Source organism: Callorhinchus milii, unplaced genomic scaffold (assembly GCF_018977255.1).
Source record: "Callorhinchus milii isolate IMCB2004 unplaced genomic scaffold, IMCB_Cmil_1.0 Scaffold1, whole genome shotgun sequence".
NCBI classification, from domain to species: Eukaryota; Metazoa; Chordata; class Chondrichthyes; order Chimaeriformes; family Callorhinchidae; genus Callorhinchus; species Callorhinchus milii.
The window spans coordinates 47,951,966-48,095,500 of NW_024704742.1; the positions used below are offsets into that span (position 1 = coordinate 47,951,966).

The 143,535-nt window shown below is 42.1% G+C and overlaps 2 protein-coding genes across 2 annotated transcripts; one reads left to right on the plus strand and one right to left on the minus strand.

Moving 5' to 3' along the window:
* Positions 1-12,097: 12,097 nt before the first annotated feature.
* On the minus strand, positions 12,098-93,704 carry pds5a (PDS5 cohesin associated factor A). Its single transcript, XM_042340190.1, has 29 exons — positions 93,479-93,704; positions 68,173-68,376; positions 64,791-64,877; positions 61,841-61,938; positions 58,373-58,499; positions 57,421-57,501; positions 56,282-56,422; positions 54,119-54,234; positions 51,168-51,262; positions 49,400-49,545; positions 47,088-47,239; positions 44,351-44,464; positions 42,585-42,666; positions 39,125-39,173; positions 36,468-36,607; positions 35,918-36,033; positions 31,609-31,714; positions 31,080-31,240; positions 29,787-29,910; positions 28,080-28,242; positions 26,586-26,653; positions 25,227-25,363; positions 22,683-22,806; positions 19,312-19,516; positions 18,547-18,661; positions 18,254-18,386; positions 15,869-15,988; positions 14,577-14,639; positions 12,098-12,247 (listed from the first exon to the last, which is right to left on the minus strand). The coding sequence occupies exons 1-29, from the start codon at positions 93,587-93,589 to the stop codon at positions 12,098-12,100; spliced, it is 3,528 nt and encodes a 1,175-aa protein (XP_042196124.1). The 5' UTR covers positions 93,590-93,704.
* Positions 93,705-102,385: 8,681 nt separating this feature from the next.
* Positions 102,386-129,589, plus strand: n4bp2 (NEDD4 binding protein 2). The gene is made up of 16 exons (XM_042340259.1): positions 102,386-102,659; positions 106,341-107,892; positions 108,893-109,017; positions 111,111-111,199; positions 111,663-111,739; positions 113,123-113,272; positions 116,567-118,866; positions 119,209-119,294; positions 121,226-121,271; positions 123,948-124,198; positions 124,915-125,036; positions 126,513-126,642; positions 127,295-127,483; positions 127,890-128,058; positions 128,793-128,916; positions 129,318-129,589. The coding sequence occupies exons 1-16, from the start codon at positions 102,386-102,388 to the stop codon at positions 129,361-129,363; spliced, it is 5,730 nt and encodes a 1,909-aa protein (XP_042196193.1). The 3' UTR covers positions 129,364-129,589.
* Positions 129,590-143,535: the final 13,946 nt, after the last annotated feature.

The following is a 143,535-nucleotide window of genomic DNA, read 5'->3' on the forward strand; positions in this document are numbered from 1 at the left end:
TTTTGAACCCACACTCTCAATATACTTTGTGCACATTTGTATCAATACAAGCCACATTTTTGTCAAGATTATTGCAAATAAGTGATCATCTACGTATCTTTACCCACTTTATCTAAATGTGCAATATGCGTAGGTTACAATGTGTAAACTTGAACACTGCAGATATTGTGCATGTCTAAAAATTACCCCTTTATTAAAACAATCAGTTCCCAATACTTTTCCATTTAAACCTTTTATTTAGGTAGAACTTTACTCTGGTAACTGTATATAAGGAGAAAACAAAACAAATGCTTTACTGGAGTATTACAGTATAAATCTTTACCTGCACTTTCTTTTGGAAATTTGTGTATCTGTTTGACACCTCTGTAGTGCCTGGTACCACAGTTAATCCTGGTGTATTAAAAGACAATGATGTACATCTTTGAGTCCATTTTCTCTTCCTTGATTGTCTTTTTCAAACGCGTACAATGTAGAAAGCATCTCATACACCAGCAATGAGTTTTGTATTTATATCTTCCATAAAGTTGGTAATGGAATGTCAGATAAATTGCAAGATATTTAGGATGAGAATTTCAAGATGCTCTAATATCCGAAGTGTCTTTCAACACTCTGTGTGCTCCTGTAGAAACTTCATCAAATTGTTTCTGATGACCCTTCCCTCACTTTTTGCCTTCATTCTTGCAAATTTGCCTCTCTTGATACTTCTTTGGTAATCACACTTCCCAATTTACCTCTTGTCCTCACGTAAGTAGCTTTATGTTCTTTCCCCCTCTCTGATAAAATTAAAATGTATTACATGCCATGTTGGAGTCCTGTAGCTCAGTGGTTAGAGCACTCACTTTGCAAGTGAGAGACTTGGGTTTGATTCCCGGCAGGGTGAAACCTTGGGCAAGTTTCCTTACTCCACACTCCCGATAATAATCCCTCAAAAAATAAATAATAAATTAGTCATTACAATCCACGACTGTTGTGGGACACTGCTGTGCGCAGTTTGCTGCCGCATTTCGCCCACAAACACGCAGTCAATTCACTTTACAGTCTATTCTGTGAGACGTCTAGAAGACGTGAAAAGTGCTATATCAAATGCAAGGATTATTATGACACGAACACCATCTGACTTTAAGCTCGATTTTATCTACCCATATCTTGAAAAACATCTCATTTCCCTGTTACTCTTCAGCCTAAATCTTAGAGATACACATCTTCAAGGGGACCTTATAACGATGTACAATATATAAATACAATGTGTATATACATATTGTACATATACAGCCTTTAATGAGCTATTAGTGAAGACAGTTAATAGTTTGATCCTGTAATGGGAAGATGAGGGTGAGTGATCTTGCAATAGTCCATCCACTTCCCAGTTGTTGAATCAGTGGTATTAAACGTATTAAACATACTATTATACAGTCCCAGGTACCAGCTTAGTCAAAGACAGTTTTGACTTGATCTGACTTTGGGTCAGCTCAGCATGATTTGACCCACACTTTTTCTATGTAGCATAACAAAGCGCAGACAAAAGGCCACAGAATTGAAAGAATGGACAAAAGAGTGCACCGATAAAAGGGCAAACGTATTGTTAGGTATACTATTGTAGTGAAACTATGCTGATCGTGAATTCAATTGATAACAGGCTCATGTTCTCAAATGGCACCTACAGGACTCAGAGCAATACGTTCACTTGCAAAATGTGTTTTCTTACGATTTCTGCAATAATATCACAAATTGAATTCCAATACAGCAGCAATTCATTATTGAGGGCAATTGACTTTTTTTATGTGAAGTGGCTTGAGATAGGAGTTTGGCCACCATCAGTTTCAAATGCAAAAATTGTGGAAAGTAGCCTAATAAAGGGTTGCTTTGGTTACTGCCCACATGTTCTACATTTTGCAGCATCTCATTGCTCCATGTCTATTAAACTGATTTTGTTTTTCATTTGCAACAAAAAAAATGCAACATTTGCAACCTCTCCTTTTTTCAGGTCCCCAATTGTTACCCAGAATTGTTCAACAGTAAGCATCTGTTTACAGACTTCTTACAAGTGTCAGTGTCATAACCATAAAAACAACAAAATTGCATTTGTAAAGCGCCTTTCATGTCGGGAGGACATTCCAAGGCGCTGGACAGACAGAATTACGGACCTGAGCTAAAGGTCGGGGTGGGGGAGGGCAGGGAGATCGAAAGCAAGGTCGAAGAGGAGGGTCTTGAAGGTGGCGAGGGAGGAGATGAGACGGAGGGACTGCGGGATGGAGTTTCAGAGGGTGGGGATCGAGTGGCGGAAGGCCCGCCCTCCGATAGTGGGGTGAGCAAGGCAGGGGATGTGAAGCGGGCCGGAGCCCGCTGAGCGGACATAACCATAACACTAACTATATAACCATAATACTAGTTGGGAGTTCAATCATTCTGTGGGAAATATTTATAACTAAAAATGTCTTTTATCCAATCCCCAGCTCAGGTGCAAACCCTTGACTGTCCAGTGCCGTGGGACATCCTCCCAGGAAAGGCGCTATTCTAAATACAATTTATTGTTGTACATTAACAAAAGGAAAATAAGCACAACTTGGTACATGATTCATATTTTAATGGAATTATTGGTTTGTCCCAGAACTGGTCCCAATAAGCTAAATCCGTCTCTCCTACACCATTGTTCTGGAGGACATACATATATACCTGCTTTATCTTTGTTACTATACTGATTGGCACGTGGCACAGGGAGCGATCCTGACATTACAACACTCAAGGTCCTACACCTCAAAGTATCTCTAAAGCCTGAAATTGTCTCTGCAGGAACTGAAACCTAGTTTTATGTGATCGTTTGACAGATGATAAATGCTTACATACAGATGCGGTCTCCACACAAAAATAGCCATTTGTGTCAGCATTTGTCATTTGTTAAACGAGCACATTAAATTTCTATGGTGACTTTCCTTTATTCTGGAAAAGCTGCAGGACTTGATTTAAGTGATTGCATAATCAGAATATTAGATTCAGGTAACCAAAATTGTGAAGTGTTTCTCACACCTCAAGGTTTTATAACTGATTTACTAGGCCAGAGAGTATGCTTTGTAATAGACTTTCTTTTAAGTTCTCACTGAAAGGTTTTTTATTACAGACTTCTCTTTAAGAGTTGCAAAATGCAAGGATTAAAATGTAATATTATTAGTAACTTGCCCTCCAGTCTGCATCCCCCACAAATCACTTCATTTTGGCAGTCAGGTATGTTACTGGGAAAATAAGCAGAACATGAGATGTGCACAAGGGATTTTTTTTTAAAATTGCACTGGCATTCAGCGCCCACTTGATTCCCTCTCCCTATATGCAAATGAATAATTACCCTTGCATTTGACGTAGTGCCTGATCACGTTGTTGTGACACCACGGAGTGCTTCACAGGATTTACTGTAAAGTGGAGCGACTGTATTTTGTGGGTGAAAAACGGCAGCCAATTGCGCACAGCAATGTCCCCAAAACAACCATGGAGTAAGTGACCAAATTTAAAAAAAGCACAACCTTTAGCTGCTCTCCTGTGCTCTATGTGAATGCAGCCTGCTATTGGTCATATGGAGGGCATCTCCTTTTCCAGCATCATTGCTCCTTTCCCAACTTCCCTTAATTGTTTACTCTTGTATACCTTTTAAATCAGCCCAACTAGCCTGAGCCTGTTTATAGTCCACATGAGATTCACCCACCCTTATCCTCTAATAGATATGCTAATATTGGTTAAGACCAAAGGTACAAATATGGAGGATGATGTTCAAAGATTGAGAAAGGTGCCAAATTAAACTGCTAAATTCTTCTTCAATGCATCTTTTGCATTCACTGTCCTTCCTATATTTGCCTAGCAGTAGCAGTTTTGCATTCTGTAGGTTAGAATACAAAGCACGATTAAACATGCAGCAGGTTAGAAGCTCTAAACAAAAATACCACTTATGGTCAGTGTTAGCTGTGGTCACCTGAACAAAAATATCTCTTTAAGGAATTTTGAACTTTTCATCTGAATTATTTAAAATCTTCAAAAGATCAGAAACGCCTCATTGACAAAAGCAACACAGCAGCTAAAGATTAAGCAGCGTTAACTTTCAAAATATGGTACTGTAGTAGAAGTACAACAAAACCAAAGGTAGAAAAAGATTATGTTGTTCAGCATCCATTGAAGAAAATTGGAACAGACCAAAAGTGCATGGGGGTGTAAGAGAATATGAAAGTGCAGCCTATAGCATTAAGCTTGAAAATTAAGCAACTTTATTATTATCATCTGAGATAATAGATCAGTTAATGAGAATTATTGCCGTAACTTCCAGTGGTTCTTGTCGAGTACCTGGAAGAGGAAATGGTGGGAGAATATTGACAAGACCATTGTGGGCTTTTGCTTATTCCTTATTCTTACATTAGTAGCAACCTTTTAGTTTCAAATGTGGTTAAGAAATATTGTTGGTAATCTTATTTGTTAAAGATTAACAAACTGAAGCTAAGCACTGCAGTGTATATTTGTGGCTCAGGACAGTCTAAGTCAAGTTTCACTGAAAACCTCTTGATGAGGAATTTCATTGCGATTCAGAGGATTATGGTACAAAACCAAATCTACATCAGAAAATAAGATTAGACGTCACTGCAATGGATTCTCTCAACATTCACATCAAAGATGCCGTCAAAATTCTATCCTAAGACAAGCTTGACCCAGGGGACAACATAGCTTAGTGGCCATTTAACATTTCGCACTGAACATTGCAAGTAGCATGAAAGAAATCATTGCTATAAATTAACACTCATGAAACTTACTGAAGGCTGCAAAATGCTGCCCCTTAATTCTTTAGGTTTCTTCACAACAGATGTTTAGGTAAATCACAGAGAAGCATTAAATTGCCAAATCCTGATCATTCTTCTGGGAGGAAGGGAGATCAAGACCCGAAGGTGTAATCTCTATAAGAAATTCACTGCATGGGCATTTGATTTCTTACACTGTATTGTCTAGACCCAAGGAGCAACATATACTGTAGAAGCTTTCTGGACAACATTGCAAATTTCTTTGATTAGAAAAGATAATATCGAGATGGCAAATAAGAGCAAGAACACCAAAAAATAACAGCAAATGGCAGAGTGCCTCTCAAACATAACCTCATGAGACTAAACACCATTCAAACCAATGAGGAAGACTATATCCCATGGTAGGTAAATTCATATTCTTCCTCATTTATTTAACCTCTACATACAAATAAAAGAATATCAAAGTAGATCAAAAATTCTGGAGCAAGTACAGGTTTCAAAATTCATTAAGCTTGAGTAGATCATATACAGTGACTGGCTGAACGCATGAAAATGCCAAAGCTATGGAAGGTTGCAAGTCCTTTCTGGGAGAAGTGATGAGGCAGCATGCACACACTTTTAGTTATTGTAATCAGTGTCAATGGAGCTTGTCTGAATTGGGGCAGATGAAGGACAGATATGTGCCTGTTGGCAAATTGAATGAGCAATGTTTGAGCGAACCAAAGCTTCAATTGTGCCAATCACAGAAAATCTAGGATCAGATACAGGTCTCCTTGAAAAGTTCGTAAATCAACCTTCCCCATAGGTGAAAAAAATTAAACCAGGGTCATAGATCCAGCAGATAATTACATAATCTATTTATTAAAGTTGGCAGGCAGCAGTGGGTGTGTAAGCATTCTGTAAGTGCTTAGCCACATACTGTAAATATGGGGTGGAGAGGGGTGTTCATCAGATACGTCCTTCCTTAGTGGGAGGTAGACATTTGTTCTTTCCATTTCCCAGTCTCTGACTTTCCTGCAATCTAATTGTGCTATTTTTTTGGGGTGGAGGTGGGTCGGGGGAGAGGAAAGAAAGGATAAAGTCATATGTGCATTTATGTGTGAGTGAGGATAGTTGGGGTGGAGAGGAAGAGGAGAAAAATAAGAGGGGAATCCATTTTATGATAAGAGTGGGTGGGATCAGCTTCATTGTGGTATTAAAGGCCATCATCTAAAATTGAGTGATTGATAATGATTTGTAACATTTGCAATTGTTTTTACCCTATAAGATAAACAATCCTCTTTGTTATTCAGTAGTTTTCAAGAGAGGTAAACAGTGAACCATGAGACACCTAGAAGCATTTATTTTTTATGCAACAAAAAATTTAAATATGATCATGTGTACATAAAAATGTACACAATAACTACACTGAACAATGTCTGGAATCAATAACATTGATGCAACAGTAAAGAATTTCTCTAAGATAAACAAACATGGAGATGAGCGTGAACAGGGAGACAAACTGGTGAAAAATAAAGTTTTAAAAAAAAATTCAACATACCAATAAAAACACTCAGTTAAATGCATTAACAATTTGAACTGTTTTAACTGTCTTCATAAGCTGCCAAAATCCAATTTGTTTCTAAAACACTTCATTTTTTACATCATTGGTTACAGAGCCTGGTAACTTGGAAACACCTCACATCATAAAACTGGTCTGTCTCTAAGGTACCTCATTTACTTCAAGATCTGATACAAAAATCTGAAACACAAAATGTTTCCATTTACCTTTCGGAGCAATAGTTTTACAGGAAAGAAGATAAAAGGCCTCTGATAAAATTTCATAAATTAAAAGTACTAAAAGTAAGATTTTTTTTAAAAGTATTGTTAGGTTAGAGAGGAAATGTTGAGGAAAATTCTCTAGTGGAACTGGTTAACACCCCATTTTACATTTGCCCATTTCCAACACTGCTCAATGTTAAAAAATAGAATTTGAGGACTGCCCCAGTGAGCAGAATTCTCACACTCGACACCCTCAGAACGGCAAATTTGAACTCCAGCCTCACTTGCAAAGAGTAAGCTTCGTCAGGTTTCAGCCAGCTTACCAGATGGAAGCATTTTGTAGCAACAGAGCACTCCACTGTGTGTGAGTGAGCGAAAGAAGAGACAGAAAGCATGTGCACGTGCGAGAATAGAAAGAGGGGGCCGAATCCATCCTAATAAGCATATCTCAAAAAAAAAAGCAACATTGCCAGCAACCGAGAAAACAAACCATTCCACTTTCCTGGCTGAAAGAAGACAGCAAGAAATGATACTTGTGTGTAGGTATGTATGTAGGGGGGGAAAAAGAAAAAAAATCGACCAAAAAAGGCAGTAATTCCAATATCACTGCCATCACTGGAGCTCAGTCTGTACTCACTGGTCCTCAGCCTGTATTCACAAAAGACACACATTTCTCTGCAAGTTCCAGTAACTATCAATATAAATTACACAAAAATAGTGTAAGGAAATTGCAAATACAGGCCTGGGCAGTCTACAGTCACACAAACCATGCCCAGACGTTTCTTTGAGGATCAACAACATGGACTCAGTGCAAAACTTTAGAGAACAGTGTGAAAAAAAATCTCCCCACCCCAACATTAAATGGCAGACTTAGTATTACACCTGAAGTCTTCACTACAACATTTATGGCAGTAGCGTCAAATATTATAAGCACATACTCAACTGCTCTTTTAACCACAGCTGTTTTCTTGTATTCTTTCACTCTCACCCAAATCAAGTTCTATTTAAAAAGGGACTATTTTTAAATAACACAAATGCTTCCGCCTGCAAATTTGATAATAGTAACATGAGACTCTATAATGCACCTTTTCCGACTTCACAAGTCAGTGTAATAACTTACTTTGGAAGGTAAAACTGCTGCAGCAAATTACTAATGCATAATTAAACTGGTTACATAAGACATCCTGTAACAAAATCCCAATCTAAGGGATCATTTTTATGAAGTGTACATATATGTTAAACAATCTTAACATAGAATATGCTTCATAAAAACAGCCCCAGGGAATTACTGACTGCTGGAGTAGCATCTGCCCTCCAGCAATGCAGAAGTTAAATTTTAGTTAAAATTTAAATGGAGTTCAATAATATCTTAACCAAAGCTCTGAAGCAGTGTTGTCCTGATGTTTTGAAGGTGAGGAGGTTGCGTATAGTAATTAAGTTTTTGTACAGTATCTCAATCCTTTTATCTGGTACGTTTCCTTCAGTGGCAAGGAACACTTCTTTCTACAGCCTTCGTCTCCTTCCCTTTGGCATGGATTTTCTTTTTACCTACATCCAAAAACAATAGAAAAGGATAAGTGTCAGAAATTAAAGGAAAGAAAAAGATGTCTCACCGAACAGGTCACATGCAAGTTGGTTTGTAATAATATTAATATCCTTATGAGATCAAAGAAACATATAGAAAACCCAAGAATGAAGAATGGTTATAAATATTTCTAGAAATATTGAACTGTGCTCAGCAGAATTTCAACACTTCAATCCTGAAATATACTCCAGTAGGAACCACTTCTACAGCGAGAAGAGGCAAAAATAGACTTGCTTTGTCCTGTCAGGGTTGGTGATCAACCATAAGAATGAGTCTACGATTAAAAAAGCTGAAAGCCTGAGACAGTTTTCAATCCAGAATAATATGAGGCAGATATGATTCACAAATTTAAAATATCATGGCTAAGAATGTCAGTTTTACTTGATTACCTTCTATGGTCAGAGAAAAATTTCACAAGTGCTATCTTTGTGAAGGTTTTATCTGGAGTTATTCATTGCCCACATCAGATTTAAATACGATGTGCACAGTCTGCTGGGAGATCAGGCTCGATAGCTCATGTGGCTATTTGAAACATAAACCTATCTTTCTCTTCCAGATTCTTTTCTATGATATTAGGAATGTTAGAGCTGAAGCAGGTCAACAGGTTCAATGCTGTGATAGAGCCTGGGCACGTTATCTAATCAAGAGACTTTCTGGTCCGAAGGCAAGTTGTGGTGTTGAAGACATCTTAGCTGGTGTCCCAGCTCTTTGAAACTAACTTGAATTCACTGCCCTATTCTAGTAAGATTTCATAATTTGTCACTGATACTACTGCACCTTAAGAAAGCTTCCCTTCGCTAGTTTTGTTTTATCAATCTCATCCTGGCTGCTCTCACAGGACTTAAACAGGTCCAGTTCCTCAGCTGAGCTTTCTGGAGTAGACTCCAGTTCCTTCACTGAATATCCATCACTGTCCAAAACCTGGATTCTGAAAAAATAAAGAGGGCTAGAAATCAGTAGCAGGAAAACTCATTCCACTCCCTTAAGGTACTGCAATTATGTTATATATAAATTACAAAATCTGGACCAGCGACAAAAGGCAAAGACAAGAACAAAATGCACCAACAATGAATATATGAGAACACAACTAAACGCTAACCACGAATTAAAGACAAACCTTTGTAGATCCATTTGTCTCTGTGCTGGTGCTCTCTTGACATTTGTTTCTTGCTGTTTTGGTACTTTTACATTTGTTGCTTCTGGGTCTGCAGGGCTTTCCTGATTAGCTGCAGCTCTTTTTCGGCCTCTTCCTGCCGGTTTATTTGTGTCGGTGTTTTTTCCAACGTTGCTCTCAGACACTGCTTTAGGGGGACGACCTCGTCTGGCCTTGGGTGGAACAGGTCCTGCTGTTTCTTCAGACTTTCGTTCTTCCGGGGTCTGTTGAATGTTCTCTGAGCCAGCAGCAGGTGCCGTCCTTTTCTTTCCACGCTCTGTACTTGTCTGTGGTGGTAAAGACTGTTCAGAGGACATCTCCTGTTATAAATAGGACAGAGCATACACAGACCGATGCATAATACTGCTACAGACTCTGTAATTTAGGATTTTTAATCTTCTAAGAGTGACTTCAAGATACCCCCTGCACTGTATGAGGTAATAAACAACACTTTAAGTAGCCACCTCCCTGAATAACTGTTTAAAATAGAAGATATTCTCAAGTTTGCGTTGGTCCAAAAGCATCCCTGCAGAGTCACATCACACTGGGTTCTCCAATTGAGACACAAAATTCATTCCAATGCCAATCTGATCGGTCAGTCTTCACGTCAGATGTGAGCAAACTGGGCTTACTTATTATCCTGATATCATTCCCTGCTCACTAGCATTTGGATAAACTAAGTTGCCAGTCAGTTTAACTAATTTCCACATGACTGCTTCTGGACTGGCAAAGTTGAGGTCATTTTCTCTTGAGAATTTACTTCATAGTATCTCTTTTTGGGGTGGGTAGGAATAAGAATAGTTATTTATATTATATAAATGAATTCCCATCCACCTCTAAAAGTAATGCTTCATTTTAATATCTAAACAAACTACAATACACCCCATGATATTTGGTATCTATGAACTGTATGTACCATACCTTGTTTCTGACTGGTTCATCTTTTTTTTCTGTTTTAGCTGGCGTGACCGAAATCAGTATTACTGGATTCTCTTCATTCTCACTGACTCCAGTTTCTGAAGTTTCAGAATTCTGTTCCCTGGTACAAAGTAAATCAAAAATAGTTTCCATATAAATTTATTTGCAAGAGCTCAAAGAATTTTCAATTAAGTATTTATACTTAAATTACCGTACTGTAATTAAAGGTTTGTATTTGATATGTCTTTGATAACCACAACTGTAGTTACAGAGGAGCAGTTCTATGCCATACATCAAGCTAGGCTGTAAATATCTGTATTTTTATGAAAAGGTTCACAGTTCATCGGTGGAAAGGAAACAGGACTTTTATACAATAGTTGGCCGCTTGTGTTTGTAGTGGCAGCAGAGCAGTACCTTTGTTGCCGTCTGTCAACTTGTTTAGGACATTGACAGTCCAAATTCCACTGTACGTGGGAACAGGCAATTGAACTGCCTTTGAATAAACCCATTATCATTAATTGGCTGTGCATGTATAGGTTACAGTCTAGATAGATGCAACAACGTTAATTAGCAGCATAGAACATTTCTTTAGTTAAAGAGGTAATCTCTGGTTACCATTATCTTTTGTTTTCCTGGGATAAATAATAATTTTCATTTGGTAAAATGCCTTTCACATCAGGAGGGAGGCTCAACTGCTTCACAGGATGTAAAGTGAAGTGACTATGTTTTGTGGGCAAACAGTTGGAAAACTTTCAATCCAAACTGGATTTAAAAGTCTTGAGCTCTTAATCTGAAGTCTTTTTTAATGCTTTAATTTTGCCACGTACTGTACAGGTACTACGTCAGGGAGACTATCTTGTGGGTGTTGCCTCCAGGATGTAAAAGTTTATACAGTAACAAGAAGGTTCTCCAGGAATTGCATGAGGCTGAATGTTATTATTCCAAGTACACAGTCATTCCCCTATTACACCAACAGAGAATACTGACATGAATAATCAGGGAATACAACCATGAAGACTTACTGCAAGACAACCAAATGTTAATTATTTCTGCTTCAGGAAAATATTTCATTCTGATGTGGATTTCTGCTTCTTTAATATCATAAAAATCCTTGCATTTGATATGGCAACTTATCACATTGTTGAAACATCTCAAAGCATTTCACAGGTTTTACTGGAAAGTGTGCTGACCATTTGCAGGCAATTTGTACTCTGGCCGTGCCATTTGCACATGTACCTCCATTTATCCTCAAACAAGCACGACCACATTTATTAGCCCTATAAAACAATAGTTTCACAATCCCAATAAAAATCATGAAGTGACGCTGGGTAAAACTTTAGAAGCTGTAATTGTAACATAAGATTCTATTGTAGTTTGCAAAGGTTTATAATCACATGTGCAGATTTTTACAATCCTTACATTTGGTTATGTTTTTTTCATGGCAGAGACACATCCCAAAACGCTTCACAGGAAATACTGTACAGTGCAGTGACTGTGTGTTTTGTTGGCGACTGTGTCACCGTTAAAAGCATATGAAGGAATCGGGAGCAAGTCATAATTTCTGCACAAACTGTTTCTATGGCCAAGTCCTAACTATTGCAGGCTGGAATATAAATGTTTTCCTGATTTCACATTCCCTAATCTAACATTACTGATGTGGACATGAAACTGCTTCGAGTAACTATCTAAAGATTTTGAAAGCCTTCAAAGACCATCATGTAAAATTGCTTGTGGGCATTCTTTGCCATCCTTATTAGAATGCAAATTTTAAAGTTTTACATTCAGAATATAATCAGCTACAAATTCAGAATATAATCAGTTAAAAGTTTGTTACATTTTAAAGAAAATAATATTGTTAAAAAAACAAGAAAGAAAAATTCAGGAATTTACCAGCTACTAAGTATGAGAATAACCTTACCTTCCCTTGTTTGCAGCTGGTGAGCTGGGTTCAGAGTTTCCACTTATATTGCTTCCAGTATCTGACACCGGGGTTCTGGTCTGTGGTCTTCTACCAGCTGCTGACAGAGGTTTGTTCACTGCACCCAGTACAGTAGCAGGTTTAGGCTAAAAAACAGATTCATGTACCCATAAATTAAGCATGTTTTATATATTGGACATTCGAATAAATTGGATGAAACCCAGGTGCTGAATTCCTACAGCAGATATATGCTACAAATGCAGAATTTGTTGAAAGTTTCTGTTAATTTTCTGGTGGTAAGACAGGTTTTTCTTCTATTTTTAAATGAAAATTTTAAAATAAACTACAGGATACTCCAGTGCTGCAGTAAAGGCATAGAATAAGGTACCAGGAATCCCAATTCTGAAGAGATCAAGTAATAGAATGAATTAAATTAGTTTCATTTAAAAAAGTTTTAACATTTTTAAGACTGTTCCAAACAAGGTTTGGTCATCAAAATATTGGCTGGTCTCGTTTTCAAAAAATATCCACATTTTTTATATTTATAGACTTATAATCTCAATTTATTTATAATGTGACAAACATATGGTGGCTTCAAATGTGTCAGAATACAAATAATTTTTTAACAAAATATTCCAAATGACAACAGCACAGTGTTACAAAATCCACTGACTGCAAAACAGTCGTGTTAAAATAAGGCCAGTAGATCAGAGGTGCCCAATCCATTTGCCCAGAATGATAAAAGCAGGGTTTGGCAGGTTACAAAAATGATATAACCAAACTCCTGATTGTAATTTGCTGACATGGTTCCACAGCACAACATTGGTACAAAACAGGATTGTTCCAGTCCTAACAGACAAACCTGCAAATATAATTTTGTTTATAAAAAGGTTTGTAAAATTGAGTCCCTTTTGGTTTAGCAATTCTCTATTTGTTGAAGGCGGGCAGGAGAGTTGCCAGTGAGTTACATGTTTTTTCACCATCCTTCTGGCATTAAATAATGTTCCGTTCCTGAAGTTCTTGCTGGTTAGGCAGATGGAAGAGGCTCTCTGTCCAGAACTCACATAGTTCTGGCCTGAACATATTGTTTCAATTGGGAAGAATTGCATTTTTATATGGCGCTTATAAACTGATAAATCTCAAAGCACATTACACTAATTATGCTCAGGTACAGTGACTTTTAAGTGATTAATTCAATCAGACTTTGCAGTTCAACATAAGTCCCAAATCGGAAGATGGAACAGATCCTTGAAGTGCAAAGCATTGTGGACTCTCAAACCAAGGCAAAACTCAAGGGACAAATTATTAAATTGCTTTCTGCTTAATCACTCATTATTTATATTATTTTGATCTCTCCAGAACCCTGGCTAGGAATCACTTCTGGTATACATTATTAAGCACTGCTTGCGTTATCATGTTTTATTTCAGAAGGATGCTGAAAATTTTCAGAGTTGCAGCATTGTTAGGTAGGTGAACAATATAGTGATGATCATAAAAATACACTTGGCCCAACAAACTTCTGATCAAGGGAAATACCCCGAAGCAGTTTTTCTTTCAGATACTGATTGATCAACTGCTCAGTACTGGCATCTTCTGTGCTTTTTTTTAAAAAAAAGCATTGGATTCTAACATTTAGTTCCAGTAAGAAAATCAACTTTCCTTTTTTATTATTTACGATTAGAGTTTCTCTGAATTTAATACTCAAGTTTTGAACATAAAAAAATTACTATGAAAAAGCAAGAGAAGAGTTAAAATAGATGTTGGAAACTTATCAGGGTTCCACTTGGAGAATAACTGCAGGTAAGATTTGTCAGCGCCTTGGGACGTCCACCCGACGTGAAAGGCGCTCTATAAATGCAATCTTGTTGTTGTTCTTGTTGTTATCTTTGCATCCCTTCAGGGTAAAGTGCAGCAACTGATGTACCTACTATACAGTATTATCACAAGAACAGCAAGGGGTAGGAACTACAGCTGTAAGGCTTGGCAAAGGGGAATCCCTATTTATTCCCAGAAAGTTCAAGAGTTACTGGCAGGATGAGATGTTAACAATTCATCCACCTGCCGTGAATTTTGGCTGGTTTGCTCTTTTTACAAATAATACAATTCAAAATGTTCAGTTTTTGTATGACAAAAACTTTGTAGGTGGAGTTATGCCTTAACTCCCCATGCACCCTAACATTGATTTTCATCAAGAGATACTGGAGGTTGTGGATGAGAAAGCGGAAATTGCTCAAGCATTAACTCAAGCACTTTTAATCTATCAGTTACTGATCTGATTTACTGCAATTTTCCCAACTGCTACGTAGTTGCCTCAGTACTGTTTAGAGCTAATAGATTGTTTCATTTAGTGTGGCAAGGGGAAGAGATATATATATTATATATATATTAGGAATTAAAGAGCAAATAAGATTAGCCTGCAAAAAATCCTTATTAGGTTTCTATAATCTTGTATAATAAACCTTTTAAAAATCTTACCTTCCCTGTGAGTAATAATGTCTTTGCTTCATCTGACAAGTAGGACTTGCTATTGCAGGAATCCTAAACAAAGATACAATGATTGAAAGAAATTTACTTTCTCGTGAGGTTAGGAAAAAAACATAGAATAGCAAGAGAAAATTTGCATTCTCCTCATTTCCCTGCTATACGTGTACAAGCAATTTCCCCTAGCTCCTCCTCACTGCAAGTATTATTCCTAGCCTGTGGAAGATAAGCAGGAGACTTGAGTTGGCTGCTAAGTAATGGAAGAGGCAGGTAATTAGCTCTTCATTTCCCACCTCTGTTTATAAGTATCCTAAGGAATTGCTGTGCCTGCATGGTATCACTGTATTTGGCATCACATTAGGCACACAAACACTACCTCACTTATGCACAAATAAAAACGTAATCAGATAAGGAAGGAATAATCGCAGAATTTTTTTTGTCAGCCAGTGTTTATCCGGTATGGAGCGCACATATTCAACCAGGAAGGATGCATACTGTTTATCTAATCTGACTTTAGGTTTAGGTTGGCAAGAGCCATGGCTTGGGGCCACCAGAGGTAGCACTAGGATGCAGTTCTTGTAGTCAATATATTTTGCTTTGATATTTGCCCATATTTTGCTTTGATATTAACTTCACTGGACAGCAAAATAGTTTACAACTGTAGATTTACCTGCACTTGCAGAGAATAGGGCACAGCTGGGGATCGAAAAATCCCTTCATGCCCTGGCACCTCCCTACCTCTCCAACCTGCTTACTCCCCACTCCATTAACTGCTACCTCGACTCACCTGGCTCTGACCTCAAGCTTGTTCTTCATACCTCCGTTCCATCATCAGCGGCAATGCTTACAGCTACTACTCCTGGAAACTTTGGAATTATCTCCCTCAATCCCTCCACCTTGCCCCCTCCTTCCATATTTTCAGATCATGCCTGAAGACCTTCCTCTTCGACTGTGCTTACGGTTACCTCCTCCCTTCCCCCGATTTGGAATCAGGCTCCACCACCGTTAAGAGCCCTGATACGGTACCCCACGTGAAGGGCGCTATATAAATGCAAGTTGTTGTTGGACCTTCCCTAAACAATTGATTTACCAAACACTCATTGTTCAGGTTTTTGCCTGAAGGATGGCCACTTAAGTGGGTGTTCTGGAAGGTTACTAGGTGCTGTAAAGGAAACGGAGGGATAAATCCAAGAGAAAACCTAGGGGAAAAATATATTGAATGTGACCCCTTTCAAAACACCTAGTATCTTGCAAGAATACTTAATAAAGTAGGAAAAACAAATTACTTTATCGGGTGGTGTGAAGAATTTTGTTGGGAGCACTGGGTCCTTTGGAGAGTCCAAGTTATATGTTGTACTTTTGCTGGTAATGACAGTGAGTGCCACGTCACATACTATGTAGAGTTTCTGTGAAACAAACAAGACAAATTTAAGCAAAAAGGATGTCATAAAATGTGTCTGTTATATTGTATAATTGAAACAAAGCATGATTCCATTTTCAACACATTCACATCAGGTAATGGTAAACAGAAAAAAAAACTTGCCTCAGATTTGTCGTATAGATTTAGGCAATGAAATCTTTCCTCCTAATTTGTTCAGCCTTTCCATAGGGACAGGATTATACCAACATACATCGAAAAATGTAATAGCATAGTTTTGTAAGTCTAAAATTGATCACTGTGTTCGTACAATTCACTGAATTTAGTTATTTGCCTGAACTAACATTCATACCTGTGATACAAGACTGATACTGTAAAACTATCCGTGGTTTATAAAGCTGCATATGTGAACTTTAGCCAGAGAAATTAAAACATTTAGAGAAAACAAATTTTACATTTTACTGTATTAACGTTAGCACTCGATTGCTTATAGCTTCAAGCAGCATGGTCCAACAGGCAGCCCGTGGTCTACAACCAGGACGGCGCATGATTTTGTCAGGCCCGCAAACCGTTTTCGACCTTGTTGCTTTACCTCTCTTCTGGTTGGTCCCCAGGAGGCAGTGCGGAGAATGACAGGAAGAGGGGCGAAGTGGGAGGCATCCACCCTCGCCCCTCTCCTCCCCTAACTTTCGCGCTTCTTCAAGCAACTCAGTGAGACACAGCGAGCAGCAGGAGTATTTTGCAATTGTAAATTACAAAACTATGAGTCTCAGTAGAAAACACAAGGGAAATAGAGGATTTCAGTGTAAGTGGGAAGTGGATTATTTGTTTATTGAAAGTAATGGAAAACCTTAGTGCCTTGTTTGCTTGCACGTCATATATGGTTTGAAGGAGCTCAGAGTTAGTTTTGCAATTATGGATTAATTTGTTTTGGTTTTGTTGAGCATTCTCTGTAGGGACCTCCATATGCCAAGTTAATATCTTGCGTTTTGACTTTAATACATTAAAAAAAATTGTTACATATATTTCCTTTGAGGTGATCATTATTAAGTAATTTACACAATTTAAAACGTAGGATTTCTGTTTAATTCTTATACAAGTGCAAAACAATAACCAAAACTAAGGCAAGGAGAGGATGAGAGCAATGGTCAGAATACAAATAGTGATAAAGATAACATAAATACTGCAGAAGAAAAAAGGTAATAGGAAGTTACCACAAAAGGTGTAACAAGTCAAAAAGTGTGAGAAGAACATCGTCAGGGCATACAGGCATGTTGAGGACAGTTACCCAAATGAGAGCATAAGAAATAAAACAAGTGAATTAGAAGCACAAATTCAGCTTAAAGGGTATTATAATAATAATAATCCTTGCATTTGATATAGCGCTTTTCACGCCTTCTAGACGTATGATGTGGTAGCCATTACAGAAACCTGGTTATAAGCTGGGAAGGATTGGGAGCTAAATATTCCAGGCTATAAAATCTTTAGAAAAGACAGGGACATTGGAAAAGGAGAAGGAGCAGCAATATTAATAAAAGACACTATTACAGCAGTGGAAAGGAAAGATTTCAGTAAGGTCGAAAAGGTTGTGGAAACACTGTGGGTAGAATTAAGGAACAGCAAATGAGGTAAGACTCTGTTGGGAGTAGTCTACAACCCTCCAGAGAGTTGTGATGTAGTGGGGAAATGTATAAACACGGAGATCAGGGAAGCACGTAGCAAAAGCAGGAAATTGGAAATGCCAAGATAATATAATCCTTGCATTTGATATAGCGCTTTTCACGTCGGGAGGACGTCCCAAAGCGCTTCACAGAACACACTGTCAGGTGAATTGACTATATTTGTGGGCGAACGCGGCAGCCAATTGCGCACAGCAATGTCCCACAAACAGTCGTAGATTGAAAATGACCAATTTATTATTGGTTTTGGTTTTGGAGGGATTATTATTAGGCGTGTGGAGTAAGGAAACTTGCCCAAGGTTTCGCCCTGACCTGCCTGGAATTGAACTTGCAAAGCAAGTGCTCTAACCACTGAGCTACAGGACTCCACAAAGATAAGTTGAGTTACAGATCAGCCATGATCTAATTGAATGTGGAACGGGCTTGAAGGGCTGATTGGACTATTCCTGTTCCTACTTTCCTATGTCACCCAAAAGTTGGACCACCCTGGGATCAACCCATCAGCACAAGTCATTTCAATCTTGAGTTATTTTCTGAAGATAACACTGTAATATAACAAATGATTCAGTTCTTAGCTATCACAGTATTCCATTTCCAAAATGCATTTCTCTCACCTCATTCATTTTGCAATCATCTGGTGCTTGAGCATCCTTGGTCTGTTTGATGTTCTCCACCATTTTTCTTATAAAAGCATGGCTATTGTTTTCATTTTTTGTCATTAAAACTTCCAACATGAACCACAGGCATCTTATCAGATACAGTAAAAAAAAAAGTTGCATTAAGAAGTGAAAAGGTAAGGCATTAAAAATAAAGGAGGGTTTTACCAATGGCCAACAGGTTTTTGGGGGGATATTGGTTCAAAAGACATGCAAGGACAATTTAAGCAATGCAGAATTACATTACTTACTCTTTGATGTCACGTAGCTGCTCAATATCTTGCGTTTTTGTAAAATCTGGGTCATGGGCAAGTAGATGAACTGTGTATGGGACTACGTATTCAGGCAAGAGAGACAGCAGCTTCTCTAAATAACAGACAAAGCATTGAAAATTAGGACATCAGTGTGTGCAAATTGACTGCCACATTCACCTAGAAATACACAGCCATTACTGTGTTTTTCAAAAGATTAATTAAATTCTGGATATAAATTAACATTAATGGTGCCAGTTACAAAGTAAATACAAACTAAATAAACTAGAATTTCACATTTCTGCAGATCTTTTCGTGTTTGGAAGATAGGTAACAAATAACAGTATGATAAAAAAAATCTTCCAGTCACTGCTTGAAAGTCTATTCAGGAGTGTGGAGACTGTGATTTGTATTTTATTGCTCTGATGTAGCACTTGACAGATTTAGGTTGAATTGTTAGTGCAATTAAAGTGAAAGCCAGTGCTATGACTCATAAACAAGGCTTCTGTTTTTCAGGGTTTAAATTTTTTTTCGGGATTTATTTTTACTTGATTCTAAGCATTTTTGAGTTCTAAATCCAGATGTGTATATTAGCTTGTTAGCAAATTTACTCAAAGACCATAAACTGTACATCAAAGAAGTTTCTTATTTGATATGTGAACATTATGCCACGCCCCTCTTCCCAAATATGACACTGACGCAACAGTATCTTGACAAATCTTCCACAGGAATTTCAAATATTTGGAATAAACAGGTAATACTAACCATGAGCCATTGGGTTTTGCTTGATATACTCCCTCCGTATACTGATATTTTTAAGGAGACACTGTCTGGCATGTGCTCTTCGCTCCTTTACAGGGTCCTTGGCACATAGTGCAAACACTGCCATATACTCCAATGGAAGTAATAATTTCCCCAGGGCCTTGTGTAGTTTCAGAGCAAATATCTGCCTCACCTGGTAACACTCATCCTGCAACAGCAGAAGTACTATATGAACAAAATATCATCATGTTGATATAAACAATTACATTGGTCACAAATGCTCAGTAATCATTTCACAGGCAGATATAATGCAATGGTGATAGTGTAATGATAGTCTCTAACATATAATCTAATTCACCGAATAGTTTAAATTTCACAGTGGGGGAGAGAAGAAACCGGTTAAAAAAATCGAGGAGACAAAACAAAACTGAAAAGGATCATGATAGTAGATGCAAAATAATGCCAAGAAATCTTAAAGGACCTGAAGAGAGTTCAAAATGAAAACAAATGAGTACTTTATGCATGGTTTTTAAATCGGGTGGAAAGGGAATGGAGAAAGGGAAGCAGAAAAAGAGGAAGAACAATAACAATATGCCAGCCAAAACCCGTTGTATGAGCTCCACGAATTTGACATCAGCAAGGCAGAATTTCTGGAGGGGGAACGAAAACCTTTGACGTTGTGCCCCAGAGTACTAAATGAAACAAATGGATGAGATATGTGGAACACTAATAGACATTTTCAGGGAGTTAAACAAATAATGAAGAGGTAATATAGTAACCCTTGGTTTTGGTATAACACCTATAACATCAAAACATCTCAAAGTGATTTACAAAAACTACTGTCATGTGTCATGATTATTAATAGACAAACAATTTGCATACAGCAATGTCCCTAAAACAGCCAGGAGATGAATGACCAGTTTATCTGGAGAATTGCTGGTCAGGACACTGGGCGAAACTCTTCTTCGACAGTACCATGGGATCTTTAATGTATATGAGGACAAAAAAGTGCGATTTAACGTCTCACCTGAAGGGCAGCACCTCCAACCATACAGTGCTCTCCCAAAATTGTAATGGAGTTCAAAATTCCAGGTACTAATAAACTGGAAACAAGAAAATAACTGGAACCTCTTTGGAGCCTGCTGTTCCTAATATATACAAATGATCTGGACTCATACTCAGTGCAAATCAAGTTCAATACAGATAATAAAAGATACAACACATAGGAAGTAAAAATAGGAGGAACTTGTAAGTCCTAAACATGATAGAGACTAATAAGGGGCAGTTGAAAGAGGCTGAAAAGTGTTAGTTGATTGTCACATACTTCACTGTGCTCTTTCTTGGTCAGCTGGGTGTCTGATATATATATGGAACTTGTCACCTTGCTAAGAGTATCCAAATCAGACGGAGTTCCACCTAAACATGGAAATTTCCCTATGCCTGGAATGGAATGTCCACTCTGTCCCACGAGGGTCACATCCCACTTATCTGATTTCACAGAGTATTAGGCGCAGGTTGATAAGAGCCAAGGCTTGGGGACCCCAGAGTGTGCGGTGTGGTGTACTGCTGGTTTAATCAGATGAAACCGCAAAGCTTGCTAACGAGAGTGTTGTTTGGCAGAGCTTTAGATTAAAGTGTTAATAGGAGCTGAGTGAGAAGAATCCCTGACTAGTCTGCCCCTCCAAGTCCTGGCAATGAGCCAGGCTGTCTTCAGCTTGCGGACCCACCTGGCTCAGGAACTAGTCAACCAAGACCGCTACAGAAGACTGACTTGATTCCAATATTCTGTTGCCCAGCACATCATCCAGGAGTGAGCTCAGATTCAAGGAGATCTTGCTTACCACCACCTCCCCTCACCTGGTAATTTAAATCAGGTGAGACAGCATTAAGTAAGGCAAACAGGATGCCAGGCTTCATTAGCAAATTAGTTGTGTACTCAAAAAGTAACATTAAGCCATGCAGGGCTATGGTTAGGCTGTATCTGGAGTACCATGTACAGTTCTGGTTGCAGTGATATGGGGATACAGAATATTGGAATCAATTCAGTACTCCATTGCTGTCTTGTTTGACTAGTTCCTGAGCCAAGTGGGTCCAATGCAGGGAGGTGGAGGTGCTCAGTGCCTCGAGGTAGTGCAGAGGAAGGTAAAGAGGCAAATTTTCAGTGTTAAGAGCTTGGAGGAATGATTGCATCATCATCTTGGGCTCAAGGTTATCTAATCTAAGGTGAAGAGATACATCAGTTGAAGTATACAAGACATTTAATGGGATAGAGAAAGTAAACTTGGAACAATAATTCAGATATAATAAGGTAACAGACAAGTGGGCACAGGTTCTGAAGAGCAAGTTCAGGAGAGACATCTGAAAATATTTTTCTTGTACAAAGAGGCGAAACAACAACAACATTACATTTGTATAGCGCCTTTCACATCGGGAGGATGTCCCAAGGTGCTGGACAGTGTATAGCATTTCAGACCCGAGCTGGGGTCAGGGGGGAGAAGGGAGGGGAAGGGGGGTGACCAATGGTATGGTCGAAGAGGAGGGTTTTGAGGCGGGACTTGAAGGAGGCTAAGGAGGGAGTGAGGCGGAGTGATTGGGATGGAGTTCCAGAGGTTGGGGGCAGAGTGGCTGAAGGCTCTAAAATAGATTAATTAGGAAAGATGACTGAGGAGAGGATACTGGACTAATTTAACAGCTTGTTTGCTCTAATAGAAAGATGGTAGGATGGTTTTGTTAAAGGAAGACATCAAATGTCTTTCTTCATCCGAACCAATCCTGCGATCAATTGATATTATGGTGTTCTATCCACTGACGAAGCCTACCCACAAAAGCTGGATGCAGTAATTCCTCAGATTTTAATGATTCAAATCATTAAATAACTTTCTGCTCAATTTAAGAGACATTCACCTTATAAAAAAAGAATTTTTTGGAGCAGCTGTTATTTAATTCATCCTGTACTACAGATCTGAAAATACAATTACAGAACGTTTAATTATCAATTTATCAATCTGCCAAATGACATAAATCAGTCAATAAGCCACCTGCATGCTGCAGTAAAGGAACTGTATACTGTTAAAAGAAATTGAATTCTATAATGTTTGTTTATCATTACATCTCCCCTTGTCTCGTTATACAGAAATGTTTGTTGTGAACCACAAGGTGCATCAATACATTAGAATTGAATGAGAAACATTGCTGTACACAAATTTGACTAAAAAATACAGTAATTACAATTTAGAATAAATCCTGTGAAGTGTTTTGAGATGTCCTCCCGATGTGAAAGGCGCTATGTCAAAATCAAGGATTAGAATTCTATAAGAATGGAAGAATGAAAAAGAAACATCGAAACTGAGTGGATAAAATTAATATATACGTACATTAATAACAAGTGCACAAAGCTGGAACTGCTCTGGGGTGATAATTTCATGGTAACAAGGTTCTTGTGCAAGTTTAAGTATGGCACATCCTGCAGCCAACCGTAACCGAGACATATCAGATTTACTGGAAAACAGAAAAAAGGGTCAACTTTCAAATCAAAATTACGTAAACATTTCTTAAGTAACATAATATTGCAACCTGTAATAAGCTAATGGAGGATAAGATACACAAAACCAAAAGAAGAGTAAATTACTTACCATGTAATCCTTACTCTTCTAATAAAAGGTCCCCTCCACACACATCGATATTGTCTCACGCAGCATGTCTGAACAGGACAAAGAGAGGAAATCAGGTCTCTCTGTTCCTCTTTATATTCTTCAGATCATGTTCTCATTGAAAATGTGTCCGTCTTTGACGTTACTGGGGGATTTTTTGTTTGATTTTGACTAACTCCAATAAACAAATGCTTTTGTGAGGGGCAAGTACCAATGCGTGTATGTGCAACTGGAGGAGACATTTCATTTGAAGAATGAATACAAGGCAAATAATTTACTTTTCCACCACATTCTCAGGTTTCCTTCGCACATATATGAGCAAACCACAGGGAGTACATCCTCCAAAAAGTGCCAAATTCAAAGCCTAAATTGACAAGTATAAGCAGCCGACAGTACCACTAGAGAAAAAAAATGCAGATGGTACATAAAATAAGTGTTTGAAGTGAACGTGTCATCGAGATATCTCAAAACAAAAACATGTAAAAATCTGCTTAGAAATTCTAGTGGAATAAACATCAAGATTAGCAGAGACAGCTATAATATAGCCAAAGTAACACCACTCCGAAGGCAGATGTTTGATGAGGAAACTCTACGGCTTTGAACAACAGCTACTGGAAGGCATTACCTGGAGTCCGAGTTTGCAAAAACACGACAGTACATCCAGGTCTTGGAATACAACTTGAATGGTTTGCAGAAACGTAAGCAGCTACTGCTCAAGCTCTGCACTTCCAACTGGTGGAACCATCGTTCATTGGGTAGGGATGTGTGTCCGAGCAGTGGACAGGAAAATGGTGGCAATCCTCACGCATTTCACGTCGAGCCGTATTGCCCTTCAAGAAGCTTGCAGGGATTTCCTGATATCTACCATTCTCCTAGTGAGGGCTCAAACCCATGCTCGTCGAATGTCAAACTGGTGACCGTCCTTCGAAAGGGTAAACTGGGTCTCTTTGAAGTTGAATTGGCTCCAAGGTGACATGTTTGGCGACGGAATGTCAGAACCCTCTGCGGCGGTCTAGTTCAGTTCCTGAGCTGGGCAGGTCCACAATACTCCAGGGCACCTCTGGCAGCCCACCAGCCTGGTTCATCGGCAGGACTTGGAAGGGCAGATCAGTCACTGGGCACAAGGATTCTTTGGTTTTAGCTGGTTAGATTCCAGTAGTAAACTAACACTCTGGGGTCCCTGTAGCCAACCTGCAACTTATACTCTCTGGAATTAGGTAAGTATAAGCTTTGTCTCTCCAGGGAGAGAGTGTGTATTCCATTCCAATAAATATCTCAGGAATTTCATCGAATGGGTGCAATGCATGGGTTGTTTTTGGTCTGGATTTTCTTAAGCATTATGATCTGTTTCCAAATATGTCAAACACTGACTGACCAAAACAAAACTATAGCATAGAACAGAATTTGTTATAACCTACCAATGATTTTTATTTAAATATACAAACCATTTTCCATTAGAATGTATTAATAGTTTGCATATCTGACACTTTTGAAGATTTTAATGCTGGATGGATGAATTTTTAGCTGGTTTGTGCTTAGATGTCTGTGCAACATAGGACTCATGGAGTCCTATAGCTCAGTGGTTAGAGCACTCGCTTTGCAAGTGAGAGACCTGAGTTCAATTCCAGGCAGAGGGCGAAACCTTGGGCAAGTTTCCTTACTCCACACGCCTAATAATAATCCCTCCAAAACCAAAAACAATAATAAATTGGTCATTTTCAATCTACGACTGTTTGTGGGACATTGCTGTGCGCAATTGGCTGCCGCTTTCGCCCACAAATATACAGTCAATTCACTTTGCAGTGTGTTCTGTGAAGCGCTTTGGGACGTCCTCCCGACGTGAAAAGCGCTATATCAAATGAAAGGATTAAAACAGGAAATACAGTCTGTGTATGTGAATGTGGAAATAACCTGAGAACGAAGTACAATTTTTAGTTGCACAAAATTTCACAGGTTTCACACCTCACAAATGATTTACAATTGGTGTGGCCTGCTTCAATTCATGAATGCAGCTTAAGTGTTGCATTCCAAGGAACAATCTTCCAAATGAGGGAACAAAGAATGGGGGTAGGGGAAGAAGGATACATTCTGCGCTTACGTGGTGACCTTGAGGCACCAAAAGCATGAAAAGACATTTCTGAGCAGTTCTCTTTATTAAGATGACATCAATTTGTATTTGCAAGTGAACCAGTCTTCTGCTTTTATTTTATCATGTTGACTATTTAATTATTATAATAGATTACAGAGAATAATTCTATGCAAAATTACCTTATCTTTTTCTGTTCAGTTAAATCACCCTCACTAACGAGCATTGCTGATAATAGCCGCAGCGTGGAATTGGCAGATTTAGATTGGTTGTTCTTCATCCCTAACAGCCACCGCACCAACAGCTTAATGGCCTGAACCTACAAAGAAAAGTAGAAATGCACATGCACAGAAAATTTTGAACGTTCATTTTTGCACCAACGGGAATGTAAGCATTAACAAAAACAAAATTACATTTGTAAAGCGCCTTTCACATTGGGAGCACATCCCAAGGCCCTGGATAGTCAGTGTTATGAACCTGAGCTGGGGGTCGGGATGGGGGAGGGCAGGGTGGGAAGCAGGATGATTGAAAGCACAGTTGAAGAGGAGAGTCTTGAGATGGGTCTCAAAGGGAGGGGGCGAGATGGAGGGACTGCAGGATGGAATTCTAGAGGGTGAGAGCAGAAGGCTCGCCTGCCAGTAGAGGGTTGGGCAAGGTGAGGGACGTGAAGCAGGCCGGAGCCCGCTGAGCGGAGGGAGCGGACAGGATGGTAGGGGGTTAAGAAGTCACAGAGGTAGGGGCGAGCAAGGCCATGGAGGGCTTTGAAGGTGAGGACCAGGATCTTGAACTGCATCCTCTGAGTGATGGGAAGCCAGTGGAGTCGGATGAGGATTGGGGTGATAGGGGAGGCCGACAAGCAGGGAGTTTGCATAGTCAAGCCTGGATGTTATGAATGCGTGTATGAGGGTTTCGGAGGCCTGCGGTGTGGGACAGTGGCAGAGCCGGACGATGTTGCAGAGGTGGGGGAAGGCAGAGCGGGTCATGGCACAGACGTGGGGTAGAAAGGATAGTTCAGGGTCAACAAGACATCAAGGTTCTGGACTGGCTCAGTGAGGAATGAACATCCTCGGATGGTGATGCTGTCAGGGCCTGAGGTGTGGAGGCGCTGATGGGAGCCAATCAGGAGAGCCTCGGTCTTGTTGACGTTCAACTGAAGAAAGTTAGCTCTCATCCAAGATTTGATGTCTGACAGACACTCTGTTAGGACAGCAGTGGTCCTGGAGTCAAGCGTGGATGCAGAGAGGTGGAAGTTGACCTCATGTCTGCGGATGATGTCACCAAGAGGAAGCATAGATATTGAAGAGGAGGGGACCAAGGACAGAGCCATTAAGGGACAAGAGTTCATCTTAATTTGGTCAAAACAGATCTGTGCAGAAAAAAATACCAACTTCTGAACAATGTTATTGGTACATATTCTATAGAACAGGGATGGCCAACTTGTGGCTCATGTGACTATTTTACACGTTCGTAATGCAGCTCCCAAATTGGTCGTCCATGCTAGAGAAGATTAATTTTGTTTTACTGTTCCATCTTAAAAGTACCTTAGCCAGCACCTCTGGAGAGACTTCCTCATCTGGGGTCCACAATTTGCCATTTTTCCTCCTGCAAACTAACAAAATTACAGATGTTGAGAATTATTATGATCACCAAAAGTTTGGATAAAGAAGCCCCTTCTGCCCATTTGATCTCGTCTCAACCACTCTTCCTGGCTAATCTGTTAATCCTTGCCCTCTTGGTAAGGAAATACTCTCTGGAGTTTGCCCTGAAATTCTGCTTTGCAAACACCTCACCTGTATGATCTTGTTGAGTTTACTTTCTCGATTCAAAATCTTACATTTTTCTCTGAACATCTCCTCTGAAATATCTCTTTTCATGATTGGAATCATAGCTTGATAATGATTCCTAATTCTAACACTGGGAATCATCTGCACTGGCTCCTGTACCTGGGCAGCTTCTTTACGTTGTGCTGACCAGAACGGCAGCACTCTGTCTGACCACAGCACTAGGAGACTTGGATACAATTGTTGGGAATATGAACTCATGTTATTTGGCAATATAGCTCAGCATCCTGATCACCTCATTTATGTTTGCCTCGCAATGTTCTGACATTGTGAGTGATGAACCAACTAATACCCTTAAGATTACTTCAGCTTCCCCTTGGGCTATTCTGTCCTACATGGAGTACCTTGCATTTGTTTGTCTGATCATCAATTGTCAATCACTGGCCCATGTGCATAGCCTATGAAGCTCTCTTTGTATGACCTTTGCTGCCTTCTCTGATTCCACAGTTGCCCCCAACTTATCTGCAAATATAAGCACTTTATGTTGGGTCTGAGTACCTAGGTCATTAATGTATATAAGGAACAGGAGGGGTCCCTTCCACAGGCTCTAAAGGCACCCCACTTAATTCCTTCCCCTCATTTTGACCCATCTCCCCTCTACTTTCTTCCAGTCAGCTAATTTCAAATTCTTATCAATATCTCGCCTTTGATCCCCAGTGAAATCAGTTTGTGAAAGTTTTTTGCATGATACTTCATCAAACTCCTTTTGGAAGCTTAAGTACATTTATGTCATACACCAGTCACTTTGGTAGTCACTTACGCAAAAAAAGTCTGAGGATGGATAGATAAGATCTACCCATTCTGAATCTGTACTGGCTATCTTATTAATTATTAACTTATTAACTCATTAATTATTAATTCATTAATTATTATTAACTTATTAATTATTTTTATTTATACACAAATAATCTTCCATTTTCTTTCTGATGAAATATTCTTTTTTTTTAACTCCATTTTTTAAAATTATTGAGGTCAGGCTAACAATAGATTACATAGAAAAAATATTTTCTCAGTAAAATACATAATCAGATAATGGTAACAACCTATCCTGATAGATTACTTCATGTACAGTATATGATTGCTCCTTAGTATTATAAACAATATGCCGTTTGCATTACATAGTACACATGATATTTTTAATATTGTTTATTCCTTTTTTTCTTAGAAACCAATTGCTGTGCACAACATCTTAACATACCCGGTCGTTCATAAGCAAATCTTTGACAATAAAGTTTGCAACCACCGACTTCATTGGAGAGGCAAACTGGTCTGGGGCCAACATGGCAATGTGCCCTAAGGAGACGAGCGGTGTTATCAGCTGTTCAGGTGCATCAGCATTCAGATTTTTGCTGAGTGGCTAGAGGAAACAAAGTGATTACAAAGAGAATACATAACTGGCTCAACACAATAGCACAGAACTATAATTTCTTGTTAAAAGTGCTATTCTCAGGTTTGTGGTTTAAAGTGTCCAATAAGTAATACTGTGGATCAATTTTTATAGAAATGAATGCTGTCCTTCAACTAAATGAAAGCAGACACAACCAATTAAATTCAAGTAAGGCCAAATAGATACCACACTGAATGAACAATACACTAGATTTTGTGTTGAATGTACAGAAGCTCTAACTTCAAGCTTGAAGAATTTGTTTTTAATTTGAATTGACATTAGAAATCTAGTTGGCAAAATTTAAATGCGTTCTCCAGTTACCACTATCAGGGATTGGCAATAAATGCCAGCATTGCCCACATTCCTAAATAAGTTTAAAAATCAAGGGTCAACATCACTGAGACAGAAGGGTAAAAAATATCCTGGCTGTTTGCTGACTGCTATATTTTGCTGTCTGGGGCCACCTGGACAAATCTTCCCTGAGGTTAGCCTGAACACATGTTCCGCAGATATCAAGGAAAGTTCTGGCTAAAATATTCATTTTCCATTTTTTTTAAAGAACTGTGCAATTGTTTGTTATCTTGCCATCAGGGCTTTCAAATCCAACTCAGAATTGGCTTTTTGGGGGCAGGTTTTCCCATTTGTAGCATGGCTACTATTTGAAGGAATACATAGCAGTATCTGTACTCTGGGAAGAGCAAAATGGATAGAAACAAAGAAATCTACAGCGCAGAAGGCGACCATTCGGCTTCAATCCCACTGCTCCTCTCTATCCCCAGACCCCTTCAAGCCCCTCTTTCTTATGCCTATTTACTTCTCCCTTGAAAGCTAAAAAATAGAATCACTTTATCTCAAGAACATTATAGCTCATTTAAGTAAGATTATGGAGCAGGAAAAACTGATGTATAAAACTAAATAATAATAATTCTTGCATTTGATATTGCAACTTAATGTGTCATCGAGATATTGCAAAACTAAAGATTTATATTTTGAGATTGCCAATGGACCCCTGTGATTAGAGGTTGCATTCCTCATCTCTTTCGCAATCCTGGGATTTTAATGCCCCAAATTGTACCTTGTGCAGGACGCATGCAGTTGTTCTCTGCGCTAGCGGGGTACCTCAGAGAGTGTCCCTCCTCGGGGAAGGCGCTCACCTGCTCCCGTCGGCTTTCCCTCGTGGAAACGTGCGGCCCACTTCCCGTGGAGTCGGAAGACCCACCCTCCTCTTCTACCTGGGCTCGGCCTTTATACAATCCCGAAACCCCAGGATTCTCTTAAACAAATCCCGGGATTTTGGGAGCAACATTACCACATGAGATCCTAGGATCGGGATTGCAGCCCCTATTCATGACAAATTCTGTTGGTTTGCATGACCTTAGAAGTACATCCTTCCATCAATGAAAAAATTAAAAGTATTAGATTACGAATGCCCCTTCCTTTTGTTTTTATAACTTCACATTAAAGAACAAATCAGTTTCAGCAAACAGAAAACAACTAACAGATAATTCAGATACCTCAAAGATCTGTGCCAGCTGTACTTCTTTATTTGTGAAGATGGCGTGAATGCAGTGAACAGCTTGCTTGGCTTGGCGAGGTGTACCTCTCTTTGCTTTCTGATGCAGGATTGGAATAAGTGAACTGTTTGAAAAACAAAAGATCAATTTTACTGAATCGTTATAGAGATGGTTGTAAATGCCTTGCAAAGTTTTAAGTGCTTTGGGTATGTTAACTTTTCTTGCATTACTGAATTCTCTTCCCTTACAGTCAAGATTACATACATTTTGTACTGGTGGTCTTATTTTTTAAATGTAGTTTTATTCAAATAAATAAGACTCAAGAAAGTTCTTAGATTCAATTGCCAGAGGTAAACACCCAACAAGTGGACTGGATACTCAGGAATAAATGAGTCAGGATTTCTGCTCTTGATAAATATAATTTCTGCTGATGCTGGACAAGGACAGGATTGGGCTCCACTTCAATGCCCCCTTTCCCATCCTCTCCACCTCCCATGGTTGCTAACCTACCAGCACTCACAAGCTAGGTTTGTTAAGAATGAGCCAGATATACCATGCCTGAGAAATTGGGACCCTAGTACTGTTTTCCTCAAGAAAAGATGAAAGGATGTGAAGAAATGGTCTCCACATCTGCACAGAAAGGAAAACATTAGTACAAAGAATTAACTGGATTTTTAAAATCAATTTACTGTGAATTTTGAGGGAATTCTGACAATAATCTTTTCTTGGTGCGAGGGCAGAGAAACTCCCACCATCAATGACATGAAAAAGGTTCCATAACCAAGGCTTAGTTATATATGGAAGTTAATTTCCCTTTCTGTATGAGTTTTATTTACTGATGAATGAGAGATATCTTTAAAATGTTAAAAGGGTTACATTGTTTCAATGTATAATTATATAGAAACTGCTTTAAAAATCTAAAAATGCTATGCAGAAATGCTATGCCAGCATCTTCTTGACAATGGAGAGAGAATGTAAAAATTCTACCAAATCAGCGTATTATTATCTTTAAATACAGGAACTATTGGCTATATTGTTTTGAAATCATAGCCAATAGTTCATGTATCTAAAGATTATAATACACTGATTTGGTAGAACGTTTATATTCTCTCCCCGATGTTTTTAATATAAATTAAATCAGATTTTGTAAATAATGATACTGCCATATAAAAGTTATATTTACAAAATCTTTCAAATCAATTGATATTCCAATGAAGCAGAACAGTGTTCCCTTAGAATTTTTGTACATATGGAATTTGAATGTCCAGAAAATTCTTCCTACTGGGTACTTACGAACGAATCTGTGGGAGATCAGTTTCTATTTTATGTCCAGTGTTTCTGAAGATTTGAATGGCAGCCTCTGCTACTTTATCATCCTCCATCTTCAAACACTGCAAGAGTGATTCATACGTCTCTGAAGAGTGGAAGGAGGTGGGATGTGTGAATGACAAAACCTGCAGCACAGAAATGGAAAGGAAGGAGAAATACAAAGGTGACCTTTTTTAAATATTATATTTTCATTTTGAAAGACAACCTTATACCCAACAATATTTATTTGTTCAACATGGATTCAAAATTTAAAACCCTAAAAAGGGATTGGTTAGTTTTGTCACAATACTGACAGATTCAAAAATGTGGTCAGATTTTAAAGAAGTTATTAATGCATGAAACTACATTAAGTTCAGACTACAATTTAACAGCAAATCCACCCATACATAATTATTTCAATTTAGAATGCAATCTTCCCATAGCACATGAGGCTGTAATGTTGAAGTGCTTTGGAGATCAAGAGCTTTCATTTTAAGATAATTGGGTTTCATACCTTAAGAAGCTCCAAGCCTGCTCTGATTGCAGAGTCAGGGGTTACACCTTCCTCTTCATCATCTGCAGAGCCTTCGATGGATTTATTCATGAGCTTCACTAAAGAACTGTAACATAAGACATTGGCTGCAGTGATGAGCGATTGCATGCACACTTACCTTTGCATTGAATTACGCATGCGCAGTGCAGATGATTGATTAAATCTGATTTTGTACGACTTATTGCCTGCATTTGCCTGCAACTCGGACTAAGCGTAAGTGTCATGTTTAATGTTATAGTCCCGACTGATACAACTTATGTGAGTTTTACTATAAACTATGGCTACTGCTCAAAGAATACACAAATAAAATAATAAATAGATGAGGGGAGAAGGGAAGCGTGGAGGGGGATTGGGAAAGAGGATTAGGATGGGCGGAGTCCCATGTGGAGTATAAACACTGATAAAGACAAGTTGGATCAATTGGCAGGTTTCAATGCTTTCCAGTTCACGTAATTCAATGTAATACTCAAGGGATGAAGGAAACAAGCCAATTTCCCTTCTGTAGCCTCTTCCGTTTCCAAAGCAATGAAAGTAAGATATTGCTTGACAATCCATCATCATCATCATTAAAAGCTGTATGAAATCCTTTTGCACTTATTGTGAAGTCTACTAAACAGTACTGCTACTCAATATGTAATACCACTCTAGCAGTTAACCAGCAGTACAATAAAATAAGAGCAGATTCAATGTACTGAATGATTATTTAAAAAAGGCTTCAGTCCTTTCAATGTAAAGTGTTTACAATTCTCTTTTGAAAGAAAATGAATTATTGAACCAGTGACATAATTCAGTGACCCCAATACTTTTTAATCATAGATATGCCCAGTGGAGTGGAAAATCTTTGGAGACTAGTTTCCTCAGTGCTCAATCCTTGCAACTAGATTAAATACTTCAATGAGGAACTGTTCAATTGAAGAAAGATTGAAAGATGAAAGACTGGTTGTTGGTACCAACCAGTCAAAGGTTTAGAATTTGAGCCCCATCCCAGAACTTGAGGGACTGCTGCATTTGTAGAGATTCCATCCTTTGGATTAAACGTTAACATTAGGTACTATCTATGCAGTTGGTTCAAGTGTGGTGTTAACAATATCTCGGCACTGTTTTGAAGAAATCCTGGGAATTTCCCACTGTCCCATCTTCATCAAATTCACCTCCCAAAATGTATTCATTCAACTTATTGCTGTTTGTAGGACACTGCTGATGACATTAATTTTCATTTTTGCCCAAATAACAAGTAGTCATTTATAAATAAATAATGTTTGTTACAACTGAATATCAAATGCAAACATTATTTTGATACTTTTTAGCTTCTGATCATAATTTGTGACTCAATTTATTGAAATTCAGCAACTTGGGGCTCATTTTGATAGCTATAGCTCTTTGTTGAAGTGCATCAATGTGGAGTCCTGTAGCTCAGTGGTTAGAGCACTCGCCTCGCAAGTGAGAGTCCTGGGTTTAATTCCCGGGAGGGTGAAACGTTAGGTAAGTTTCCTTACTCCATGCACCTCTGTGTACCTAACAGTAAGTAGGAACCTGGTTGTTAGTCGATTGGCGAATCGCTTTTCCGGGGGTAATAATTCCTTCAAAAAAAATTATTTGGTCATTCAATCCATGACTGTTGGTGGGGAACTGCTGTGCGCAATTCGCTATCGCGTTTCGCCCACAAAATATACAGTCAATTCACTTTACAGTATATTCTGTGCAGCGCTTTGTAACGTCTCGAAGACTTGATAAGGTGCTATATCAAATTCAAGAATTATTATTATTAGGAGGTGTTACAATTGCATTAATTGACAGATGCAAACATGATGCAGCAATATGGTGGACACTCAGAATTTGGCACAGATTAAGAGGTATAGCTGCAATTCATGCCGATGATATGAGAAAAAGAACTGAAACAATAAGTTAACCGGTTTTGGCACAACAAATGAAGACAAATCAACACAAATGTATCCAGATTTTGAAGCAATGACAACTATTTGGTTGCTTAGAGAAAGCATTATGTGCAGTATTGCTTGATAAGACATCTTATCGTCATCAGTTTACTTGCTCAGGCCAGCAATCTGCTTGACATTTTATCTGAAACTCTGAATGCACTGCTCTCCTGCTTTTACATGGTATATTGATTGCACTCATTTCTCAGATCCCTGCCAATTTTCCTTTCCCGTGGTTTCTGATGCATGGCTTGAATTACTTTGCAGTGGATAGGAATGCTCAAGTTGGCACCAACCAAGAAGGCCTTGCACATTGGCTTTTTAAAAAAACTAACCACAATTATTTAGGATTTCAGACCTGGTGGGTTATTAACAGGTGAATCTCTGAATGATGGTTATTTCAGAATCGGTTTCAATTTATTTCTGTATTGTCTAAAGTAATGAATTTCAAGCATTTGAATGCTTACGTAAAGAATGAGAAACTAAACAGTACAGTACTGAATGTTGTATTAAATGTAACTTTATGATCACAAGAACATAGTATGTGTGGGTATGGTGGAGGAAGAGAATAGAATCCAGAGGATACAAAGTAAATTCAGATAACACATTGACTGTTTGGATCAATCGGTTGAAATGGATTGTTTTTGTTTGATCAAATTTGAAAAAAAAAGACTTTATGGGATGCTGCTGTGCGCAATTGGCTGCTGCGTTTCCCCCACAAAATATACAGTCAATTCACTTTACAGTTTATTCTGTGAAGAGCTTTGAGATGTTTGAAGGGCTCCGGGACGCTACCCCGTGTGAAAAGCGCAATTTAAATGTAAGTTGTTGTCTCAACGACTAGATAAGGCGCTCTCAAATGCAAGTATTATTATTTCAGTATTAAGTAATAGGTAAGGGAATAAGGATACTTCACAATAATCCATAACATTTAAAGTTACTGACAATGGGCCTTTCAAGCATCATGAATTTCTCACTGCTGAAACAGAAATGTTCTTGTTTGGCACAATACTCCATGAGGGAGCACAATAGCAGTTGGCAGCAAGTGCAGTAAACAACAACAGGCAGCCAATAAGAAGAGTAAAAGCACACGGACTCCATAACATGGTATCCTTTGAGGTGCTGAATACTGAAAAGGTGGCTGATATTAAAAAAAAGGTACATATAATCTAATTTCAGATGGAACAGACAGGATATAACCACATCCTCTTTAATGCAAGCCTGAAGTGCAGATTTTTAAATGACAAAAAGTGAAACCTTGTTTGTAAGTGGGTTGCAAGGGTACAGGTTACATTTGCAAATTTATCTCATCTCATCATCAATTTAGTGATACTTCAATATGTAGCACATTGAATGTGCCCGGATATGCATTAGGCAGACACCCTGAAGCTGTTCTCAATGGTGAAGTTTGTGGAGATGATCTTGTAGCAGTTGATTTCTAGCTCATGGCTTTGGACTATCAGTTTTATTGGATACTTTTTTTGTGTAGTGAAAAGCTGATATCACTCCAATTGACAGATGACACCAGACATAATTAATTAAAAGAACCAATGTTGAAACATATTCCATTGCTCAATGCAGCCCATTCAGGTTTAAAACAAAAACAGTTTAAAAATCAATCAATTATTCTCCCATATTAATCCAAATTTACCCCAAATTCAAATTATTTGGCTACTTATCTCATCATTTAAAGGACACTGTTTCATCTCCAAATATGCATTGGAAGCAAGAGAGAATCAGAAAAAATAGAACACGAATAGAATAAGGTAGAAAATAGCAAAATAAAATTAAAAGGAAAAATAATAAGTAATAAATGGAAATCTTAAGTAAAGTTAATGTTTTGCCTATTAATGATAGTTAAGATGACATTTGAATGTTTGACCTTTTTATTACAGAATACTGTTGATTTTTTGATAACATTATAATACCAACCTGAACAGACACCTGAATGCCCAAATTAGAAAGGGTTGAAGTACAAGCATAACACATTCCAAACCAATGCCTTCAATCCCTCAGCTTCCATTTTATGTAATGTAATCCTTGCATTTGATACTGCACCTTATCATCATCATAAAGTCTCAAAGTGCTTCACAGGATTTAATGTAAAGTGAAGTGACTGGGTATTTGTAGGCAATTACAGTAGCCTATTTGCCACTGCAAGTCCCACAAAAGGCATGACCACTTTTATCCAGAGGATTGTTAGTAGGCAAGTAGAAGAACATTACTTAACAATTTTTGCTTCCATTAAATAAATATCTGTGGTGCAAAGAACATAATAATTATAATAAGTGTTGAACAGTAATTTCCGTACAATACCTAAATGTTAGAAAGCATACCTGATAGCTTCAGAATCAATATGCACTGGAGCAATCCTTTCCAGCAGAAATTTCACCATCTCCAGGAAGGGATTAGTTGGTTGCTTGGGATTTGCTAGTTTACGTGTTATTTCTCTCTGATGAAAACAGGATGAAAACAAAGAGTGAAGATTCCATGAATTTATAGAAAAAAATTAAATTGTTTATCATGATTGAGCTTTAGGTGCTTAAGTTTGAATTTGACAATATAGTAAAAATTAGTTATCTTAAACATTTGAAATGAGAGCTAGCTCCATGGAAAGGCGATGCCTCGGTTTGTGTCTCAAGAGTCAGGTACTTTCCCACAAGGAAATAAAAATTTAATAATCTGCACCTTATTGCAGCTAGTTTCAGACTAATATTGACAGGAATTTGAGAACAATTATAGACGGTGTGTGGGAAAACAAAAAAGAGTTAGGGAAGCAAAACTATTTCTCAAAGGTCTTACTTTCAATAAAAGGGTAAACATTTGAGCAGTAGATTTTATATACTTTAAGGGAGGTAACCAAACACAGAAATAATGTTCACTTACCACACAGATTTCTGCTTGTTTACATGAACATGCCGGACTAATCAGCAATTCCAACTGAGCCCGCAGCCTCTCATCATCACCCAAAACCTGGTTAAACTTTTTCATGAAATCCTGCGCTTTTCCTGGGTCAGGCAAGTTTTCTGATCATAGGCAGGACAGATTAGAAAATACGGTAATCAGTAGACAACAAAACCCTAAGTTTTAAAACTACCGGTGAAAGCAAAACAGAAACATATACACTTAGTCAACAGGAGAAAATGGAGAAACTGGAAAATCTAAATAGAAATTTTTTTAAAAATGTTTCAAATGCATTATTCTCTGGACCCAGAAACTGCAAAGAGGTAGATTACTCACCTTGAGGTGAGTAGTCCTCATTCTTCGAATTAAGTTATCCTTCACATACCATGGAGTAAGGCAGCCAATTTAACCGTGAAATCACAGCGTCGCCTGCCCCTTTAAGGAACTATTCAGCTGGAACCCATGTGACCTCCCCTGCCCTAAAAAAAGAGAGTTCTCCCCTCATTTGGGCATCTTCAGTTATTTCAACCAGAGGTAGCAAAGTATGAAAATGTTAAGTGTCGAGACACTCGAGGTCCCATTTGACCAATGCTTGAGAGATTCACTTGCAAGTTTTTTTTTGCTTTGTTGAAAAAGTAGATTGTTAGTAAAAATGCCAGCAACAATGATAATACACAGGTTTCTCAGTATCTAACAATTGTAGTGTTTCTAAAATTAATAAGAATGAAAACATGGTACACCAGCAAAAATAAAATATCACTGAAAAACTTAGGCATGGTCTCTGGACCAAGGTCCAGAGGGGAAGTGGGTGGGAATATGGTATGTGGAAGATAACTGTTCGAAGAATGAGGACTACATCTAAAGGAGGACAATCTACCTTTCTTCTTCATTCATTATCCTCCACATACCATGGGTAACTCTTGCAAAGCTGTCTGATTCCAGAGGAAAACAAGACTGAGAACCAGCAGAAGTGAAAGATCTTGTCAAACTGCACATCCTGCTAAGTCACATTAAGTTGATTGAAAACCAACAATCGCAGGAGGCACACTCTCCTCCCCCACCTCCCCCAGTTATTTAGATAGGGTGTTAAGTTGTTGTGGCAGTGCAGAGAGCTGGCAAAAGATGCACCAACAATGCAATTCTGCACTTTCACATTTTTCCTTCCATCTAAAAATGAACCTAAGCAAGCCAAGTGACAACTGCCAAAACAATGTCTGTAAATCGCATCCTGCACTCTGTGACAATGACGTGTTTGCCAATCCACTGACATGGATACTGTATTCGTTTTTTTTCTGTTTGACCATGACTTGGTTCTTATGTATTTTGGTTAGACTGTGATTGGATTATGCTGTGTTTGAATTCTGACCTTTCCCCCTTTGATTTCTACAAATGGAATTTATGACTCCTCCATTTACACGGGATAGACAGCACTTGCCTATGGTAAATGTGAACAGGAAAATATACTCAGATTTTCCAAAATCCATTACTTACCTTACCCATGGTATGTGGAATATAACGAATGAAGAACCAAATCTATTAATAACATTCATATTTACTCTTACCGAGGTAGAACACCTTACACAAGCAAAATGCTCTACCTTGGCACCAGACAAATTTTCCTAGCTTACTTATGCTAAAAGAGGATTGATGGTTTTTTTTAATGAAAAAGAGAGAAGGATATGGAAAAAAAGAAAAGCAGATGGAGTGAAGAAAAAATATGCTGATTTAGATTTAGAAGAAAATGAACAATGTACAAGACTTGGATATTACACAAGATCAAAACGTTCTTCAAGATGCAATTATGCTACAATAATTTAACTTTTAAATTCCAGTTTCAAAGACTAGGCTTTTTTTTTCTATAGTTTTATCATCACAGGTTTAGGAAATGGGATTCTAGTGAATTTTGAAGTAAAATATTATAACTTTGTGGGTACTTGGCTCTTAATTATTTAACAACTAGTTGTTTATATGCACTAAAATCCAAATATGCTAGTGCTGTAGTCAAGTGAGCACTATTTAAATTCATGGAGGAAGAATGAAAACTGATGGAGTTTACAGACCAGGTTACTAAGACTGGTGCCGAGTTTGATGGTCTCAACCGGGTTACATGGGAGGGAAAAACACTCAGGCTCCTGGTCTCACTACATCATCATCTACTGGTTGTGCACATGTGTGACAGCTGGGTGGGGTGGGATTAGGCTCGGCTGTGATGATCTCTACAGTCAAGTGGCCAATGAATGATGATTCAGGCACTGTACAGGAGGCCTATGCCTATGGAACCCAGCGAGAGAAGGTCAGACCAGAAGAGAGAGGCTTATGCCAGTGGGCAAAATTTTTTAAATAGAATTGGATACTAAATTTATAGGGGAAAAAATGGGTTTTGGTTCCACACAGTACAATGTTATAAGGTTACGACTTAAGCTTGACTTCTGATTAATGTTAATTTATTTTGATGAGTCAAAAGTGAAAGAACAAACCAAATGTACCTTTATTCCAATAGATAACATTGTGCATTTATTGTTACATAAATTTGAAATAAGAGAAAGTCTTTTTAATGCAATTAGTTAAGCAACTAAATTATACGCAATTGAATGAAAGACACCACATGTTAACATGTTTACTTTCCAAAGCATACTTACTTGCTATTGCCATCAGTTTGGCAAACATGGCATTATTGTTAGCCTCTGACTGCAACAAAACAAAATATTTGAAATTATAAAAATGTTCTTCAGTTCAAAATAATTGTATAATAAATATTTGTAGTTAATCTTTCAATATTTAGAAACTGTTGCTTCACCATAATCTAGCAAGTATCCTGTTGTTTGAGCTTTGAGACGTTTCGAGCTTTGAGACATTTCGTAATAAGGCCCTATATCAAATGCAAGGAATATTATAAACAAAAACAGAAGTCGCTGGGAACACTCAGCAGGTCAGGCAGCATCTATGGAGAAAGGAAAGTGAGTCAAAGTTTTGGGTCCACGACTCTTCGCCAGTGGCGTTCTGACCCGAAACGTTGACTCACTTTCCTTTCTCCATAGATGCTGCCTGACCTGTTGAGCGTTCCCAGCGACTTCTGTTTTTGTTTTCAGATTTCCAGCATCTGCAGTGTTTTGTGTTTTGCAAGGACTATTATTATTATTTTTTCATCGTAATGATCACCTGCAATTGCTTAAACACTCTTTTGTCCAGCTCAACATACCGTATAAAGTTTCTACTCATAATGTTTCAGCTTCTTTTCCATTTCAAATTAACAGAATTGGGACAAAACATGCATACACTGTTGATTCATTCTAATGGCCGATCAACAATAGAGATCAAGGGGAAAATACATACACAAAAGCATAGGAACCACAAGATGAGAAACGACAGCTCCTGCTATAGACTTTGCGAAATCTAATCATATAATGATTTCTGCATCACTTACTTAATCTCAATTTTAGGCTCTAATGAAGCTTGCATTAGTAGAACTGCATCCTCTATTTCTACACTTGTAGTCAGATAGTTTTGTTTATTTAAGTGGTATCACCTTGAATCTCAAGGAATAAAACATTTGCAATTTATGTAGCATGGGTGAGGAATGTATGCCAAATGCACGATAGAACTGCTCTATGTATGTCTGTAAGCAAATACTTGTGAAGAGGGTGAACCTCCTTAATGGAATTTAAAAAATATTTCAAGGTAGTAAAGGACAAATATTTAGCATCACATATCTTGGAATGTTAAATAGAAATATTTTTAATATAATAATAATAATCCTTGCATCTGATATGACACAAATAACATTGAATAGGTCTGGGAGTGCTTCACAACATTTCTTTAACATATAGTGACTGCATTTGTAAGCAAATGGAACAATTGAGCAATGCAATGTGGTCTCCTTCTGAGCTAGCTCCAAGGTGGTATATTTGGCAAAGGTATATTGGAATTGAATTAACCCTCTGTGGTAATTTGCGGGATAAATCCTTGCATTTGATATAGCACTTTTTCCTGTCTTCTAGATGTCTCAAAGCGCTTCACAGAATATACTGTGAAGTGAATTGACTGTATATTTGTGGGTGAAATGTGGCAGCCAATTGCGCACAGCAGTATCCCACAAACAATCACGGATTCAGTGACCAAATTATTATTTTATTTATTTTGTGAGGGATTATTATTAGGCGTGTGGAGTAAGGAAACTTGCCCAAGGTTTCGCCCTGCCGGGAATCAAACCTAGGTCTCTCACTTGCGAAGTGAGTGCTGTAACCACTGAGCTACAGGACTCCACAATGGATACAGATCCATTGGGTCTGCAGTACAAGGCACTGCTAATGATGGACCAGCCTCCTTGTCAGCAGGATTTGGGAGGGGCGATTCATTGGGTGCACTTGGCTGCTGTTATCCCTGCAAGCCAAAGCTCTGATAGGTAGGGTGGTCCTTGCTGGACCACCCTACCAATCAGAGAGAAGAATATGCATTCTGTTCCAGACACATGGAACTTTCATGCACACACGCATACATATGCGGAACAACAACACACAACATTACATTTGTAAAGTGCCTTTCAAGTAGTGAGGACATGCCAAGGAGCTGGACAGACAGAGTTACGGACCTGAGCTGGGGTCCGGGAGGGTGGGAGGGAGGCAGGGGGAACAGAAGCACGGTCGAAGAGGAGGGTCTTGAGATGGGTCTTGGAAGGTGGCGAGGGAGGGGGTGAGGTGGAGGGACTGCGGGTTGGAGTTCCAGATGGTGGGGGCAGAGTGTCGGAAGGCCCACCCACCCATAGTGGGGCGAGCAAGGCGAGGGACGTGAAGCAGGCCTGAGCCCGCTGGTAGGGGGTTAGGAGGTCGCAGAAGTAGGGGGGGAGCAGCAAGACCGTGGAGGGCTTTTAAGGTGAGGACCAGGATCTTGAACTGTATCCTCTGTGTGATGGGATGCCAGTGGAGTTGAGCAAGGATGGGGGTGATAGGATCGCAGAGCCTAGTGCGGGAGAGGACAGGGGCTGCAGCGTTCTGGATGATCTGCAGCCTGTGGAGGGAGGACTTGGGGAGGCCGACAAGCAGTGAGTTTGCAGAGTCGAGCCTCGATGTAATGAAGGCATGTATGAGGGTATCAGTGGCCTGTGGCGTGAGACAGTGTCGGAGCCAGGCGACGTTGCAGAGATGGGGGAAGGCAGACCGGGTCATGATGCAGATGTGGGGTAGAAAGGATAGTTGAGGGTCAAACAAGACCCCAAGGTTCCGGACTGGCTCAGTGAGGTGGAGGGTGCAACCACGGACGGTTATGTTGTCAGCGCCTGAGGTATGGAGGCGCTGATGGAAGCCAATCAGGAGAGCCTCGGTCTTGTTGACGTTGAACTGAAGAAGGTTAATTCTCATCCAGGACTTGATGTCTGACAAACATTCCGTCAGGACAGCAGTGGTCCTGGAGTCAAGGGTGGAGACAGAGAGATATAGTTGGGTGTCATCTGCGTACATGTGGAATTTGACCCCATGTCTGCGGATGATGTCAGCAAGAGGGAGCATATAGATGTTGAAGAGGAGGGGACCGAGGACAGAGCCCTGAGGAACGCTGTACAAGACAGTCCGGGGGCTAGAGGAGAAGCCGTTTGTGGAGATGAAGTGCAGGCGGAGTGAGAGGTACGACCTGAACCATTCAAGGTCAGCGAAGTGGAGATTGAGGTGAGAGGAGAGGCGGTGGATGAGGACAAAGTGGTCGATGGAGTCGAAAGCTGCAGAGAGGTCAAGGAGGAAGAGGAGGCAGAGGGAGCCCTGGTCGCAGATGGCCAGAATGTCATTTGTCACTTTGACCAGCGCTGTTTCTGTGCTGTGGGCAGCACTGAAACCTGATTGGAGGGGTTTGAGAAGGGAGTGGTGGGAGAGGAAGGAGTGAAGCTGAGAAGCAACAACTCGTTCCAGGACCTTGAGAGGAAGGGGAGGTTGGAGATGGGGTGGCAGTTAGGGAAAAGGGTCCTGGGAGGGTTTTTTAAGGATAGGAGTGATGACAGTGTTTTTTAAAGGAGAACTCAAGCTTGCTTGGATACTCAAACATGGTGTTAGGTTTCAGCATGTGTCAACACACAGCTGACCCTAAAAACAGATGAGTAATGCTCGGAATACTTACTGCAGGCTGTTTATGCAGGTCTAGCAATTCCCGAACATGACTCCGTAACATGTTTTGGCACTTCCACATTTCATTCAATGCTCTACGGGCAAAATTAATATTGAGAGCTTTAGTATAAACTCAACATATTTCTAATTTCATGTAAAAAAAATTAAATTCATATTAATTGCTCCAACACTGGTGACAAGTAATGCTATTGACAAATATTAATATTACATATTGATGTTTACACTCAGTTTTTGGAAGAAATTTAGCTTGTTATAATCTTGTGATTATGCGGGGGCGGAGAGAGAAAAGGCACGGGGGAAGTAAACAATTAAAATTATTTTATCCCTTTAACAGACAAACTATTTTATTCCCTTAATGACATTTTAGTCAGCTGATGTTTCTAACTGTATTTGTAACACAACCTCCTGTTCTACCTTGAAACTATAACATGTAGTCTAGTTTGTTTAGCTTTCAGTTTGGGACCAAAGTCTGTGTTTGAATCTCAATAAATTCACTCAGTCTTTTGAACTCAAATAAAACAAGCCAAATCATCCGATTTACTCATTAAAAACAAAACTGGTGCTACCACCAATGCACAAAGTCAACAAAATTGTAAAGTTTTGAATGGAAGAAGGCAAATACAATATCCAATATCAACTTCAACAATTTAACTAATTCTAGCTTTAAATTAGTTTAAATGAAGTTTAATGAAGGAAATAATTTAAATAATTAAATAATTCACTTTGGCAGGAAAAATAAAGAAACTCTTTTGTTTAGATGGCAGGAACCTAAGGAGTAAAACAATCTGGGAAATCTCTAAAGTAGCTAGTCAGGTAAATAACGCTATAATAATAAGGCCAATAGTGTGGATATTTTGTCCCTTTTTTAGCTGGAAATGTTTAAGAGGGGACCCAATAGAGGTGTTTAAGGATATAAAAGAGTTTGATAAGGTGAACATAAATAGGCCATTTTCACTGGTTGGGATGTCCATAACCAAGTATAAGATAACAACCAAGGGATCTAAGATCTACAAGAGAATTTAGGAGCAATTTCTTCAGAGGGTAGTGAGATTGTGAAACTTGCTGCCTGAAGCGGTGGTTGAATCATATATTATGGATGAATTCAAGAAGATAGACCTTCACATAAGGGAGAAGGGATTGGAAGGGTGAAGAAATGGGTGAAGAGTTATGTGGAATGTAAACACTGACATGGACTGGTTGAGCTCAGTGTCATGTTTCTATCTTGTACGTTATTTATAAATGAGGATGATTCCCAGTGTTGGAGCAATCAGCTATGAGCAATGATTGGACAGGTTCAGCTCTCCAGTCTTGAAAGTAAACAAATCAGAGGGGACTTGGATTTTAAAATTTAAAATGGGATTGACAAGGTAACCCCAGAACAATACTTCCAGATGCAACAAGACAGTAGAAAAAGTAGACATGTGTTCAGAGCTCCAAAGGTCAATTTCAGCACAGACACCAGAAAATACATCTTAATCCAGAGAATAATTAATGAATGGAATAGGTTGCCAGGAAGGGTGGTTGAGGCCAGGACACTGAATTCATTTATAAAACAGCTTAAAGTGTGATGGGAAGATGGTAGGGTTCGTATTCTGGAAGGACAAGATCAAACAAGCTGAAGGGCCTTCTTCTTAACCAGTCTTGTGATCATATAAATACAGGTGATTTTAATCAGACCATGTTTCACTAAATTTAAACCTTAAATGTTTGTGCATACAAATAGTTTTGTAACATAAATATTTGACAAACAATACTCACTTGACTGCATTTGGGTCCAAGGAAGCATAAAGATAATAAAGACATTTCATTCTTTCTTCAGTCTCCAAATTATGGGGTACAAGGTACTGGGCGAAGATCTTTTCCACCAACAACCTAACCAAACATGGAAATATAATGGTTACACAATGGCACAAATGAACCTTCAGCTTACACAATCTTGTTAAGCCAGAGCCTCCGAGTGAGAGGTAAGCTGGGTCTCCTTGGGGCTCCAAAATGAGGATTGACAACTGAATGTTGAATTGGAATTAATGGCAGCCTCAGTAGTCTGTTTGTTGAACCAGTTGGATTATCAGTATTCCAGAGCACTGCTGATGAGACCAGCCAGGCTTGCCGAGCGGCAGGACTTGGAAGAGCAGACCAATTACTGGGGCCAAGAATTCTTTCTACATGACTTCGTTTAATCCCTCTAGCCAAAGTCCAAACATGTAAGATGGTCCTAACTGGATAAACTGTTGGAAACCTGTAAAACAGTACACTGTTAAAACTTTAGAATACCCTAACACACATTCTTGGAATCCCCAAGCCTCATCTCTCGCTAACATGCATTTAATAATTCCACCAGAGAGAGTGTGTGTGCATTCTAGTCCAGAAATTTCAATGCATAATTGGCATATATATAATATATATATGGAAATCTTGTCTGGTTTGGATACACCTAAGCCAGATAAGGGGTATCCACATGTGTACAAACCCTGTTGAGCAAAAATCCTGACAAATTCACATAGATAATTGCTATGAATTTTAAAACTATTTTTCAGAGCACAAGGTTCAAGTTGAATCAATAGAACTTGCTCATCAAAAACAAACTTTTTGTTAGGTATCAATGACATTTTGTCAGCAAGAATAGTACAGTGCTAATCTAGAGTATATCTGATCTTGGAAACTTCAGCTGTAATTGAGAAATGCATTTGATGCTCAATAATCAAATTATCTTCTAGAAGATCTTAAATCAGATGAATTATGAGACCAGCTACGCCTAACGTCTGACTGGACATCTATGGCAAATATGCAACAACAACAAGATTGCATTTATAGAGCGCCTTTCACGTCGGGAGGACGTCCCAAGGCGCTGGACAGTTGGGTCGGGACCCGAGCAGGGGGAAATGGTCAGGGTGAGGTGAGGGAAGGGAGGGGGCGAGGAGGGGGTAGAGAGTCGAGAGGGGAGCTAAAGGCACGGTCGAAGAGAAAGGTCTTGAGAAGGCCTTGAAGGAGGAAAGGGAGGAAGCGGCGAAGGCACTGGGGGATAGAGTTCCAGAGCCGAGGGGCTGAGAGGCTGAAGGCCCGGCCACCGATGGTAGGGCGGTTGGGGCGGGGGATGTGGAGCAGACCGGAGCCAGAGGAACGGAGGGTACGGGCAGGTAAGTAGGGGTATAGTAGGTCGGAGAGGTAGGAGGGAGCAAGGCGTGAATGGCCTTGTAGGTGAGGATGAGGATCTTGAATTCGATCCTCTGGGGGATGGGGAGCCAGTGGAGGTGAGCGAGGGTGGGAGTGATGTGGTCGCGAAGCCTGGTGCGGGACAGTACACGAGCTGCAGAGTTCTGAATGACCTGCAGCTTGTGGAGGGAGGTGCCGGGAAGGCCGGCGAGGAGAGAGTTCCCATAGTCCTGCCTTGAGGTGATAAAGGCAACTCAAAGGCAACATACAATAGGTCATTTATGCTTGGTTGTTTTTATTAAATAAAGCAAGTTATATAAATTTGCCTTATAAGTGCCGTGGAACTGATATTAATTGGCAATTACAGAAAACTCCTGATAACTTGACCCTGCCTTAACTACCACTTAAGTCATCGTGCTGTTAATATCCCAACGCCATTTATTTATGGATTCATACATATTTATTTATGTATGCATATAAATTATTTATGGATTCATACAAATACCTAATTTGTTACTCCTGATAACTTGTCACTTTTTCCCTTTGAACAACTGGAGTTTACTATATACCTCAAATAAGTAAAAATGGGAAATTTTTGAAACCAACTTTCTTGATTTTAACCTTAAGCACCTAGGAGTTACTACTGGTACAGCGATAGAGCAGTTATCCCCTATGCAATATAATAGATCCTCAAATGATGCCTTGAAGAAATAGTTCCTATGCAGATGAAAAGGCTATTTTTAATATGAGACTGACGTCTCAGAAAAAAGGAGTGTTGACTTTTGTTTAGGGAGTGCTGAAGAGTAACAAAGTTATTTGCAGAAAGAGTCAGCAGTGAACTTAGTAGCAGATGGGTAGGAACTTCTGTCGGATCTGCTAAAGAGGAAGAGATCCAGTAAAGTTATAAATAGCAAAGAATCCAAAATTACTAGAGGATATAGTCTGGGAAAATGCTTCAGTAAAATGCAAAAAACGTACATGGTATACAAAAAAGAAAATAATTTGATTTCCATATTTTGGCATTAACCATCCCCTTTTAATAATATGGAGAATCTATTAAGACAGTAATCTGAACAACATAGTGAGAGTCAACACTGACAAAGATTAAGCAATCTATTCAGATGACCCATAAGACAAAGTGAAGAATTATTTAATAATGGTTTATTGTGAGATGATGTGCCACAAAGCGCACCTCATAATAATAACTCATTGTAGTTTCAAAGATATTGCAGCACTATTCCAACCATTGTTCTTAAATAATTTACATTCTGAAATTAACTGATACCATCTGTTGTTTTTTTACCAGGCTAACTTGTACCTGACATGTTACAGATTGACCTACTTGTCATCAATGCTGTTCTGGTAGTAGATATGCAGGAGTTTATCTTTGATCCAGTTAACATTTTGTGCAGCTTCTTTCCCAGCCTCAGCATGAAGACAGTACTTTTTGTACAGCTGGGCCAAACCCATCATTGCTTCCTTCCGCACTCGCCACTTGAAATGGAAAATAAAATAAAACCAGTCAGCTACACACAACCGTTAAAATCAGGAAGGCAGAACAAGGATTTTATTATTTTAATGTGGCCCTGTTTTACTCTCACAGGCATTAAAGGGTTTAAGATAGCAAATCATTGAATAACCCCTCACCAAATCGCCTTTCCTATGAATCACTGTTCAGATTGGTAACAGAGCAGTGTAGTATTTCACGTTTACTTCCACCCACCCAATCCGCAGGGATCCACAGTACTGCTCAATACAATACAACGGCATACTGCTGTTCTTTCAGTTATTATCTGCTTTAGTTTTATGTGCTCCTCCTCTCCTGAAGGCATGAACTGGTGTTGGATATAATTTTATATGCCAGGGCACCCTTTGGTGGTAATTTGTTCAAGTGGCCATTCTGCATGGGTGATGAGATGCAGGCTGTTAGACAGCGAGGCTTTCTAACCAAATCTGTCACCACCCCATGTAAATAAATGTATATTTTCCAAAAGGAGTCACTGTATAGGATCATGAGTGGAATTCCAGCTGACTTTTGTTTTTCCAACCCAGGACATTAAGTTGGTTGTAGCAGCCCTATTGTTGGGGAGCATTGGCTTTGCCAACTGATCTATTAGTGGAGTCTTTTCATTCCTTCTAATGTAGATTGACTTTCACGCAGAAGGAATAGGTGATTCTAAATTTAGAAAGGGCAAGAGAAAAGAGGAACAAGAATGATGTCCTTGAAAAACAAATGATTATTGGAACCAATCAGGGTACTTAAAGACAATTTTGAAGCAGAGTGACTGTGCCATACCAGTTCTAAAGACCACATTACCTTGATCTCAATACTTAAAAAGTTAAAGGAATCAATAATCAGAAGCAAAATGGAATAGTACATATATAGAAAGAAAACAATAAAAGACACCAAATAAGAATATAGTACTATGTCTGATCAATTCGGACTGTGTCTGATCAACTGTGCATTTTTGAGGCGAGATCCGAAATTGACAACAGAATGCTTCAAATAAAACCCTCTTTGAGATCATCAAAAATTCATGAGAAAATGGATTACCAACCGACCACAAAGTAGCAGGAATGAGGTCAAAAGTACTACTGGTTGGATGTAAACATAGAAACTATACACATTATATAGAATTTGACAAGGGGTAAGGTGAAAGACCTAGGTGTGTACTCGATTGTGTACAAACAAAGTGGTGGTTGACTTAGAAAACCAACTTGCTACAAACTGATGTTTTTGAGAAGATGTATGCAAGGAACTTATATAAAAAAACATGATTTTTAAAGGTCAGAACCTAGTTTGTGGAAAAAAAGATGCACAGCAAGCAATTTTTGAGTGATGGGTATTTGTTCTTCACTATTGTCGTATACTGCAATCATGGAGTTCAATTCCTTCTTCAAGAGCCTTCTTATTTGAACTCCTTGGTTCGTGACCAATCTCAATCAGATTGGCCAAAGTTTATCAGTGAGTTCTGTGGCAAATGTTACTTTTTGTCAATACTTCACTAACTTTTGAGTCTTACCAGCCAAGACCAAAAGAGGTATTGCTCGTCAATGTTTCAGTCCAAAAGTTGAGTAATTCTGAAACATTTTTAATCTGCAGTGGGCCTCTAAAATAAGGTGTTCAGTGGCGGAATTGAGTCAATCTTCTGTGGTGATCTTGAGCCATGTGGTTCCGCAGTACTGCAGAACAAACCAACCAGCCTGACTCATCAGTGGGACTTGATACGGCAGGGCTTCTTCTCATTTAGTTCCTGTTAACTCTCCAAGCCAAAGCCCTAATGTGTAGGGTCGACTTAGCTGGACAAGCAGTGGGAAGCTTGCCAGACAGTGCTTTTAATGGCAAGGTAAGGCATTTTAGCTAGTTGAACTCCAGCAGTCACCAATGTACCCTTTGGAGTCCTCACACCTTGAAGCAGGACATATTTTTTGTGTGGCAGATTGTGGTTGCTCAACCAAGCACACTTATACTCATAAACACTGTATAATGTAAGATACCAATACCACAAGGTGGCAGTGTGCAGACATTTCATAAATTTGCCCCAACACCATTATACCCAAGGTAAAGTAAACAGTTCTATTCTTGGCAAACGTGCAAGTAGGTTCAGCTGAGTGTTAAAAAGATAAACCAATTGTTGCTATTTAAAAACACACCCTTTTGTCCAATGTTCTCTCCCTCACAAACCCAAGCAGCTGGTCATTCACCAGGGACAGGTCCTTCTTTCCAGCAGTTATTATCGTAACAATAACATCATGTCGGATTGCTTCTTCAGGATCATGTGATCGGACCTTCAAGAACTCTATTGATAAAAAAATAATTTATAAATATACAACGCTTTACTCTGGACCACTGTAAGCATTTAATAGATCACAATCAGTTTTGACCTAAACAAATAGGCCAAATAGGACTCTTCAAACTCTACCAACCTATCTGCTCCCTCTGCTCAGCAGGCACTGGCTTGCTTTGTGACCACCACCCCTGCCTGCCTCACCATTGGCAGTCAGGCCTTCAGCCTATCTGCCCACACTCTCTGTAACTCCACCCTAAAGTCCCTTCACATTGGCTCCTTCAAAGTCCATCACAACACATTCATCTTTGACAGCACCTTCAGTTATCTTCCCACCCCAATCCCCCAGTGCCTTCGCCTTGCTTCCTCCCTTTCCTCCTTCAAGGCCGGTCTCAAGACCTTTCTCTTCAACCGTGCCTTCACCTCCCCTCTCGACTCTCTACCCCCTCCCTACCCTCACCCTGACTATTTCCCCTCTGCTCGGGTCCCGACCCAACTGTCCAGCGCCTTGGAACATCCTCCCGACGTGAAAAGCGCTTTATAAATGCAATCTTGTTGTTGTTGTTGTTGGCCCCACTCCCCAGAATCTACCCCAGCTCAGGTGCAAACCCTTGAGTGTCTTCTTGCACCTTCGGATGTCCTCTAATTCTTAGAATAATGAAAATAAAAACATTATAACTTGAATGGACCATTTTGGAATCAATTTATGTCCTGAGCTTACTCACAGGTCAACTCCAGCAGTTTGAATGCCCCTTCTATGATCCACTCTATGACCCACTATTGATTTATACCTGTTGACTTTCTTTTGAGGACTTTAAAGACTCACAACCCTTGTTCATTTTACTGGCTTGCTTTTTAAATTATTTCAAAAATGCCTACCTTATTACAAAAAGCCAACGATCCAAAAATTCTATAAATCTCAGGAACAAATTCAGTGTACAATATCTGGCTGGCCTGCACTAATTAATTTTTAAAGGGCTAAAAGTAAAAATAAATTCAGTTAAAACATTTAATAACCAAGCAGATTACCAATTAACCCTGATGTTTAGCGCTTTGAAGTTCAAAATGCTAATAAGGGTGCATACTCCTGAAGAACAGAACACAACTGGCAGTGCCCAAAGCATTAGGGAACTCAAAAGTCCAGAGGGATATTGCTACATTTGAACCAACTAAATTGTGCAACTTGTCAGGACGAGTCACTGGTAAGCTTTCCTATGCTTGTCTAACTATGACCATCTTGTAAGTGAGCCTGTTGCCTTGCAAAACTATCAGGAACTGAGGAGTGACAAGAACTCCCCTCCAGCCCCAGCAATTTGCCAATTGCTGAAGTCCCATTGATGAGGCAAGTCAACTATCAAGAGAACCCTTGAATTCTATATAACGTCCTGGGTGAGGTACTGGATAAATGAGTCTGCCCCAGAAAGTTGAATCAGCTTTGCTCTTCTTTTCGTTAGGCACGTCACTATGGAACCAGCACAATTTACCTCCCAAAGATAATATTCACACAGGCCACTAACTGTATTTAGTGATCTTATGGAAATGGTTAGAACAGAGCACCACAAGGCAGGAATATCACCCAAAGTGTTAAGAAACTTCATTGTTATAATGACTTCCTAAAAATTTAAGCATCTCACCTGTAAGATCTTTGGCTAAGTCAGGATGATTCATCAGACAATGACTTGCGAACTTCACACACTCTAGTCTCACTGGAACATGAATGTCATTAAACCTGTAGAGAAGTATACATAATTATGTTTTTCATACTTTAAAACCATCTTGTCACATGCAGCAAAATTCCCAGCAACATTTTAACTGCCTTATCCATTTGAAATTTAAATCCTAGAAAAATAACATTTGGGATAAGATAGCATTTTTTCCTAAAGAAATGTTATATTTGACATAGAGGTATTACAAACTGACAAATAAAGATCTGATTACCCACCAGTCATGGCCAGCTTTATTTATTTGATTACTCGATCAACAAACGGGAGAAAACATGAGTGATGCTGTCCCTTCAAATGATTTGACACTATATGTCAACTGTCTTTGTAAAATGTTTTTATACCGTTCAGAAGTGGACCTCACTTGGATCACGGGTAATAGGATAGGTGAACACTCAAAATAATAAGCTCCAAAGTGCACTTAGGTCAAAAATAGATAAGTAGCAGGAAGTTCGTTTGTGCATGATGAATCGATTATTCACTTCAAAGATGTTGTGGGACATTGCTGCATACAAATTGCTGCCACCGTCACCTATAATTATCGGCATCGCACTCTACAAAGGAATCCTGTGAAGTACTTTGAGACTCCTCGACGATGTGGTAAGGTGCTATAACAAATGTGAGGATTTATTATTATGAACTGCATTCAGACACCGAAAACTATTCTTTGGCTGTCTAATACTTTTGATCAGTCAAAATTCCACATAAACTAAATTATATAAATCTGCATAAATATGGAAGCAGTCACCTCAATAAGTTGTTAGGGTCAGGTTGGAGCTCAACTGATCATTTTCGTAATCTGCCAAATCAAGGCAATAGTGCTCACTTAAAGTTGCAAGTTACTTCACATTAATAATAATAATCCTTGCATTTGATATAGCGCTTTTCACGTCTTCTAGACGTCCCAAAGCGCTTCACAGAATATACTGTAAAGTGAATTTACTGTATATTTGTGGGCGAATGCTGCAGCCAATTGCGCACAGCAATGTCCCACAAACAGTCGTAGATTGAAAATGACCAATTTATTATTGTTTTTTGTTTTGGAGGGATTATTATTAGGCTCTGTGTGGAGTAAGGAAACTTGCCCAAGGTTTCGCTCTGCCTGGAATTGAACTCAGGTCTCTCACTTGTAAAGCGAGTGCTCTAACCACTGAGCTACAGGACTCCACGTTGCTTCAACAAAGATAAACCTTGTCTAAATTATAACCCTAAATGAACAAAAAAAACCTAGATAAACAAAACTGGTCATGAATTTACACAAGATAATGGATGAGGGTTCTATTCAGATGTTAAAAAAGTCAGAATGTGGCAAGAAGTTATTCAGCACCAGATTCAAATGCCCGTTAACTGTAACCCAGACACCTTTCAGCACCAAGAGACAGCAGCAGCAGGCAGGTTGTGACACTTGCCTCAACACACCAATGGGTTTTCTAGGCATGACCGTGAGACTAATGTACTAACCTTTCCTTTTAGTACAGTACAAATTAAAAAATTACATTGCTTCTCTGTAAGGCATTGCTGACATCATCTGGAACAATGTACCCAGCTTTGGTCACTTAATCTTAGAAAGAATATAAAAGGAATATAGTAATACAGTAATTTTATATTCTTAAACAGAAGAATAGTAATACAGTAAACCTATATTCTTAGATAGAAGAATAGTAATACAGTAAACCTCCGGCTCCAGGTATCCAGAGTTCGTACCTAACCAGACTGGGTTTGAAACCTAAAAGTTAAAAAAAACTTTGGTGGGCCTGCAGGTGTGTAACCTCCCGACTCCTAACTCTCCTAGTGTGTGCCAACGCCACCCTGAGTAGCCTCATCAGCCTTGCTGGACTTCACAGTGGATATTGAATTTGATTCCAATTGTTTGAATCCCATGAGCAAAAAATAGATTATTTGCCATCTTCTACTCGCGGTCAAACAATTATATGCTGGAATCGGCTACCAGTGGTTTAAGTGTATTACTCTTGCCCTTTAAGTTTTAGAAATAATGAAAGAATTGCTGGGAGAAATTCCCTTCACTTTTCAAATGGTGTCAAGGGATCTTTAATTTCCACCTGAACTGGCAGATGGCATCTACCCCAGTATTCCTCTGGAGCATCATCTCAGAATGTCAACTCAAGTTCAACAAGGAGTTTGAACCCCCAACCTTCTTACTCAAAGGAGGAGCGCAAGCAAATGACTCAATTTGACACCCTATGCTCAGATCCCGAGATTATTATATCACACCTTACACCACTTTTCAACTATCTGACTCCTCTACCAAAATCTTAGCAATTTCTCAATTTGGAGGGTTGCCATGAGATCTATATTTAGGTAATTCCATCTGTCAAAAAATCAAGTTATCTCATAAGAGTCCATTTGCGCAGCAGGACAATATTTTGCTGACGAGTCCCACTGAGATAGTCAGCAATGCAGCAAGGTTTCAGATGTTTTGCCAACAGTGCCAGATCTACAGAGTGTAAGATAAAGTACACAGGAGCAAGCTTAGTTTTAAAAAAATTGACATTTTTATAGTGTTTTATCACACTGAAGTGTCTCAAAGCTCTTCACAGGTAATTACTGTTGTGACTTGGTCAATGCAGCAGCCACTTGCAACAGCAAAGTACCCCAAACAACTGAACAACCAGATGACTACACCTCCAGTAGTAACTGTACTCCAGCACATGATAGAATCATCAAAAACCAAGAGTAAAGAGGACATCAAATTGGTATAGATAGAACAGCAGCTTTTTGTCCTGTTTTTAACATTTGCAGAGCTTAACAACATTTTAACCAAAGGTATTGAATTTCCACTGAAAGTAAGCCATACAGGAAGCAAATAACACACCAACATCATTGACCAAGAAGCTGTCTCTTACCGTCCTAGGAAACACTGCCAAAGAGGTCGGTTTTGTGTTGCAAGCTCTGAATCCTTTGCACCAAACAGCTTAGCCAAAAGTCGAACAACAGCCAGTCGCTCTTCTCCATCATTACTCTGGGAAAACAAGCTGACATGAGCATACTACATTGAAGAATGGCTCACCTTCTGAGTACCAAAACATTACAAATATGACTTCAAAGAGACCTCAAGAAGCACGGGAGGTTGAAGTTTGAAAAGAACAATCTCACTGTCATTCAATTGTGTGCTACAGGGCCACAAAGCTTCCCAGGAACCCAGTGACATGACTATGCTCTATGCTATCCAGATGCCAACCTAAGGCAGTTCTGACCAATCACGATCATGGCACATAATTCATCAGCCAAATTCCTCAGCAATGAAAAAAAGTTACAACACTTAACTACAATTCAAATACAACTAGTGAACTCAAATACAACTAGTGAACAACAGTGGGGTTGGTCGGTTTCCATTGTATACAAATGTTCATTTCTAAGAATCCTAATTTAATACACAACAACAACTCTCACTCATATAGCGCCCTCTACGCAGGGTAGCATCTCAGAGCGTTTAACAGTGGTGGAGCCTGACTCCGAGCTAGGGGAGGGGGTAGGTGGCTGTAAGCACAGTCGAAGAGGAAAGTTTCAGGCGGGACTTGAAAGAGAAAGGGGGAAAGGCAGAGGGATTGAGGGAAAGTGTTCCAGAGTTTTGGGGCGTAGTGGCTGAAAGCACGACCTTCCATGGTGGGGCGGAGAGTGCGAGGAATGAGCAGGAGGCTGGTGCCAGGCGAGCGGAGGCGCCGGGTAGTGGATTGGGGAGCAAGGACATCGGAGAGATAGGGAGATGCCAGGGAGTGAATGGATTTCAACACGAGTGTGAGGATCATGAAGTCAATCCATTCGGTGATGGGGTGTCAGTGGAGCCTGGCCAGAACTGACGACATCCGCAATTCTTACCCATTATCTAACCAGGCATTCTCGTATAAATAAGCTTCGAGTAGGGAAGTGTTACCATGGTAAAAATGTCACTGAACTTGTGGTTTAAAAACTCATGAGGTCGAGGGAATGTTTTGTGGTAAGCAAACCTTTATTTTGCTGTATTTTTACCTAAACACTCAACAATGTTTTTTTTTCTGTTTTTTTCCATTCTGCACAGCCTCTCTGTGTCATTTGCTTGCATAGCTCAGGGATCCCCACCTTCAATTAAATTCACTCCACTGGAAGCTGAGCCACCCAGCATTTATATTGGGAAGACAAGCGCTCTATTAAAACAAACATTGCTGGGCAGACTTTCTAAATTATTTCTTCGCAGGCAAGTGGCTTAGAAACTGAATGGGGGCGACCAGCAATAGTCGGCAGCTGATTGCAGCGGGGAGTCTTGGCAAGCACATTTAGAATTCATGGGTTGGGATTGGACCATGCAATTTTGGGGCTGGTGGAAAGGAAACGAAAAGTGATTCTGTTACTGCCTAAAAAAAAATGTCTGTTATAGGTGAAGAAAGAATATTGACCAGGAAACTGATCCAAAACTGCTGGACACCACAAAAGTGCATTATGGCAGAATATTTCAGCATTCTCTAGGCTCAATGTCTCTCAGGTGAACCACATCAGGCCTGGCCAAAGCATCCATATCTAGCCTCAACAGGGGTGACCATCCCCACCCATCAGTAATATCATTGAGTTGCCTAGACTTCGAGGAGGCAGATCCAAGACAAATTGGAAAAATTAGGGCTTCTTACTATAGGTATAAAATGTATCTGGTACATATCTGCATGAGGGAGGGGAGCGGGAAAGTACTTTGTACAGAAAGCACCACCCTCAACTTTCCTTTGCCTATAAAATAATTATACAGAGAGCCACATAAAAACACCACCAACACCACCAAATTACATTTGTATAGCGCCTTTCACGTCGGGAGGACGTTCCAAGACGTCCCATACAAAATCCACCCACTTTCAACTTACAAGATCAGTTGTAAATTTAAACAAATGAAAACGAAAGCTAACTATCGTAACAGCTTCTTATATTCAAACAAACAGAATTTTAATAAATTGTTCCTACCAATTAATTAAATAAATTAAGCTTAGTTCTGAACTGAAGCTCAGGTATGCAGCATATACCTGTCGTTCCACAAGATCAAAACTTACCTTGAGTTTAAACTCAAGTTGCGGCATAACTGAGAGCAGCAGATGAGGATCAATAGCAAAAAGCTCCATAATCAGATCAAAGACATGTTCAGACAAATCGCTGACAGATGATTTCCCAAGCACCAGGACCTGATTGAAGAACTAGTCAAAACAGAAGTAAGTCAGTTAACAATAAAAATGTAACGATAAAAATCAGAACAAAATGATTCTGCATTCAATAAAACAGCACACTGCTAGGCTATCTTTCCATTCCAAAAATATTTCTAAAGCAGTCAAAAATTTTGAAATACAATTTGAGGTCTACAGTTTACATCTATATTTAAGTGATTTACAGATGATATGATGGGAATAGTCATAAAAGTAAAGAAGTCAGTTAATTAAAGCTCACTGTGGAACCCAGCAATACGTTATTTATAATTTTCTGAAAATTATTTGGAATTCTTTTCATGGGGTCTTTTTTAATGTTAGGCCAATCAAAAAAAAAATACACTTGCATCAAGGAATTAATAGCTTTGGATCTGTAATTTAAGTCAAGAATGTCAAAAAAAGAAAGTCAAGAAAAGCTTTTCCCCTTTGAATGCTCTCCTTCATATAAATCTCAGAAGTTTCTGGACGTAAAATAAATTATTTCCCAAACCTTATGCTTCTTACTCAAAACCTCAAATCTTTTTAATAATTAGTCAAGCGCATAAGTTGTATCCCAGAACTTTTACACCCTAGCAATACCATTCTTTTCAATCAGTTCTAAAGTTGGGTCTTCAATGGACACTACAACAGACGTTTAGTAAGAACTGGGTTAACTTGAGTAAAGGAAACGCAGCTTGAATAATTTGGTGGCATTTGATCAAATCATATATGGAACATAGCTTGTTTGGAATTGCTTGATGCATTCCATAGTAACTTAAACATGCGAGGCCAAATGTTTTACATTTAACTTGCAGCGCAGTCCGAAACGAAGAAATCCACTTTTGCATTTCCCTACAATACAAATTTACATTTATATAGAGCTTTTCACATTGTAAGGCCATCCCAAAGCGCTTAACCAACCTGGATGGGCATCCCATTCCTATATTACTTTAGAACGGTAGAATATAGATACAGATATTATGTCACTGCAGTACTGTTATTTTGATACTTACACTGGCAATACATGGTTCAATTGTCTGTGCTGTTCTCTTCAGCAGTACTTTAGCTAGATCATAAGCTTGTTTATTCATATTCTGAAACAAAAATAGTTGCCATGTTTTTTATTACATAGGTATCAGTTAATAAACTAATAATCCTTGCATTTGATATAGTAGCTTATTGTGTCTTCTGAATGAGGCTGCATTTGTTTACAAATACAGTCCACTATACTTGACAATAAAACACGTGAAGTGCTCAGTTGGGATCTTATGTCATACCTGATCTACCGTCTACATCAACAGGATATTAATGGTTTAAGGGTCCAAACAACTATGTTATCTTTGGTGATGATTGTGGGGCTAGCAACAAAATAACTGAAGAAAGAGGTAAAGAAAAAGAACATTGAAAGCTTTAGAAATAAGGATTTAGCTGATATATTTAATACTTTTCTTAGTGCAAATGAACTGAATCAGTTTGTATGTTCCAACTGATGATAATGTATATGTAGTACACCTACAAGATGACAATGTTCTTGTTGCATATTAGCACACTGGAAATTGTTTGATGCTGTGGTTTGCTAAAGGAGCCCTGGATCATCTTCTCCATAGATTCAAAGGTTATTTATTGCCTCTTCAATGTGCGAGACAACAGCAGCTATCTTATATTTACAGGTAAAGTTGCTGAGATACATTTGTCATGCTCTGAAACCAAAAAAGGTTTTGCAATGTAAAGAGCAACAATATTTTTATTACATTTCATGCAACTTGGGGACCCAGGGACAATCTGTGCAGGCTGAAATGCATGTTTTCAGATGCTTTCCACCTGTCTGGCTGAGGCACATAGCCACTGATATGTTGAGCCCTCCATAGCAACAACTATTTCAATGGGAGTTGAAAAAATTATTTTTGCACACATATTTTAAAACATATTAAGCACATTGAAATTGTTTTAAAGATGAAATCAAACCTTGTGTGCAGGAATAAGGTTGATTAGAATGGAGTCCAGCAGGTCCTGAGTTACTCCATCTCCTTCCATGATGATAGAACTCATCAAGTCCAGCATGTGCATCTGAACCTTCTGATTATGGCTATTACTGAGATAAGAATAATTTGAAATGGTTAGTAATTAGATTCATGGCAACTTCAATTCAATGTAGTAATCCTCTTTTCCAAATCAGGTTTCTCCTCTGCACACTACGGGTCTGGAAAAAGAACAGCACACTAGGGGATTGGTAGAGCTGTTTTTTTTTGGTTCCCTGAAAATGTCTTTTGTTGGGAATAAGGTTTACAAACTTCAATAGGAAAATATTTTAAAAATTCCCAAGCACACTACATGGTTGGTGGAGCTGATATTTTTGGGTTCCCCAACATTTTATTTTGTAGGGAATAGAGAATTAGTTTGCAAACTTCAAGAAGTAAATGTTCAAAATGTTCCCAAGTATTGAAATGCATGCAATTTTTGCTTTTGAGGTGCCTTTCGTTAGAGTTACTAGGTGAAGAAAACAGCTGACTAGTTTTCCTACAACTTGCATTTATACAGTGCCCTTCACGCAGAATAGAGTTTCGGAATCATTCATGGTCCTATCAACACATCGACAAAAGGCTACACATATGCCAGGGCAGCAGTAATGTGTTGCTACTTATGGTAAACGGCAAAGTATCCAATAAAACTTGAAAATCATGGTTTGTAGACATTTTCAATTACCCTGTACAAAGCTCTGCTCCAGTTAGGCATCAAGGAAAGTGGAGGTTAAATTGTCTACCAAAAGTTACTATTTGTGGTTTCTGCTTTCAGACAGACAAAGGCAGATTATTCAACAATATTAGCAGCTTTTCTTTCTCTGAAATGAATGAGTTAAGTAAACCAGGGAACTGAAAGAGTAAATGTGTTTAATATTAACACAATAAATAAGGAATAAGAAGAATAATCCTTGCATTTGATATTGCATCCTATCAAGTCATTGAGATGTCTCAAAGTGCTTCACAGAATACCCTGTAAAGTGGATTGACTGTGTATTTTGTGAACGAAACGCGCAGCCAATTGCGCCCAGCAGTGTACCATAAACTGTCATTGATTGAGCGACCATTTTTTTTACCCCTTAAAGTGATCTGCCAATCGCCTAACAACCGGGTTCCTCCTTCCTGCTAGGTAAACAAAGGTGTATGGGATAAGGAAAGTTGCCCAAGAGAAGAGGATGAATTGAAAATGGACTAATAAACACCTTAGATTTTTTTTCTGTTTTTTTATTTACTTACGTAAATTCAGGTAGAACAAAACAAAGGGATGTACAAGAACAATTTACTCAGTCTGGCCTGTTCCATTTTCTAAATATCATCAACCCAAGTCAGATCATCTCTCTCCCCTACCATATCCTCCTTGCAATCAAAAACCTATCTAATGTCTCTTTGAAACCGTCCACAATACTTGCCTTAATTTCCTCCTGGTCAAATTGTTGTACACATTCATTATTCTCTGCATAAACCATCTTAATTTCCATTTACCTTTCCCCTCTGAGCTTGAGATGACTTGTTATGGGCATTTCCAATGTATTAAACAGGCTACCAGAATTAGTTTATATCAGTTTTTCCCCGTAGGATTTGGAAAACCTGAATAAGATAATAGTAATCCTTGCATTTTGATAATGCGCCTTACCACGTCTCCAAGTGATGTTTTGACATTTCTGAAAAACGTAGGGCACTGATTTTGACTATGTGTCTAGTTTTATCCAACCAATTTTTAACTACTGAATTGATCTTTAATTACAGCCATTGTTTACAATTGGTCATTTTGGAATTGACCTGCAATCACATCTTGTGAAGTGTAGATTGTGTAGGAATTAAAATTAAGGTGCAAGGCTAGGACAACACACCTACTTGATAACAATCGTTTATCTATCAAACTTAATATGGATTTCGGTTCTGATGAAGGGTCGTGGACCCGAAACGTTGACTCACTTTCCTTTCTCCATGGATGCTGCCTGACCTGCTGAGTTTTCCCAGCTCTCTCTCTTTTTGTTTAACATGGAATTTGCTTATCAAAAAAAAATTCACAGAAAAGCTTGGTTTGTGTGTGAGCAGGCATCAGATTGCATTCTTCAAACTCACTGGTAGAATACCAAAATTACAATTCTAACCACTAGCATAATGATATAATGAGCCCTGGATACAATATACAACAAGCTTTTTTTGAAATTAGGTTTGCTAAGCCACTTTGAATTCAGAACGCGAGCAGTTTGTTCTGTAATGCAATGACATAAATTTGAAGTGACTTGGAACACGAGCGGGACAAGCATACACTTAAAATCAGGAGGCTTCAAGCAGGACCAAAGAATTGGAGTCCATTTCTTTCCTCTCTTTCCTTCTACCTCCTTAATTAATAGATATGTGGAACTCAACAAAAGCAGCAATGCAATAAACACGAAAAACTTCAAATACTGAATAAATATCTTAACATGTAAACCGAGACCAAGAAAAACAAACACTACTACTGAGTGTTGAAATGGATGTGGAGCGAATGAGGTCAGGATTAAATAGTAGAGATGTAGGAATGAATATAATGCAGCACTTACGTCAAGAACTTTGGGGGTTTAGGGAGGAGAAGAGTAGGTATTAGATGACAATTGTTCAGAAAGGGAAAAGTGGGAAAAGGAAGCCAAGTGGAATGTCTCCAGAGGTCAAGCTTCCTTTCTTCTCACCCTTCTACCTCCCTGAAGAGCAGCCGGAGAGCACACACAAGGGGAATGTTATTTTGTGTCAGCCTGGCACAACGGTGGCACCACTAGAGTCAGAAGGTTGTGGGTTCAAGCCCCACATTGGGACTTGGAATCAAATTGCCTAAGATGACACTCCAATATAGTGCAGGGGGTTTGCTGCATTGTTGGAGATGTCGTCCTTCCGATGAGACTTTAAACTCGGGTCCCATCTGCCTCTTCAGGTGGACATTAAAGATCCCATGACACTATTTGAAAAGAGAAAGGAGTACTGGCCAACAATCCCCCAAATAAAATTGGTCACTTATTCCATGACTGTTTGTAGAGCACTGCTGTGTGCAAAACTGGCTTCTGAATTTCGCCCACAAAATAGACACTCCACTGTACAGTATTCTGTGAAGCGCTTTTACACATCTCGACAATGTGATATGGCGCTATATCAAACATTAAAAAAAATGTCTCTGATTCACCCTGGTTTCCAATGGCTGTTTGTAAGTGAAGTTGAACACATAAAGCTTATTATTGCATCTAGCAATGTACCTGATCCAAGCTGAACTTCGGAGAACAGCAGGGCTAACAACTGCAACAATTCTATTGTACACAAAAAATTCACAGGGAAACAAAAGCTAATAAATATTTCAAAATACCAGAACAATTTAACGAAACAAAGCTCAATTTAAAAGCATGAAACCGTGCACTGTGAACATAGTACTTAAATATCTTACTTAATGACCGAGAAGAGGGTTCTGAAGAGCTGTATGAAAATCTCATTACAATCTTCAAGCTCAAAACAGATGTTATAGGACTTCACCCATGCCAGGTTCTGTGGAACATAATAAAATTATATTGTTTGTCATCATTATGAACTAAAAAAATCAATCTTTAGTACAAAATAGTTGAATAATGGACAACTAGCATTAACTACAGATATCTATGTGCTCCCAAGTTAATATGTGGGTAGGTGAAACAAATTCAAGCAGTTCATCTCCTATCTCCTCTTGTGTAAAAACTAATTAGTGTCTGTAAGTTATTAGAATTTAAAATGTAATCTCCATAGAACCATAAACATTTACAGCACACCAATAGTCTATTCGGCCCATTTCACCTGTACTGGCTCTTTGAAATTCTATTCAGTCCCATGTGTCTGCCTTTTCTCCATACTCCTGCAAAGGAGATATTTTTAGATATCTATTTAGCTCCCTTTTGAAAGCGAATATAGATTCTGCCTCAACCAATTCTCTCAGCAGTACATTTCACATCCTAACAACTCTGAAAAAAAATCCTCCTAATCTCCCACTTTGCTAATTATCTAACACTGTTGCCTCCAGTCATTCACTCACTGATGAGCAAAAATAATTTCTCCCCATTGACTATCAAAACCTTCATAAGTTTCAAGATCTTTTATCTGGTTTCCCTTCATCTTCTCTATTCCAATGAAAATAGGCACAGTTCCTTCAGTCTCTGTTTAATGAGGACATTTAATTTCTTCACAATCACGTGCTGTACTTGAATCTGATTCATGCTTCAAAGTTTAAAATGAGCTCTCAGATGTAAAACATCATGAAATCTTTGGGTTCTCTAAAACCCAGGAGAACCTCATGAGTAACTCTGATCATAAACAGCAGCTCCAACTGTTATCAAAAAACACCTGTTACGAAAGCTTAGTGGATGTGACTTCTCTTTCAGATGATCAACCTACTATGCATTTGCAGTAGTTGTAACAAAACCACAGCAACAGACTCTGCTGAACAGCACCAATTTTCTGATTAAATCTGATGCATCGTATCTTTTGATGAATATTAAGAAACCACTTTTACTAGAATTGGCTGACAAAAGAGCAGCAGGAAGATTGTTTTATGCCGAAAAGGAGTGCTTTTACATCTGACAGTTACGGCCCAGTTCAACAGAACCAATGGGAAGCATCTGGATCCTTGCCCTCACCCTCCTCACGGTCAACTTCCCATCCTACCTCTGGGTATGTTGAGCATCTTAAATTCTCCTCTCCAGCTCGGTCATTGGATGTTTTTAATGCTGGGGCTCTGCTTTCAACTTTAGGCCATACAGCTTGTTCCCATCCTTCAATATTTCCTTAATATATACTTTTCATTCAAGTAGCCAACTAATAACATGTAGAATGTTGCCTGCTTTCTGGCATATTTATAGGTCATACCCACACACAATTGTACAAATGTAATTTTGTATTGCTTTTTGGCATATTTAGCTTTTTTTGCATTTTAATAGTGGCTATCAGCTGCTGATAAGATTCTAGTCTCAGAACTGAGTCTATCTCCTTATTTTGGATGTGTTTTTCACTGTTTTTATACTGTATTTGGAAATTAAAAATAACCAGTTTGATAAAAGAACAGATGAACCACAATAAACCACCTGCACAAGTAAAAGGAGGTTCTTTCATTTGCCGAGGTCCCTAACCGTCCTGCAAAACAATAATGCTTGCGTATGCCATTTGTTACTAAAATATTAAAAACATGATACCAGAACAGAACATAAAATTCCAGTTCACAAGACAGTATGGGATGAAGAAGGCCTTTCGGCTTATTTGATCGCATCCTTCCAAAATACCCAAGCCAATGGCTTTCATGACAGCATCAAGCTGCTTCTTAAATGCGTACCAGCATTAACTTTCCTTCCTGGTAACCATTCCAGTCATTAATTATCCACTGCTTAAAGAAATACCTTATGTCCCTGTCTGGAAATTGCCGTTTTAGAATCCCGAATCTGTGCCATTTTGTTATGCTACCTTGGCTTACCTAAAGTATTCCGAGTTTACTTTGTCTTTACTAACTCTGACGCTGAAGAATCTCTTTTCAAGCCCCATCCAGTTAGAAAACTCATGTTTTGAACATTGGAGATCATCCTTGTTGGTCTTCCCTGTACCTCCTCTGGGGCCTGAACAGTCCCTTAAACTGTTGCAAGTAGAACTGTACTCCAACTGCAGCTTAACAACAGCACTAGCTGATTACAGTGTACTGCAATATAGGCTGAACATTTTAAGTACAAATGTATCATTTTGTTTCCACAGATACTGAAAGAATAAAGTTACCCTACAAATCGATGTCTCTTAAATGAAAACCAAGACCCCAATAAATGTTGACAATTCAAGAAATGATTAGATTTGTGTCGTGGTAAAAATTAAACTGTTATGAAGATGCATGACTAGATTGAGTCTTCTCCAATTATGCAATTCTAGTTACCTAATCATAGGAAGGAAATGTCAATAAAGGTGGGCCCGTTTGTTCTCTTTGACAGAGATTGAAATGACCTATTTAAAGTGTTCAAGATTATGAAGGGATTAGTAAAACTGCTAGAGCTGCAGGCAAATTGTTTGCTCTGGGGAAGGCTCTCATTAAATACCAGTGGCAGAAATTAAAAGTAGCAGCATAATGTCAGACTTTTTTTAAACAAACAATGGTCAACGGACATGTGGAATATGACGTGAATAGTATAAATGGGTTCAAAATAAAAATAGATTCTGGAGGAAGTTTGGGTTTTGGTGAGAAGGCAAGTAGAAACAAAAATAGTTGGGGCTTGTTGGATCTAATAACCTTTTAAAGATTTTAAAATGCTAACTTTTTTTTATTAGCAGAGGATCAATTACAAGGACAATGGGTTTCATTTTAACACTCTTAACCCCGAAATCTTATCTCATAGGCTTACCTCTAACAAATAAAAATATCTGTTGAACTGTGGACTTTTCGTATCTTCCAATCCCTTCAGCTGCCGTGTAATGAACATGAAAATGTCCTGTGGATAACACCAAAAATTTACCAATGGACAATTACAATTACACTGGAGGCCGGTTAAGCCTGATACATCTGCTTAAGCGGGGACAGGCGTTTTGTCCAGCTTAAGGGGCGTCCGAGGTTAGTTGAAATATCATTCCCATCCAGCAGAGGAGCACCATCAACACAGCATTATTAAAATACGAAATGATGTAATTTCACTTGAAGCAATGTTGACTAACCAAATAGAACACCAAGTATTTTAACCGAGGAGTTAAAGTTAAAATCCTGTACTTTCACAGAATACAATATAATTACCTTTATTTGGCTGTAAAGTACCCAGCAATTTCCTCCCTCCCATTGCCATTCCCATTGGACGGGAATGGGACCAATTAGCAGTGGCGCTGAGGTGATCGACAGCTTTGTGGCACTCCACCCACTCGCAAGTGGCTCAGCTGTCAATCAACCTCAATACTCCTCTCCGTTGTTCTTCCCTGTTCCTCCGCCCTTTACTGATTGACAGCCCAACTCCAGCCACTTGTGAATGGCTGGTGTCTGTTGTCAATGAATCTTAGACGCCTCCTATTTCCATCCCGGAGCCCTTCGTGGTTGAATGGACACACATAAGGCCTGAGTGAGTACATCCAGCGGCAACCAGCCTGGCATTTTGCTCGGATTAACCAGATTTTTGTCTGAGTCAACCGCATTATTTAAAAAGGATACAAATGAGTTGGAGACGAGCGTTTTGTTCGATTTACCTATCGTCCGGGGTTAACTGTTGTCCGGCTAAAGTGGATTCCATTGTAGTTAAAAATGACGTAAAAATGAGTTTAAATCTGAATTCTTCTATATATAAAATCCCAAAACTAAAACATTGAAAACAATTTCCACAGACTTCTGTAATTAATGTTTCAATGCTGTACAGCTTAAGAGTAAAACACAGTCTAAGTAAGGTTTGCACAGAGATTACATATTATAAAATGCATAATGTATATACTGTGGTATGTACTGGGTACAGCAACTTATTCACTGATTGACTGTAAAAAAAACTCCTGACCCAAATTCAAATGAAATATGAGATCTTGTTCCAGAAATAAAAGGGTGTGAGACTCCTAAAGGTACTAATTTAGCAAATTCAGATGCTATGCTTCTCTATCAGGACAAGAGGCCTCTCAACTTCACAACACAAACTGAGTGAAAAACTGAATTCCAATAAAAGGATTTGAGGGAATGAGCTAGTGGCTGATAGCTAAATTTAGTAGGAATAAGATTGCTTCAAATATTAATTCAGCCTCCTCACAGCTTTCCAACCTCTCTCACCCAAACAAAATTAGCTATCAGCACCAACTGTTTATATAATTATTGTATACTTCAATATAAGAGCACCTTTCATTTATTTTTGATGAAAATATTTGTTTAAATAAAACATTAAACATTTCTCTCATGATTGGGTAAATACAGCTCAGCTGGGTCGAATGTCTCACCAACCATGTTTATAGATGAGAAACATTAAAATCATGTTGTTGACTGTTTCTGCGCACGCAGTCCGTTGGCTCCTCTTCCTACACATAGTTCACTGGAAATGATGTCAGAGGTGACCTGGAAGTTGGCCAATTTTTAGAGCAGAAAGTCAGCTCGTCAGTGACAGAAACTAGATCGACAGGACTTCTGGTTAGTGCGGGGCCCTTTAAGTAACCCAGAGTTGTATTGAAATCTGCAGTTGTCTGATTCTAAAATAACTGCTGTGTCTCTTTCATCATGCCATAGACCATCCTGAAAAGAAATCCAGCATTCTCTGTGTTAGGGTATGGGATTCGAGTAAGTAGCTCCAGGGAGAAGCTATGGAGCAGTGCCTTGGGTCATCCTCCCAATTTGAAAGGTGCTATATAAATGTAATTTTATATTGTATATTACATATGGTCACATTGTGTCCTGACATTTCTGTGATTCTATGACTAAGGATATGTATTTAAATACAATCCTGTTTGTGGTGAAATTGCTCTGATTAAATGAAAATTTCTAAGCAGATCTATCCTGATCTATTAACTGCACGAGATTCAACACTGTAATTCTTGTGTAAACCTATGCTGGTGACTCTCCTCCCTTCAGATCCTAATCATACAGTTGGCACAATAGCATTGAGTATGACATAATCGTAACAAATTATCTCTTGCTTAGAATTAAATTGTTTGACAGAAAAAAGACATAGAATTATTATATATTTGAATGCATTTCAGAATATTATTTATTATTCTGCATTTAGATTTGAATTACAGATATAAAGACGGTTCACTTTATTATGGAGAAAACATTTCAGAAATTCTCTCTCGATGACTGCCTAGAATAAAATAAAGCAACAATTTTTTTTAACAGCAGCAACCACTCAGAAGAGAAGAAAAGTGGTGCTTGAACTCAATCATCATGGAATGTGTAGCACATGGGTTTATACCTACAATTTCTAAATTGTTTGCTGTAGTCAGAAACGTACAAACAATTTTGTATTACTCTCATGTAGAGAGCTTTTGCCAAGAACAAACGTTTAATTATATTTCCACCCAGCAAACGTTGAGTACTTTTCAGTTTTTAGTTCAGGAATGATCTATGGCATGAAGGGAGAAATACAGCAGATATTGTAATATTGTAAGGTTGCGGCAGCCGGAAAAGAGGAACAAACAATTTACTATTTTCCCTCCCCTCACCCTGACCATTTCCCCCCTGCTCGGGTCCTGACCCAACTGTACAGCGCCTTGGGACGTCCTCCCGACGTGAAAGGCGCTCTATAAATGGAATCTTGTTGTTGTTGTATTTTAAATCAATTAATAATAATCCTCCTTACATTTATACTTTACACTGTAAAGTGCACTGACTGTATTTTGTGGGCGAAACACAGCAGCGAATTGCCCATAGCAGTGGCATTGAGTTAAATTGTTGATCATATGGAACAAGAAGGTTTTGACTGAGATTAGAGAATAGAACACTAGTGGTTTTGCTCAATTTTTAAATCTTACCTCATTAATTTAATGGTTCTTTCACAATCTTGGTTATTATGCTGGCAAACACTTCCACGCAAGGTCAATGGCTAAATGGAAACTCCCCACTTGCAAATAGATGTGTACAGTAATCCTGAATAGGCCAGGGATTTTACACCAAATTCCACAGTTTGTATTAGGATGTGGAAAGCAGGAAACTGTTAGTTGTCTTCTTATCCTTAATTTTTTATGGCTAAATGCTTTGGCCAAGAACAAACATTTAATTAAATTTCCATCCAGTAAATGTTGAGTACTTTTCAGTTTCTGATCTTATGCAATCATATTTACCTTGAGTTTGTCATGAGATGTATATGGAGCTTCTGGAGCATAGATTCTGAAGATGTCAGCCAGGCAGCATGCCACGAGCAGACGCACATCTTTGTTAGGGTTCCTGAGGAAGAATTCTGAAGCCAAGTGCAAAGCCAGTGGAAGGTATTGTTGTTTTTCATCTTCAGAGTCCTGGTCCATGTCCATGAATGTTTTAACCACCATCTGCACAGGAATTCCAAACAATCAATTATATTTTATTATTATACCAAACAATCAATCTCACATTCCATTCAAGGCTACAAATTATGTTTTGGCATATTTTTGGAAGAAAGATAGAGAAAGAAAAATTGTTTATAATAATAATCCTTGCATTTGATATAGCACCTTATCACGTTTTCGAGACGTCTCAAAGTGCTTCACAGGATACACTGTAAAGTGAATTGACTGTATATTTTGTGGGCGAAACGCGGCAGCCAATTGCGCACAGCAGTGTCCCACAAACAGTCGTGGATTGAAGTGAGCAATTTGTTATTATTAGTTCTATTGAAGGGATTATTACCCCCAGAAGAGCGATCCGCCAATCGACTAACAACCGAGTTCCTACTTACTGGCAAGTAAATAGTTATGAATGCGTTTATGAGGGTTTTGGCGGCCTGTGGCAGAGCCGGTCAATATTGCGGAGGTGGGGGAAGGTAGAGTGGGACATGGGACAGATGTGGGGTAGAAAGGATAACTGAGGGTCATAATGCACACAATTAACCCTCACTACACAAACCACAATTAGAACTTTTATGGAAAATTACACATCCAAACAAAAAACTATTTTCACTAAAGATTTTGTTGTCTTCATGCTGAAATTCTACAAAACATTCCATGGGCGCAGAGACAAAAATCAGAAAACACCACCACCAACAACAACTTGGATTTATATAGCGCCCTCCATGCCGGATGGCGTCTCAGAGGGCTTCACAGTAATGGATCCCGGGGCTGAGCCGGGGGAGGAAGGTGACCAAAGGCGCGGTTGAAAAGAAAGGTCTTCAGCAGGGACCTGAAAATAGGAAGAAAGGGGCCGAGGCGAAGGGAGTGAGGAAGGGAATTCCAGCGCCTCTGGGCATAGTGGCTGAAGGCACAGCCACCGAGGGTGGAGCGGAGGACTTGGGGGATGAGGAGGAGGCCAGACCCGGAGGAACGAAGGCAACGGGTACTGTTTTGAGGAGAAAGGAGGTCAGAGAGGTAGGGGGGGTGCAGAGAAGTGCAGGGACTTGAATACAAGGGTGAGGATCTTGAAATCGATCCTCTCTGGGATAGGGAGCCAGTGCAGTCTGGCAAGGACTGGGGTGATCGGGGAGCGGAGTTTGATGCGGGTGAGAATGCGGGCGGCAGAGTTTTGAATGATTTGGATTTTATGAATGGTAGTGGATGGGAGACCGGCGAGGAGGGCGTTAGAATAGTCCAGCCGAGAGGTGACAAAGGCATGGACTAGGGTTTCAGTGGCTTTCGGAGAGAGGTATTGGCGGAGATGGGCGATGCGTCTGAGGTGGAAGAAAGCGGTGCTGGTGAGGGACCGGATGTGGGGGAGGAAGAATAATTGTGGGTCGAACCTGCGTACGGGTTCAGGGAGTTTTAAGGGGAGGTCGGGTGGGTGGAGTAGGTGAGAGCCGTAAGACTTGAGACGTTGACGAGAGCCAAAGAGTATGGCTTCCGTCTTGTCAACATTCAGCTGAAGGAAATTTGCGCTCATCCAGCCCCTGAGATCTGACAGGCAGTCTGACAGAACATCAGGGGACTGGGGGTCGCAAAGAGAGGTGGAAAAATAAAGTTGGGTGTCGTCCACGTACATGTGGAAATGTACCCCATGTCTGCGGATGACATCCCCAAAAGGGAGCATATAGATCAGAAAGAGGAGGGGACCAAGGATGGATCCTTGGGGTATCCCGCAGTTAACCGGGTGAGAGCGGGAGGAGAAGCCATTTGTGCAGATGTACTGCTGGCGGTTTGTGAGGTAGGACTCGAACCAGGCGAGTGCGGTCCCACTGAGGTGGATGACAGAGGAAAGGTGGTGGAGGAGGATGGCGTGATCGACTGTGTCGAACGCCGCAGAGAGAGGTCCAGGAGGGCAAGGAGGCAGAGGGAGCCCTGGTCACAGATAGAGACCCCACTTATAAGGCAACTGGGAAGATGTTACAGTAAATTAAAACATCTCAATTTGCATCTCCAGATTGCTTTAGCAAACTATTAGTTATGAAGCATGTATTGCTATATCAGTAGTATGTTGTGCTGTACTATTTCCCACCTATTATAGGTCCTGTTAGTCAGATTTGACAGAATCGTATGTTATATTTGGCTCCGTGACCGCACTCGCTTCTCCTAAACCAATAACAGAAAATTTTGGAATACCCAAGAGGTCAAATTGCTACATCAAGTCTAAGTTGTCTATGAATGCATTTAAACCTGCAGTTTTGATCCAGTATCAACTTCTCCTCCACTTCTTGATTTTCCACCACCGTAATTCCAGCTAACTTTTGGAGGTGTGAAAATTGATCCTCAATTTATCTGAGAAATAACTTCAGTTTTGAATAATACACGTGCAGAAGGGTAACAACACGGAATGTCAGTTATTAGTCATATGCCACTTGTGCAAGCCTGAATCATAAAGTGCAATTACAATTTAATTCTGCTCAGGTAATAGAATTAATTCCAGCCAAATATTTAAACTTCAAGTGAATCTCTACATTAAGATCTGATTCTACCATTTTAGAAGATCAAATGGAGATGTTAAATAGAGTTAATGATCGTTGCATGAATGGGCTAATAATGTATTCTATTGACACAATACAAGAATTACAATAGGGAAATTCATGTAAAATATGGGCACAGCATTACTACGTGGCAGATCAGTTCTCAAACAGCTGAGGGCAGAGAGAATGCTAATTAGGATACGAAATTGCAACGTGTCCTTCGAATGTTTACACCTTTAACATTCACTTTTAACACATTTTTATAGAAAAACCAAGTTCATTAGCTGGAACACAAAGTACCACAGAGGTTTGCAGTTAGACCACTAGAGCATAGAGTAACTTACAAAAGGCTAAAATAGAACTTTTTTCAAACCCAACTTGTATTTTCCTACACAACACACAATTAAAAGGAAATTCTGATCTACGGGATAAAGATCATCAATTTTATTTTAGTATCTTTGAAGCAAAACACTAGCAACATAAGGCAAGAAAGATTGCAATGATAGATGGATTTCAGAAGAAAGCCTGTATAGATTTTAAGAAGGAAAAAATCAACATGTTCCTGAATGAATTTGTTAAATAGTTTTCCTGTATGGTGTAAGGGTCATTCAATAATCTGTATAATAATTTTGGTAGCGGCCACAGGGATTTCTTCCTCCACCAAATACCCACACTCCAACAAGGGTAAAAACGTACAAAAGGTGTCAGGCTGGCTCAGTCTGTAGCAGCGTCCCTTCCATATCAGAAAGTTGTGGGTTTAAGGTCCATATTGGAAGGTTGAACTCACAAGTCCAGGCTGATACTCCAAAGTAGTGCATTGTTGGCGGTGCTGTCCTTCAGATACGATGTTTGAACGAGGTCCCGTCAGCGTTTGAAATGGATTTAAAGATCCCATGTTACTATTTGAAAAGAAATGGGAGTTGCTCCCACATCCTGGACAACAGTCAATGAAATAAAAATAGTTATGCACTCCAAGCCACTTGTGGCATAGTGATGTGCACAAATTGACTGCTGAATTTGCCTCAAAATCCACACAGTTTAAAGCACATCATGTGCAGCACTTTGAGACATCTTCCCAATGTGAATGGCAGTAGATCAAATGCAAGGATTTTTTTTAGTGTGCGCTACCAACAGCTCCCACAGATTAAGTTCTCCTCCCATATTATACATTCGTTGGATAGGGCCATTCACTAGAAATAATAATTTGTACAATCACTGAGGGATTAGTGGAAACACACGCCAGAGAATTAGGTAGGATGTGAAGAGTAGGGTGGTAGAGTATTTGTATTAGAAGGATTGTGGAATGCTCTACCGCAAACGGTCACGATTGCAGAACCAAATGAGGTGTCTAAAAATTGAGATAGATACTTGGGAAGTTATTAAGGGACAAAGCAAAGAGTGGAAAAATAGATCAAAATGCTCAAGGGGCCACTGTACTATACTATAATTTGTTATGAGCGACTTAATCTCCTTCTGTTAGTGCAAAATTCTCTACTAAATTTAACGTGTCATTTTAATGTGTAAATCCACATTTTATAAATGCTAGTTTTATAGAACTTTCTATTTTATTTCTGTCAGCAATTATACTTATGGTAGTTACACACAATACAAGGTACAGGTATAATTTGAAATAAAACTATAATATGTCGTATTTCAAACATCTTTAAAAGTGATATCAAAATGCTTATGTGTGAATGCCACAATATTGCTGAAGTTCCTTTATTATTTTTTGCTAAATGTATTCATAGAATATTTTCTAGTGTTAAGTTAAAACAAAGTAAAATTACTTACTGAATAAAATAAGATAGTATCTTCCAATGATAAATAAAATACTTTTCAGAATGAACTATTCTGAGCAATGCTCAGATTTTAACATGGAAGAGGAGCAAAACTATCCCAACCAACAATTCTATATTTCTTTAGAGTTACAGGTTCATTAAGAAGGATTGACTCAACAATATATTCAGGAATGGACACATATTAGTATAGCAATTGTCAATATAATATCCCAGTTTTATTATACTGCAGAAACTCAATAATCCAAGGATGCCTGGACCCTCATTCAGGCATTCATCACGCTACGGCTTGGCAATTCCAACGCCTCACTTGCCGACCTCCACCACTCCTTAATGCACAAGTGGCAGAACGCTGCAACCATTACTGTACCCCCACCACCCAATCCTCCTCCTCACTCAGCACCACTTGCTTACATCTCCCAAGGGATCCAATTCAAGATTCTCGTCCTCACAGTCAAATCTCACCCTTCCTCTGTGACCTACCACAATCCTATTGACACAGCTGCTCCCTTTGCTCGGGGGCCTGGTTAATATTTCCCACTGCACGCCATATCCGCAGCCCTATCCATCCCACCACTGATGGTCAATCTTTCAGCTATTTTACTCCCCGCTTTTCGAAATTCCATCATGGAATCCCTCCAATTCGCCACCTCCCTTGCTTTCCTGTTGACTATTGTGGTTTGCATTCCCAGCATAGTTTTTAAAGCTCAGAATTCCAGCATTTGCAATGCTCCATTTCAACCCAAATAAAAAAGCATCCTTAGTTCAGCGCTCCGAGATGCTACCCTTCAAGTTGTTGTTTTTGACTGTATTTTGTAGGTGAACACTCAATCTCCTAGAAGTCATCAGGAGAGAAACTATGCAATTTGAAGAAAGAATATTGGACTGAAGGTGCATCCCAGGAACAAGACTCTGTATGATGCAGTTCCAAAACAATGTTTTTAATAGTACACAGTTATCAGACATGATAACTGAATTTTGACTGAATTTCAAAGGCTCCAGAACAAGAGTCACTACAGCGGAATTCAGCTCCAGTTTTTAACAGTTAATCCCAGCTCGTGTTCAAACCTGTACCAGCATGGAAACTACCACATAGCTGGGTCTACTTTATGGGCTATTGCCACAAAAGCATTTGGAAAATTTCTCAGCATGAAATAACCTAACTTGCACTTTTTGCACAGCGTCATTGCTACAAGGATGATGTGCAATCTTTCTGTCTTGCAAAATGGCCTTGTGTCAAACTCAACATTAGTGCTCAATGGATAATTGACCATTTTGAATTATAACTAATGCATTTTTATATATGCCTTTTCACATAAAAATCTCCACAGTATTCACCTTTAAATGTAGCTAGCGACTATTTTGTAGGCGAATGCAACAGCCAATTTGAACACAGCAATTTCCCATAAAGTGCCAGGAAGTGAATGGCCAATTTAAATGCAAGATTTGTTTGCTAAGATTTCTTTTCAAATAATGTCACGTGTTGTATAATGTTTACCTTGGTTTAACATCTTATTTGAAGGATGGCACATCTGACAATGCAGTTCCCCCAACACTTCATGTGAGCTCAGCCTTGATCATTAGCTCAAAATCTCCAATATGGGACTTGAACCCACAGTTGGGGAGAAGGGGGAGTGATCATAGACATCTTCAGATGTCTTTTTCCTATCTTCAGTTGGGAAATGTGGGGGCAAAGAGAAGGGATTGTGGCAAAGAATTCTAGTTTTGAGGCGTAGTTAGTGGCTGAAAGCATGGCTGCTGGTGGTGGAGCGGAAGGGACGAGGGACCTGCAGGAACTGGAACCAGCTGAGTGCAGGCAGCGGATTGTGGAGTGGGGTGTAAGCGGATCAGATGGTAGGGAGTTTGTGAGGCCGAGTACCAGAGTATGAAGCGAATGATACACGATTCAGAGGGCGGAGCCAGGACAGCGCGGGGAGGAGCCGAGTCTAGCGGGTGTATAAAGCCTGGCCGAGGTAAGCAGTCGCTGGTTCGGAGGGCGGAACGGAGCATCTGCAGAAAAACGACAAGTGACATCAACGTGATGTGACACTCAAAAGACAAAACCAGAAAAAAAATCTTGGAACAAAAACCATAATCCAGAGTGAGGGAGAAGAGAATGGCATGACAGGTGTTGTGCAATGACTGCAGTATGTGGGAGTTGATGGAGGGCAGCCTGAGCCCGGGCGACTACATCGGCAGCAAGTGTCTGCAACTGAGGAAGCTCCAGCTTAGAGTAGCTGAGCTGGAATCTGAGGTGCAGACATTGCACAGCATTAGGGAAGCTGAGAGCTTCCTGGGTAGTTTCTTCCAGGAGACAATCACTCCCCTGAGGCTCAGTATAGATCCCGCTACTTGTCAGGGACAGTGTGACTGACCGTCAGGCAGGAAAGGGAACCCCAGAGAGAATGGTGAAGAAGCCTCAGGCTTTAACCTTGTCCAACAGGTATAAGGTACTTGCAACCTGCGTGGACAAGGAAATCTGTGAGGAGGAGGATGGGCAAACGGACCCCAGCACCTCTATACAGGAGGCCACACAGGTGGGGAGAGCAAAACGGAATGTAGTTGTGATAGGGGACGAGACAGTCAGGCGGACAGACACTCTTCTCTGCAGCCGCAACCAGGGGTCACGAACGCTCTGTTGCCTTCCTGGCGCCAGGGGTAAGGACGTCTCTTCAGGGCTGGAGAAGAACTTGAAGCAGGAAGGGGATGATCCAATTGTGGTGATCCACATAGGAACCAACAATATAGGTAGGACTGGTAATGACAACCTGAAGAGTGAGTTCAATGAACTGGGAATGAAATTAAAAGAAAGAACTTCCAAGGTGATAATCACCGGATTACTACCTGAGCCACGCGCAAATTCGTACAGGGACAAACAAATTAAAGAGTTAAACGCGTGGCTGAAAGAGTGGTGCGGGAGGCAGGGGTTTAGTGTTATGAGCCACTGGCACCAGTATTGGGGAAAAAGGGAGCTGTTCCATCGAGATGGGCTCCACCTTAACCGGGATGGGACCAATGTCCTGGCAAAACAATTACATAGGGAGATAGGCAGAGCTTTAACTATTACAGCTACAGTTAATCGTAACCCGGCATTGCAAGTAACAGTCATGGCTGTAGAGCAGAGTAACAACTTGGAAGATAAAGAACAGATTGTGTCAAGGAGGGACAAAAAGCTCAACAAAGGAAATGCAGCATTAATGAGTAGGGGAAATAGTACGAGGTCAAAATTAAAGGCACGATATCTGAATGCACAAAGCATCCATAACAAGATAGACAAATTAAGTGCACAAATAGACATAAATGGGTATGATCCAGTGGCTACTACTGAGAGATGGTTACAGGGAGACGAAGGTTGGGAGTTAAACATTCCGGGGTATTCGACGTATAGGAAAGATAGGCAATGTAGAAAACGAGGTGGGGGGGGGTGCGGGGTGCGATCCTAGATCTTGTTTTGTGTAATGAAATAGGGCTAATCAGCAATCTCGAAGTTAAGGCTCCTCTCGGGCAGAGTGACCATAACATGATGGAATTTAACATTAAGTTAGAGAGTGATATAGTTGAATCCGAAGCAAGGGTCTTAAATTTAAATAAAGCTAACTTTGCAGCTATGAGAGAAGATTTGGCTAAAATAGACTGGGAAATTAGATTTAAAAATGACGGTAAACCAGCAATGGCAAACGTTTAAAGATATAATACATAATTCCCAGCGATCATATATTCCCTTGAAAAATAAAAATACCACGGGAAAAGTGGTTCAACCTTGGCTAACTAGAGAAGTTAGGGAAAGTTTAAAATTAAAAGAAGAGGCCTATAATACTGCCAAAAGAACAGTAAACCTGAGGATTGGGAGGGCTTTAGAGATCAGCAAAGGAAAACCAAGAAACTGATTAAGAGGGAGAAAATGGAATATGAGGGTAAACTAGCTAGGAACATAAAGACAGATTGTAAGAGCTTTTACAAGTACATAAAGAGGAAGAGACTATCAGAAGTGAATTTGGATCCATTGCAGGCAGAGACAGGAGAAATTATAATGGGGAATAAAAAAATGGCAGTCATTAAACAATTATTTTGCTTCTGTCTTCATGTTAGAGGACACTGAAAACTTACTGAAAATAGAGGGGAACCTGGAGGCTAATGTTCGTGAGGAACTTAAAGAATTAAACATCAGTAAAGCAATAGTACTAGAGAAAATAGGATTAAAAAACGATAAATCCCATGGACCTGATGGCCTGCATCCTCGGGTTCTAAAAGAGGCGGCTGCAGAGATAGTGGATGCTTTGTTTTTGATCTTCCAAAATTCCCTGGATTCTGGAATGGTTCCCAGTGATTGGAAGATCGCAAATGTAACGCCGATATTTAAGAAGGGTGGGAGACAAAAATGGGGAACTGCAGACCAGTTAGTCTGACAACGGTGGGAAGGAAAATTCTAGAGTCCTTAATTAGGGACATCGTCGTGGAGTACTTAGAAAATCATAACATGATTAGGCAGAGTCAACATGGCTTTACGAAAGGGAAATCTTGTTTAACAAATCTTATAGAGATTTTTGAGGATGTAACTAGCAGGTTAGATAGAGGGGAACCAGTAGATGTGGTGTATTTGGATATCCAGAAGGCATTCGACAAGGTGCCACATAAAAGGCTGTTGTGTAAGATTAGAGCCCATGGAATTAAAGGTAATATATTAGCATGGATTGGAGAGTGGCTAACAGGAAGAAAACAGAGAATAGGGATAAACGGGTCCTTCTCAGATTGGCAGGATGTGACTAGTGGAGTGCCACAAGGATCAGTGCTTGGGCCTCAATTATTTACAGTCTATATCAATGATTTAGATGAGGAAATAGAACTTGTATCTACATTTGCGGACGATACGAAGATAGTTGGGAGAGTAAGCTCACGAAGAATGCAAAGGGAAATAGACAGGCTAGGTGAGTGGGCAAGAAGGTGGCAGATGGGAGTATACCGTGGGGAAGTGTGAAGCTACTCACCTAAATAGTAAAAATAGAAAAGCGGATTATTTTCTAGAGGGGGAGAGACTAGATAGTGTTAGTATTCAGAGGGATTTGGGTGTCCTTGTGCACCAGTTACAAAAAGTTAGTATGTGGGTACAGCAAGCAATTAGGAAGGCTAATGCCATGTTGGCATTCATTGCAAAAGGGTTAGAGTACAAGGCCTTGGTGAGACCGCACCCAGAATATTGTGTGCAGTTTTGGTCTCCTTATTTAAGAAAGGACATATTCGCCTTAGAGGGGGTGCAGCGTAGATTCACTAGGTTGGTTTCTGGGATGAGGGGGTTGAGGATAGGTTGAGTAGGCCTATATTTTCTAGAATATAGAAGAATTAGAGGTGATTTTATAGAAACCTATAAGATTCTTAAGGGTCGTGAGACTGTTTCCCCTGGTTGGAGAATCAAAAACTGAGGGTCATAGTCTCGAGATTAAGGGTCAGCCTTTTCAAACTGAGTTGAGGAAACATTTCTTCACTCAAGAGGGTAGTGAATTTGTGGAATTCTCTACCCCAGAAGGCTGTGGATGCTCAGTCCTTGAACATATTCAAGACCGAGATTGATAGATTCCTAAAGGATAGAGGGATTAAGGGATATGTGGATAAGGTGGTCAGATGGAGTTAGGTTAGAAGATCAGCCATGATCTTATTAAATGGTGGGGCAGGCTCGAGGGGCCAAATGGCTTACTTCTGCTCCTACTTCTTACGGTCTTATGGACTGCGACGATCTCGTAATCGATCTATACTGCAATAACAAGCCTGGCAAGGACTTGGGTGATGCGGTTTGGTTTGTGTGAGGGCAGGTATCTGCTATTTATAACTACTAGAAAGTAGTTCAACCAGTTTATCGTCCAGGTTGGCTATATCAACCAGTTTCAAATGCTTCACATTTCTGGTAAATTGTGTGTCAGCTTGGCTCAGTTGGTAGAATTCGCATCTCTTGAATCAAAAAGATGTGGATTCCAACTTTTAAGTTTACAGTCTAGGCTGACACACCAATGCAGTGTTGAGGGAGTGCTGTATTATCAGAGGTGTCATCCTTCAGATAAGTTGAATTATATTCCAAGTAAGACTCTATTTCAGATCTGTTTGTAAGCTAAGTTGCTTATTTTGCTGAAATATTACTACTTTCCATAGCAACGGAATTACTTCTTTGATAATTAAACCAGAACTCTAGCTTTAAAAAAGTGAACTGATTTTCAAGGTTACCGGCTGCATTTGCACTTCAAAACACCAAGCTAGTGTGCGGGGAGCCAAATTGGCAGGCATCCAGGTCACCAGGTTGCTGCCAGTGGCAATCTCACGTCCTGGAAGTCAGCCATTTTAGGTTTCTAATGCTAAAAAATGCAGACTCACTGTGTCAGGTTGCTCCTGATGTCACTTCCTAAATACTATGGCAAGAAGTTAAGTGCTTCGAGCAGCATGTACCCTCTCTAGACTATCACCCCTTTACCATCTTGTAGTTCCAGAAATGTGGAAGGAATTTGAATGATAAGACTCTCAAAACAGCATCTCGCTCCCGTACCATTGAAACGTAATCTTCCTCTGACCAAGTTATAATACGTTTCATGTGTATGTTATTCTCAACTATCCTGCTATGCTTATTTTTTTTTTAGTCAGACAGGACGTGGAAATGTGGAAACCCATCACCATGCTTAAGAATATCCAAACCAGACTATTCTCCTCAGCGCAGGGCAATGACAAGACAGTGCTGCCAATAAAGATCTCAACCATTGCGGAATTTAAAAATAGTTTTTTTTAACTGTGCATTCTAGATGCACATGAAAATTTCCATGTTTGGAACCAAATGCACTCTCTCTCCCCGGAGGGCTGTATTCAACTTACCTAATTATGGAGAGTGTTAGGCAATAGGTTGGCAAGACCAAGGCTTGGGGATCCAGGATGTGTGTGATTCAGAGAGAAGAGGAAAGGGAGAAGGCACTACAAGAGATCTCATGCTTTCCAACAGAGATCTCTTGACAGCAACTGGGAGCAAGACCCCTGGCTGATTTTCACTTTCCTAAGCCAATGCTGAGCCCGGTTGTAGCTCTCCTATTGTCACTCAGGCTGAGATCAGCTAAATCAACACAAAATGGTGATCAAACTTGGGACATTCACAAACCGTGTGGCTCAGCTGATCATTGAGCCATCAGAGGCGCTGAGTTATTCTTACTATTCATAGCTGTTGTTATTATTATTATTATTATTGGCGCCATTGGCTCCCTATCCTTCAGAGGATCCAGTTTAAGATCCTGGTCTTCACCTACAAAGCCCTCCATGGCCTCGCCCCACCCTACCTCTGCGACCGCCTAACTCCCTACCAACCAGCCCGCTCCCTCCACTCAGCCGGCTCCACCTGCTCCATGTCCCCTGACCCACCCGCCCCACCATTGGCGGGAAAGCCTTCAGCCACTCTGCCCCCTCTGGAATTCCATCCCCCAATCACTCTACCTCGCCCCCTCCTTAGTCTTCTTCAAGTCCCGCCTCAAGACCCTCCTCTTCGACCATACCATTGGCCACCCCCCCTTCCCTCCCTTCTCCCTCCCTGACCCCAGTGCGGGTCTGAAATACTCTACACTGTCCAGCGCCTTGGGACGTCTTCCCGACGTGAAAGGCACTATACAAATGTAATCTTGTTGTATTATTATTATTATTCATTCTCAGGTCAAAACCTTTGATTCCCATTTTGACATTGCCTAATCCTGTGAACTGAGATTGTAACCGTTCTGATTATTCATCACCTAACATTACTTTTTTTAATTAAAAAAGGCCTTTTCATTGTTTTGTCCTTTTCTGTGGTGGCTTATTACAAATTAGTTTATCACTCTCTTGTTCTTTATTAAAGGCCCAATCTCAGAGACTGAACAGCTTTAAAGAATACATAGAAAGGCAGGTTCACTTTATGATCTTTTAGTACTTTCCGAGAGATTTTGTGCATGGATCAACGTTACAACAACAATTTGCATTTATATAGCACCTTTCATGTTAAGTGGACGCTCCATGGTGCTGGACAGTTGAGGGTTTGTACCTGAGCTGGCGATTGAATTGGGGTGGAGTTTCATCGTCTGAATTAGCAAGAAATCAGTAGACAGCAGTGAGCCATTTGGGAACCCCTAGTTTAAGGTCTTCAAATCCATCAATGAACATACACTCATATTTGGGGCTTTTTGGTATCCACCTTAATTGGCATGCTGAGATGTAAGCAGTTGATACTCAAGCTCCGCACTTCCAACTGATGAAACTATTGCCCAATGGATAGGGATGAACTATGGGCAGGGGACAGTGGCACTGCTCTCAAACATTTCATGTTGAGCCCTGCTGTTCACCAAAAAGTTCCACTTGGGTTAAGCTTGCTCCAAGGTGAAGTCCTCGACAATCTAATATTGGAATTAAGACCATCCTTTATGGCAATCTCAGTAGTCCAGCAGTCCAGCACATCTCCCCTACTCCAAGAAATTGCTGAAACGGGCCAGCAAGCCTGGCCCAGAGTAGCAGGGTTTCGCTCCATTCAGCTCCTATAAACCCTGCAAGCCAAAGCCATAACAAGTATGGTGTTCCTTGCGATTGGGGAAGTTTAGTAGACAGTACTCTCAATGGCAAGCTGTGGGGTTTTAGCTCATTACCCCAATGCACATTCTGGGGACCCCAAGCCTTGGCTCTTGCAACCTGCACTTAATACTGTCTGTAATTAAGGAAGCAAGATGTGTCCCTACAGGGAGAATGTGTGCATTCCATTACAGATACAGGAAAACATTTGTGCATATGTGGAACTCCAGTCTGGTTTGGAAACTCAAAGATTTTCAGATGATACATCAAACAACAGGCTGACCAATCAAAAAAATTAAATTATTCCCATGTTACTCCACTTCCTCATCCAGAATCTAATATTCAAATGTCATGACTGATTTAAGCCAATGTGCAAACACTGGAAAGATTTTGGTGAAAGAATTTCCATAACTCAACAAGAACTGCAAGTTAAAATTACTCCACTGACAATGGCAATGGTTCTGAACTGAAAAGTTTGCATATTGCTAATTGCAAAGGCATACCCAATTTTTTGGCAGCAGGAGTCAAAATATGTTAACAGACCGCCAAAAAATATTCAGAGCTATGTATACAGATGTAGTCAAAAATCAGATGTGAGGAGTGCTGAAGTTAGAAAGACAGCCTTAACGTTTTTTATTTAAACAATCATTTATGCCTGGTTTCTTTTGCACTTTGTGACAAACTAATAAAAATAGAGTGAGATGTATAGCAATCCACTTGCCAAGAACTGTAGTTTTATCAAAACATTAACTTGAACTCCTGCAGGGTAACTGCAAATGCAGGTGGTGTGAATCAATTTTGTCCTTCGTTCAAAAGCAGTCCCCTGCCTGGTCAGTCCAAAGTGTCCTTCTGTGTACTTGTGAAAACACAGCCTAAATAGAGGAGCACAACTGGGTGCAGGGTCCACAGATGCCTGGCTGCAATGACAACTGAGGAGTCTTCAGCCAGCACAAGCACCAACCTGCGTCAAATCAATGTGGTTCCACTCACTGGTGTCCCTTAACAGCTTTTAGGCAGACACAACAGGAGTCTCAGGGGGATTTCCAAGGGACCACTTTTTAGTATTATATAAGTATTTTACATGGAAATTGGTAAATTAGTCAGCATTTTATTCAATGTAAAATAGAAATTTCCTTCATTCTCAACTATCAAATGATAGGTTAGCAGCTTTAGCATCCACAGTTATTTCTAAAGGACTTAAATCTCAATTCCTATAGTCAGTTTTGAAACCTGAAGGATGCTTCTAAACATGTACAGAATATGAAGATTATAAACAATGCAGGAGCACATTGTTAACATGCAAAGTTCAAACTGAAGACTATGTACATCAAAAATAATTTCAGAAACAATGACAATGATCTGAAATTGATTGCTGATGATGTTACCCTGGAGGCTTCCTTCATTCCAGTAGTACAATCTGTGGTCGATAAAAACAAAAACATAGGCCTAATTATCCTCACTAACTGCTGAGCTCACCACATTTCTTTTCCTCTACTATTTTCAGTTTCTATTGCCTGACCATTACGTGTATATTTCAAATGTCTTAAAATATAAGCTCCGCAAAACGTAGCTCTGGTAATATTGAGTTACACAGGAAGCCTTCGATTTGATGCTTGATTTTTGTTAGGTGAGAAGCCAAAGGCTTCAGAAACAGGGAGGAAGAACCATTGACTCGGGCCACTGGATCACTACACAGAAACCCTTTCCAGGAGCATATCCGGATCGTGGATGAGAAAGATTCAACTCGAGGACAGTATCCAAATAGTATGCTGAAACTCACTGTTTCAGGTTCTTGGGTATGAAGAATAACAGGCTACGTCAGGCAATGGAAAGTTGCTGCTGCCACCTACAGAACAGTACCTGAGCGTGGGAAAGGGAGAGCGGGATGTCACAGAAGCACAAAACTCCTGTCTGCATTGTCACTTCTTAAGAGTAAAACGGCTTTCTGTTGACAGTACAAATACAAATGGTGGAAATCCCCTTTGATCAAGAGAAAGTACTCTTATGTATAGAAACACCTACCCCTTCAAACTGAAATACTCACATTTACACAAAATCACAAGTTCGACTGAAGAAGGCCCTTTAGCTCATCTGATATAACCCTTCCAAAATACCTATATCATCCTTCTATCATAGCACCAAACAATTTATTAAAAAATGAGTCCAGTGTCATAGTCTCAGCCACTTTTCCTGGCAATCTGTTCCAATAGTTAATTAGCCATTGGGTAAAGAAATAATTCTGTCCTGAAATTTAACTTGGTAACTCTTATTCTACTATTTTGGTGCATCCTAAAGTATAGTTTACTTTCTAAATTCTATTTAAAATGTTATAAACCTCTATCAGATCCTCTATGAGATACCTTCTCTCAAGACTAAACCTTAGCTTGCCTAGTTGTTGCTTACAGCTCATTCCTCTCAACACTGAGTATCATCATTAATGATCTCCTTTACACTGCCTCGAAGGGCTGGCATTACACTTATTCTTTGGTGACCAGAATTGTCTCTACCCCCTCCTCGCTCCCTCCCTCCCCTCCCCCTGACCATTTCCCCCCTGCTCAAATCCCGACCCAATTGTCCAGCGCCTTGGGACGTCCTCCCGACGTGAAAGGCACTCTATAAATGAAATCTTGTTGTTGTTGTTTGCATTACTCTAGATTCGGCCTGACCATAGAATCAGGTGGATACTGATGGACTGATTCTATTTGTTGGCAAGCCCCAAACAAAAGGGCATCAATATAAGATAGCTAGGAATAGATCTAAAAATGAGATTAATAGGACTATATTCACGCAGGAATGGGTGACAATGTGAGATTCATTGCAAGGGCTGTGGTTGAAGCAAACAAACATCATTACACGTAAAAGAAAACTTGATGCGTACATGAGGGAGAAGGGAAGAGATGGGTATAGGAAGAGGGGAATAGGAGGTTCGTGTGAAGTACAAACAACAGCACAGATTAGTTGGAGCACATGAGCTGTTTCTGTTCCCTGTCCCTCTATGTAATAGACCATTTCATGTGACCAGACTATTTCATATGATGTGGAAAAATATGCATTTTGCATGTGAGAATTGAGGAATGTCTTACTTTTTTGTTCTAAACATTTTTTCTACACTATATAATAATTTCATTTGCTGTAGCACCTTTCATATCAGAATGATGTCTGAAAGCCCTTCACAGGATTTACTAATTGGGAAACTCACTGTTGGAATTTCTAAAACACCACAGAAACAGAAAAGGCCAAAAACAGGGAAGGTGCATTTCATGTTTCCATCCATATGTAGTATGGACAATCTTTCACAAAAGTTTTTAATAGAACTTTAGTTTACAAAATACCACTCACGAGGAACAGATCTGCTCTTATTAGTATGGACAAAACAATACAGCTTGCTGTGGCAATACAACTGCAGTAAAAAAAACAATCTGGCAAAGTATTTAAGATAAGCCCTCATTAAAGTCCTGGCGCTCCATTTAAAGGAGAGAAGAATTGTAACTAACAGCTTCATTGAATCCAATCACCAGAAGAACCCTGGATATTTTGACCCATGTTCTCAACATTAAGTTTAGGTCCAATTACAGAAGTTACAATAATGAACATGTTTAAAATAAATCAGATTCCTTTTTATTAGGTTTGTTTTTATCTTTTTCCAGAGTAAGTACATTGCTTTGAACATGTACTCCTTTCAGACTTTATTCCTGCTTTTAGAAAATATTTTAATCCAATCTCTTTTGCTATTGCTGATGACCTGCTCCTGGAGTTGAATCGTCCAACTTTCTGAATCTCCCTCTGCTCCTGGGATCCTAGCTGCTGTACCCATATTTTTGCTTTGATAACTAAATTAATAGCAACTTGTATTTTTATTCTTAAAAATGATTTCAACTCCATGTTAAATACAGCTTCTGCTATTTTAATATTAACATGGTCCTTTTATCCTAGTGGATTCATTCTGTTCCAGCACCTACTCCATCCCTGGATCTCTGGATTGAAGATTAAAAACATACAGATAACCCAACTCTNAAAAAAAAAGTCTGCTGAGACTTTCTTGAGGCATCACTAGTGTGACTGTCAGTGGCAAAGTTTGCTTTATTTACAGCAATCCTTGAAGTAAGCAGAGAAGAAACTTTCACCAAGGACATTGCTGTGCGCAAATTCGCTGTCGTGTTTGCCTAAAATACCTCGTCACTACACAAAACTCTGTGAAGCACTTTGAGATGTCTTCCCAATGTGAATAATTGAATGCAAGAATTATTATTTTTTATTATTATCTGATTCTGACCCAGGTACCAAGTATAAAAAATAGCATGCAACCTCAGGATGATCCAATCTTCCTTTTGCTTGGTCTTCAAAACAAACAATTTATTATACTACTGCTCATTTCCCTGATTTCACTTTGCATTAAACAGCTTGCATTTATATAGTGCCCTTCATGCGGGACAGTGTATTAAAGCGCTTAACGTGGTGGAGCCGAAGGCTGAGCAGGAGGGATGGGAGCAGGTGATCTTTAGCAAGGTTGAAGATCAAGGTATTCAGTTGTGAAGGAAGAAACCTTGGAAAAGGAGGGGGCAAGGTCGAGGGATGGGAGAGTTCCAAAGCTTCGGGGCGTAATGGCTGAAAGCAAGGCCATCGATGTTGAGAGGAGGGACGGGCAGGAGTTCAGAACCGGCCGAGTGGAAGCAGCAGGTAGCGGAGTGGGGAGAAAGCAGGTTGGAAAGGTAAGGAGTGAAGCGATTTGTAGACGGATGTAAGCATCTTGAGAATAACCCGTTTTGTGATAGGGAGCTAGTGGAGCCTGGCGAGGACTGATGTGATGGGGGTATGGAGTTTAGTGTGGATGAGTATACGGGCAGTGGAGTTCTGAATCGACTGTAGTTTGTGGAGTGAAGCTGGGGAGACTGGAGAGACGGGCATTGGAATAATCGAGGCGGGAGGCAACGGAAGGAGTGGACTAGAGTTTTGGCTGTGTTAATCCACATTAAGCAAGTGTTTGGCTTGTTACAGATTGTCTCGCTTCAGTTTGTCACCTGCAATCTTAGCCTGGGTTTACTGCTGTAAACAATCATGGCCATGTCACTGACTCCCGAGACACTATGTTGGTGGTCAACACTCTTGTCTGAAGTTTCCGCACACCATGGAAATAATCCATCATTAGAATGGCAGCTTAAATTAGAACAAGTGCCAAATTACTTTTTCAGGCTATAAAATATAGTTGTCTGTGAGCAACAGAAGTGTCTTCTGGTGTGCAATAACATTCTGTTATCTACTTGACAACAGTTTATTATAGTTTTCTACAGTATTTAGCTGCAATCAATTTGGGCTATGCATTATACAGAAGTGAATTTTGGTGTGAAAATCACGTCAGATGCCTAATTTTTGACAATTTAATTAGCGATGTGATTTAAACTAATATTATTGCAAAGGGTAAATCAATCCACAACTGCTTGGGGGACAATTGGCTGCCATGTTTCGCCCAGAAAATATACAGTTAATTCACTTTACAGTACATTCTCTGCAGCGCTTTGAGACATCTCAAAGACGCGATACTGCACTACATCAAATGCGAGGATTATTATTATTCAAATATAGAAGCAGATGGTATTTTTGGGCCATTATCACAGGATTTTATGCTGTTACTCGGGAGTCTACGATGCCATACTGAAGCTCTTTGAGGAGTCCTCCAGACGAGAATGGCATTATACCAAATGTAAGGATAGTTATTAACTGCCACCACTTAAGTAAAAAATGTTGAATCCATGTATGTTGTTCTCTGAAGTAGTTCATCAAGTGCTCCCTTTGCACTGAAATTATCACTCACACTACCTGCACCTGTGGTGCTCTCATGTTGATTGCGACACTGCCATCAAGCTAATACTTTTTTAAAAATATACAAGAACAACTTTAAAAGTTTTATGGTTTAATTGTTCGTTTTCTGAAACAAACATCGAGCAGTCGACTATAATGTCCAAAATCTAACCTCAGGTTGCCAGTAAAACGCCACAAAAGTCTCACCTCAGTCTTGTGTCACTTGCTCGTGCTGATTTCACCATACAACACACATGCATCAAATGGCAATTAGAATCGTGACACAAATCCCCCAAGAAATTCATGGCTTGCTCCTCCCTGCAAAGATCAATCTACATACACACAGGCAGCACATGAGCAGATTTTATTTAAAACCAAAACGTGGAACATGTACTGACTGGAATGGCCAACCCCTATATAAATAGGGCATTGTCGTTAAATCAATTTGATGATTTTAATACTGATTCTCAATTAAACCACAACAAAGAGTTAGTAAATGGCAGCAAAAATATGGAACAAAAGAGAAGTGGAAAGAAAATATACTAATATAAGTTAAAACAGGAACTGGTAGCCTAATCCAAGAGAGGCATACAGGAACGGTACACAATTTACCTAAAATAGGTAAACACAAAACATAATGGTAAAATTAAGACTAAGGTTGGTCACTCTTAATGTTTTGTACACACTCGATCATATACAGAGTTGAACCTAAAATAATGCCACCCTTATCAGAGGATTTCTATACATAGATAAGCATAACCAAGTTGTAAATCTGTATCACTGGCCAGATAGAATTAATTCAACAAATCAAACAAAATATTGAAAGAACATATATGTAGAGGTGAATGTACTTATCAAGTAAGGCATATCTACATAAAACAGCAGATTGGCCCTATGATCTGAAAATATTTGCATTTTTCCTTCACCCTGAAAATAACTTTCCATAAATTTCTCAGGACCATAAGTATCAAATGTAGAACAATAAAAAACTATTTCACAGTATCTTATGGAATATAACTTTTTTAATTGGCTTGGCTTCAGGTTCCACCACTGTCAAGCACTCTGTGACGCTATATAAATGCAAGCTGTTGTTGTGTTGCCGTCCTCCGCAAATTAACTATCTTTATGATCAGCATCAAGAAAGAATGAATGAGATAACATTTCCTGCCTGGATTAGATTTTTGTCCAAACTTCTGCTTAGATCATTACCATCAAATCCAAAGTAATGGAAGCACTTGGGACAGGCAGGCCAGCCAGTACGACACTATGTAGAAGTGGCTACCAAATGCACTAGATTTTACAGGGATTCTACTTATTCACATATTACTTGCATGTATCAATAACTTGTAACTCGGTAATATTAGTTGCTGAATGCGGTCTGAATCCATTTTCCGGCTCTCAATCAAAGAGCCACGCTCCTAACAAAAAACAAGACTAAATGTTGTTTGCTGTTATTAAGCAGCATAGATGTCGATCAGGTTTTTTTTTAAACCCCAGAGACTGGACAGGCAAATTGTAGTTGTAAAGCAACTTAACCCCACAAACTGTTGAAAGTAAAAATGATCGCAGTTTCCCATGGCATCAAGAATGTGGAACTCAATACGATCCACTCTGTTAAAGTTCAAGAATAGCACTGCCTAACTTACTTTTGCTAAATTTTTTAAACTGAGAGGTACACTACTCTACAGGCGTCAGTCACTAATCTAGATTTTAAAAAATTGTAGTTTTCTTTCAGTATCCATCACATATTACTTATTCCAAGTGGAACTGGTTAGCTGATGGTTATGGATGTTTCAAGAATATACTTAAAAAAATCAGTGTATTTAAATTCTTAAATTACATTGTAATACATAACATCATAAGATGTTTATACTCGACAATAGATATTTATCTGGCATAAATAAATATGTTTTCCCTCACAAAGCATTCCACCACCTCCTCTTTTCAACGCAATTCTTACAAAATAAGGCCCATCTTCCACTGGTTACTACTGCATTTCTTCTGAGATTCTCAATTATAATATTTATTTTGACAGAGCTGCAGATATTAATTAAGATTAAACAATGCATGTTATTGCCATTGGACAATAAAAAATACTTGCGTAATTCTTTTTCAACAGACCATTTCACTTTGTAAATCTCAAAAGAATCGTGAACATTTTAAGTTGCCAAAATGATATGAATAAATCATACAGAACAAGGACTTGTGTAGAATACTGGCTGAGTCCTTAACAGTGGCTGGATTGGGCACCTAGCAAGGGAGAAAGGGCAGGTAACTTATAGGTGTAGGCAAGGGGGTAGGATTTAACGAAAGACAAAGAGGGGCAAAGTGGAGGTTGGAGGCAAGGAGCTCTAGAAGTGGCGGGATGGAGGCAAAGAATTCCAGAGGTCTGATGGTGCTGCAGAGGAAATGAGGGACACACAGCAGACCAAACAGGGGAGTACGAAAGCAACATACTGGGGTGTGAAGGGATTTATACATGAGGGTGGGGACACTGAAGTTGATATAGGTGACAGGGAGTTAGCGATGCCTGGAGAGGATTGGGGTGATGGTGTGCAGAGTCAGGTATGGGTGAGAATGCAGGTGGCAGAGATCTTGTGATGGAACTGGGGTACCAGCAAAGAGTGCATTAGAAACGTGAAGACAGAAAGTAACAAAAGTACAGATAACAACAATAAGATTACATTTGTATAGCGCTTTTCACGTTGAAAGGACGTCCCAAGGCACTGGACAGTATATAACATTTCAGACCCGAGCTGGGATCAGGGGGGGGAGATGGGAGGGGAGGGGAAGGGGGGGTGGCCGATAGCATGGTCGAAGAGGAGGGTCTTGAAGAGGGACTTGAAGGAGGCTGAGGAGGGGGTGAGGCAGAGTGATTGGGGGATGGAATTCCAGAGGTTGGGGGCAGAGTGGCTGAAAGCTCTCCCGCCAATGGTGGGGCGGGTGGGTCAGGGGATGTGGAGAAGGCCGGAGCCGGCTGAGCGGAGGGAGCGTGCGGGTTGGTAGGGTGTTAGGAGGTTGCAGAGGAAGGGTGGGGCGAGGCTGTGGAGGGCTTTGTAGGTGAGACCAGGATCTTGAACTGGATCTTCTGAAGGATAGGGAGCCAATGGAGTCGGGCGAGAGTGGGGGAGATGGGGTCACGGAGTTAGGTGCGGGAGAGGACACGGGCTGCAGAGATCTGGATTATCTGCAGCCTGTGGAGGGCATTAGGTAGCATTTTCTGTGAGATCGAGGAAGTGGCAGGCAATGTGGAGAATTGAAGGAAGGCTGTCTTAGTTAAGGGACAAATGCGAGTCAAAAGAGCTGAAGAAAACACCCAATTTTCAAAACATTTCTGAAACATTGCACTTCTCGCACTCCTTTAAATAAAAAACATTACATTTATGATGTTTAAAATGCATACTGATGTTTCTAACTAATGGACCCAAACTCCAAAACTAAATATGACGAGAGCTTTTATGATTCTTTAATTGCTAAGCATCAGAGAACTAAAGTTAACTAAATTGTTTGTGACATTCCCCAAGCTGCTTGGGTTTTCAGAATCCACACCCTGAAAATAGATTAGCAATTTCCTCAATCATTCTGCAGACCACCAAAAAAAAAATCAATGGAATCGCCAACAATCGGGGCAGGAGAAAGAGAATGGGTAACCAATTAAAAGATTTGCCAATTGTAAAAGCTCTAAATTAGACACAGCCTTCACGGGACACTGCCAGTAGGGGGTCTGTGGTCATTAGACATTTAACTGTCACTGGACTCTGCGGTCATTCAATAAGACCACAGTTAACTGAAACACGCCATCATATATTTTGAGGGACCCAAACTCTTCGCTCAAACTCTATTTTTTCCATCTCTATTATTGATATACACTGCTGGAGTCACTCAGCTCTGTGCTGCCTTCTTCAGCCAACAGCAAAGAGGGTCCCGGGTCACAAACTTCTCAACTTTTTCAAGACCAACTTTTTCAAAATACAAGACCAAGGGTTGCGTGCTGTTTGAATACCTATAATAAAATAATAATAATCCTTGCATTTGATACAGCGCTTTTTACATCGTCTGGACGTCTAAAAGCGCTTCACAGAATATATTGTAAAGTGAATTGGCTTATATTTATGGGCGAAACGCAGGAGCCAATTGCGCACAGCAGTGTCCCACAAACAGTCGTGGATTGAAGTGACCAATTTATTAGTTTTTTTTCTTTTATCATTAGGCACGTGGAGTAAGGAAACTTGCCAAGGTTTTGCCCTTCCGGGAAGCGAACCCAAGTCTCTGAGCGACAGAACTACCTGTTATTTAGTTACAATAAAACAATGTTTTAACTATTTTATATACTAAAGGCGGGTTTTAAGTACAAAACAGAACATTTCACGGAGTTCTAGACAGACACTGAGATAATGTATTTATTGACCGGGGTACTGCTGATGACAGCCCAGCTACCATGGCTCATTGGAAGGCCTTCGAAGGGCACGAGAGTCAAACGTGGGCTGGGATTCTTCACACCCAGCTCCTGTTAACCTGCAAGCCAAAGCCCTAATGGATAGGGTAGTCCTAGCTGGACAAGCAGCAGGAAAGCCTGCCAGACAATGCTATCAATAGCAAGCTATGCAGTTTTAGCTGGTTAAGACTCCAGTGGTACCCCAACACAAACACTGATACCCCCCAACCTTGACTCTTGCTAACTTGCACCTCATACTCTCTGGAATTAGGTTCGCAGGATGTGTTCCTCCAGAGAGAGAGGGGAAATTCCATTCCAATAAATATCTCAGGAATTTCCATGTATTGGTGGGATGCATGAAACTATTCCGTTTGGATACTCTTAAGCATGGTGATTGGTGACACCCGGCTGACCAAAAAATTCATAAAATTACATTTAAAGGAACTTCCTGAAAGCAGATTAATTTCAACAATGCTTATTATCTGTAATGTAAATGCCGTCTGAAATAAAGAAAGCTTCACTGGACTGATGTGACAAATTAGATGTAGCAAAATGAATATCCCAAAGAACGACAGGAACCTTCTGATATCACATCCTCTAAGGGGAATACAGAAAGCATCCTACCAAGTGCAGTATCAATGCCATTACATTTCAGTTCCTTTCGAGGTCGTTTTAAGTGGGAAATGGAACAAAATTCAAATCCAAAATAGACTGCCAACCACCCCAAAGGGAGCGATGTGCCACTTCACTCCCACTCCCACCCACCACGAACCTGTGGAGGGAGGAACTATCTCCCCACACGGTAACAGATTGAAATTGAGCAAAGATCACAGTTTCAAAAGGTCACCTCGCTTCATTAGCCAATCTTTCCCCCCCCACCCCCTTACCAACTATTTTAACTATTCTGTATCAGGTGCACAGCAAAGGTGGGGGGGGGGGGGGAAACAACAACAACAACGTGTGAGACGAGCTGTCAACCGTACAGTGTGGAGCAGACACTACGCATTTAAAACGCTCGACAAGAACCGGCATCGTCCAATTGCCCTCAAATCAAGATAAACCTTCAGAGCCCAAACACGGGCAGGCAAACCTCACCCCCCCCCCCCACACACACACACAGACCCCCCCCCACACACCCCACCCACACACACACACATCCCCCCACACACACACACACCACACCCCCACACCTACCCACACCCCCCCACATCCACACCCCCCCCCACACCCTCACACATCCCCCCACACACCCCCCCACCCACACACACCCACACACAACCCCCCACACACCACCCACACAACCCCCCCCCACACACACACACACCACACCCCCACACCCCTCCACCTACCCACACCCCCCCCCACATCCACACCCCCCACACACACCCCCACCCACACACACCCACACACAACCCCCCACACACACCCACACACACCCACACACAACCCCCCCCACACACACACACACCACACCCCCACACCCCTCCACCTACCCACACCCCCCCCCACATCCACACCCCCCACACACACCCCCCCCACACACACACCCACACACAACCCCCCACACACACCCACACACACCCACACACAACCCCCCCACACACCCACACCCCCCCACACCCTCACACATCCCCCCACACACACACCCACCCACACACACCCACAAACAACCCCCCCACACACCCACACACAACCCCCCCACACACCCACACCCCCCCGACACCCTCACACCCCCCACACCCCCCCGCATCCACCCCCACACACACACCCACCCACACACACACAGTCCCTCCAAACCGAGCGAAGTACGAGTTCGCGAAAGCACTGAAGAAAACGGTGCTTTTTTTTCCTCCCTCTCTCCCTCTCTCTCTCTCTTTTAAAAAAAAATGAACCGCAATTGCAATTGCGCGCAAAAAAAAATTAAAAATAAAATAAAATGAAGAGAGAGAGAGAGAGAGAGAGAGGAGAGAAGAAGAAGAAAATATATTTCAAAAAAATCTCCAAACCCGTACCTTGAGCCTTTTAACCAACTCATCGTTGGAGATTTTGTCAGTAATCTCTTTGACACCGGGAGGGTAGGTGATGATCTTCGTGTCTGCGGGTTTGGGCTGCGGGAAGGCCATTCCTGGGCTGCGAACAAGTCTCTGGTCCCAGTCTGCGGATCCCTACCGGCCTCTGCTGGTGGGGCACAAGTTCATGCTGTTTGTTACTCGGGGGCTCTCCCCCCCCCCTTCCCCTTCCCCCCTCTCCCCCTTCCCCTCCTCTCTCCCCCTCCTCTCCCCTCTCCCCTCCTCTCCCCCTCCTCTCTCCTCTCCCCCTCTCTCCCTTCCCTCTCCCTCTCCTCTCCTCCTCCCTCTCCCCCTCCCCTCTCCCTCCCCTCTCCCTCTCCCTCTCCCTCTCCCCTCCTCTCTCCCCCTCTCTCCTCTCTCCCCCCTCCTCTCTCCCCCTTCCTCTCTTCTCTCCCCTCTCCCTCTCCTCTCTCCCCTTCCTCTCTTCTCTCCCCTCTCCCTCTCCTCTCTCCCCCCTCCTCTCCTCTCCCCCTCCCCTCTCCTCTCCCCCTCCTCTCTCCCCCTCCCTCTCCTCCCCTCCTCTCTCCCCCTCCCCTCCCTCTCTCCCCCTCCTCTCTCCCCCCTCCTCTCTTCCCTCTCCCCCCCATTTCACTCTTTTTCATTTGATTTTTTTAAAAAAATACCCGTCTCTATCCCGCGAAGCCGCGGGTGGTGGGAGAGGAGGGTGGGAGAGGGAAATTTTTCCACCCACCCCCCCCCTCCCCAGGTTGTTTGGGAGGGGGAAGGGAAGGCAGCAACTCCCCCCCCCCCCGAGAACCTGGGAAAAGGAGCGAAAAGCCGAGCGTAAGTGAGTGAGGGAGTGAGGGAAGGAGTGAGTGAGGGAGTGAGTGAGGGAGGGCCGGGAACATGCCGCTTCCATTCACTTTCTGCCCCCCCGCGGGGGAGGGGGGGGTTAGAGAGCGAAAAAAAATAAAAATAAAAAGCGGCCAAAAACTCCTCCCCTCCCAAAAGCCTCCCGCCATCCGCCGCCGAGAGCCCGAGCCCAGAGCCCCGGGCCCCCGAGCCCCGAGCCCCGGCCCCCCGAGCCCCGGCCCCCGAGCCCCGGCCCCGGCCCCCCGGCCCGAGCCCCGGCGGCAACAAAAACTTCTTCGGCGCCGCTCCGCGAGCGCCCACTCCTCCGGGCTTTGCTCGGGCCTAACAGCCTAGGCCTCGCCCGGCAGCCCCGGACACCGACAACACCTCGGCGCCGGGTCCACAACTTTTTACAGCGGGGCGGCAGCTGAGCTCAGCCCCAACTCCCCCCCCCCCCTGTCCCGGGGCTGCCAACCCCCCCCGCTCCCCCCTGTCCCGGGGCTACCAACCCCCCCCCCCCCGCACACACACACACACAGAGGCTCCTCCCGGGAGACCAGCAAACCGACGCCACTCACTCGCTTCACTTTGACTGGTTTCTTTTCCACAACTTCGTCCCCGCGGCGGCTTCACCAACACAAACACACACACACACACACACACACACGGTGCAGACCAGCGGCCTGGCCTCGGCTCTCCCCGCTCACACACACACTCACTCCCTCCCGCCACCCGGAGAGGCCGTCAGGAGGCCCCGCGCGGCGCCGCCGCCGTCTCCCACCTCATGAATCCCGCCGGACGTCTGTCACAGGGTCCCGGTAAAGCGGCGCTTTCTCAGGGTCCGGAGCGAGCGCGGGCGGCAGCACAGAGCGCGGGCGACAGCAGCGCCGGGAACAACAGACAGAGCGGCCACAGCGCCAGTCACCGCCTACAGCGCCCCTACCGGCCGAGGGCACACACACACACACAGCGCCCGCCAAACAGCGCCCCTACGGGCCGAGCGGCTCCAACAGGATGGAGAGCACCAACAGCGCCCCTACAGGGCGAGGGTTACACAGCACACGCCGATGGCCCCCCCCAACAAGATGAGGGACACGCACAGAGCCCACCACAGGAGCCCGGGGGGACCGTCCCCGCCAACAGCGCCCCTACAGGGCAGGGCGACACACTGGGCAATTGCCTTACTCCACGCGCCCCTGTTCACGTAGCAGTGAGTAGGAATCCGGTTGTTAGTCGGTTGGCGGATCGCTTTCCGGGGGTAATAATCTCTTAAAAAAAATAATAAATCGGTCACTTCAATCCACTGACTGTTTGTGGGGCACTGCTCTGCGCATATTGGCCGCCGCGTTTCGCCCACAAATATACGGTCGCTTCACTTTACAGTCTATTCCGTGAAGCGCTTTGGGACGTCGAGAAGACGTGATAAGGCGCTGTATCAAATGCAAGGATTATTATTATAGGCTGAAGGTGCACACAGCACCTGCCGACAGCGCCCCTACAGGGTGAAGGTGTACCTTCCCATTGAAAAGATTAAGACTTCCCGTGGGCTTGAAACAATGCATATCTTGTGTTACGAGAACAAGAATTAATCTACATCGAAACGTATCAGCCCGAGCTTACTGTCCAACCTAAATGAAAGCTATGAAGCATTGGCTAAAACTCGAAACGTTTGTCTACAGACCGGAAGCCTCAAGCAATCAAAAAAGATCGCAAAACATTTCATAAGTGCCAAAAAGTAAATATTGATTTTTCAGTTCAGCGGGGCTTGACACTCTGCTTGCTGTTAATTCTCATGAATAACTAGCATGGTGCATAAACGGGACAAATTGTCGAGATATTGTGCTAACAGGTGATTCATTTGTTTGTAATGTACTCCCGCAATAGCCATCTATGTCTAACAACTATATATTTCTCTAGAAATCCATTCACAGGTCCCTAAATATGCTCCCTCCCTTCCCTCTTTCCGGTACGTCTCAAAATGTACCCCTTTGATTGTGCTATTGGTTGAGACAGTTGTATCACCCACGATATGGTTCGCTCTCCCTCACAGAGTGAACTGCGTGGCCTCCGTGTTTAATCCTGTGGAGTTCTGCAGCTCGGTGGTTAGAGCACTCACCTTGCAAGCGAGAGACCTGGGTTCGATTCCCAGCAGCCAAGTGCACCCAGTGGATCGACCCTCCCAAATCCTGCTGACAAGCCAGGTTGACTGGTCCATCATTAGCAGTGCCTTGTACTGCGGATCCAATGGATCTGTATCCATTGTGGATTCCTGTAGCTCAGTGGTTACAGCACTCACCTCTCAAGTGAGCGACTTGGGTTTGATTCCCAGCAGGTCTAAACCTTGGGCAAGTTTCCTTACTCCGCATGCCTGATCATCCCTCAAGAAAAAAACAATAATAAATTGGTCACTTCAATCCACGAGTGTTTGTGGGACGCTGCTGTGTGCAATTGGCTACTGCACTTCGCCCACAAATATACAGTCAATTCACATTACAGTACATTCTGTGAAGCACTTTGAGAAGTCTAGAAGACGTGAAAAGCGCTATATCAAATGCAAGGATTATTATTATTTTATAATCCTCACTAATTAATGCAAGTTTCTATAACTAGGTGTAAGTTGACTAATGAGTTCTTCCATGATGACAGGTATTACAAATTTCTATTTAAATTAAAGGAAATTGGGAAGCTTCAGTCATCAGAGATTTATTTTACACCTCTGTGACCTAGGCTGAACCGGTTTGTGTATTCCCTTCTTCTTTGATTTATGCAGAAAGCTTGAGTTTTCATTGTAACTTCGATGAAATCCGCAACCCTCAGCATTAAAATCTTAAACGACATGATAAATACCAACAAATACAACTATGAGATAACAAACATTAATCACACTTAAACTACACATGCTAGCAGCCACTTGTAATGAACTTAATGTAAAGCGCACGAAGAACCAACCTCTGACTACTATTCATCAATAGTCAGAGCACGTACCTTTGTTGCCATCAGGTAGAAAAATAGCGACCGCAAGCACGTGGCGCCTGTTCTTTTATGGGCATTGAGCCCCTCCCTGAATTAGGGTGCCCAATGGTAATTGTATTGAACCAATTTCCTAATTCTGGTATGCTGGTATCCTGGGTAACATCCTAAAAATTATATTGCACACTCTCTCCATTGTACTCTCTCCAATATGATCCTTGTATTATGGCAACCAGAACTGCGCACAGTTTTAGAATTGTAGTTGAACTAAGGTTTTATACAAATTTAGCATTACCTCTTTACTGTTGTGTTTTATTCCTCTGGATATGAAGGCAAAGATTCTATATGAATTCTTATGGGATACTTCTATAGGGTGACCAAAAAGTTGTGATATCTACCCTATTATGAAAAAAAGTCAAAAATAATTTTGTTAAGACTTATTAGACATTGCAATGATATCAGAACTTTTTGGTCACCCTGTGCATCAACCTGGTGCTAGTTTTAGAAACTAATTAATGTGAATCTAGATTGCTTTGCTTTTCTACTGCTCTTAGATAATGAATTACTTTTTTTGCATAAAAAATGGCTGCTGGTATGGGAGTCTCGAGCATTGTGGAAATATCACTTGCTGAGCTTGAATGGGTGGAGGGGGATAATTCCTCTCAAAGTGCTAGACAGTCAAGGGTTTGGGCCAGAGCTGAGGGGGTGGATTAAACAATAACTTGCATTTATATATATATTGCTCAATGTGCATCTCGAGAGGAGAGGAAAGAGGTGGGGGGGTGGGGAAATAAAACCAGCTCCTTCATCAAACCATCACACACTCGGCCATAAAAGGAGGCATTTCCTGACACCGGAAGTGACGGTTAACTGTCAAATTTCAAACAGTCACCATATTTCGTGACTTTCGGCTGGTGTGATGATAATAAACAGAATCCATGTCAATTATTATCCCCTCAGTATGTCAGTAAGTATATAAATCCCCCCTCCCACCAGGACTTCAGCATCTCAGAAATTCCCCCCAAAAGTCTTAATACATTGTTTTGTGATTGACAGCACATGTGGCCCATGGTGGAGCGGATTCCACGACCCACAATCAAGAGGCCACACAAAGCCTTCAAGGCCCTCCATGGCTCTTGCTTATTCCTACCTCTGTGTCCTGCTAACCTCTTATCAACCTGTCCGCTCCCTCTGCTCAGCAGGTTCCGGCCTTCTCCACTTCCCCTGCTCGGCCCGTCATACCATTGGTGGTCGAGCCTTCAGCCTCTCCACCCCCATCCTTTGGAACTCCATCCCACATTCCCTTTGCCTCGCTCCCTCCCTTGTCTCCTGCAGGACACGTCTCAAGACCCTCCTCTTCAACCTTGCCTTCGACCACCCTCCTACCCACCCTGCCCTCCAGCCTCCCTTACCCCAACCAACTCTCCCCCCACCCCGCTCGGGGCCAAATCCCTGACTGTCCAGTGCCTTGGGACATCTTCCCGACGTGAAAGGCGCTATACAAATGTAACATTGTATTGAAAATCACTTCATGTTTAGAAATTAGAACTGCAGATTTTACCAATTTTTTTGAAAGATAAAAAATGAGAAAGCAGTACAGTATACATGCTTTTTACAGATTTGAATTGGTAACATCCATTTCACAAAACTCCATATTCAGATCATCAGAAGAGGTAGCCATTAATGTAAATAAAAAATAGCAAGCTGGATGTTTGTCTGTCTACACATGCATTTGGATAGTTCCCCGGTTAGATACATCCTGAGTCTACTCAATGTGATTTTGAAGAGAGGTGACAATGCTTTTATTTTTATTTTGTAGTTTGTTGGTATGAATAATAAATCTGTAGGAAGACGGTTGAAGTAGGAAATGTTAATTCCTTCAAACACAGATTAGATAGTTTTCTTTTAGGAAGTAACATTATGACGTGCAGTACATAGGTAGTTAGGGACATATGTGCATGTGACCGCTAGGAAGATAGAAGGTGGACTAGATGGACCTTGGTATTTTTCGTCTAGCATTTCTCATGTTTTTATGTTCTTATGGTACAGGAGAAAAAAAACGTTTGTGGAGATTAAGTGATTGCAGTTGGTTAAGTAGGACTGGAACCAGGTAAGTGCGGTCCCATTGAGGTGGATGAGTGAAGGAGAGGCAGTGGAAGGGGAGAGCGTGATTGACTGTGTTGAATGCAGCAGAGAGGTCCAGGAGGACAAGGAGGCAAAGGGAGCCCTGGTCACAGAGAGAGAGGATGTCAAAGTCATAAGCGACTTTGACACTCTGTCTCTGTGCTGTGAGCAGGGTGGAACCTAGACTGGAGGAGCTTCAGAAGGAAAGTGGAGGGAGAGGTGTGGGTGAAGCTGATTTACAACAATGTGTTCTAGAACTTTAGGAAGGAAAGGCAAGTTAGAAATGGGTTGGTAGATTTGAGGGATCGAGGTGGGATTTTTGAGGAAGTGGTTGGCTTTGTGTTAGTGAATGGATCGATTTCAAGATCGTGACACGTGTCTTCAAATCCTTTCATGCCCTGGCACCTCTCTATCTTTCTGACCTGCTTATTCCCCAACCCACTATCCGTTGCCTCTGCTTGACTGGCTCTGGCCTCTTGCTTGTCCCTCATGGCTTCCGTTGCACCATCAGTGTCTACGCTTTCAGCACTATCCCAAAATTTTGAAACACTTCCTCAATCCCTCTGCCTTGTCCCATCCTTCCCCATCTTCAAGTCGCGTCTGAAGACCTTCCTCTACAGCTCGGCTCGGCATTGTGCTTCGCCACTGTCAGTGGTTCTGGGATGGTACCCTGCATGAGGGGGTGGGGGTGCTATATGAAGAAGTCCAGGACCTCTTCACATTTGACATTCAAGGTAAGGATCAAGGGTGTTTGAGAGGGCGCTCGGAGGAGTGGGTGGTGGAGAACAACACTTTAGGGTTATTTTTGGCCTCCAGAATGGCCTTGGAGTAAAAAGGCAGATTTGGCCTGAGAGAGGGAGAGCCAGTAGGAATGCAATGCTCGAACTACATTTTTGAATGAACTGAGGCTGGTTTTGTACCATCTGCACTCGAGTGTCCGAGTTGGGATTTGAGGAAGCAAAGGTGGCTGTTATACCAGGGTGAGCAAGTGGGTTTGGGGATGACTCTACATTTCAGGGGGACAAGGGAATTGCCTCCCATCACCTTTCTGTTATTTTATGCTATTATATACTCCCCCACCCCCTCCCCCAGAGATCTTTCAGAAATTACAACATTCCCCCCCTCCAGATTCTGTCCACATTTACAACACCCCCCCAGTTCCGTCTACAGTTATCACAACACTTACCTCCCTCAACCTATTTAGCAGAACATATGTCAGGAGGAATGGTGCCTCCCAGGTCCTGATATTTCTACACTGCAAGCAGATTTATGAAGAGGTTCCAAGTGGAATAAGTGTGTCTGAAACTGTCCACCGCTAATGTGAGGAAAATGTGCTGCAGGAATAAAAGAGTAGCTGGCCTCTCTTTCCAGATCTGGGCCTTTCTCCTGTAACATTTTATGAATTGAAAATATTTTTTGCATTAATTCCACTAGCAACAACAAAATAACAACAAAATTATATTTGTATAGTGCCTTTCACGTCGGGAGGACATCCCAAGGCACTGGACAATCAGTGTTTCAGACCTGAGCTGAGGTTTGGGATCAGGGATGATAGAGGGCAGGGGGGGAAGGAGGGTAACCAAAGGCACGTTTGAAGAGGAGGGTCTTGAGGGACTTGAAGGAGGCAAGGAAGGGGCGCGGCAGAGGGACTGCAAGATGGAGTTCCAGAGGGTGGGGGCAGAGTGGCTGAAGGCTCGCCTGCCAATGGTAGAGCAGGCGAGGCGGGGACTGTGAAGCAGGCCGGAGCCACTGAGCAGAACTAGGTTGGTAAGAGGTGGCAGAGGCAGTGGAGAGGAAGGCCATGGAGGGCGTTGAAAATGAGGACCAGAATCTTGAACTGTATCCTCTGTGTGATGGGAAGCCAGTGGAGTCGGGCGAGGATGGGGATGATAGGGTCGGGGTGTCTGGAGCAGGAGAGGACTTGGGCTGCAGAGTTCTGGATAATCTGAAACCTATGGAGGGAGGAGTTTGGGAGGCTGACAAGCTATGAGTTTTCTTAGTTGAGCCTGGATGTTATGAATGCGTGTATGAGGGTTTCGGTGGCCTGCGGTGTGAGACAGTGGCTGAGCCGGGTGATGTTGTGGAGGAGGGGAAAGCAGAGCGGGTCATGGCACAGATGTGGGGTATAAAGGATAGTTGAGGGTTAAACAAGACCCCAAGGTTCCGGACTGGCTCAGTGAGGTGGAGTGTGCAACCAGGGATGGTGATACTGTCAGCGCCTGAGGTGAGGAGGGCTGACGGGAGCCAATCAGGAGAGCCTCGGCCTTGTTGACATTCAGCTGGAGAAAGTTGGCTCTCATCCAGGACTTGATGTCTGATAGACATTCTGTCAGGACAGTAGTGGTCCTGGAGTTGAGGGTGGAGGCAGAGAGGTGGCCCCCCCACAAATAAAACTGATCATCCACTTCACAGATGTTTGCAGGGCGTTGCTGCGCGGAAATTGGCTTCCGCTTTCATCCGCAAATTCACCGACATATTTGTGCCTGAAAGTTTTATGCGACACTGTGGAACTCTCTCCCTCAAACCCGTCCGCCTCGACAAACCCCCCCCCCCTCCGCCTCCTCCATATTCAGATTGCACCCAAAAACCTTTCACCGTGGCCCACGGTCAGTCCCCCCCCCCACCCCTCGCCCCCCGCGCTTGGCATCGGGCTCCACCGCTGCGAAGCGCTCTGAGACCCGCTCCCGGGGGGTGGGGGGAGGGGGTTGGGGGAAGGGCTGTGGGGCACATTGTTGTTGTTGCTGCTGTTGTTGTTGTTGTTGTGAGCTCTGACGTCACGATGCGATGACTCGCTCCCCGCCATTATCACGTGGTCGGAGACCCCGCCCACCCGCCGGCCGTTGGGTCACGTGAGTCCCCTCCCGCGGGCCGTTTCTCTCCCGGCCGGTTAGGTGGGCGAGTGCGCGTGCGCCTGGGCTGCGCGAGGGGTGAGGTGCTGGTGGCGGCGGCGGCGGTTGGTGGGAAATGCCGAGAAAAAAACGCAATCCTGCGCCCTGGGTTCAGGCCTCGCCCCCCGGGGCAGCGCCCGCCGCTCCCGCTCCCCCCGGGGCCCGGCAGGGGCTCGCCAGAGGGGAGCCCAGGCGGCCCGGGCCCTCGGCCTCGGCCTGTGAGAGCGCGGGGGCCGCCGCCTCGGGCTCCGGGCTGAGCAGAGAGAAGCTGGTGGAGCGGCTGATGGAGATGTTCTCGCACCTGGACCCCAGTGTGGTGTACGTGGTGCTGTCCGAGTGCGACTTCAAAGGTAATTCACGGCCGGACACAGCCTGCGCCGGCCTTCACCAGAGGGTCCCCCAGCCCCCCCCCCAGCCCGCCCCCCCCAGCCAGCTCCCACACCCCAGCCCCCCCCCAGCCCCCCCCCAGCCAGCCCCCCCCCCCCAGCCAGCTCACACACCCCAGCCCCCCCCCAGCCCCCCCCCAGCCAGCCAGCCCCCCCCCAGCCAGCCCCCAGCCAGCCCCCCCAGCCAGCTCCCACACCCCCAGCCCCCCCCCCCCCCCAGCCAGCCCCCCCCCCCACCAGCTCACCACCCCAGCCAGCCCCCCCCCCAGCCCCCCCCAGCCCCCCCCAGCCAGCCCCCCCCCAGCCCCCCCCCCAGCCAGCCCCCCCCCAGCCAGCCCCCCCCAGCCAGCCCCCCCCCCAGCCAGCCCCCCCCCACCAGCCCCCCCAGCCAGCCCCCCCCCCAGCCAGCCCCCCCCCAGCCAGCCCCCCCCCAGCCAGCCCCCCCCCCAGCCAGCCCCCCCCAGCCAGCCCCCCCCCAGCCAGCCCCCCCCCAGCCAGCCCCCCCCAGCCAGCCCCCCCAGCCCCCCCCCCCCCCAGCCCCCCCCCCCAGCCCCCCCAGCCCCCCCAGCCCCCCCAGCCCCCCCCCCAGCCCCAGCCACCCCCCCCCCAGCCCCCCCCCCCCCACCCCCCCCCCAGCCCCCCCCCCCAGCCCCCCCCAGCCCCCCCCCACCAGCCCGCCCCCAGCCAGCCCCCCCCCCACCAGCCCGCCCCCCAGCCAGCCCCCCCCCACCAGCCCGCCCCCAGCCAGCCCCCCCAGCCCCCCCCAGCCCCCACCCCCAGCCCCCACCCCAGCCCCCCCAGCCAGCCCCAGCCCCCCCCCCAGCCAGCCAGCCCCCAGCCAGCCAGCCCCCAGCCAGCCAGCCCCCCAGCCCCCCCCAGCTAGCCCCCCCCCCAGCCAGCCCACCCCCAGCCCAGCCCCAGCCAGCCCCCAGCCAGCCCCAGCCAGCCCCAGCCAGCCCCCCCCCCAGCCAGCCCCCCAGCCAGCCCCCCCCAGCCAGCCCCCCCAGCCAGCCCGCCCCCCAGCCAGCCCCCCCAGCCAGCCCGCCCCCCCAGCCAGCCCGCCCCCCCAGCCAGCCCGCCCCCCAGCCAGCCCGCCCCCCAGCCAGCCCGCCAGCCAGCCAACCCCCCCAGCCAGCCAACCCCCCCAGCCAGCCCCCCCAGCCAGCCCCCCCCAGCCAGCCCCCCCCCAGCCAGCCCCCCCCAGCCAGCCCCCCCCAGCCAGCCCCCCCCCCCAGCCAGCCCCCCCCCAGCCAGCCCCCCCCCAGCCAGCCCCCCCCCCAGCCAGCCCCCCCCCAGCCAGCCCCCCCCCCAGCCAGCCCCCCCCCCAGCCAGCCCCCCCCCAGCCAGCCCCCCCAGCCAGCCCCCCCCCCAGCCAGCCCCCCCCCCAGCCAGCCCCCCCCCAGCCAGCCCCCCCCCCCAGCCAGCCCCCCCCCCAGCCAGCCAGCCCCCCCCAGCCAGCTCCCCCCCCCAGCCAGCTCCCCCCCCAGCCAGCCCCCCCCAGCCAGCCCCCCCCCAGCCAGCCAGCCAGCCCCCCCCCCAGCCAGCCCCCCCCCAGCCAGCCCCCCCCAGCCAGCCAGCCAGCCCCCCCCCAGCCAGCCCCCCCCCAGCCAGCCAGCCCCCCCCAGCCAGCCAGCCCCCCCCCAGCCCCCCCCCCAGCCAGCCAGCCCCCCCCCAGCCAGCCCCCCCCAGCCAGCCAGCTCCCCCCCCAGCCAGCCCCCCCCCAGCCAGCCCCCCCCCCCAGCCAGCCCCCCCCCCAGCCAGCCCCCCCCAGCCACCCCCCCCAGCCAGCCAGCCAGCCCCCCCAGCCAGCCCCCCCCCACCAGCCAGCCCCCCCCAGCCAGCCCCCCCCCAGCCAGCCAGCCCCCCCCAGCCAGCCCCCCCCAGCCAGCCAGCCCCCCAGCCAGCCCCCCCCCAGCCAGCCCCCCCCCAGCCAGCCCCCCCAGCCAGCCCCCCCCCCAGCCAGCCCCCCCCCAGCCAGCCCCCCCCCCAGCCAGCCCCCCCCAGCCAGCCCCCCCCCCAGCCAGCCCCCCCCCAGCCAGCCCCCCCCAGCCAGCCCCCCCCCAGCCAGCCAGCCCCAGCCAGCCCCCCAGCCAGCCAGCCCCCCCCCAGCCAGCCACCCCCCCCAGCCCCCCCCCAGCCCCCAGCCCGCCCCCACCAACCACTCCCCACCAGCCCAGTGCCCCCAGACCTGACTTTCACTTTCGTTGCTCTCCTGCAGAGCTCAGACCTGCTTATACTGGGGAGAGATGCAGCACTGCCCGGGAGGGAGGGAGGAAGGCCCTATTCCTGGAGTGCCATCTTCTCTCCACTGGAGCTACTATTCACTCTTCCCATCCCACCACCCACCCTTTTGTGTCCTGCTCTTGCAGGGTTGAGCTAACTCTGATGCTATGGGCTCAGCCTCCATAAGCTCCATGTGACAAAACATTATATAATCTGATAAGCCTCCTGCAGATTCCCTGGTGATTTATTACCTGGTGACTTCTGGCGAAAAGGAAATGTCTTGGATTTAATAATAATAATATCCTTGCATTTGATATAGTGCTTTTCACATGTTCTAAACGTCCCAAAGCACTTCACAGAATATACCGTAAAGTGAATTGACTGTATATTTGTGGGCGAACGCGGCAGCCAATTGTGCACAGCAGTGTCCCACAAACAGTCGTGGATTGAAAATGACCAATTTATTATTGTTTTGTTTTTTGGAGGGATTATTATTAGGCGTGTGGAGTAAGGAAACTTGCCCAAGGTTTCCTTGGGCAATTTACGTACCACCCTTCTCGTAGAGAGATATCTTAGAGGACTTTACAAGGGATAATAATAATCCTTGTATTTGATGCAGCTTCTTATCATGTTGAGACATCTCAAATGCTTCACAGAATACACTGTAAAGTACAGTGACTGTGTAATACTGGGGTAGAACCCTGTGTGAGTGAGGGAGATGACCATAAGCTTGTAAGAAATAGTATATTAGTTATTTTATGGTGGGACTTTAAAGCCAGAAAAAGAGGGAGGGAGTTTCAGAGGTGCATAGGATTGATGCACCGATGGTGACATGGAGAGGGTGGGGGACGTGCAGCGAGCTGTTGATTACAGTAGATGACTTTGCAATTTCTTTCCACCACTCATTAAAATGATCACTTTTAATCAAAGCAAGTTTGAAACCTAAATTTCGGAGCTGAATCCGATTATGTGAAGTTGTTTGCTGTGTAACCTCTTAAATATGTAATTTATTTTTTCATGAACTATAGTAATTACACATGTTGAAAGTATCCAAGTTGCTTGATTTTTTTAAAAAAAGCATGTTTACTTTTACATAAACAAATGTGTATCACAACTACTAGTTTTGAAAATGTTGCATTGCTGCAGTTATTAACATAATGTTTGAGGTACAGTAATTGTTGAATGATCCTGTAACTAATTATGACCGTGGGAAGAATCATTGTTAGCATGTTTGAACATTTCTTCGTATTTGTAACACAGTAAATATTTTACTGCATCTTGACTCCCTGGCACAATATCTTTTTCATAAGATTTCATATAAGATGCTATATTTTTAACATTGTATGAATATGTTTCAGAGGATTTCTTTTGAAAGAAAATTATTAGTATATTTATGCACAAATTTCTTTTTTGCTTCTCCAGCTGATGATGCCATGGATTCTTTGCTTCTACTGTCTGATGCTGCAGAAGGAGTAGCTACAAGGGTGGCATCGTCTGCAGACTCCTCAGGATTTGATTTTGTGGCAGCTGCTTTGACTGATGATGAACAGGATCAAGTTAATGAAGAAGGCAAAATGACTTTCCAGACTGTCCCAAGAGACTATATAAATAATTCAGATTCTGTTGCTGAAAGTGTTCAGAGATCTGGATTTGATTTGACTGAAGACTTTGACTTCATAATCGAAAATGAATTAGCAACATGTTTTACAAACACCACAAATAAAAGCAGCTCTGAATTCCATAAACAGTACCAGCCATTTTTCAACCAGTATAATTCTCCCATGGGCCAATTTTCTGCTAATCATATCAATGATCAGTTCCCAAGGCGGGTTCAGTCAAGTTTGGAATCTGCTCCAACTGGTTTATCAAATGAACAGCAAAACTGGCAACAAATAGGTCCTGATGACAGGCTATTTCTCAGGCAGTCACCATTTACCTTAAACACAAATAGCCTCAAAGATAATTCGAGTCCAGGTTTTCATGGAGAAAACCACATATTTGAGCAGAGCTCAGAAGCTCAATCAGATTGCAACCATATTGGTCTGGATACTCCTGAGGGGTTCAGTAGCAAGAAGTCCTGTGTTGATTCTGATCAGAGTAATGTATTTCCAAACGCAATAGGGTCTGCCAGTATCTGGCCGAATCAAAGTGAAAGCAACAGTATATCAAGAGCAATTTGGATGAATATAGGAGCTATTGGAACAAAGGAGTACAGTGGCTTAGAAGCCACTCCTAGGCAGTATGTCACTCAATCCAATCAAATGGACCACCAAAATAGATTTTCCTGGAACAATGAGATTTCTGATCAATCTGGGGGGAATTTTTATACCGATAGAAATAGATTTCTCTATGATCTAAAACATGATAATTCAGCAACATTTGAAAATTTTGATTTGTTTAAAAAATCTCAAGGAATCAAAGGAACAAATGAAATTAAAGCAACAAATAACACCATCTCACCATCTGCGAATGCAAAGAACACTTCGGGCCATGAGCAACAAAGCACATCATGTTTCCCTTATTGGTTTGATGTAAGGCAAGATTCAAGTACTGAAAAGCTCTCCAAATTGGTCACTAATGAAGAGACAGATTCTCCTCAACATTCAAATAATTCATTGTTTGTGAATAATTCTAAGTTGCCTTCTAATGTATGGAATCCATGGGCTCCTGAATTTCAGGCTGCAAGTTCAGTGAAAACATTTGTCACCCCTGTGGCACTGAGTCCTCTGAAACCAAGGCCTGGTTTTACTTCACCGAGGAGACCTATTGGATGGACACCTGGTTCTGGTCCACCTCATTTGGATAATAGTCGATTAATTGCCAACAATTCACAATCCAAACCATGGTTAAATCTACATGACCATCAGCGGTTGCAGTCTTCTGCACAAAACACAAGCAGGATGACAGTGGGACCAGCCAAACTTCTGTTTCTATTGAGGGGACTTCCAGGATCAGGCAAAAGTACTCTAGCTAGGTAACACTTAAGATTTTTTAATTCTTTTATACAGTAAAAAAAGGACATCAGTTATCTGAATGTTGATTTGTCTGTGTTGGGCTTTGAAGCAGAAGGTGGATACGGGGCTGTGAAATACTGGCAAAAAATACTGTGGTACACGTGTATGAAGTAGTGTGCAACAGGCAGAATTAAAGCTGCTCAGACCCTGACTAAATTGTTTCAAGCATCTTTGTGTGCAATTCTGCACATGCACTATTTTTTGCTGGTGGATAAATAGGTAATGGAGATCTTAAGAGTAAGAACTTGAGGCCTTAGCAATCCTGTATTGGATTGTACTTTTTGCTAGGCCAGTCTAGAAACTCATAGATAGCTGTATTTATTTCAATGGGAATTGCACTTTTCTGCCTGCTTGCCAACACTATGCTTTCCTGGAGTCAGCCAACTGGCTATATATTTGTTTCCAGGCTGGTCCCAAGCATCCTCTCCCATTGAAGTACATGGAGTCATCTCAATTGGTAATGATGGTTATGAAATATTCATGTTTCCCATTTGCAAATCTCTAAAGCTGTATGTGCATGGGGACTATGGTGATGTAGAAATTACACTGGAGTGAATTTCAAAGCAAGAGAGGATCTTGTCATGTTTGTGTAGTTGTTTAGAAGTCCTAAATGATGACTTCATCAATGCTGTCAGTTATATCACTGGAGTGAACAGCCTAGGACTGGAGATCTGAACAGGCAGATATTTTAAAATGAGAAACTTTAAGTAATGGTGACATATCTATCTATTCTAATATACTTGGAGGGTGGGGTGTACTTTGAAAGAGAATAATCTCAGGCTTCCCTTTTATTTAATGTATTGTATACTGAGTAGATTTTTAAATCATTCTATCAGAATGATAATTAGATTTTTTTTTGCATGCTTACTCCATGATTTTTCAGTTGTATAAACCTGAACCTTTTCAAACGAGAAAAAAACTTCAAATTGAAATAAGTTTATGCTTTATGTATTTGGGCAGAAATCTTGTTGGACAAGGGCCTAATGGAATAATTCTCAGTACAGATGACTACTTCTGTAAGAATGGACAATACGAGTTCGCTCCTTGCTTGATTGGAGAGGCTCATGAATGGAACCAAAACCGAGGTGAGCGGTTCTATCATCTGCTATTTCCTATTGTGTATACTTTTACAGTATCTTGCTAACAATTTAAATTTCTATAGCGTCTTGCATGTTTGGAAGGATGTCTCAAAGATGGGGTAGAGGTGGGGCGAGGTGGAGAAATCGAGAGGAAAGGTGGCTAAAAGCACAGTTGAAGAGATGTATGCAGGGATAAGGTGGTGTGACTCTAGAGTCAGAGAGCGGGCACATGATTGTTGAAGGGCCACCAATTGATTGTGGAGCAGAGTGGGGTGGTGGTGAGGGGTGGTCGTGATGTAGGCTGGTGTTCGCTGAGCAGTGGGAGCGGCTGGGGCAGTAGTTAAAGGAAGTTGCAGAGGTAGAAAGATGAAAAAAATTATGTTGCTCTGTTTGCACACTTTCCTGAAGTAACTAATCAGCTTGGCTCAGTTGTTGGCGCTGTTTGTGGGGCATTGCTCTGCGCAATTGGTACACAGTCAAGGTCCACAGTCACTTTCCGATATATCCTGTGAAACACTTTGAGATGTCCTCCCAATGTGAAAGGTGCTATATCAAATGTAAGATTAAGGATTAATATTGATCATGAATGGCACGTTAAATATTCTTTATCAGCACTGCAAAGCTATGTTAGAAATGACATAGCTACCTAATCCGGAGAACAGAGGCTTCAGGGTTCTCCAATCAGGTCAGCTCTAAGAAGCAATAACTACTCTTTATATCTGACATGTTTACTTCATTCATAACTCAACCTTCCTTTAATGATGAGTACAGGCCATCTGGTTTGTCTCAGAGATACCTGTGAACATAACAAAGACCATGTGTTTGCATATCACATTTTTGCAAGACTGCACCAGACAGGAGCAAGACCATTAGATCATAAAAAGGCAGCATGAATTACTCATGTCTAGCACGGTTGCACAAATTTTTATTTCAAGGTACAGGATTGCAGCAGTATAGTAATTGGCTTGAAGCCGCATTGGGTTGCACTGTATCTCAAAATCCTTCTTTCCTTGGAGCCTTTGCTGATGTGAAATTTACACTATTTGCATTTTGAAGTGAATACCACAGAAAAAAGGAAAATGCACATCTGTGTGTTGGCAGTTGTTTAGAGTTCACAGATGATCATGTTTTCTTACGTGAAGCCTCTAATTTTTTTTATGGGTTGTTTGTACAGACCGGTCACACAAACTATCTCCTCCCTATAAAGGAGGGGTGAGAGCTCAATCAGATTGCTTGTGTCTGAGGCTGTGTTATCAAACAGTTATCAAACATATCTTATCAAACAGGCAACTTATGTTGCCACCTCTGGAGATGAATCTCTTCTGTAGGAAGAAGTTTTGATCTCTGCCTCATTACCACCAAGGATGAGGTTACATAATTTTTTTAAAAAAATATTTAAAAAGCCCAAATCCAATGGCTTCCCATCACACAGGATGCAGTTCAATGTCCTGGTCCTCACCTTCAAAGTCCTTCACCATTGGCAGGCGGGTCTTCAGCCACACTGCCCCCACCCTCTGGAACTTCATCCAGCAGTCCCTCTGCCTCGCCCTCTCCCTTGCCTCCTTCAAGACGCGTCTCAAGACCCTCTTCGATCATGTCTTTGATCACCCTGTTTCTCCCGCTACCCTCCCTGATCCCAACCCCCAGCTCGGGTCCGAAATACTGATTGTCCAGTGCCTTGGGACATCCTCTCGATGTGAAAGGCGCTATACAAATGTCATTTTGTTGTTATTTTTATCAATTTTTGAAAAAAACTCCTTGTTAGATTTCTTCCCCTTCCTACAGAGCACTCGGTTCAACTAGAATTTATCTAGGTCTCTGTCTTGCAACCAACCACAGAAAAAAAAGGGACTAGATTACTTTCTATTACATTTTTTTACCCTGTAAAATAATATTGAGAACACATCAATGAAGAAGTGTGGTCAAGAACCAATGTCCACCACGACGTGATTTTTTGGGGTTTGGTAGAGTCAATTCATTTTTAATAATAATAATAAATTGGATATTATTGCTGTTGTGACTATTATTTTAAACTGTTTAAATCAAATAACTTTCTGGTCATGTGTCCTGTATCTCATGAGGATGTTGTTTAATTTCAGCTAAAGAAGCTATGGAGCAGGGATGTTCTCCAGTTATAATAGATAACACAAACACACAGGCTTGGGAGATGAAACCTTACATTGCTGTGGTGAGTAAAAGTGGTTTAGAAATTGGTTTGTATATTCTGAAAACATTTGCTGTATCTTGTAAAAATGCATGTTTTCATTTGTAATATTGGTAATTTTATTTTTTTGTAGTTTCTGGCACTCTGCTATTTAATGTCTATATGCACTGAATGTTTTGGGTTGCATTATGCAGTGGGTGTTCTCTAGCTGAGCATTACTCAGGAAAACCGTGGTGTGGTGGTGTTCGGACTTACCAATGTGCTTTCCAATGCATGGTGACATGACAAAGGAAAGATATTTGACATCTCACAAGCAAAAATATTACAGAGTGTATTGGTCCTCCTATTTTTGGTACCAGCTCAGACTGATGTATTTTACATTGTCTTCACTCTGCTACCTACACTCTGAGGCAATCTTGAGTAAAACTTCAGTAAAGTAACTTTTTTGGGGGATTCTAAAACCTCAAATTTCTTCTTTTTTCTGCAGGCATTGAAGTACAATTATAAAGTTGTATTCCGTGAGCCTAATACCTGGTGGAAGTTCAAACCACGGGAGCTTGAATGGTGAGGCATTGGATTTTTTTGGCAATAAACCACTTCAACCTATTACTGAAATAAGTGGATTGGGAAAAAAGATGAGGAGCAGTCATTTGATATTCAGAAACGTTTCCTTGTTTCCATAATGTTATCCTACTGCAATTTCCTGCACCCTTCACCTAGCTTTAGACGTAAATGGCAGCAGACACGTGCTAACTGACCTGACAATAGCTCTATTTCACCTTGGAGTATGTGCAGCATCCATGGCATAACAGTGGCATAAATAAGACCTTGTCGGATCCTGATTTCTCAATCATGTAGAATTCTTTTAGCTCTAAAATAAGTGGCCAGGATTTGTCACTCATTTTCTGTGTTTGGTTTCACTTTCACTAGTACACAGGTTCAATTTTGGCAGGTCAGGGTCCCAAACCAGCAGGTCTGACTATGCACTTTTGTATTCTGTAAATTATTTTCTGATAAATTGCAATATGATTATAAGAGTTTATTTTTGTTTTGCAATATTATTTGGCATTGGCGAGACAAACTTCCCAGGCTAACCTCCTAGAACTGCTTCAAGAATATATAAAAGTTTGGATTGTTTACACCACAACAGAAAAGATTCAGGGGAGCTCTTTATTGTAGCATTGAAGATGCTGAAATATTTGGGTAATCTGAATGCGAACAATATTTGCTTGGTATAGTCAACAATTTTGGAACAAGTTTACCTACTCAAGCTCAAAAGGTTGAAGGCAAACTGACCTGTTTAATTGTTTTACACAGCAAGTGGTGAATATAGAATTACACAGATGAATATGTGGAGTAGTCTACTGCATCCCATTCCAACAATCTATCTCTGGGATTTCCATGTGTAAGTGGGATGCAAGGAATTCTCAGCTTGGTTTGGTTACTTTTAAGCATGGTGATGTGTTTCCATGTGTATCATATCCCAGTCTGATCCAAAGAAACTGGGATGGTAGTTTGTGACAACAAATTCAAGACTTTTAGATGGCTATTTGGTTTAAGATTTGAGTTGTATAAGTGAGAGAGAGGTGTAGGATTTGTTGTTAAACTTTGTAGCGAGCCAAATGGACTCTGGTATTTTTCTAATGCAGTACTTTCCTAAATTCTGTTGCCCAGATACCATGGAGAAATCTGTTTGGTTAATGTCACCTTCAACCTTTGATAAATGTTACGATCTTGTATCTTGCATTGTAGTATCCATTCTGTGTTTAGTCCAGTGATACAGTATTTCCTCTTTCATGTTTATGCATGGATGTGATGCATTTTAAATTGAAATTGTAGGACACTTTAACAATTGGAGATTCTTAGTTTGAAGCTTTGTTTCCCAACAGTATTATTTAATTGTTTTTTATTGTGTTAAGTTAACCAAGAGTTTTTTTGTGTTTTTAGGCGTAACACCCATGGTGTGCCAAAAGAGAAAATTAAAGCAATGTTGGAGCGGTATGAACGCCACGTGACTGTTGGCTCTGTCATGAGGTCCTTGACACCTGCCCGAATTGAAAGAACAGAATATTCTCTCATACGGACTGAAGACTTTGGGTAAGTGACGGGGAGTGGCGGCAGGACAGCGCGGGGAGGAGCCTGGGCCTACCTACTCAGGTATTTAAGCCACACCGACTGCCCCATTCCCCACCACACTCGCCAGCCACCCCGGACACAGACCCGGGGAGCCAACCTCTCATCCCCATTCCCCCCATCTCTGCCTCACAACCTGGACACCCCTCCCTCCCCACACACCCTTCTGTCAACCGCTCCCTCCACATCAGACTACAAAACGTCCGCTCCCTCTGTAACAAGGCCCTGGTCATCAACGATCTCATCCTTAATGAGAGCGTTGACATCATGGCCTTAACGGAAACCTGGCTCACCCCAGGCGACACCTTCCCCTTCACGGGGGCCACACCACCCGACTACACCTCCCACCACATCCCCCGCCTCAACCGCCGTGGAGGTGGTGTAGCCCTTATCTCAAGGATATTATCCCCCTACTCCTCTGGCTCTTTCCCCTCTTTCGAGCACCTCACCCTCTCCCACCCCTCCTTCCTCTCACTCAAAATCCTCCTCCTCTACTGGCCCCCTAAAACCTCTCCCACCTTCATCTCCGATATTTCGACACTTCTTACATCTCTCTGCCTCTGCTCTGATCGCCTCATCATCCTGGGCGACTTCAACCTGCACTTCACCCCCTCCTGCTCCATCTCCTCGGACTTCTCTTCCCTGCTCTCCTCGCTCAACCTCTCCCTCCATATCAACTCCCCCACTCATAGTCACAGCCACCCACTCGACTTGGTAATCACCCGGGGCCTCAGTGTCTTGGATGTCACTATCACCGACAAAGCCGTCTCCAATCACCACTTCATCTCCTTCACCACCTCCACCCCCCTCCCCACCTCCACCAGACCCACCACCATCTTCTACCGCCCCTGGAAGAAGTTACCCCCACAATCCCTAACCGTTGCCTTGGAGTCCTCTGAACTCCTCTCCCTCTGGCCTTCAACCCTCACTGACCCCTCTTCTCCTCTCACCCTCCTCCACAACATCCTCTCCTCCACACTCGACACTCTTGTCCCCATCACCTCCCGTACTGTCCTACTCTCGCTCCTCCCCCTGGTTCACCACCCACCTCCGCTCACTGAAGAGCCAGGTGTGGGCCGCTGAACGCACCTGCTTCAAATCTGGCCTAACGGTCCACCGACAAATCTGGCTGCACCTCCTCAAAATCTACCGCTCCACTCTAACCTCGGCCAAATCGTCCTTCTACTCCAGGATAATCCTGGAGGCGAAGGACAACCCCAGGCTTCTATTTTCTACCACATCCCGACTCCTCCGTCCCCCCCGCCACCCCGCGCAGGTCATCTCTTCCAACCTTCACTGCGAGGAGATGCTGGATTTCCTTGAATCCAAAATCAAGGGAATCCGCTCCTCGGTCACTTCCCCTCCAACATCCCTGAAACCCACCACCTGCTCCCTTGACCCCATCCCCACTCCACTCCTTATCTCCCAGCTCCACTTCCTTGCCCCACATATCACAGACATCGTCAACCTGTCCCTCTCCTCTGGCTCTGTTCCCATTCCCTTAAAAACTGCCATCATCACGCCCACCCTGAAAAAACCCTCACTTGATGCGTCGCAGCTATCAAGCTACCGGCCCTTCTCCAACCTCCCCTTCCTGTCCAAGGTCCTTGAACGAGTTGTCACCTCCCAGCTGCGCTCTTTCCTCTCCACCCATTCATTATTTGAACCCCTTCAGTCGGGTTTCCGTGCTGCCCATAGCACAGAAACCGCCCTGGTCAAGGTCACCAATGACATCCTGACCATCTGTGACCAGGGCTCCCTCTGCCTCCTCGTCCTCCTCGACCTATAGGCAGCATTCGATACGGTCGACCACGCTATCCTACTCCACCGCTTGTCCTCCCACCTCAACCTTCAAGGCCCTGTCCTTGAGTGGTTTAGGTCGTACCTCTCCCACCGTCTTCATTTTGTTTCCACAAATGGCTTTTCCTCCGGCCCCCGCACTGTCTCGTGTGGTGTCCCTCAGTGCTCAGTCCTCGGTCCCCTCCTCTTCACCCTCTATATGCTCCCCCTCGGTGACATCATCCGCAGACATGGGGTTAACTTCCACATGTATGCGGATGACACCCAACTCTACCTTTCCTCCTCTACCCTCAACTCCACGACCACCGATGTCCTGACAGCTGCCTGTCCGACATCGAGTCCTGGACGAGAGACAACTTTCTTCAGCTCAACGTGCGCAAAACTGAGGCCCTCCTGATTGGCTCACGTCAGCGCCTCCGCACCTCAGGCGCTGACAGCATCAGCATCCAAGGCTGCACTCTCCACCTCTCAAAGCCAGTCAGGAACCTCGGGGTTCTGTTCGACCCTGAGCTGTCCTTTCTCCCTCATATCCGCACCACAACTGGCACCGCCTTCCATCACCTCCGGAACATCGCCAGACTACGGCACTACCTCACCCCTCACGCTGCTGAAACTCTGGTCCACGCCTTTATCACCTCAAGGCTGGACTATGGGAACTCTCTCCTCGCCGGCCTTCCCGGCACCTCCCTCCACAAGCTGCAGGTCATTCAGAACTCTGCAGCTCGTGTACTGTCCCGCACCAGGCTTCGGGACCACATCACTCCCACCCTCGCTCGCCTCCACTGGCTCCCCATCCCCCAGAGGATCGAATTCAAGATCCTCATCCTCACCTACAAGGCCATTCACGGCCTTGCTCCCTCCTACCTCTCCGACCTACTATCCCCCTACCTACCTGCCCGTACCCTCCGTTCCTCTGGCTCCGGTCTGCTCCACATCCCCCGCCCCAACTGCCCTACCATCGGTGGCCGGGCCTTCAGCCTCTCAGCCCCGAGGCTCTGGAACTCTATCCCCCAGTGCCTTCGCCGCCTCCTCCCTTTCCTCCTTCAAGGCCGGTCTCAAGACCTTTCTCTGTGACCGTGCCTTCAGCTCCCCTCTCGACTCTCTACCCCTTCCTCGCTCCCTCCCTTCCCTCCCCTCACCCTGACCATTTCCCCCCAAGGCTCGGGTCCTGACCCAACTGTACAGCCCCTTGGGACGTCCTCCCGACGTGAAAGGCGCTCTATAAATGGAATCTTGTTGTTGTTGTTGAGTGAACATAAACCATGTACTGAAAAGATAACCTGCAACTTTCAAAAGTCTTATCACTCAATTTTTTTTCTGGTTCATGGTGCAAGTCTAGCAAATGTTCAGTTCATAGTTCAGTTTAAATATGTAGCCAAAATATTACTTTTTAAATATGTAAGAATTTTTCCAATACACTGATCTTGAGGTTACATTTATGTACTTGTCTATTTGCAGGGTAACAAATACAGAGGTGCAGCCTTCGGCTATAGCACTAAGAGGAGCAGCTTGCCAAGATCTCAAACGTTCATCATACACTCCTGTGTCTCCTTTAACTTGTATGGAAGATGGAAAAACAGTAGAGACTGAAGTGATGTCCTCTGATAATAACTTGGTGAAAGACATGTGGCAACTGGCAGATTACACTAGTGAAAGTGGAAATCATAAGATTGGGAATGATTGTGACGATAACCATGGTCTTTCAGAGTTTATAAATGGAGAACGGTTACAAAAATTTAATCAGACTGTACGGTCAGCAGTTAGTGATAGTTCAGACATTTGCTCAAATGTAGAAATGGAAGCAGGAACGGATGAGAGAAATATTGAATCTGAGTTTAATGCAACAGAAAATACAGATGGTTTGAATGGTCATGGAGACATAACTGATTCTGATATAACAACTACATTTAGTACTATTGGTCAGAGAATTAGAAGGAGGAGTCGACAAAGTTCTTGTGATACAGAAGGGGTTCTAGAAATGCCCCCAGTGTGTGGAGAAGATGTTTCAATTGTAAAAAAGGCACAGATTGTGAACAAGTCTATTGAGAGGACTGAATCAGAACTCGGGAACTTTGTTGGAGACTGGCCAGCAGTAACTATCCCAAAACCTCAAGACCAGCGAGAAAGAAAAACTAGGAAAACCGAATGCACAAATCATGAGATTGGAGGTCAAACTAATAACGAGGAGCTAATCAACATAAGCAATTCAATAAAAGAAGCATTGAACAGTTCAAATGAACATGAAAATAGAGAAAGATGTTGTGTTTTGTCAGGTACAATTGACTATGATGAATCTGTAGACAAACTCGCCTCTAATAGCAATGATTCTGAAATATATTCAAATGAGGAAGCCTCTGATTCAGAAACAAAATTTGAGAATTGTGAGGAACCGAAATGTGCAACTGCTTTAGAACAAATTTCAGAGAAGTTACTTGAAACCCACACAAATACAAAGTCTCGTCAAGGAAGGAGAATGGGGAAAGTTTGCAAACTAGCACTGACGTTCAGTGGCACGAGCCCTGTCCCTGCTGAGTTGCCAGAGCAGGCCTCCATGATCTCTGATCAAATTCAGAATGGGACTATACCATCAGAGAATTCAAGGCACTGCAACGGAACACAAACAGCACCGGAGGACTTTGTGACGTTGTGGCGCATTGAGACGCAAAAAGCTGCTTTGGTTCCATTTAAAGTATTGACTGGAACTGTAGATGGATTTAAATCAACCTATTTGAATGCAATAGAAAAATGTGTAAATCCTAACCAAACAGTGCCATATAGAGTCATGTATGACAAAAGTACACATGTGGATGAAAGCGTCTTTGTTAATAAAGAGGCGAATCTGCAGATACTCCGTGATTGTTTCAAATCTGTCCCCTTCGAGGATCTGACTGATTTGTATGAAAAGTGCAACAATGATGTGGAATGGACTACCAATTTATTGCTTGATTCTGGCATGAAACTCTCAAGAGAAGATTTATTGAAGCAGGAGTCAGCACCACCCCAAGAATTGAACCAAGTATCACAAACAAAGAATGCAAAATCAGATGAGCAGCCACCAAATGAAGAATCTACAGCTGTAGAAAATATGTTGCCTAGTGCTAGTAAGAAGGCAACTGATGCAAATTTAGAAATGTCCGAAACTAATGAAGAGGAAATTAGCAGTGCTAATAATTTGCCTGACCATGCTGAGGATTTTGAAGACTTAAACCCCTCACCTAACATTGAAACAGAATCTGAAGTTGTAACTGAACTTGTCGATTCTCGTGTAGTAGATGTACGCAATCCAACATCTGATATAAATTGCAGTCAGTTACCTAATCCCAGCAATGAATGCACTCTAAGACCAGAACTCAATGAAGTGTTGCTCAGAAAGGAATCAGGAAACACAGAATGTATAGATGACAAAGCGTCAGACACTTCAAGTATAAAACTGACAAAAGAAGCGGATGTTGGTTTCCCTGAATGTGCAGAAATAAAAGAGATGAACTCTGAAAATATGAACGCCTCACAATCAAATCCAGAGGGCTGTTTGAATACTCAAAATGTACTGAGTACTGAAAGTCAGTTCAGCTCTGATACAGTGGAAAAAGAAAATGGGAATGAAGAGAAAGAGATTGGACAAGAAGATGAAAGTGAAAAGCTGAATGGTTTAGGAATGTATGCTGATTCACTGGTCATTAAATCCTTGGAATTGTGTTTACCACCTGAACTGGCCATTCAGCTCAATGAGCTATTTGGTTCAGTAGGCCTTGATCCAGGTAAGCAAGATGTATAGCTGTTCACTGTACAGTTGTCCTAACCATATATGTATTATTTGGAATTTTTACATTGTACCTGGGTAGAAAAATTTTAATGTCCCAATGGGTGTAGAATTTAGTTAACTGTGCAGTCCCTTTTAATGGATCTGAATAAAATATTTGTATGCAGTGGGGTTGAAAATACGGTATTTTAAGCACTTGGGACGTCCTCCTGATCTGAAACACACTATTTCTGTTTCTGATTAGTGTTTTTTTCCTCTCATAATAATAATCCTTGCATTTGATATAGTGCTTTTCACGTCGGGAGGACGTCTCATCTGTGTAACATTGATTTTTTTTCAGATGCTATGACTTTAGATGATTGTGTCGTCCAGATTGATCTGAGCTTAGCAAAAATGATTCACGAGAAGTGGAAAGAGTCTATATTGGTGAGTACAATTTATAGTTTGCAGTATTATTTGTTTTACTTCTGGATCCCAGAGCTTGAAAGCCCTTGAAAAGGTCATGGGTTGAAGCCCATGTTGGGTCTCAGACAAGGTTTATCCCCAGACCAATACTGAGGTGTACTGTATGGTTGGAGGTGCCGCCCTTTGGGTGAGATGTTAAACTAACCCTGTTCAGGTAGACGTAAATGGCACGATTTGAAAAGAGAAGGGAAACCCTCAAAAAATACTGGTCATTCACTTTATGATTGTTACTGAGACATTGCAATGTGCAAATTGGCTGCTCTGTTTGCCTACAAAATGTACACGTTTTACAGTATATCCTGTGAAGTGCTTTCAAAGATCCTCTTGACTTGAAAGTTGCTATGACCAATGTCAATATTATTGAATACAGTTCTGATAGGATTGAGCCCTTTTTATTAGTTGCCTCAGTAAAATAGTTTGTATGTTATCAGTAAAATTTCTAATCTGGGAGTACTCTGAATACAACTGCTTTCAGATTTGATAAATTAGGTAAGCAGGATGTGTCCCTTCAGGGAGAGTGTGATTTCCATTCCAATGAACATCTCTGGTATTACCATGTGCAGGTGGGATACATGGAACTCTGTTTGACTTAGATATTTTTAAGCAAGGTAATGGGTTTATGCATATATTAAACATGCTCACCAAAAAAAAAGTTGGCTCCAATTTGCCAGTACCACTCAGAGTAAGAGTAGACAATTGTATGGTAGATAATTTTAAGAAATGCCTCTTTGCGCGTCCATACACTGTTACTGACTAAATGTGCAGGCTGTGAGTTTGAACCCTACATCAGAACTTGAGTTCATAATCTAGGTTGGCATCCAGTGTGGTACTGCTGGATTGTTGGAAGGGCCATCCTTTAGATGAGATTTTGTATTTGTCTCTTCTAGGGGGTCGGGTGCGCATCTCACAGTGAGGTGGGGGTGAGCTCTAGGACAGGCTGCACAGTGAGGTGGGGGTGAGCTCTAGGACAGGCTGCACAGTGAGGTGGGGGCGAGCTCTAGGACAGGCTGCACAGTGAGGTGGGGGCGAGCTCTAGGACAGTGGGCAGGTGGGAGTCTACACGTGGGCCCGTGGAAATGTTTTAAAAAATCTGTTTTGGGTCTGGTCTGGCTAGGTATGAATTCCAGATACTTGGAGTCTGGTAAGCTGAAGTTTTACTATAACTAATTTTAAGAAATGCTTTGTCACATATATGTAGCTGTTATTCTTCTTTATCCTTCGGTGGGGGTGGGGGGTGGAGGTAACCAGGATCTCTTTGGAGCTGAACTGGCTCCAAGGTAACAAGCTTGGCACCGGAGTGTCAGAATCGAGCCAGCCATCTGTGGTGGCCTTGGTAGTCCTGACGGGTCTGCAGTATTCCAGGGCAGTGCTGATGACAGCCTAGCTCATTGGCAGGACCTGGATGAGCAAGAGAAGCAGTCACTCGGGGCAGGAAGGCATCCCACTCAGCTCCTGTTAACCATGCTAGCCAAAGCCCTAACGGGTAGGTTGATTCTGGCTGGACGAGAAAGCTCAGCGGGAAAGCTTGCCAGATAGTGATAATAATGGCAAACTGCGGTTTTAACTGGTTAGACTCCATTTGAACCCCAACATACAGGCTGGGGTCCCCAAGCCTTGGCGCTTGCCAACCTGTGCCTAATGGTTTCCGGAATTAGGTAAGCAGGATGTGTCCCTCCAATGAGAGAGTGTGAATTCCATTCCAACAATCTATCTCTGGGATTTACATATGTAGGGGAATGCATGGAAATCTCAGGTTGATTTGGATACTTAAGCATGGTGCATGTCAGACACTTGGTAAACAAAAACGTAACTTACTAACTGAAGGTTAATTTCCACCTTAAACTTAAATCATTTTATCTTGCTTGACTGATGTGCATTTCTTTTTTTTCCAGGAACGGCAAAGACAAGAAGCTCTGTCATATCAGCTCCTTTTGGAAGGTAGTAGATATTTCTATATATACATTGCTGAACAGCCCCTGAAAATTACATATTTATAACTTACGAAAATGATGAAATCAAATAAGCAGAATGGAGAATAAAATCAAATGAATCATATTTACACTATTTCCTATTCAGCTTTCTTCCTGAAAATGTACTTGATCATGTTCTTCTCTCATACACTTGGTAGTTTGGTTCCATAAAATCCCAGCTAGTGTTGTAACTGGGCACGATCACCAGTGAGCGTTACTGTATTCATTGTGCATTCATGATCAAAGCTGCCTGGACTTCTGTGCCCCCCAAAAAGGTGGGCTTCGGGGTCATCGCATCAAGCTGTGCTCACCGGAAGTGATGTGAGTGACCTAAAGACCCCATAGTTACTTCTTTTGTTAGCTGGCGTTGTCTTGAAGCAAATTTTTAAAAATTTTTAGATCTGCAATGCAAAGACAAAACTTTTAGAGCCGTCGCCTACTGTTCACTCTATTCGTTAATAGCTATAATGAGAATGGGTCCCCAAGATAAGGAATCCCAAGTTATAACAAAGCACGTTTTAATGGTGGTGAGGTCCTGCATGAGGGGCGCTATATAAATTCAAGTAGTTGTTCTACTAAATGTTTTGGTTTATATTGATATTCTTGTCCTCTCCTCTGATCTCAGATAGAATTCACATGTCTCCTCTGTTATGAAAGCTGCCTCCTTAATTTCCCTTTTTCGCACTCACAACATTTCAACTATGCGAAACTCAAGTCCATTGAGAATTGAATGCTGCTCACATATATTGACAATGCTCTTGTAACATTTCTCCTTTCTAGTCACGGGCTCTTTTGCCCTCTGTCTTAGTTGCAACCTTTTTTTGTTCTGTATTTTAGGAATAATTTGTTTATTGCTCCTCTGATCTTGACTAATTTCTTCTTCTCCTTTCCCATTTCCCCCACTTTGTCCATCTCATGTTGAAATTGATTTGCACTGTATCCTATTTAACCTCATTGTTTTCCAGAACCTGAAGATTATTGAACTTCATCAGTCTTTTCTCCTTCTTGTAATGGTTTTTATAACGAACTTCACATCACCTAATTACTATCTCTTGATTTATCTGCTCTTCGACCTTAGTGCTGTACTGCTGCTAAATTCCTGTGGTGGTTCTGTTGGGAATAGCTCAGTCGCAACACCAAGGGACCATAGTTATGTTACATTCATTTGTAAGCTGTTTTGAAATATATTTATAAATTTGAGAAAGCATTGCCTTATATTTATCTGCATTAAAATCCATTGTTATTCCTTACTTAATTGGTCCAGAATTTCTTCAATGCATCACCTGTCTCCGCCAATATCTCACTCCAAAAGCCGCCGAAACCCTGGTCCATGCCTTTGTCACCTCTCGGCTGGACTATTCAAATGCCCTCCTGACCGGTCTCCCCTCCACTACCATTCATAAAATCCAGGTCATCTAGAATTCTGCTGCCCTCATTCTTACCTGTACCAAACTCCACTCCCCGATTACCCCAGTCCTTGCCAGACTGCACTGGCTGCCTGTCCCAGAGAGGATCGATTTCAAGATCCTCACTCTTGTTTTCAAATCCCTCCACTCCTCTGCACCCCCCTAATTCTCTGACCTCCTCTCTCCTCACAACAGTGCCGATTGCCTTCGCTCCACCAGGTCTGGTCTCCTCCTCGTCCCCCGAATACTCCGCTCCACCATCGGCGGCCGTGCCTTCAGCCACTACCCTTGGAAGCTCTGGAACTCACTTCCTCGCTCCCTTTGCCTCGCCCCCTCTCTTCCTACTTTCAGGTCTCGGCTAAAGATCTCTTTTCGACCGCGCCTTTGGTCACCTTCTTCCCCCTCCCCCCGGCTCGGCCCCAGGATCCGTTATTATGAAGCGCTCTGAGATGCCGTCCGGCATGGAGGGCGCTATATAAATCCATGTTGTTGTATTTTCCTTGTATTGATCATATATGCTGATATCGTATCGTAAGCAAGTGTAACAAGATGTATTCTCTTCCAAGTCATTAATGAATAGTATGAGCTGTAGGAGATGCTTCTGCAGTTTATCATTGCCTAGTATTGGGGTAAGATGGTGGGACAGGATTCCCTTGAGGATATTGCTGTATTGTAAAGGGTACCAAGGTGGAGTAAGGGCTGAGGCGCAATTTACCTTCTGCTACCACAGCAACTAATCCCTGCAGTGAGAGCACTGACTGACTAAGTTGATTTGGAGATCCTTCATAAAACGTTGTGTGTTTTTAATATCACAAAGGCTGGCATCAATAGAGCACATCAGTACTGTTGTTATGCTGTTACCCTTAGCCTACCCCCATGAAAGAAGGACTAGCTCTTGGAAGGCTGCGAACAAGACCTGCCTGAAAAAGGGAATCGGTGTACTTCAAGTTCCTGTTTGGCTCTATTTGAAATGTTGTCATTTACAATGAAAGTGGGCCCTTGGATTGTTGTCTGAACTGCTGCTCAAGTGTCCTTTCAATAGGAATTTCTCGTAGACAATCATAAGTAAGGAGAGACGTGCAGATATGCTCTCTTTCTTGATGTCAGTTTCAGAGTTGTCGCTCTGCATCTTAATGTTAACTTTAGCTGAACAAATTAAAGAAACTGTTATCCTACTTGATAATTGAGCTTGTCTATTGCTTGTTTCAGTTTAAAAATATACAAATGTATTTCTTTAGATGACAATTTATCTCTGGACTTAAAGTGTCAACTTGAGGGCGCGGAAGAAGAGGACCCTTCATCTTCCTTGAAGCAAGTAGCGAAAACTAGTGGAAATCAAGGAAATAAGGCAATTGTTCAGCCATTTACTGCCAATCATAACGTGATGCAAGGCTTACCTTTTATGGACCATTGGGGCTCTCGGGCTCCTAGTGTCTCCTTAAGACACATCATGTCTGAGGAAATGAATTTCCAGGTGAAGCAAGACCAGGTATGTATGCATTTCAGTTTTGTTATGGGAATTATTTCAGTTGCCTGGAACTATGATTGGCAAGAACACAGTGAAAAGTGGAAGTGAATGGTGCTCTTTATATTATTCTTGGAGAAAAATGAAAGACCCTTCAAATATCAGCGATTTTGTAGTCTGGGAATTGGGTGGAACATGCATCTTCTTTGCAAGATACTAGCCTAAAAATATAGTCATTTGTGTTAAGTTAAAAGACTATGTAACAGTAAATTCAATTCATATAGCGCCTTTCACATCGGAAAGATATCCCAAGGTGCTCGGACAGTTGAGGATTTACATCTGAGCTGGAGGTTTAATTTAGGAGTGGTGGGTGCCTTGGGCAGTGGGGTGGGAAAATAATCAAACATGCGGTGAAAGAGACTGGTCTTATGATGGACTTTGACGGAGAAGAGGAAAGGAGTGAGACGCAAGGACTACGGGATGGAGTTCCAGACCTACGGGGCAAAAATACTGAAAGCTTGACCCCGATGGTGGGGTGTGCAGGGTGGAGTACCTGATGCAGACTGGCGATGTGCAGCAGACCAAGGCCTGCCCAGCAGAGGGAGTGGGTGGGAAGGAAGGGTTTTAGAAGGTCACTGGGGAGGGGAAAGACCATGGAGGCATTTAAAAGTGAGGACAAGTATCTTTAATTCAATCATATATAACATATTGCAGCTATTTTCATTATTTCTCTCTTGCAGTCCATTTTGAGTTCTCTCTTGCCCAAAAAAGACTGTGCATCAAAGTTGAAGGAGAAACAACTCTTTGACATGTTTCCAGGCATTGATAAGCACTTCATCATGGATATGTATAAAGATAACAAGTGAGTTTCATTCCAGAATGCCTAGGCTTTTGTTAGTTGTGGAAAATGCAACTTGGGGGGAGAATTTTTTTAATATCTTGCGCAGTATCATTTATTTTGTGTCAGCCCTCCATGTTCTTGTTCCTCTCTGCATTCAGCTTAGAATGGAATGCTCGTTCCCTCCCTGGAAAGATGCATCCTGCTTACCTGATTCTGAAAAGTGTTAGGTACAGGTTGGCAAAAGTCGAGGGTTGGAGCCTGAGGCTTGCAGGGTAATGGGATCTGAGTGGGAAAAGGCCCTACCCCCAATGACTGGTTTGCCTTTCTATGTCCTGCCAATGAGCCAGTCAGGTTGTCCTGTCAGCAGCAGTGCCCTGGAATACTGCGGACCCACCTAGGTCAGGAACTGGACTACTGAGACCGCCACAGAGGGCTGGCTCAATTCTGACATTCGGTTGCCAAAGCTAGTTCAGGTTCAAGGAGACTTTGGCCTCTTCTTTTTCTCCCCCCGCCCCCCCCAAGGAGGATAAGGTGAGGAGATTGGTTGAGGAGATGCCTTACATAGTCAGATTGATTGTCACTTAATAAAAAAATTATTCCACCGTGCCTAATTTTAGTACTTCCTCAATAAAACTTAAAATTATGTAAGACTATATTGTAATCTTCTATCTGCATTTAGTATGTCATTAGATGTGAAGTGTACTGAGAAGATAGATAGAGTCCTGTAGCTCAGTGGTTAGAGCACTTGCTTTGCAAGCGAGAGACCCGAGTTCAATTCCCGGCAGAGGGCGAAACCTTGGGCAAGTTTCCTTACTCCACACAGAGCCTAATAATAATCCCTCCAAAACAAAACAATAATAAATTGGTCATTTTCAATCTACGACTGTTTGTGGGACATTGCTGTGCGCAATTGGCTGCCGCGTTCGCCCACAAATATACAGTCAATTCACTTTACAGTGTGTGTGTTCTGTGAAGCGCTTTGGGATGTCCTCCCGACGTGAAAAGCGCTATGTCAAATGCAAGGATTATTATTATAAGTGTACTGAGAAGATAGATAAGAGTCCTGTAGCTCAGTGGTTAGAGCACTTGCTTTGCAAGTGAGAGACCTGAGTTCAATTCCAGGCAGAGCGAAACCTTGGGCAAGTTTCCTTACTCCACACAGAGCCTAATAATAATCCCTCCAAAACCAAAAACAATAATAAATTGGTCATTTTTAATCTACAACTGTTTGTGGGATACATTGCTGTGTGCAATTGGCTGCCGCGTTCGCCCACAAATATACAGTTAATTCACTTTACAGTGTGTTCTGTGAAGCGCTTTGAGACGTCCTCCCGACCTGAAAAGCGCTATATCAAATGCAAGGATTATTATTATAAACTATTGACATTAAGTAACAAGGCAAAGAAATGCCATTTACTGTAATTAATGTTCTTTGTAGTTCTTATTCATGACAAAAAGAATGAGCTTGAAAAAAAATAATTTTGTTTTTTCCATTAGTTATTCTTTCAATCAGACAGAACAATTTCTGAATTCAGTGCTTGACTGTGATCCATACCCACCAAGAACTGTTGTAGCTCAGGATAGTTCCTCTCAAAATGAACAGAGTGCTGAGAGGAACAAGCTTAAGGTGAGCAGTTGGTTGAAATATCTTAAAACATATGAAAAATTCAGAGTCGCTAAATTGAAGGTCAAATTGCTCTTTGATGATTTAATTAACAAACTATAAAAAATGATCAGAATTTTGTACTTTTTAAGGCTTGCACACTTTTCTGATAACTGATAGTAAGATATATAACACATTGACTTTCTGAGGACAAAGTGCAATGTGGTGGACATAAAAATTGTTGTGGAAAACAAAGCACCATCCACTACCATCTGCACCAATTAGGATCATTGTAGTTATGAAAACACTGAAAGTAATGGATCATCACACAGAATGCAAATTAACTATAGTGCTTAACCATACTGTTAATGATATACTGAACATGGTTATTATGAATTTATTATGAACTGCTACACCAAACTACTGGAATATGTGTGGTTTATTTTCTGTACCAGCTGATAGAGAACCAAGAGAGAATAGTTGTGAAGAGCAAAAGATCAATGATTCTAAATGAGATGTCCAATGATGGGATTTCTTATGTTGTTTAGCATTAGGCATCATGCAGATGTCTCATCCGTTATATGCTGCACCATGACCAAAACAAGGGATTGATTTTGTTTGTGGATTTATTGCTGCAGCTAATTCAATTATGGTTTCCCTTTTGCATTTGTTTAAGATAAAGGCGACTAAGGAAAAAAAGGTGGTACAAAATGAATACCTGTTCCAGGATATCGAGTACCCAGATTATGTAGATTTCAGGGCTGAAGCGTCTGTGCATCGTCGCAAGCAACAGGAATGTTTCAGTAAGGCAGCGGAAGCCCATCAAAGGGGTCTGAAGGAAGTGGCAACACATTATGCACAGCAGGTAAGGACTCTTAAGAAGTAGCGGTGACCCAAGAAAGCTGGTAAACGTTTCTCCTGGATTAGTCTTGTTGACAGTTTAGTACCAATTTTTGTGCGTGTGAGGAGCTGTTACATCTCGAAGACGTGGTAAGGCGCTATATCAAATGCAAAGATTATTATTACACAGGTCACCTAATAATACCCTTGGTAATTTGGAGATGTTCTAAGTGAGCCGACAGAATCTATCACACGTTTTCACTATCGTTCTAGTGTTCTACTTGATTGTAATTCATTCTTACAATGAAATGTCAATCGGAGAAACAATTTTTGATAATTTCTATGAGCTTTTGTGGTGATGGGCTGTTTTGTGCACTTCAAAATACTGTTTTACTCTGATTGTTCTGTAATATAACCATCTATGTTTAAAGGGCCACCTTCATGGAGAGAAGATGAAAGAAGCTAATCACAGAGCTGCTGTACGAATCTTTGATCAAGTGAATGCATCACTACTTCCAAACAATGTTTTAGATCTGCATGGACTTCATGTGAACGAAGCCTTGTACCACCTGAAAAATGTGCTGCTTGAGAAGCTTCATGGTAGGTTGATGGTATTGAGTAAGGTTAAAGGAATCCAGAGTCAGCCTGGAAAGAGGGAAGCTCTGCCATTCTCCTTTTTGAACACGTGTACTGTCTTTTCATAGTCAGTCCAGTTGTAAACAACCAATTACAATTGTAAAGCACCTTTCACATAGGCAAAATCTCAAAGTGCCTTATAAAGACTGGGTGGGAGATTAGTGGATATGGAAGGTGGTTGGAGATGCAGTCAATTAGAGAGGTTTTTAATTGGGTTTTGAAAGTGGAGAAGGAGGGAGCATGTTGAAGGGATTTCAGAAAAGAGTTTCAAAGAGTGGGAGAGAAGTTGTTGAAAGCTCGCCTACTGATGGTAAGCTGGTATTGACAGGGACCTGAAGCAGGACAGTATTGGTGGAAGGGGGGATCTGGGTGCTGTCCTCAACACTGCAAGCCAAACTCTAATATGTAAGGGTCCTAGCTATCCATGGAGTAGTCTGTGCAATGTAGCAACATTAATTGTCATTTGCAGTTCACATGCTTGCCAGATTTATACAGTGTGCCCTTGGAGCAATGTTATTTAAAATGCTTATACTCTTGATCCTCTAACTGGTTGCATAGCATTTTGTATGTAAAGTAAAACCCATTTTTGAATAAACGTGTGGAGCTTTGATGAGCTGTGAATGGTCTATTTATGCCCTTCAAATTTAATGCATATTTACTTCCATGGTATATGCCTTAACTGTTACTAATTCTTTCAGAACACCAGCAAAAAGGCGGTAAATCTTTTTTGTCTGTTATAACTGGAAGAGGAAACCACAGTCAAGGTGGAGTAGCACGTCTTAAACCAGCAGTCATTGAGTACCTCAACAGCCAGAATTTCAGGTAACGTTATTGCACTGTATTCATTAACTCTTGTTTGATAGTTATCTAAGAAATGAGTTGTGTTACACACCCTGCAAAAGTATTTTTTGATACATCTTTCCTCCTGCTTTGGTGAGAGTATGATTCAATCTGTGTTACTCAGCTGTGGCGACATGGGATGCTAAATCGTTCCTAAATCGTTTGGAAAGGGAAAAGCAGACAGGATTCTTGATATTTATGGGCTCTTCATCACCCCTTATCTGTAGTGTGCATGTATGGCATCCAGGTGAGAATTCTATCTTGGCTGTGACACCATCTACAGCCGAGCTGCCTGGTGACATTCAGTAGATTACACAAAGTTGTCAGAGGTGGGAGAGATAAAACTATTTCTAATAATGGCTTACTTTCTTACTTTGTTGCAGGTTCAAGGAGCCACAGCCAGGCGTTATCCATGTTTTGCTGAAATGAAAGCTATTTTAGCTGGACTGTTATTTCCTCACAGTGTTCAAACATCTTTGTACTCTCATGCATTCAAGGACATTTTTTTAAAAAGACAAAACTCAGGGAAACAATTAGAACTAATGCAGTGAAGCCTCTTAAGTGATTTTATAATGAAATGTTTAAAAATGTATCAGTTGTTTTAATACAGGAATTAAACTGAATGTCTATCCTGCTAAAACAATGTTCTTTTGCAAGGAAGGCTAATCCTAATTAATCTTATTTATTTTAAACCTCTCTGCTTGTTTCTATTAGTGTTATAATATTTTAGGAGAAGAGATTAGGGGTTGCCCATTCAAATTCTATTTTCATTCAAATTCTGTGAAATCCCTTCATGTTGCCAAGCAGCAATTTGTTCCCAGGTTGTATTAAGGCTTTTTTGCTATGTATTATTCTTGAATACACTTCTTGGTTTACTGCAAAATATTTATCTATTTACAAAAAACTTGTCAATGGTAAAAATCATAGAATCATACAGCACAGAAAGAGGCTGTTCGGCCCATCGTGTCTGCGCTGGCTCTGAGAAGAGCAATCCATCTCAATCCCACTGGACTGCTTTCTCTCCATAGCTCTGCAAATTAGCCTCCCCAAATTACTCATCTACTTCTCTCTTAAAAGTTGTTATTGAATCGGCTTCCACTACCCTTTCAAGTAATGCATTCCAGATCCGAACAACTCACTGGTGAAAACATTTTCCTAACCTCCCCTCTGTTTTAACAACTAACTTAAATCGGTGTCCTTGGATTACTGACCCACATGCCAGTGGATACAGTTTTTCTCGGTTCAACCTATCATTTCCTCTCATGATCTTAAAAACATTTATTAAATCCCCTCTTATTCTTCTCTGCTCTCGGAAGAATAATCCTAGTTTCGTTAACCTCTCCTCATAACTAAGGTCCTTCATTCCTTTGCACCCTCTCCAGTGCCCTGATATCTTTCCTGAAGTGCAGTGCCTAGAACTGAACGCAGTACTCCCAACTGAGGCCTAACCAGCATTTTATAAATATTCAACATAACCTCCTGACTTGAATTCTATGCCCCTATTTATAAAACCTAATATCCCGTATGCTTTTTTTAACAACTTTATCTATCTGTCCTGTCACCTTCAGAGATTTGCTTATGTGGACCCATAGGTCTCTGTTCATTTGCCCCCTTTAAGATTGTACCATCTAGCTTATACTGCCTCCTCATTCTTCCTACCAAAATGCAACACTTTGCATTTCTCCACATTAAACCCCATCTTCCACGTCTCTGCTCATTTTACCTGTCTAAGTCCTCTTGGAGTCTGGTGCTATCCTCCTCACCATTAACTACTTTTCATAGCTTAGTATCGTCTGCAGATTTGGAAATTGTGCTCCCTATATCCAGGTCCAGATCATTAATATAGATCAGAAAGAGCAGTTGTCCCAATACCTGAGGGACACTACTACACACCTCCCGCCAGTCAGAAAAGCAACCTTTACTACCACTCTCTGCTTTCTGTCTCCTAGCGAGTTCTGGATCCATGTTGCCACAGTCCCTTTAATAACATGGGCTTCTATTTTGCTTATAAGTCTTATGTGGCACATTGTTAAATACCTTTGGAAAATCTAGATAAACTACGTCTACTGCACTACCTTCATCCACCCTCTGTCACTTCATCAAAAAATTCAGTTAGGTTTGTCAGACATGATCTGCCTTTAACAAATCCTTGTTGACTGTTGTTTATTAAACTATATTTTTCGAAGTGAGAATTTATATTGTCCCAGATTAGTCTTCAGAAGTTTCCCTACTATTAATGTTAGGCTGATTGGCCTGTAGTTCTCAGGTTTATCCTTCTGCCCCTTTTTGTGCAGGGGAATAACATTTGCAACCTTCCAGTCCTCTGGTACCACTCCTACCAAAGAGGATTGAAAGATTGTAGCCAGAGCCTCCGCTATTTCCACCCTTGCTTCCCTCGGTAACCTAGGTTGCATCCTGTCTGGACCAGGTGACTTATCTATGTTGAGCACTGAGAGCCTTTTTAGTACCTCCTCCCCGTTGATTTTTATCATATTCAATTTCTGTTCACACGTCTGCGATATTGTGGCATTGGTTGCATAGTCTTGTGAAGAGAGTTGCAAAATACTTAATTAGTACATCAGCCATGTCCTCTGCCTCAACAAGGAGATTTTGACTAGGGTCCCTAATTGGACCCACCCTATCTTTGACTAACCTTTTACTCTTGATATGCTTATAAAATATCTTAGGGTTCCCTTTTATGTTTCATGCTAATCTTTTCTCATACAATCTCTTCACCCCTCTTGTTTCCCTTTTCATTTCTTCTCTGTACTTCCTATATTCTAATTGATTATCCTGTGTGTTTTGGACCTGACATTTGTCATAAGCCTCCTTTTTCTGTTTTATTCCCAATTTCCTTAGTCATCCAGGGAGGTTTGACCGTCCTACCTTTCTCCTTTGTGGGAATGTATTTGCTCTGTTTCCGAACTATCTCCTCCTTGAAGGCTTCCCATTGTTCATTTGCTGTCTTACCTGTCAACCTTTCCAGTCTATCTTGACCAGGTCCCTTTTTAGCTCACTGAAATTAACCTGCTTCCAACTGAGGGTCTTTACCCTTGATTGATTGTTGTCCTTTTCCATAACTATGCTAAACCTAATAATATTGTGATCACTGTTATCTAGCTGCTCACCTACTGCCTGCTCTTTTTTTGTTCCATGTCGGATGGTCACCCACTCACCCTTCTTCTGAGCTCTCTGTTTAGCTGGGGTGACCACCTCCTGAACTCTCTGTGGCTGTGGAGTGACCACCTCCTGAAAAGTTCAATCCATAAATTCTTCAGCTCTGGTTTAAACGCTTCTCCGCAGCATTTGTTGTCTTTGTTGCAATAACATTGGTCCCAGTCCTGCTCAGGTGTACCCATCCCTCGTGTACAGGTCCCATCTGCTCCAGAGGTTTAGAAACCTGAAGCCCTCCTTCCCACTTTTCTCGCCTCCCCTAATTTTGATTTTTCTGATTTTTTTTTTCCTTCTAATGGGGTATAATTCATGCTTACCTGGAATCGGACCAAACTCTGTATCTCCACTGGCACCCCTTCACTGAACGGATCAATTTCAAGATCCTCACACTTGTTTTCAAATCCGTTCACTCCATGGCACCTCCCTATCTCTCCGACCTCCTCACTCCCTATTCACCACCCAGTGCCTCCTGCTCGTCCCTCGCACCCTCCGCTCCACATTGTAGGTAGCGGTTTCAGCCACTACGCCCTGAAACTGTGGAACACTCTCCCTCAATCCTTCTGCCTTGCCCCCTCTCCCTTTTCAAGTCCTGTATGAAAACCTTCCTTATCGATCGTGCTTATGGTCACCTGACCCCAACCCGGCTCGGAGTCAGGCTCAGCCACTGTTAAGCGCTCTGATATGCTATAATAAGTGCAAGTTGTTGTAATTCCACAGGTGGTGTATGCATTGTCCAAGTGTTCATAATTGAGTATAAGCTTGGCAATGAGTGTGAACGATTCAACTGCAGTGGATGCATCTTTGATCCCACACACTGGGATGTTCTAGTGGAGATCTCCTAATACAGAGATCTAAACGAATAGATCTATATAGTGAAATAGTGAAAACGAATAGAGACCGTGTCTGATTTCCCCTATTTTAATCTATTGGCACAAAGCACAAGAGGCTGCTGGGTGAGATCAAGGCCAATAGATTAAGAGGGGTATCTGGCTGAGATCAGATAACTAAGCACAGACCAGGTTTGAAACCTACAGTTTTCCAGTCTGGCTTTGTTTAGTACGCTAGTTGAAGAAATCTCTAGAAATGGGTAAGTTTAGTCGCTTAAAATTACTTAATATAAGTCCTCCCTTGTTATTTTTGATCCTGTTCGTTTGTATCAGCAGCTCATTGAATAGACATATTCTGAAGGGAATTTGTCCACCTATTTGCTGAGAAAACATTGTACATTTTAATTTTTACTTGTTTGTTGGGGAAGGGTGTGTAATATGTGTGGTTAAGCTCGACTGAGTGTTTGCTGTCAGTGAGATTCTATCAGTTACTTGTTCCTGAACTACAGATTGCACTTTCTTGGGAAGCGTATTACATTTTAATGTTTACATGTAAATGGAAGTTTTATTGAAGAAAAATGAGAACTCTCACCCTGATTTATGGTTTTAAATGGGTAATCTATTAAATACGAACAAAAGGTGCATTTGCTATGTTCATTTTCTCTTTTCGATGGGGTTTAGTGGCCTGGAAATATAAAAATTAACTTTGAAATGTGAAAATTCTCATTAATGTGATATTTGTCTGTTTTGTAATTGATATTGGTAAATATTTTGACAAATAGATGTAACAGCTGCTGACTGCCACGGGTAGCTTTGGGTCCAAACATTTTGAAAAAAGTCAAACTATTCAGATGTCGATTGAGACATGGACGGATGAGGTTTTGAACCAGAGCTGAAATTCATGGCGGTAATACGAATCAATAAGTAGCTCAGTTTGAATTTTTCTTGAAAAATAGAATTTGATGCTTGTAGTGAATTTGAAGATACTTTGTATATTGGTTAATGCAGTGATCAAATTGGTGTGCTTTAGAAAGCAAGTCTATTTACATATACATTGTTTATTAATACCCAATATAAGTTATACATTTCAACAGAGCAGGTTTAAATTGATGTAGTTATGTACTTTTAAAACATTGTTTCCTTCTAGCATTGAGATGATTGCTTTTGAAAGCATGAGGGAGACTGTCATTTGTTAATTAAAACATAATTTGAGTGATTTTTATATTGTGATAAGCATTTGATACGATTTTAATGCCAGGTATATCCTTGATATCAACCAGAACAATATTTTCAGTATTTACATAGCGTATGTACTTTGAAAAAAACTCTACAAAATTAAGATTGCATTTTTTAATGTGTAAGTAAAATATTCTGTGGTTTAAATTTAAATCTATCAAAATGGATTGTTTTATTTTTACAATATATGAATCGAGTGGTGGATTTACATAATTTTTCTATTAAAGATATTTACATTTCATATTATATGTGCATTCTTTAAGACTTGCTCTGATGATTCGGTGTCAGCCTGGATCAGTTGGTAGCACTCTAGCCAACAAATCCTCAAAATAAAATTAGTCATTCACTTAATAACTTTTCACTTCACAACTTTTGTGGGACATTGCTGGGTGCAAATTGGCTGCCGAGTTTGCCCACAAAACACAGTCACTGCACTTTACAGTACATCCTGTGAAGTACTTTAGATGACTTCCCAAGGTGAAAGGCGCTATAACAAATGCAAAGATTAAAATGATGTGTCAGAAATATTCATGACTAACTGGGAAGGACTATTGTTATACAGCTACAATTGTTCTATTTCTAGTTATCTGAACTTGGAGATGAGAAGTAGCCCTGAAAATCACCTGTCAACATCCCTGGTTGCTTACTCCACAGGACAGAGCCAGTACAAAATGTTTTTTTGATCCCTGACTCCTTTAAGCCTTTTATCTGGTCCCTGATCAATTCTGATTATCTCCAGAACATTGCCCATCTCGGTCATTACTTTCTCCCCATGTAGCTTCATCCATGCCTTTAGCACGTTTAGACTTCACCAATGTCTGCTCTGAAGCTCCTCTAAATAGACCCATGAAGGAGTATGGGGATTGGGTAGAGCAATGGGATAGAAAGGGCAGCTGTTACTCTGAACCATTGTGGACTCAATGGACCAAATGAACTCTCTTTGCACTCTAAATTTCAATTTCTCCCTGAAATCTGGCTGAACCTCAGTGATCTTCTCAATTCCCAACATATTCCCTGCCCAAACCAGTTCAAACCCTCTGGGATGCTGCCCTGCGTGAAGGGTGCTATATAAAGTTGTTGCAGAATCAATGTTTCAACTGATTTCAACTAATCACAACTTCACTTGGGGTTCTGACTTCTCTGTCTCCTCTTTTGAGCACCTCACCCAGTATCACCCCTATCTCATCTTCAAGATCCTAATCTATTGACTTCCCAATCTACCATGCTCCTTCTCTGTGATATTTCTCTCCTTGCTCTATTTCTATACTGACTGCCTTCTCATAGTGAGTGACTTCAGCCATCACTTTTTAATTCTTTCTGCCTCATCTCTTCTCAGTTCTCCAGTCTTTCCTCAAACTCATGCTCCATGTAAACTCACACAAACTCCCCCACCCACACCAATGGTCACCTCTCAATTTTGTCATCACCCATGACCTCAATGGCTCTCGCCTTTGCTGACAAGGCTATCTCTGACCATTTTCTAATTTCCTTCAATATCTCTCTTCTATGCCCTGAATTATTTCCTGCCCTGGGAAAAATTCACACCTCAGGCCCTATCATTATCTGACTTGCTCATCCCTCTTGCTCTCCAATCAGAGTGACCTTGTCTCCTCTACATTCAACGCACCTCCCCTCCACCCATCCCCCCACACCCGGAAATCCAGTTCCATCTCCCACCCCACCCATTCTCCTTATCTGCTTATCTCCCGGGGTGGGGTTGGGAGTGGCGATGGCGTGAGGAGCTCTTAAATACAAACAGCAAATGAATAATCCTGTTCTGTGTTCATTCTATGTTCTGTAGAGTCCTGTAGCTCAGTGGTTAGAGCACTCACCTCACAAGTGATAGGATCTGGGTTTGATTCCCGGCAGAGCGAAACCTTGGGCAAGTTTCCTTCTCCACACGCCTGATAACCCTAAGAATGAAATAATAATTTGGTCACTTTGTGGGACAGTGCTGTGCGCAATTGGCTGCAGCGTTTTGTCCACAAAATATACACTGAATTCACTTTACAGTATATTCTGTGAAGCTCTTTGAGACATCTAGAAGACGTGAAAAGCGCGATATCAAATGCAAGGATTATTATTTCTTATTACTTGACTGTAAGTGGCACAAAACTGGCCTCACACTCGATCACCAGATCTCTGTCTTCTCCAAAACTATCACCTCTTCCCCTTGAAGGTCATCCTAGAGGCCAAAGACCAGACCGAGCTCCTCTCCGCTATGAATCACCTCCTCCTGCCCTGTGCTCTTTCTCACTTTTCTCCACGCTTTGCCCTAATTTCTCCTTGATCCCTCTTCACCCTCAAAATCCACATGAAACCCTCCACCTGCTGCTGTCCAGCCAATCACCTCTCATCTACTTTGCTGACAGACATAGTCAACCTGTCCTTCTCTTCCAGCACTGTCTTCCTCCCCCTCTAAACTCCTCTGATTCCCCAAATCCCTCCTCAACCCCTCCAAACTCAATTACTGGCCCATCTCCATCTATGTTGTTGCTACTCAACTGTATTCCTACACTTTTCCTTCATTCTTTGCTTAAGCCCTTCCAGTCTGGTTTCTGCCTCACAGCACTGAACCATTCCTTGTCTTCACTCCTCATCAGTTCGCCTAGTTGGACCATCCTAGTTTTGCCCATAAAAGAACAGTCCATTCACTTTACACTTTACAGTATATTTGAGCCGTCTCACTGACTTGATAAGGTGTTATATCAAATGCAAGGATTATTAATATTATCCACAAGACAAAGTTCATACAAATCTCCAGCAGCTGCATCCTCACCCACAGCAAACTCCACATGTACATTATCCCAGGCCTTGCCAGGCTCCCACTGGCTCTTTTATCTTCAAACGGCACCATACAGAGGGGCCCCAATAATTCTTAGTACTGCTTTGTCTGGAACCTCCCTATCTCTATAATTTTATCTTAACCCACTGTTCTACTCACCCTTCTGCTTGGCGATCTGAAGCCTGCAACACAACTCTGTCTCCACCCTCCATTGAAGGCCAAGCCTTCATCAGTAACTATATTGTTAACCTCTAATATTGTCTCCTATTAATCAGGGCGAAACCTTGGGCAAGTTTCCTTACTCCACACGCCTAATAATAATCCCTCAAAAAAACAATAATAAATTGGTCATTTTCAATCCTCGACCGTTTGTAGGATACTGCTGTGTGCAATTGGCTGCTCCATTTCGCCCACAAATATACGATCAATTCACTTTACAGCATATTCTATGAAGTGCTTTGAAACGTCTAGAAGACGTGAAAAGTGCTATACCAAATGCAGGAATTATTATTTCTATGTCACTGACTCTATCTGTATATAAAATCCTCCTAAAAACTTATTTCTTCCCTTTCCATCTTTCCTTGCTTGGCGTACGTCACTATTTCTGTGAAGCTCTCCAAGTTGCTATCCTATGTGAAATGCGCTATATAAATACAAGTTGGTATTCTCTCAATAATAATAATAATCCTTACATTTGATATAGCGCTTTTCACGTCTTCTAGACGTCTCAAAGCGCTTCACAGAATAGACTGTAAAGTGAATTGACTGTATATTTGTGGGCGAAATGTGGCAGCCAATTACGCACAGCAATGTCCCACAAACAGTCGTGGATTGAAATGAACAATTTATTATTGAATCTACCTGGATTCAAACTGACCACTACAACTTGCACTTATATAGCGCCCTCCATGCAGAGTAGTGTCGCAGAGCTAATGGCGCACAGCATTGTCCCACAAACAGTCATGGATTGAAATGAACAATTTATTATTGAATCTGCCTGGATTCAAACTGACCACTACAACTTGCACTTATATAGCGCCCTCCATGCAGGGTAGTGTCGCAGAGCTAATGGCGCACAGCATTGTCCCACAAACAGTCATGGAATGAAGTGAACAATTTATTATTATTATTTTGTTTTGAAGGAATTATTACCCCTAGAAAAGCAATCCACCAATCGACTAACAACTGGGTTCCTACTTACTGCTAGGTAAACAGAGGCGTGTGGAGTAAGGAAACTTGTCCAACATTTCACCCTGCTGGGAGTTGAGCCCAGGTGTCTTTCTTATGAGGTGAGTGCTCTGACTATTAAGCTACAGGACTCCATGATATGCAGTTGAAGAAGACACAACTCACAAATCACTTCTTTTTCCAGAGTGCAAACTTACTTGTACCTACACCAGATGGTGCTGCAGTGCATGTCAGAAGGCAATCAATGTCTGATTATCTTGTGACACTCGCCTGACAGTTAAATTACTGCTTCATGGAAAATATAGAGTTAGAACATTACTGTGAGACGAAGAGGTAGACTTTCTCAGCTATTGTATGAGAACTCTTCGGTGGATCTTATTACCGTAATTTTATTGCATTCTTCTTTTCCAGTCCTTCTGTTTAGATCAAATAATAAGAATGGAAGCAGACCCGAAATGTTGATATCCATGAGGCTAAAAATAATCTGTGAAATTGACCATATTTCATGGAAGGTCATATGTATTTTGTATCCTTGCAGCGTCCTAGCCTCAGCCACCTTCCTGGTAACATAGGGTTGCCAGTAGTATTTTGAACAGTTAGTACTCCACTCTCTCTTTCCCTTTCTGGCTATCTCCATTTCCATAGGTGAGCGCAATGTTGAGAAGGGTGTGGGAGGGGGGAGCAGAATAGAATGGTCACTAAAATTAAATTGATAATTATATTGATAAAATAAGATCTAACCTCAACATGATCAAAAAAAATACGTTTTTTTTTACATGTTTCACTTTGTGGAGAAAAAAGTGGAATGAACAACAACTTGCATTTGCATAGCGTCCTTCACGTGGGGTAGTGTTCCGGAGAGCTTGAAAGTGGCAGACAATGAGCCAAGGGGAAAGGGAGTGGGGAAGGAACTTTAGATGGGATTTGAAGGTGGAGAGAGAGGGGGCAAGGTGGAGATGACAAGGCCACTGATGGTGCAATGGAGGGGATGAGGGACAAGCTGGAGGCAGACAAGCAGAGACAGCGGGTGATGGAGTAGGGAGCAAGCAAGGGATTTGAAAACGAATGAGAGGATCTTGAAATCGATCTGTTCGGTAATTGGGAGTCAGTGGAGCCTGACAAGAACTGGTGTGAACATTTTCTGTCACAATGTAAAATGGGTGTCTGGCAGTCAAAAGTGTTGCCAGGTTTTGAAAATTATCAAATTAACTGATTTTAAAGCTTGTAGATAAAAATAAATAATCCCAGCTCAAGAAATTAAGATGGGATCCCACATGAATTTTGCAGGTAAGAGTGAATGTTTGAGTTTAATAACTAATGAGAAACATTTATATTTTGAAAAGCATTATTCTTGGTTTGAAAACTGTGATACAATATTTAATTATAAAAATCCTTGCATTTGATATAGTGCCTTATCACATCGTTGAGACATCTCAAAGCACTTCACAAAGTATATTGTAAAGTGGATTGACTGTGTATTGTGTGGGCAAAATGCGGCAGCCAATTGTGCACAGTAGTGTCCCACAGACAGTCATGGATTGAGTGACCAAATTAATATTATTATTGTATTTCAACTGATTATTACTCCTGAAAAAGCAATCTGCCAATCGACTAACAACCAAGTTCCTACTTACTGTTAGGTAAACAGAGGTGTGTGGAGTAAGGAAACGTATCTAAAATTTCGTCCTACCCGTGAAATGAATCCAGGTCGTCTCGCTTGCGAGGCGAGCTTGCTAACCACTACGTTATGGGACTCCACGGTTTAAACAGTATTTAACAGTTTAAAGGTTCCATTGCCGAAAGAGAAACAGAAGTGTTGACTGATTATTAATATTCCATTTGGTGTAGGAAACAAAAATAGACATTGCAGTTCCTTACAGGGGAAGTTTCCAGTCTGTACTCTGCTGTTGTAAGAGGAAGAAGCATTTGGCAGATATTAGATACTTTCCAAAATAGTCTTCTGCACTTTTTTTCTTTAGACAACCATTGGATGAGACTTTAAACCCAAGATCCTGTCTAACAATGCTGCTGGGAAGATCTTCAGGTGGGATTTGAAGGTGGGGAGAGAGGGGGCAAGGTGGAGGTGGCACCTTGCCCTCTCTCTCCCCACCTTCAAAAATTCCTACAGATTATTCTGAAGAAGAAACAGGGAGGTCTCTCAGGTTCCATCCCAATATTTCCCTCTCATCTAAAATCACCTGAAATCAAAATATTAGTTATCCAATTGCTGTTTTGGGACATTGCTAGACATCACTATAATTTGAAGTAACTCATTGTGTGAAGCACTTTCAGATGCTTCAGTGATGAGATGTTCTATCAATGTAAAAATAATTTTGATAACTAAGCAACACAAGTAAGTTCTTTAATTTTTTTGCCTTTCCTGAAGCCATAGCTTTGCTCATGAGATCACGAACTTCCTTGATAATCTTGCTTAAGTGACTATTCTTCATGCCTTGCCTTATCAACCTGTCCGTTCCCTTTGCTCACCTGCTCCGGCCTGCTCCACGTCCCCCCTGTCCCACCATCAGTGGTTGGACATTCGGCCTCTCTGCCCCCACCCTTTGGACCTCTATCCACATTCCCTTCACCTCGCTCCCTTCCTTGCCTGCTTCAGAGCACGTCTCAAAAGCCTCCTCTTCGACCACACCTTTGGCCATCCTATACCTAGCCTCCCTGCCCTCCACCCCTTTTGATCCCAACCCCTTGCTCGGGTCCAAATCCCTGAACGTACAGCGCCTTGGGACATCCTCCCGATGTGAAGTATTCGCTGTTTGAATATGGGAGGTGGACGAACAATACTATATCACGTCCTTACCAGAACTACGCCCACATTTCAAACAGGGGCAGGAGTCCTGGCTACTTTTTCCGATCTTTAACCTGGCCCAAATATAGGACCGTTTGTGTCATTTTAGGTGAGATCTGATCAATCCAATAAACAAATCATAACTGTAGAATAAACATGATTTCAACCTTTGATTTTGCTACAACACTTTACAAAGTGTAATTGGCACATTGTGATGTCAATAAAGTCCCGCTTCCCATAATAATAATAATCCTTGCATTTGATATAGCACCTTATCAAGTTTTCAAGAAGTCTCAAAGCACTTCACAGAATGTACTGTAAAATAATAATAATAATAATAATAAGCCTTGCATTTGATATAGCGCTTTTCACGTCTTCTAGACATCTCAAAGTGCTTCACAGAATATACTGTAAAGTGAATTGACTGCATATTTGTGGGCAAAGCGCGGCAGCCAATTGCGCATAGCAGTTCCCCACAAACAGTTGTGGATTGAAAATGGCCAATTTATTATTGTTTTGTTTTGGAGGGATTATTATTAGGCATGTGGAGTAAGGAAACTTGCCCAAGGTTTGTCCCTGCCTGGAATTGAATCCAGGTGTCTTGCTTTCAAGGTGAGTGCTCTAACCACTGAGCTACAGGACTTCAAAGTGAATTGATTGTATGTTTTCTGGGTGAAACGCGGCAGCCAATTGTGCAGAGCAGTGTCCCACAAACAGTCGTAGATTAAGTGACCAAATTATTTTTTTTAAAAGGAATTATTGTCCTCAGAAAAGTGATCCACCAATCAACTAATACTGGGTTCCTGCTTAGTGATCGATAAACAGAGACATGTGGAGTAAGGAAACCTGCCCAATGATTTGCCCTGCTGGGAATCAAACCCGGGTCCGCTCGCTTCCCAGGCGGGTGGTCTAACCACTGAGCTACAGAACTTCCCATGCTGAAGATTCATTTCAAATTGCACTACTTCTGCCGACTTCACTGCCCTCCTCTCCCTAAACCTCACCCTTCATATAAATTCACCCTCCGTGGTCGTGCCCTTGACCTCGTTATCATCCACGGCCTTGACATTTCTGACCTCAGCATAGTGGACAAGGCCATCTCGGTCCACTTCCTCATCTCTTTCTCCTCCCACTTCCCTCTCTCCTCCACCAAGCACTCAATCATCCTCTACCTCACTTGGAAAAGGCTACCCCCTGAGACCCTCACAAAGGCCCTCACATCATCAAACATCCTATCCCTCTGACCTTCCACCCGCGGAGATCCTTAAGCAGCCATCCAGCTGCTCCATGATCACCTCTCCTCCACCTTCAACTCCCTCGTTCCCCTGAAATCCAGGACCATTTCCAAACCCACCCGATCCCCCTAGTACAACCACCATCTCCGCCGCCTAGAAACCCAAACCCGGCTGCTCCAGTCCGTTTCTGCCCTGCCCACAGTACAGAGACTGTGCTTGTGAAAGTCACAAACGACATCCTCTCTATCTGTGACCAGGGTTCCCTCTGCCTCCTTGTTCTCGTGGACCTCTCCGCGGCGTTCGACACAGTCGATCACACCATCCTCCTCCACCGCCTTTCCTCTGTCATCCACCTCAGTGAGACTGCACTCGCCTGGATCGAGTCCTACCTCACAAACCGCCAGCACTACATCTGCACAAACGGCTTCTCCTCCCGCTCTCACCCGGGTACCTGCGGGGTATCCCAAGGTTCCATCCTTGGCCCCCTCCTCTTTCTGATCTATATGCTCCCTCTTGGGGATGTCATCCGCATACTTGGGACGACACCCAACTCTATTTATCCACCTCACTTTGCGACCCCCAGTCCCCTGATGTTCTGTCAGACTGCCTGTCAGATCTCAGGGGCTGGATGAGCGCAAATTAACTTCAGCTGAACGTTGACAAGATGGAAGCCATACTCTTTGGCTCTCGTCAACGTCTAAAATCTCATGGCTCTCACCTCCTCCACCTACCCGACCTCCTCCTAAAACTCTCCGCACCCGTACGCAACCTAGGTGTCAGGTTCGACCCCCAATTATCCTTCCTCCCCCGCATCCAGTCCTTCACCAGAACTGCCTTCTTCCACCTCGGACGAATCACCTGTCTCCGCCAATACCTCTCTGAAAGCCGCTGAAACCCTAGTCCATGCCTTTGTCACCTCTCGGCTGGACTATTCTAACGCCCTCCTCGCCAGTCTCCCATCCACTACCGTCCATAAAATCCAAATCATTCAAAACTCTGCCGCCCGCATTCTCACCTGCACCAAACTCCGCTCCCCGATCACCCCAGTCCTTGCCAGACTGCACTGGCTGCCTATCCCAGAGAAGATCGATTTCAAGATCCTCACCTTTGTATTCAAATCCCTCCACTCCTCTGCACCCCCCTACTTCTCTGACCTCCACTCTCCTCACAACAGTGCCCGTTGCCTTCGTTCCTCCGGCTCTGGCCTCCTCCTCGTCCCGAGTCATCCACTCCACCCTCGGCGGCTGTGCCTTCAGCCACTATGCCCCGAGGCTCTGGAACTCCCTTCCTCACTCCCTTCGCTTCGCCCCCTCTCTATTTTCAGGTCCCTGCTGAAGACCTTTCTTTTCAACT

Coding starts and splice junctions, on each gene's coding strand:
- pds5a (XM_042340190.1), bottom strand. CDS start 93,589: ATGGCCTTCCCGCAGCCCAAACCCGCAGACACGAAGATCATCACCTAC. Junction 61,939..64,790: donor GATATTTTTATTTGTTAGAG/GTAAGCCTATGA, acceptor TATGTTCCACAG/AACCTGGCATGGGTGAAGTC. Junction 36,608..39,124: donor CAAACTGATGGCAATAGCAA/GTAAGTATGCTT, acceptor GCCTATGATCAG/AAAACTTGCCTGACCCAGGA.
- n4bp2 (XM_042340259.1), top strand. CDS start 102,386: ATGCCGAGAAAAAAACGCAATCCTGCGCCCTGGGTTCAGGCCTCGCCC. Junction 109,018..111,110: donor TGAATGGAACCAAAACCGAG/GTGAGCGGTTCT, acceptor GTTTAATTTCAG/CTAAAGAAGCTATGGAGCAG. Junction 113,273..116,566: donor ATACGGACTGAAGACTTTGG/GTAAGTGACGGG, acceptor GTCTATTTGCAG/GGTAACAAATACAGAGGTGC.